The sequence below is a fragment of the Mustela nivalis genome (assembly GCF_964662115.1).
Source record: "Mustela nivalis genome assembly, chromosome: 6".
NCBI classification, from domain to species: Eukaryota; Metazoa; Chordata; class Mammalia; order Carnivora; family Mustelidae; genus Mustela; species Mustela nivalis.
In genome coordinates, this window is record NC_139025.1 from 95,093,260 (window position 1) to 95,237,438 (window position 144,179).

A 144,179-nucleotide genomic window follows, 5' to 3' on the forward strand; every position below is an offset into this window, starting at 1 on the left:
CTGTATTTTCATTTTTAGTGTATAAGAAAGCCACCGATTTCTGTACATTGACTTTGTATCCTGCCATGTTGCTGAATTGCTGTATGAATCCAATCCATCAGAAACCTAGAGGAGAACATAGGCAGTAATCTCTTCTATATCAGCCACATTAACTTCTTTCAAGATATGTTTCCAAAGGCAAAGGAAACAAAAGTGAAAATAAACTTTTGGGACTTCATCAAAATCAAAAGCTTCTGCACAGCAAAGGAAACAGTCAGAAAAACAAAGAGGCAACCCACAAAATGGGAGAAGATATTTGCAAATGGCAGTACAGACAAAAGGTTGATATCCAGGATCTATAATGAACTCCTCAAACTCAACACACACAAAACAGGCAATCATATTAAAAAATCCCTATGACCCTGCCATTGCACTCCTAGGTATTTACCCCAAAGATACAGATGTAGTGAAAAGAAGGGCCATCTGTACCCCAATGTTTATAGCAGCAATGGCCATGGTCGCCAAACTGTGGAAAGAACCAAGATGCCCTTCAATGGATGAATGGATAAGGAAGATGTGGTCCATAGACACTGTGGAGTATTATGCCTCCAACAGAAAGGATAAATACCCAACTTTTGTAGCAACATGGACAGAACTGGACGAGATTATGCTGAGTGAAATAAGTCAAGCAGAGAGAGTCAATTATCTTATGGTTTCACTTATTTGTGGAGCATAACAAATATCATGGAGGACAAGAGGTGTTAGAGAGGAGAAGGGAGTTGGGGTAAATTGGAAGGGGAGGTGAATCATGAGAGACTATGGACTCTGAAAAACAATCTGAGGGGTTTGAAGTGGCAGAGGGGTGGGAGGTTGGGGTACCAGGTGGTGGGTATTATAGAGGGCACAGATTGCATGAAGCACTGGGTGTGGTGAAAAAATAATGAATACTGTTTTTCTGAAAATAAATAAATTGAAAAAAAATGGGCAGAAGATATGAACAGACACTTCTCCAATGAAGACATACAAATGGCTATCAGACACATGAAAAAATGTTCATCATCACTAGCCATCAGGGAGATTCAAATTAAAACCACATTGAGATATAACCTTACACCAGTTAGAATGGCCAAAATTAACAAGACAGGAAACAACATGTGTTGGAGGGGATGTGGAGAAAGGGGAACCCTCTTACACTGTTGGTGGGAATGCAGGTTGGTGCAGCCTCTTTGGAAAGCAGTGTGGAGATTTCTCAAGAAATTAAAAATAGAACTTCCCTATGAGCCTGCCATTGCACTAGTGGGTATTTACCCCAAAGATACAGATGTAGTGAAAAGAAGGACCATCTGTACCCCAATGTCTATAGCAGCAATGGCCGTAGTCGCCAAACTGTGGAAAGAACCAAGATGCCCTTCAACGGACAAATGGATAAGGAAAATGTGGTCCATAGACACTATGGAGTATTATGCCTCCATCAGAAAGGATGAATACCCAACTTTTGTAGCAACATGGATGGGACTGGAAGAGATTATGCTGGGTGAAATAAGTCAAGCAAAGAGAGTCAATTATCATATGGTTTCACCTATTTGTGGAGCATAACAAATATAATGGAGGACAAGGGGTGTTCGAGTGGAGAAGGGATTTGAGGTAAATTGGAAGGGGAGGTGAATCATGAGAGACTATGGACTCTGAAAAACAATCTGAGGGGTTTGAAGTGGCGGGGGGGTGGGGGGATGGGAGGTTGCAGTACCCGGTGGTGCGTATTATCCAGGGCACAGATTGCATGGAGTACTGGGTGTGGTTAAAAAAATAATGAATACTGTTATGCTGAAAATAAATTTAATTTAAAAAATTTATAAAAAAAGATAATCATTCACTTTACCAAATATGCTTCCTCTTTTAAGTAATATAAAAACTGTCCATCAAAGCAAGTATTTGTTATAACAAACAGCCAATATTGAAGAGTTGTTTCTGTTCTAAGATGTGCTATTTTATAATATTGTCTATCCTCAGGAGGTAAGCATAAAAAAAACAAAGTTAAAATTCTATAAAACCAAAATAAATAAATAAATAAATAAACAAAGATTCTGTAAAACCAAAACCAAATAGATATAATAGCATCCAGGCACTAAAACTTATGTATACTATTAACTGAAGAAACCCAGTGTTTCTTCCCTGAAATCTACTGACTCAATTTGTGCATAATTTTAACAGACATAGACATATGCCTTCCTGATCTGTTAAAAAGGCATTCATAAAGAAGGGATGATTCACTATAGGTAGATACACAGAGAAAAGACCAGTACTTAGCAGGAATATGACACAAAAAGCAGACAACAAAACACTCAGAAAGCTCAGCATTATGGGACTATTTAACAAAGGGTAAATATTCCCACATCCATGAATAGCTCAGGGTGGACCTCAGTGTTTTAATTAATCATATTTAGTAAATAAATTGAAGTAGGATTAGATGTGGCTTAAACTACAGATAAAGCAAAAGCCCTTGAGAGAAATAAAGTGTTTTCTTTAGAAAATATTTACGAGATGCAATTGGCAGGATTTAGTGTTAAATTGTAGTCATTACTGTCATACTACCAAAGCCAATTGGAATTTTAACACAATTATGGCAAGCTATTAAAAAGGTAACTTTTTAACAGACTTTGGCTTCTAGAAATGACATAGGAAGCGACTATTATAAACTTTCTTGTGGTGCCTGGGTGGCTCAGTGGCTTAAATCCTCTGCCTTCAGCTCAGGTCATGATCCCAGGGTCCTGGGATCTAGCCCCACATCGGGCTCTCTGCTTAGCAGGGAGCCTGCTTCCCTTTCTCTCTCTGCCTGCCTTGTTGCCTACTTGTGATCTCTGTCTGTAAAATAAATAAATAAAATCTTTAAAAAAAATAAAAAGTTAACTTTATGTCTTCTATGTCTAAAATGAGGTTCATCCAGCATATTCAGGTTTTTAATAAAATTTGAATGGATCTGCCATAAATATTTAGGAATGCTCTATTCGCACTCTAAGAAAAGTTTGGGGTTGTGCCAATATAATCTGGAGCAAGAAATTATGTTTATGGGAACTCTGAGAGGAGATAAGCCATCCATGGAGGCTAGGTTAGGGCATTTCCTTCCTAGGCTGTCATCTAGAAAGAGTTAGCTATCCTAAGCCAGCACTTACTCTTAGAGTAGCCGTATTGGTTGGTCAAGCAGGTTTTACTTTACCCTGGCTACACTATACCTCCCAAGCCTGTTTCTCTTTTTATTCTCTTTAAATAGAAATTATATATATTTAAGGTGTACAACACAATAATCTGATAGACATATACATAGTGAAATGAGTACTATCATCAATTAACAGAATCTCTTCACATAATTTTTTTCCATTTTTTTCAGTTTTCAGTTTTCACAGGTTTTTCAGTTACAAGAATACCTGAAATTTACTCTCTTAGCAAATTTCAGCATTATTCTGTACATTAGTCATTATTATATACATTAGATCTCTAAACCTATTCATTCATCCTTCATAATTGCAACTTTGTTTTTGAGCAACATCTCCCTATCTCCCACCTCCTTGTCCCTGGTAACAACCATTCTACTCTCACATGGAAAAAGGAAATGTGATATAAAAATAATATAATAATAATTATGTCTATAATTCTGTCATTAAAAGAATAGATTATAAAACATTAACTGTTATCCATTTGCAACAGTATGGATGAACCTGGGGGATGTTATGCTAAGTGAAATTAGCCAAACAAAGAAATGCTGCATGACTCACTTATATGTGAAATCTAAAAAAACCTGTTCCTGTTCCTCTTTTAACAACATCTAGTGAATTCCCATTCTGTGTTTAATCTGCAGGGATATAGTATCTAGAGGATGACTATGGAGAGAGCTGGAAGTACAGAGGCTTTCCCTACAGGTGAGTGAACTGTGAACACTCCTCAAGGGAACAAATGCTTTGGGGAAAAGTAAGAATCTGTGCAGAACTTCTTCCTTACCCACAATCCAGTGTTCATCCATGTATCTAGCCAAGCTTTTAGTAATCACAGAGAATAGTTATCTTGCCAATTTGAGGAATTAGGGAGTTTAGCACAGAGATCCTGAAACAGATTAAATGACTCAAAGGATACTGGATTAACCTCATACAAGAGGCATTTTTAAAATATTAGCTATCATCATAACCACTGTCGATGCTCTTTCCTTAGATAAAGATGTAAATGAAGAAGTCAGTATCTCCCAGAGTAAAAGTTACTTATCATAGCCCTTCCTGGAAACAAAAAGCTTGCAAAGCAAAGAACTGCTTTCAGACCCTGCTTTAGTAACATAATATGGAAGGAGCAAGCTGAAACTGAGAGGCTGGGAAAATGGAAGAGAAGGAAATGTACTAATGAAGGGGAAGAAAGCTGTAAAAGAAAGAGGCAGTTATTAGTCCTTCATTTCTCCTGAGGATGAAAACTGTCGATCTTTATGGGTCACATTGCCACTGGTGAGTATTCATTTAAATGAAAAGCAAAATAACTTTATAAAATGAAGAAGGAAAACATTGATAAATAGATTCAAATGAAGATTTATTGAAAATTCTTCCCTAAAGAATGGTACTTCAGCCCTCCAAACCTGGCGATCATGGGACTATGGTGAAGGCTATGTCTTAGAACTTTAGCCTTCCCTGAGCTAGGGGACAGAGCAAAGGAAATCCTGAGAAATAGGGACTAAGGTCAAGTGAGGAAGGGATACTAGAGGCAAGCATAAAAAGAGGATACTGGATTTTTATTTTTTTTAAGATTTTGTTTATTTTTTTGACACCAAGAGACACATTTAGAGAGGGAACAGAAACAGGGGTAGTGGGAGAGGGAGAATCAGGCTTCCCACTGAGCAGAAAGCTTGTTGCAGGGCTCGATCCCAGGACCCTGGGATCATGACCTGAGCTGAAGGCAGACGCCCAATGACTCAGCCACCCAGGTGTCCCAATACTGGATTTTTAGAAAACAGAAATACATGGAGTTTATTTTTAAAGAATACTCTACCTCAGTAAGATCCATTTTAGAGCAAACCATTCAAAAAGATTTTTAGAACAGTAGGATAAGGAATCATAAAAACAAAGTCATTATTTGAAACATTTTATCTTTATGAGTCTTACATATGTTGCATATAGACATGCACATATAATATTATATATTCCTTTAATTTCTTCAAAGTCCTTACAAAGAATTGAATTTTAGAAAGTGTGGGGTACTTATATGGCATATATTCCAGTTTGAAAGGCAGCTTTAAAGAGCACTGAAGAAGAATTAAGACATATGGATTCCTATGACAGCTCAGCCACCAAAATCTTTGTGACTTTAGGAAGGTCATTCAACTTCCTTCTGAAATAGATTCTTCCTAGCAACATAAGGAATTTCAACTAGAATTTTAATGAATAGTTTAGCTATATAATTATAGGATTCTATGAAGATAAGAGTGGATTGAGAGTGAAGGCCCCAAGAAGGTCTATTAAGAACGATGTGGGGGACAACGTGTAGGAACAGTGATTTAATCATCATTGTGAATATACACAACATGTAAAAGAAATAACTTATATTCATTTTTCCTATTCCTAAGACATTGAACTTACCTATCTTACTCTGTAAGGAGATATTCTGTGACCTCTGAGACTACTCTGTAAGGAGATAGTATACAAAAATACTCTCACCATATAGAGGGATATATGGAGACCAGGGATCTTGAGTCTCACAGATAAACCAACAGCAGAGAATACCAAAATGTGGCTATTATCTTGATTTCCTATATACTTTGTGGCCCATAGTAAACAAGGCAAGAAGAAAGCATTAGGATCAGAAAAGGGCTGATTTCAATAGGAAAGGATCATTTGCTGCTTGTGCATTAGATGTAGTGAAAAGAAGGGCCATCTGTACCCCAATGCTTATAGCAGCAATGGCCACGGTCACCAAACTGTGGAAAGAACCAAGATGCCCTTCAACGGATGAATGGATAAGGAAAATGTGGTCCATAGACACTATAGAGTATTATGCCTCCATCAGAAAGGATGAATACCCAACTTTTGTAGCAACATGGACGGGACTGGAAGAGATTATGCTGAGTGAAATAAGTCAAGCAGAGAGAGTCAATTATCATATGGTTTCACTTATTTGTGGAGCATAACAAATAGCATGGAGGACATGGGGAGATAGAGAGGAGAATGGAGTTGGGGGAAATTGGAAGGGGAGGTGAACCATGAGAGACTATGGACTCTGAAAAACAATCAGAGGGTTTTGAAGGGGCCGGGGGTAGGAGGTTGGGGTACCAGGTGGTGGGTATTATAGAGGGCATGGATTGCATGGTGCAAAAATAATGAATACTGTTATGCTGAAAATAAAAAATAAATTTAAAAAAATAGATAATGTAGTGTGGGTACTTTGGTTCTAATCTCAGCTGACCAGTTACTAGCTATGTGACCTTGAGCAACTCATTCATTTCTCCCCCTTAATGTGTCCATTAGTGCAATGGAGATAGTAATAGTATCTACCTCATAGGTATGATTGTAGGGATTAATGAACTAATGCATGTAAAGCTCAGAAAAAATACCTCGTATATAATTCATACTTATTTAAATGATTATTACTATTGTCATTATGATGATAATGATGCTTATACTTCCTTTGAAAGAAATAAGTTTATTAGAGAAACTATTTTTCTTATATTTAATATCTAAAATATTGCCCTTTAATGTCTGTTTAGACTTTTCTCTCCCCACTCTATCCTCAACTACTCTCCTTGGATCCAGAAGACTAAATCTGAGAAACAGCTTAGAGAATAGGCCAGGAACATCTGACTTCTAATCACTACCATCTCCTCCTGTTTTCCTCAAACTACAATCCTATGTGACTACTGATAAGTCACTATTTTTGGGGAGCCTGGGTGGCTCAGTCCATTAAGAGTCTGATTCTTGGTTTCAGCTTAGACATATTTTTATGGTTCACAATCTCATAGGTCATGATATCAAGCCCAGCATTGGGCTCCCCATTCAGTGGGAAGTCTGCTTCTTTCTCACCTTCTGCCTTCTGCCTTCTGCCTTCTGCCCCTCCCCCAACTTGTGCACATTCTATTTTTGCCTAAAAATAAATACATATTTTTTAATCACTATTGTTAAATCATCTGCCTAGTCTCAGAAGGCCTTTTTTCCAAAATGCCTGAAATTCTTATGAATAATTTCTAGCAAACACTGGAGAAATATGGGCTTCCATAGTAATACTCCATTCACATATCAAAACAAAAACAACCACGTAAACAAAAAAACCACTTACTCATTGCATTGTACTTTTTCAGTTTATATTTGAGCAAAAATATAACTGAAACTCTGAGTCCCTTAAATATATGAAGCATGTCTCATTTATATATCTATCTAGTGCCTAAAATAACTTCTGGCACACTACAGTCCTTAATATGTGTTTGTCAGATGGATGAATGGATGGATTTGTAAGTGAATAAACTAGCTGATGATATTATAGGAAAAATTGTCAAATATTTCCAAGTTTAATTGTTTTATCGGACTCTGCTTCATGATTCCTGAATTTGTTTTCTGGAATCCTCTAAGATACCTATTTTACCCATATTAATTTCAAATAAGAGTCTCTTTGCTTTTAAGGGATTTTTTTCTTTATTCACCTCCAGAGTTGCTACTACCAACTCCATCCCTCCAAAATGAAACATGTCAGGCCCTATCTCTCCCATCTACTCTACAGTGGCCATTTTGAAAAACCACAAGGCAGGTGTTTACTGACTTTATTTTAGGAATGACAAGATTCAAAATTTTGGAAGATTGTTTAAATGATTTGGTACTCCCTGAAGACCCATAAATCAGAAAAACCTTCTTTAATTTAGACTTTTTAAGAGTGGCTCACCCTGTAAATATGAGATGGCCATATTATCTTCTCAATTTCCTGTTCAGCCTTTGTTCAAAATGCCTTATCTGTGGGCATGAAGCAAAAGAAGAAATTGTCTGTCCACCATGGTTAAGGTCTACTCTATATGATCACTAAGTTTTCCTAACACCTTTCCTTGCTAGAAGCTTCTGCTTCTTACCACTATTCTTTGAGTACTTCACAGAGTTATTCCCATTATTATGTATACCCCATTTCTCAAAAAACAGAGTACTTTATGTAAATAATATAATGCCAAACTTCTACCTACCACTTGCTGGCAACAGTTTTGGTATAGCCAGGGACTATAGAGGAGGTAGAGGTTCCTCTTCCCCCATCTACAGCAGAAAGCTTTGTCTTCTATATTTTGGTATATATCAGTTCTTTCCATGATGTAACAATGAGCTGACTAGTATCATGGATTGTGACAGAGAAAATCAAGTCTCTAGAGGCCAGGGCCAGCCAGCCAGGAATCAAAACACTGAGGGAATAATTTAAAAGTTGATGTGTTCCTCATCCAAAGAACAGAAAAACACATCTGAATTTCCCAGAAAAAGTAAATAAAATGGCTTATTTTCCTAGATTAGAAGTAGAAAATGTTATGATGTGTAATATGCCCTCTAGACTATGATGTGCATTTCCAATTCTACTGTCCCAAAGGACTATATCACTTAGAGATGTTGGATCCTTGGGAAAATGGAGAGCTATCCAAATCTAATACTACATGAATTGCTTAAACAGTTTACTGATGTTTTCAATAAAGATCTTAAGTAAAAAAAAACTCCTTAATATTTCTTTTCTTTAGTGTCTTCTACATGTGCTTAATGATTAGCTACAATATGTCAGACTCTATATGGGATACCAGACATATAATGATGAATAAGAGAGAAATAAGAGAAACAAGATTTATTTCTCTAAATCAACCTATAACTGTCCCATCTATGAATCCACATATACTTGTCAATACTTCTCATCTAGAAATGTTCTCTGATAAAGAACTTTAGGTTCTATCTCAGTTTTATTCTAACAGCCTGATCTCCATTTCATATCTTTTAGAAATTTTTCTTTCAAAATCATCTTTATATCATACACTCTGTGAAGTGATTATAAGGGAATTACCTTTAGAATGTTGCAGATACAAACTTAATATGCAGAAGTTGGATACATTTATATACACTAATAACAAATAGCAGAAAGAGAAATTAAGAAAATATCCCATTTGCAATTACACCAACAAGAATAAAACAGCTAGAAATAAACTTAAACAAAGGGGTTAAAGAACTATACTCTGAAAACTATAAAACACTGATGAAAGAAATTGAAGACAACAAAAACAAATGGAGAGATTATCTATGCCCATGGGTTGGAAGAATTAATGTTAAGAAGGACATAGTACCCAAACAATTCTACAGATGCAATGCAATCCCTATCAAAATACCAAGAGCATTTTTCACAGAACTAGAACAAATAATCCTAAAATGAGTATAGAACCAAAAAAGACCTTGAATAGCCAAAGCAATCTTGAGAAAGAAGAATAAAGCTAGAGGTATCACACAATCCCACATTTAAAGTATACTATAAAGTGGCAGTAATCAAAGAATTATGGTACTGGCACAAAAATGGATACATAAATCAATAAAACAGGATACTGATCACAGAAATAAATTTATACTTACATGTCAACTAATCTATGAAAAAGGAGGAAATAATATATAATGGGAAAAAGACTGCCTATTCAACAAATTGTGTTGAGAAGACTGGAGAACTACATGAAAAAGAATTAAACTGGACCACTTTATTACACCATATATTTAAAAAAAAAAAAAACAATATGGATTAAAGACCTAAATGTGAGACCTGAAACCATAAAAATTCTAGAGAAGAACATAGGAAGTAATTTCTCTGGTATTAGCCATAGCAACATTTTTCTAGATATGTTTCCTCAGGCAAGAGAAACAAAACCAAAAATAATCTACTGGAAATACAACAAAATAAAGAGTTTCTATGCAACAAAGGAAGAAAGCCAATAAAATAAAAATGTAACCTACTGAAAGAATGAAGATAATTTGCAATAATAATATATCTAATAAGGGGTTAATAGCCATATATATAAAGAGCTTACACAACTTAACAACAACAGCAAAAAAATCTAATTTAAGGGAGGAATCAAGATGGTGGAGGAGTAGCAGGCCGAGATGACATCAGGTTGCCGGAATTCAGTTAGAACTCATTTCAAACACCTACAAATCCAACAGAAGATTGAAGAGAAGAAGAGCAGCAATTCTAGAAACAAAAAATCGACCACTTTCTGAAACATAGGACCTGCGGAGAAGTGAATCCAAAGCAACAGGAAGGTAGACCGCAGAGGGAGGGGCTGGCTCCTGGAAAGTGGCGGAGCAATGGAGCAATGGAGCACAAAATCAGAACTTTTAAAAGTCTGTTCCACTCAGGGACATCACTCCAGGGGCTATGCAGGAGTGGAGCCCTCATGGGGACAGCATATTCTCAGGTCCCACAGGGTCACAGAAGGATAAGGGGTCTCTGAGTATAGCAGAGTTCACAGGTATAAGATCAGGGAGGCTGGCTACAGAGATGGAGCTGAGGAGTGCACTTTGAGCTTGGGGTTACCTTAACGTGCAATCCGAGGCAGTTAGGCCACTGCTCTTTGAGCAAGGACCCCAAAAGTGGCAGAAACAGGGAGACTCACCTTCCTCCTGTGGAGGCAGGAATCTGCTGGGTTTGGATACTCCAAATGGGACCATGCATCAGAAATGGAAATGCTCAGTCATAGGCTGGGTGAGCATGGAGCATGGCCAGAGACCAGGGAGATTGGAGTGATTTAGTGTTTTTCTCCAAGGGCACACTGAGGAGTCAGGCCCCAAGATCTTGGCTCTTCTGGCCACTATTTTCATTCTTATCCTCCAGAGAACTATGGAAAGTGTTCAGGGAACAAGAGCTCCTGAGAGCAAACTCAAGCAGCTTACTTAGCCCAGCCCCTGGCAAGGGTGGTGCAATTTCACTTCAGGGAAAGACACTTGATAATCACTACAATAGATCCCTCCCCCAGAAGATCAAAAGAATATCCAGCCAAGACCAAGCTCACTCACCAAGGAGAACAGCAGAATTCCAAAGAGGGGAAAGCAAAACATGGAATTAATAGCTTTCTCCCCATGATTTCTTAGTCTTGCAAAGTAAATTTTTTAATTTTATTTTTTCATATTCAATTTTTTTAACTTTTCCTCTTCCCTCTTTTAACATTTCTTAACTAGGTTATCTTAATAATGCCTTTCTTTTAAAAAAATATTTTGGAACCTTCATTATTATAGTCATATTTTACCCTTCATTGTATCTAACTTTATTTTTTGTATACATATAGGGTTTTTTCCTCTAAAAATTTTGGGGATACAACTTCTAATAGATACAAATATATCCTAAATCTAGCAAAAGGCTTATTTCTATTCTCCAGCCTAAGCAAATTCTATCCACTTTCTTTTTCTTTCTTTTCCCAACCGACTTATCCTATCAACTCCTTTTTTAGAATGTTTTCTTTTAATTTTCATCTTTACAGTCCTATTCCATTCCTTCATCATGTTTACCCTTATTTTGTGTGTGTGTGTGTGTGTGTGTATATATATACATATATTTTCTTTCTTTAAAATACTGGGAGGTAGTTTCTTCTACAACACCAAAATACACCCCAAATCAAGTGGGTGGCTCTGTTCTATTCACCAGTGTAATATATGTATTTAAATTTTTTAAAAAATTTTTTGAATTCTTTGACCTTCTTTCTTCTACCCACTATTTGGGGTCTCTTCTGGTTTGGTTAATGCACATTTTGGGGGGGGGGGTCTTTCCACCATTTTAGTATTTTATTCTCTGGTTCATACATTTATTTTATTTATTTTAATTTTTCCTTTTTTTTAAATTTTAATATTTTATTTTTTATAAAAATATATTTTTATCCCCAGGGGTACAGGTCTGTGAATCACCAGATTTACACACTTCACAGCACTCACCAAAGCACATACCCTCCCCAATGTCCATAATCCCACCCCCTTCTCCCAAACCCCCTCCCCCCCCAGCAAACCTCAGTTTGTTTTGTGAGATTAAAAGTCACTTATGGTTTGTCTCCCTCCCAATCCCAGATTCTTTCATTTATTCTTCTCATACCAACTTAAGCCCCCATGTTGCATCACCACTTCCTCATATCAGGGAGATCATATGATAGTTGTCTTTCTCTGCTTGTCTTATTTCGCTAAGCATGATACGCTCTACTTCCATCCATGTTGTCGCAAATGGCAAGATTTCATTTCTTTTGATGGCTGCATAGTATTCCATTGTGTATGTATACCAAATCTTCTTGATCCATTCATCTGTTGATGGACATCTAGGTTCTTTCCATAGTTTGGCTATTGTGGACATTGCTGCTATAAACATTCGGGTGCACGTGCCCCTTTGGATCACTACGTTTGTATCTTTAGGGTAAATACCCAATAGTGCAATTGCTGGGTCATAGGGCAGTTCTATTTTCAACATTTTGAGGAACCTCCATGCTGTTTTCCAGAGTGGCTGCACCAGCTTGCATTCCCACCAACAGGGTAGGAGGGTTCCCCTTTCTCCGCATCCTTGCCAGCATCTGTCATTTCCTGACTTGTTTATTTTAGCCATTCTGACTGGTATGAGGTGATATCGCATTGTGGTTTTGATTTGTATTTCCCTGATGCCGAGTGATATGGAGCACTTTTTCATGTGTCTGTTGGCCATCTGGATGTCTTCTTTGCAGAAATGTCTGTTCATGTCCTCTGCCCATTTCTTGATTGGATTATTTGTTCTTTGGGTGTTGAGTTTGCTAAGTTCTTTATAGATTCTGGATACTAGTCCTTTATATGATATGTCGTTTGCAAATATCTTCTCCCATTCTGTCAGCTGTCTTTTGATTTTGTTAACTGTTTCCTTTGCTGTGCAAAAGCTTTTGATCTTGATGAAATCCCAATAGTTCATTTTTGCCCTTGCTTCCCTTGCCTTTTGTGTTGTTCCTAGGAAGATGTTGCTGCGGCAGAGGTTGAAGAGGTTGCTGCCTGTGTTCTCCTCAAGGATTTTGATGGATTCCTTTCGCACATTGAGGTCCTTCATCCATTTTGAGTCTATTTTTGTGTGTGGGTGTAAGGAAATGGTCCAATTTTATTTTTCTGCATGTGGCTGTCCAATTTTCCCAGCACCATTTATTGAAGAGGCTGTCTTTTTTCCATTGGACATTCTTCCCTGCTTTGTCGAAGATTAGTTGACCATAGAGTTGAGGGTCTATTTCTGGGCTCTCTATTCTGTTCCATTGATCTATGTGTCTGTTTTTGTGCCAGTACCATGCTGTCTTGATGATGACAGCTTTGTAATAGAGCTTGAAGTCCGGAATGGTGATGCCACCAACGTTGGCTTTCTTTTTCAATATCCCTTTGGCTATTCGAGGTCTTTTCTGGTTCCATATAAATTTTAGAATTATTTGTTTCATTTCTTTGAAAAGATGGATGGTACTTTGAAAGGAATTGCATTAAATGTGTAGATTGCTTTAGGTAGCATAGACATTTTCACAATATTTTTTCTTCCAATCCAGGAGCATGGAACATTTTTCCATTTCTTTGTGTCTTCCTCAATTTCTTTCATGAGTACTTTATAGTTTTCTGAGTATAGATTCTGTGTCTCTTTGGTTAGGTTTATTCCTAGGTATCTTATGGTTTTCGATGCAATTGTAAATGGGATTGACTCCTTAATTTCTCTGTATTCTGTCTTGTTGGTGTAGAGAAATGCAACTGATTTCTGTGCATTGATTTTATATCCTGACACTTTACTGAATTCCTGTATAAGTTCTAGCAGTTTTGGAGTGGAGTCTTTTGGGTTTTTCACATATAGTATCATATCATCTGCGAAGAGTGATAATTTGACTTCTTCTTTGCCGATTTGGATGCCTTTAATTACCTTTTGTTGTCTGATTGCTGAGGCTAGGACCTCTAGTACTATGTTAAATAGCAGTGGTGATAATGGACATCCCTGCCGTGTTCCTGACCTTAGCAGAAAAGCTTTCAGTTTTTCTCCATTGAGAATGATATTTGCGGTGGGTTTTTCATAGATGACTTTGATGATATTGAGGTATGTGCCCTCTATCCCTACACTTTGAAGAGTTTTGATCAGGAAGGGATGATGTACTTTGTCAAATGCTTTTTCAGCATCTATTGAGAGTATCATATGTTTCTTGTTCTTTCTTTTATTGATGTGTTGTATCACATTGACTGATTTGCGAAAGTTGAACCAACCTTGCAGCCCTGGAATAAATCCCACTTGGTCGTGGTGAATAATCTTTTTAATGTACTGTTGAATCCTATTGGCTAGTATTTTGTTGAGTATTTTCGCATCTGTGTTCATCAAGGATATTGGTCTATAGCTCTCTTTTTTGGTGGGATCCTTGTCCGGTTTTGGGATCAAGGTGATGCTGGCCTCATAAAATGAGTTTGGAAGTTTTCCTTCCATTTCTATTTTTTGGAACAGTTTCAGGAGAATAGGAATTAGTTCTTCTTTAAATGTTTGGTAGAATTCCCCCGGGAAGCCTTCTGCTCCTGGGCTTTTGTTTGTTTGGAGATTTTTAATGACTGTTCAATCTCCTTACTGGTTATGGGTCTGTTCAGGCTTTCTATTTCTTCCTGGTTCAGTTGTGGTAGTTTATATGTTTCTAGGAATGCATCCATTTCTTCCAGATTGTCAAATTTATTGGCATAGAGTTGCTCAAAGTATGTTTTTATAATAGTTTGTATTTCTTTGGTGTTAGTTGTGATCTCTCCTCTTTCATTCATGATTTTATTTATTTGGGTCCTTTCTCTTTTCTTTTTGATAAGTCGGGCCAGGGGTGTATCAATTTTATTTATTCTTTCAAAGAACCAGCTCCTACTTTTGTTGATTTGTTCTATTGTTTTTTTGGTTTCTATTTCATTGATTTCTACTCTGATCTTTATGATTTCTCTTCTCCTGCTGAGCTTAGGGTTTCTTTCTTGTTCTTTCTCCAGCTCCTTTAGGTGTAGGGTTAGGTTGTGTACCTGAGACCTTTCTTGTTTCTTGAGAATGGCTTGTACCACTATATATTTTCCTCTCAGGACTGCCTTTGTTGTGTCCCACAGATTTTGAACCGTTGTATTTTCATTATCATTTGTTTCCATAATTTATCTCAATTCTTCTTTAATTTCACAGTTGACCCATTCATTCTTTAGAAGGATGCTGTTTAGTCTCCATGTATTTGGGTTCTTTTCAAACTTCCTTTTGTGGTTGAGTTCTAGCTTTAGAGCATTGTAGTCTGAAAATATGCAGGGAATAATCCCAATCTTTTGATACCGGTTGAGTCCTGATTTAGGACCGAGGATGTGATCTATTCTGGAGAATGTTCCATGTGCACTAGAGAAGAATGTGTATTCTGTTGCTTTGGGATGAAATATTCTGAATATATCTGTGATGTCCATCTGGTCCAGTGTGTCGTTTAAGGCCTTTATTTCCTTGATGATCTTTTGCTTGGATAATCTGTCCATTTCAGTGAAGGGAGTGTTAAAGTCCCCTACTATTATTGTATTATTGTTGATGTGTTTCTTTGATTTTGTTATTAATTGGTTTATATAGTTGGCTGCTCCCACGTTGGGGGCATAGATATTTAAAATTGTTAAATCTTCTTGTTGGACAGACCCTTTGAGTATGATATAGTGTCCTTCCTCATCTCTTATTATAGTCTTTGGCTTAAAATCTAATTGATCTGATATAAGGATTGCCACTCCTGCTTTCTTCTGATGTCCATTAGCATGGTAAATTCTTTTCCACCCCCTCACTTTAAATCTGGAGGTGTCTTCGGGCTTAAAATGAGTTTCTTGGAGGCAACATATAGATGGGTTTTGTTTTTTTATCCATTCTGATACCCTGTGTCTTTTGACAGGGTCATTTAGCCCATTAACATTCAGGGTAACTATTGAGAGATATGAATTTAGTGCCATTGTATTGCCTGTAAGATGCCTGTTACTGTATATGGTTTCTTCCTTTCTGATCTACCACTTGTAGGCTCTCTCTTTGCTTAGAGGACCCCTTTCAATATTTCCTGTAGAGCTGGTTTGGTGTTTGCAAAATTCTTTCAGTTTTTGTTTGTCCTGGAAGCTTTTAATCTCTCCTTCTATTTTCAATGATAGCCTAGCTAGATATATTATTCTTGGCTGCATGTTTTTCTTGTTTAGTGCTCTGAAAATATCATGCCAGCTCTTTCTGGCCTGCCAGGTCTCTGTGGATAAGTCAGATGCCAATCTAATATTCTTACCATTTTATGTTACAGACTTCTTTTCCCTGCTGCGTTCAAGATTTTCTCTTTGTCACTGAGACTTGTAAATTTTACTATTAGGTGACGGGATATGGGCCTATTCTTATTGATTTTGAGGGGCGTACTCTGAACCTCCTGAATTTTGATGCTCATTCCCTTTGCCATATTGAGGAAATTCTCCCCAATAATTCTCTCCAGTATACCTTCTGCTCCCCTCTCTCTTTCTTCTTCTTCTGGAATCCCAATTATTCTAATGTTGTTTTGTCTTATGGTGTCACTTATCTCTCGAATTCTCCCCTGGTGGTCCAGTAGCTGTTTGTCCCTCTTTTGCTCAGCTTCTTTATTCTCTGTCATTTGGTCTTCTAAATCACTAATTCTTTCTTCTGCCTCATTTATCCTAGCAGTGAGAGCCTCCATTTTTGATTGCACCTCATTAATAGCTTTTTTGATTTCAACTTGGTTAGATTTTAGTTTTTTTTCTTTCTCCAAAAAGGGCTTTTATATCTCCCGAGAGGGTTTCTCTAATATCTTCCATGCCTTTTTCGAGCCCAGCTAGAACCTTGAGAATTGTCATTCTGAACTCTAGATCTGACATATTACCAATGTCTGTATTGATTAGGTCCCTAGCCTTCGGTACTGCCTCTTGTTCTTTTTTTTGTGTTGAATTTTTCCGTCTTGTCATTTTGTCCAGATAAGAGTATATGAAGGGGCAAGAAAATACTAAAAGGGTGGCAACAACCCCAGGAAAATATGCTTTAACCAAATTAGAAGAGATCCAAAATCGTGAGGGGGAAGAAAGGGGATAAAAAGAGGTTCAAAAAGGAAGAAAGAAAAAAAAAAGAAGAATTTTAAAAAAAGAAAACACCTAAGAACAATATAAAAAAGAAAAAATATATATATTAGATAAACTAGTAAAAAATCGTTTAAAAAGAAACAGGTAACAGTTAAAAAAAAAAAAATTTACCCGAAGGCGAAAAAGAAAAAAATAAATGAAAAAGAAAAAAATTAAATTAACTGCAAGACTAAAAAAAAAAAATAAAAATAAAAATCACAGGGAAAAAGCCATGAGTTCCGTGCTTGGCTTTCTCCTCCTCCGGAATTCTGCTGCTCTCCTTGGTATTGAAACCGCACTCCTTGGTAGGTGAACTTGGTCTCGGCTGGATTTCTTGTTGATCTTCTGGGGGAGGGGCCTGTTGTAGTGATTCTCAAGTGTCTTTGCCCCAGGCGGAATTGCACCGCCCTTATCAGGGGCCGGGGTGAGTAATCCGCTCGGGTTTGCTTTCAGGAGCTTTTGTTCCCTGAGCGCTTTCCGTAGAGTTCCGGAGGACAGGGAATACAAATGGCGGCCTCCTGTTCTCAGGCCCGGAGGAGCCGAGAGCCCAGGGCCCCACTCCTCAGTGCGCCCTCAGAGAACAGCGCCAGTTACTCCCGTCTGCCTGACCTCCGGCTGCGCACCGAGCTCACCGAGCCTGCAACCGGTTCAAGGTCACCCCGAGCTGCGAGCTTACTGTCGGCTCTGTCTCTGTAGCCGGCTTTCCCGTTCCAATACCCGCAAGCTCTGCGACACTCAGACACCCCCGATCCTTCTGTGACCCTGCGGGACCTGAGGCCATGCTGCCCCCGGTGGGCTTTGCCCTGGGTAGCCTCTGGAGCGATATCCCTCAGCGGAACAGACTTTTAAAAGTCCTGATTTTGTGCGTGGTTGCTCCGCCGCTTGCCGTGAGCCGGCCCCTCCCCCTGGGGTCTATCTTCCCATCGCTTTGGATTCACTTCTCCGTCGGTCCTACCTTTCAGAAAGTGGTTGTTTTTCTGTTTCCAGAGTTGCTGTTCTTCTCTTCGATCTGCCGATGGATTTTCAGGTGTTTGCAATCTTTAAATAAGCTATCTAGCTGATCTCCGGCTAGCTGACGTAGTCTCAGTCTGCTACTTCTCCGCCATCTTGACTCCTCCCCCCTGGTTCATACATTCTTAACTGGATAAAATGACAAGGTGAAAAATACTCACCACAAAAAAAAAAACAAAAAAACAAAAAAAAAAAACAAGAAGCAGTATTGAAGACTAGGGACCTAATCAATATAGACATTGGTAATATGTCAGATCTAGAGTTAAGAATGATGATTCTCAAGTTTCTAGCTGGGCTTGAAAAAGGCAAGGAAGATATTAGAGAAACCCTGTCCAGAGAAATAAAAGCTCTTTCTGGAGAAATAAAAGAACTAAAATCTAACCAAGTTGAAATTTAAAAAGCTATAAATGAGGTGCAATAAAAAATGGAGGCTCTTACAGGTAGGATAAAATGAGGCAGAAGAGAGAATTAGTGACATAGAAGACCAAATGATGAAGAATAAAGAAGCTGAGCAAAAGAGAGACAAAAAACTACTGGACCACGAGGGGAGAATTTGAGAGATAAGTGATACCATAAGACAAAAAATATTAGAATAATTGGGATTCCAGAAGAAGGGGGGTTGCAGAGGTATACTGGAGCAAATTATAGTAGAGTATTTCCCTAATATGGCAAAGGGAATAAGCACCAAAATCCAGGAGGCACATAGAATCCCCTCAAAATCAATAAAAATAGGTCCATACCCCTTCATCTAATAGTAAAACTTACAAGTCTTAGTGGCAAAGAGAAATTCCTGAAAGCAGCTCAGGACAAGAAGTCTGTAACATACAATGGTAAAAATATTAGATTGGCAGCAGACTTATCCACAGAGATTCGGCAGGCCAGAAAGAACTGGTATGATATATTCAGAGTACTAAATGAGAAAAACATGCAGCCAAGAATACTATATCCAGCTAAGCTATCATTGAAAATAGAAGGAGAGAAAAAAACCTTCCAGGACAAACAAAAACTAAAAGAATTTGTAAACACCAAACCAGCTCTACAGGAAATATTGAAAGGAGTCCTCTAAGCAAAGAGAGAGCCTAAAAGTAGTAGACTAGAAAGGAACAGAAACAATATACACAAAAAGTCACCTTACAGGCAATACAATGGCATTAAATTCATATATGTTAATAGTTACCCAGAATGTAAATGGCCTAAATAACACAGCCAAAAGACACAGAGTATCAGAATGGATAAAAAACAAAATCTATCAATACATTATCTACAAGAAACTCATTTTAGACCCAAAGACACCTCCATATTTAAAATGAGGGGGAGGAAAATAATTTACCATGCTAATGGACATCAAAAGAAAGCTGGGGCTAGTGATGATGAACATTTTTTCATGTGCCTGATAGCCATTTGTATGTCTTCATTGGAGAAGTGTCTGTTCATATCTTCTTCCCATTTTTTGATATGATTGCCTATTTTGTGTGTGTTGAGTTTGAGGAGTTCATTATAGATCCTGGATATCAACCTTTTGTCTGTACTGTCATTTGCAAATATCTTCGCCCATTCCGTGGGTTGCCTCTTTCTTTTTTTGACTGTTTCCTTTGCTGTGCAGAAGCTTTTGATTTTGATGAAGTCCCGAGAGTTTATTTTTGCTTTTGTTTCCTTTGCCTTTGGAGACATATCTTGAAAGAAGTTGCTGTGGCTGATATTGAAGAGATTACTGCCTATGTTCTCCTCTAGGATTCTGATGGATTCCTGTCTCACATTGAGGTCTTTTATCCATTTTGAGTCCAATGAAGACAAACAAATGCCTATCAGACACATGAAAAAATGTTCATCATCACTAGCCCTCAGGGAGATTTAAATTAAAACCACATTGAGATACCACCTTACACCAGTTAGAATGGCCAAAATTAACAAGACAGGAAACAACATGTGTTGGAGGGGATGTGGAGAAAGGGGAACCCTCTTCCACTGTTAGTGGGAATGCAGGTTGGTGCAGCCTCTTTGGAGAACAGTGTGGAGATTCCTCAAGAAATTAAAAATAGAACTTCCCTATGACCCTGCCATTGCACTACTGGGGATTTACCCAAAGATACAGATGTAGTGAAAAGAAGGGCCATCTGTACCCCAATGTTTATAGCAGCAATGGCCACAGTCGCCAAACTGTGGAAAGAACCAAGATGCCCTTCAACAGATAAATGGATAAGGAAAATGTGGTTCATAGACACTATGGAGTATTATGCCTCCATCAGAAAGGATGAATACCTATCTTTTGTAGCAACATGGACGGGACTGGAAGAGATTATGCTGAGGGAAATAAGTCAAGCAGAGAGAGTCAATTATCCTATGGTTTCACTTATTTGTGGAGCATAACAAATAGCATGGAGGACATGGGGAGATAGAGAGGAGAATGGAGTTGGTGGAAATTGGAAGGGGAGGTGAACCATGAGAGACTATGGACTCTGAAAAACAATCTGAGGGTTTTGAAGGGGCCGGGGGTGGGAGGTTGGGTACCAGGTGGTGGGTATTATAGAAGGCACATATTGCATGGAGTACTGGATGTGGTGAAAAAATAATGAATACTGTTATGCTGAAAATAAATAAATCTAATTTTAAAAAAAGAAAGCTGGGGTGCCAATACTTATATCAGATAAATTAGATTTTAAGCCAAAGACTATAATAAGAGATAAGGAAGGACACTATATCATACTCAAAGGGTCTGTCCAACAAGACGCTCTAACAATTTTAAGTATCTATGCCCTAACATGGGAGCAGCCAATTATATAATCCAATTAATAACAAAATCAATGAAATACATTGACAATAATACAATAATAGTAGGGGACTTTAATACCCCCTCACTGAAATGGACAGATCATTCAAGCAAAAGATCTACAAGGAAATAAAGCCCTTAAATGACACACTGGACCAAATGGACATCACAGATATATTTAGAACATTCCATCCCACAGCAACAGAATACACATTCTTCTCTAGTGCACATGGAACATTCTCCAGAATAGATCACATCCTGGGTCACAAATCAGGTCTCAACTGGTACCAAAATATTGGGATCATTCCCTGCATATTTTCAGACCACAATACTCTGAAGCTAGAACTCAATCACAAGAGGAAATTTGGAAAGAACTCAAATACATGGAGACTAAACAGCATCCTTCTAAAGAATGAATGGGTCAACCAGAAAATTAGAGAAGAATTGAAAAAATTCATGAAAACAAATGATAATGAAAACACAATTGTTCAAAATCTGTGGGGCACAGAAAAGGCGGTCCTGAGAGGAAAGTATATAGCAACACAAGCCTTTCTCACGAAACAGGGGTCTCAAGTACACAACCTAACCCTACACCTAAAGGAGCTGGAGAAAGACAGTAAAGAAAGCCTAAACCCACCAGGGGAAGAGAAATAAATCATAAATATCAGAGCAGAAATCAATGAAACAGAAACCAAAAACAACAGTAGAACAAATCAATGAAACAAGGAGCTGGTTCTTTGAAAGAATTAATAAGATTGACAAACCCTTGGCCAGACTTATCAAAAAGAAAAGAGAAAGGACCCAAATAAATAAAATCATGAATGAAAAAGGAGAGATCACAACCAACACCAAAGAAATACAAACAATTATAAGAACATATTATGAGTAACTATATGCCAGCAAATTTGAAAATCTGGAAGAAATAGATGCATTCCTAGAGAGGTATATAAACTACCAAAACTGAGCCAGGAAGAAAGATAAAACCTGAACAGACCCATAACCAGTAAGGAGATTGAAGAAGTCATCAAAAATCTCCCAACAAACAAGAACCCAGGGCCAGATGGCTGCCGGGGCAGTTCTACCAAACATTTAAAGAATTAGTACCCATCCTCTGAAATTATTCCAAAAAAATAGAATTGGAAGGAAAACTTCCAAACTCATTTTATGAGGCCAGTGTTACCTTTTTTAATAAAGATTTTTATTTATTTATTTGACAAAGAGAGATCACAAGTAGGCATAGAGGCAGGCAGAGAGAGAGGAAGGGAAGCAGGCTCCCTCCTGAGCAGAGAGCCCAATGTGGGGCTCTATCCCAGGACCCTGGGATCATGACCTGAGGCAAAGGCAGAAGCTTAACCCACTGAGCCACCCAGGCGCCCTGAGACCAGTGTTACCTTTATCTCAAAACCAGACAAAGACTCCATCAAAAAGAACTATAGAAAAATATCCTTGATGAACACAGATGCAAAAATTCTCACCAAAATACTAGCCAATACGATCCAACAGTACATTAAAAGGATTATTCACCATGACCAAGTGGGATTTATTCCTGGGCTGCAAGGTTGGTTCAACATCCACAAATGAATGTGATACAATACATTAATAAAAGAAAGAATAAGAACTATATGGTACTCTCAATAGATTCTGAAAAAGCATTTGACAAAGTACAGCATCCTTTCTTGATCAAAACTCTTCAGAGTGCATGAATAGAGGGTACATGCCTCAATATCATCAGAGCCATCTATGAAAAGCCCACAGCAAATATCACTCTCAATGGAGAAAAACTGAGAGCTTTTCCACTAAGGTCAGGAACACAGCAGGGATGTCCGTTATCATCACTGCTATTCGACGTAGTACAAGAAGTCCTAGCTTCAGCAATAAGACAACAAAAAGAAATTAAAGGCATCCAAATTGGGAAAGAATAAGTCAAACTCTCACTTGTTGCAGATGATACAATACTTTATGTGAAAAACCCAAAAGACTTCACTCCAAATCTTCTAGAACTTATACAGGAATTCACTGAAGCATTAGGATATAAAATCAATGCACAAAAATCCTTTGCATTCCTATACACCACCAACAAGACAGAAGAAAGAGAAGTTAAGGAGTCAATCCCATTTACAATTACACCCAAAACCATAAGATACCTAGGAATAAACCTAGCCAAAGAAGCAAAGAATCTGTACTCTGAAAACTATAAAGTATGCATAAAAAATAGAGGAAGACACCAAAAAATGGAAAAATGTTCCATGTTTATGGATTGGAAGAATAAATATTGTGAAAGTCACTATGCTACCTAAAGCAATCTACACATTTAATGCAATTACTATCAAAGTACCATCCATCTTTTTCAAAGAAATGGAACAAATAATCCTAAAATTTATGTGGAACCAGAAAAGACCTCAAATAGCCAGAGGAATGTTGAAAAAGAAAGCTATCATTGGTGGCATCAAAATTTCAGACTTCAAGCTCTATTACAAAGCTGTCATCATCAAGACAGTATGGTACTGGCACAAAAACAGACACACAGATCAATGGAACAGAATAGAGAGCCCAGAAATATACTCTCAACTATATGGTCAACTAATCTTCAACAAAGCAGGAAAGAATGTCCAATGGAAAAAAGACAGTCTCTTCAACAAATGGTGTTAGTAAAATTGGAAGCCAGATGTAGAAGAATGAAACTGGACCATTTCCTTAAACCACACACACAAAAAATAGACTCAAAATTGATGAAAGACCTCAATGTGAGATGGGAATCCATCAAAATCTTAGAGAACACAGGACTCCTCTTCAACCTCTTTGACCTCAGCCACAGCAACTTCTTCCTAGAAACATCATCAAAGGCAAGAAGCAAGGGCAAAAATGAACTATTGGGACTTCATCAAGATCAAAAGCTTTTGCACAGCAAAGGAAACAGTCAACAAAACCAAAAGACAACTCACAGAATGGGAGAAGATATTTGCTAATAACCTATCAGATAAAGGGCTAGTATCCAAAACCTATAAAGAACTTAGAAAACTCAACATCCAAAGAACAAATAATCCAATCAAGAAGGGGTGGGGGGGCAGGAGGTTGGGAGAAACAGGTGGTGGGTATTATAGAGGGCACTGATTGCATGGAACACTGGGTGTTGTGCAAAAACAATGAATACTGTTAATGAATACTGAAAAGAAATAAAAATTAAAAAAAAATGGGCAGAGGACATGAACAGACATTTCCACAAAGAAGACATCCAGATGGCCAACAGACACATGAAAAAGTGCTCCACATCACTTAGCACCAGGGAAATACAAATCAAAACCACAATGAGATATGACCTCACACCAGTCAGAATGGCTAAAATTAACAAGTCAGGAAATGACAGATGCTGGCAAGGATGTGGAGAAAGGGGAACCTGCCTACACTGTTGGTGGGAATGCAAGCTGGTGCAGCCACTCTGGAAAACAGCATGAAGGTTCCTCAAAAAGTGGAAAATAGAGGTACCCTACAACCCAGAATTTGCACTACTGGGTATTTACCCTAAAGATACAAGTGTAGTGATCCAAAGGGGCACCCCAATGTTTATAGCATCAATGTCCACAATAGCCAAACTATAGAAAGAATCTAGATGTCCATCAACAGATGAGTGGATAGAGAATATGTGGTATATATATATATATACAATGGAATACTATGCAGTCATCAAAAGAAATGAAATCTTGCCATTTGCAATGATGTGGATGGAATTAGAAGGTATTATGCTGAGGGAAATAAATCAATCAGAGAAAGACAATTATCATAAAATCTCCCTGATATAAAGAATTTGAGAGGAAATGTGTGTGGGGTGGGGTGTAGGGAAGGAAAAAATGAAATGATGGGATCAGGAGGGAGACAAACCATAAGAGACTCTTAATCTCACAAACAAAGTGAGGGTTGCTGGGGGGGGGGTAGGAAGAGGGTGATTTGTTATGGACATTGGGGAGGGTATGTGCTATGGTGAGTGCTGTGAAGCATGTAAACCTGGTGATTCTCAGACCTGTAAACCTGAGGCTAATTATACATTATATGTTAATAAAAAATTAAAAATTAGAAATCCAATTTTAAAATGGGCAGGGGATCTGAGTAGACATTTTCCCAAAGAAGACAGCTAGCCAACAGACACATAAAGAAATGCTCAGCATCACTAATCATCAGAGAAATGCAAATCAACACCACAGTGAGATATCACCTTATACCTTTCAGAATAGTTTGAATCAAAAAGATAAGAAATAAAAAGCATTGGTGAAGATATGGAGAAAAAGGAAAACTTGTGCACTGTTGGTGGGAATATAAATTGGTATAGCCACTCTGGGAAACAGCATGAAGGTTTCTTAAGAAATTAAAAATAGAAATACCATATGATTCACTAATTCTGCTACTAGGTATCTATCCAAAGAAAATGGAAGCTGGTACCAAAAAGGTGGGGGTGGGAGGACTACCTGTGTATTTTCAGAATACAGTGCTTTGAAACAGGAACTGGAACATTGCCTGCATATTTTCAGAACACAATGCTTTGAAACTGGAACTCAATTGCAAGAGAAAATTTGGAAAGAACTCAACTATGTGGAGGCTAAAGAGCATTCTACAAAAGGATAAATGGGTCAACCAGGAAACTAAAGAATTTTTAAATATCATGGAAACAAATGAAAATGAAAGCACAACCATCCAAAACCTTTGGGATGCAGCAAACATGGTCCTGAGAGAAAAGTATATAACAATACAAGCCTTTCTCAAGAAACAAAAAAGATCTCAAATATACAAATTAACCTTACACCTAAAGGAGCTGGAGAAAGAACCACAAGTAAAGATTAAATCCAGAAGGAGAAGAGAAATAATAAAGATCAGAGCACCAAAAAATGGAAGAGTATTCCATGCTCATGGACCAGAAGAATAAACATTGTCAAGAACTATACTGTCTATAGAGCCCCTATAACTCTATACTTTCAATGCCATCCCAATAAAAATTCCACTGGTATTTTTCAAAGAACTGGAACAAGCAACCCTAAGATTTATGTGGAACCAGAAGAGACCCCAAGTTGCTAAGTAAATGTTGAAAAAGAAAAAAACAAAACTGGGGGCATCACATTGCCTGATTTCAAGCTTTACTATAAATCTATGATCACCAAGACAGCATGGTACTGGCACAAAAACAGACACATAAACCAATGTAACAAAGTATAAAGCCCAGATATGGACCCTCAACTCTGTGGTCAAATAATCTTTGACAAAGCAGGAAAATATATACAGTGAGAAAAAAAAAAGTCTATTCAATAAATGTTGCTGGGAAAATTGGGCAGCTATTTATAGAAGAATGAAACTCAGTCATTCTCTTATGCCATACACAAAAATAAACTCGAAATGGATAAAAGACCTCAATGTGAGGCATGAATCTATCAAAATCATACAGAGCAGAGATCAATGAAATAGAAACCAAAAGAAGAGTAGAACAGATCAATGAAACTAGTAGCTGGTTCTTTGAAAGAAAAAAATTGAAAAAAAATGGAAACACTAATTCAAAAAGATATGTGAACCCTTATGTTTATTGCAGTATTATTTACAATAGCTAAGATATGGAAGCAACCCAAGTGTCCACTGACAGGTGAATAGGAAAAAAAAAAAAAAGATGTGGCATATATCTACAATAGAATACTACTCAGTCATAAAATGTAATGAGATCTGGCCATTTGCAACAACATAGGTAGAGGTGGTGTATATTGTGTTGACTGAAATAAATCAGAGAAAGACAAATGTCATATGATTTTACCCACAGGTGTAATCTTAAAAAAAAAAAAGAAGAAGAAATCAGCAGAAATAGACCCATAAGTACAGGGAAAAAACTGATGGTTGCTAGAGAGGAGGTGGTTGGGGGGTTGGCAATATGGGTCAAGGGGAATGGGAGATACAGGCTTCTAGTTATGGAATGAATAACAGAGATAAAAGATAAAGCATAAAGAATACAGTCAATGGTATTGTAATAGTGTTGTAAGATCACAGATGATAGCTACACAAGTGATAGATACAGTGGTGAGTATAACATAATGTCTATCACAACGGTGATATGGTTATCAAATCACAATGGTTTACACCTAAAATTAATTTAACATTGTATCGCCCTCGACCCGCAAGAACGACAAGAAGCCTGGTTTGGATGCATCTTCTCTCTCTTTATTTCCACAAGTCTACACACTTATATATGCTTACATGACCAATCAGCGAGCAGGGTACAGGAGGGAGCGAATCAGGTTGTGCACCTAAACGAACAACTTCGCTAGCAACCAATGCTGTTTACTTCCTCTTTGGGCATTCTGCTTAGTCTCACGAGGCAATCCTAACCTGGCAACTAGCCAGGCGCCATCTTTTAATGGCGGAGGCTGCCTTGGCCAGGGGCCTGCCTCCGACATCTCCCCCTTTTTTCTTTTATGGCAGGGATCGTGCCTGTCTTAGGTTGTCAGTGGCGGGGAATATTCTTACCCATCATCAGACGGCAGATATCAATGATCTGCGTCCTGTCTTAGGTTGGTATATTTCCCCCACCAATCTTACCCATCGTTGACTACCGATCCAGCATACTTAGCCACACTTGGGGGGATGTTAAAGCCTCAATGGCTAAGAAGGCCTGCACCATGGCTTGCTGTTGCCTATGTTGCTGTCGCCTCCAAATTTTCAGTTTCCTTACTAGCAGAATCAAGCCCACTACAAGGATTATCATCAGACCAATTATGCTAGCCCATTGTTTCGTAAAGGTTAACACATCTTGCAATGTTTTGATTATCTCTGGGAGGGTTGCAAGCTCAACTCTGGTGTTATTTATCCTTGTTATGCCTAGTAGCAGGTGCTGAGTATAGTTTTGGAATTCTGAGGACTAATTCCCCCGCAAGTATTGGGAGAGCTGCTGGGAGACATTCTGTAAGTCACTCATATTAGTATAGGCTATGGGAGTTACACAAATTGCCGGGAAGGGTGCTATACATCCCAGTCTCAATAGGGCTCCCCGTATGTCCACTTGTTCTTGAACCAAATCCACTCTCCGGTTGACTATCAGGATTCCTGCTTGCAGATGTGCATTGATCTGAGTCTGTGTTTGAAGGGCAGCCGCCGTTCCTTCTGCAAGGGTGTTCACAGCTTCCACAGTGGGTATAGTTGCAGCAAGCGAGACTGCTGCTGCCGTGGCAGCTGCTGTAGATATAGCCAATGCTGTCACAATGGCGGCTGTGATACCAAAATCTCTCTTCTTTCTGGATAGCACCACCGGTAACTTGTCCTCTGGAATGGAAACTGGGATAGGAACATGGGTAGGGATATGCATAATCACAGCCAGCTTGAAGGCCGTGACATTCCAGCACTGGGAAAGATAGCAATTCTTAGTGCAATTCAACGTATCATTCAGCTCGCTAGCATTTGTTACGAGGAAAAGAAACGGTGGCCAGACGCATATGGGAGTGGGCTGATAAGTAATATTATTGGGACAAGACACATTAACTGTTGTCTCAAAGGTACTAGAGTCATTTTGTTTATAAGAACAGTTGAGGAATTTGCCACAATTTAACATGGACACTGCTGAGATATCAGTACATGCTCCTAGCAAGTTATAGACCTGCCATGCATCAAAGGGAGAGGAGGGAATATGAGAGAAGAGTTAGTCACTGGTAAAGGATATAGCCATGCTTTAACCACTGCTCACAGCTCTCTGGCTTGAGTCTGCCGCAGGAGGTGTAGCATCCCCAGAGTTATCATCAGCATCTTCAGCATCATGACTGGTGTTTGGAGGCAAGGCTGCACGCACCAGCCACTCTGGGATCCAAACTGGAGCCTCCTTTTCCTGTGGAAAAACACATACAGACCCCCTACTCCATACTAACACTGGATCTGGTCCATTCCACTTTCCTGTGAGGATGTCCCTCCAAAGTACTAAGGCTTAGGGGAAGCAGCAGCATCACTTGCATGTCTGTCTGCAGCTGATTTACCCATTTTGTCCAACGTTAAAAAATTCAAAATAATGAGAATGGTGTTGAGCTTATCTTTAGGGGACCTGAAGGTGTCCCCTATTCCCCCTTTTTGTTTATAAAGCACATTTTTTATTGTAAGATGCGCGCGCTCCACAACACCCTGTCCTTGTGGATTATAGGGTATTCCATGTATCAAGTGAATGTCAAGTTGTTGTAGGAAGGCTTTAAAGGGTTGTGAGGTGTAGGCTGGACCATTATCTGTCTTTAATTGGCATGGCTTTCCCCATGCCACGAAAGCCTGTAGGCAATGGACAATAACATCTCTGGATTTTTCCCCCGTATGCACTGAGGCGAAAATTATTCCAGAGCAGGTATCTACAGAGACATGAACATATCTTAACTTTCCAAATTCTGAAACATGTGTGACATCCACTTGCCATATATGATTAGGTAACAAACCCTTAGGATTAACCCCCAAGGACGGTGCAGGTAGTAAGGTCACGCAATTTCTGCAGGAGACTACTATGTCCCGTGCCTGTGCTTTTGTTATGTTAAATTTGAGGCGAAGAGTTAAAGCATTCGCATGGAACAGCTTATGATCATGTCTCGCCTGTTGCACCGGGTCCTCAATGGCAAAGACAAATTATCCTCTGGTTAAGGAGTCTGCTAACCGATTACCTTTTGTCAGGGGGCCTGGTAAGGTTGTATGAGCTCGTATGTGGCCAATATAAAATGGAGCCTTCCTATCCCAAACTAATGTTTGGATTTCTTGTAATGCCTCAGAGATAGTAGACCTGGCATTAATAAAACCCACATTTTCAATGATAGAGACAGCTTGCACCACATATATACTATCTGATAAAAGGTTGAAGGGTTCTTGATGAAACATTTGAAATGCTTTTATCACTGTGAGCAGCTTGGTTTCTTGGGGAGAGGAGCTTTGAAATAGGAAGGTCCAACTCTCTTCTTTGGTAACTATAGCTCCTACAGGTGTCCTGGCTTCTTGCAGTAATAGCAAACTCCAGGAGTACCCCTATGTTTCTATTGTTGAGCTCCCTGTAATCCTTGTAAACCTTGAATGATAGCTGCATCCATAACCTGCCCTTGAATAACATTGTCATTGATATCCCTGCAAACTTTAATATATGTACTCAAGTCTTTGCTTTTCCAAGGTCTGATGGCTTCTTTACACCATTATTAGCCTGCTCATAAGCCAGCTGTTTTATCAATGGCATGGCTGTCTCTACCTCCCAAATATTCGACCAGCTGTTTGCATCAGCCTCGCTACAAAATCAGCATATGCTTCATTTGGTCCTTGTATTACCTTAGACAGCTGACCCTGTAAATCCCCACTGCCCTGAATTGTCTTCCATGCTTTAGTGGCCGCCATGGCTATTTGCAGATACACCGCAGGGTTGTATTGTATTTGGGCCTGCTTTCCCATATACGGTCCTATTCCCATTAACATTTCTAGGTCCCACTGAGGATTTCCAGCTGCTGCATTATGGCGGGCAGTGTCCTGTGAGTATTCTTGCCAGGCTGTTTTCCATACTAGATATTGCTCTCCTGACAAGGTTGCACGGGCTAGGCTACCCCAGTCTTCAGGGACTAAGTTCATTCCCACTATAGTCTCCAACAAAGATACCGTAAAGGCTGCCTGAGGGCCATACTGCATGACTGCTTTCTTTAATTGCTTAACTAGTTTAAAATCAAGAGGCTGATGATACCGCTGGTTGTTTTGGTCCTCTAAAACCGGAAAGGCAGAGGCCAGGTCATGATCTCTCCAGCTCGAAACCCTGCCACTACCACATGTGGTGCAGCAGCTACAAGCTCCTTGGCACGCCATAGGATTATACCGTGGAGGGGCACTAGGCGTTGCTGGAGTCGACAGTTTCAACTGTTCAAACTTGGAGTGCATTTTACAGTCTAACTCCTCCCCTGACATTTCTTCTTCCTCTTCACTAGAACTACCCCCCTCTGAGGCACGAGAAGACCGCTCCTCTTTCACTTCCTCCAATGCCTCTGCTCCCTCTTGTAGAGCTGATTCACATTTGGGTTTAGGCCCCACCAGGCATCCCCGGACTAAGGTCTGTATTGCCAGGGTCCTGGGTGGCAAAGGCGTTTTATTGTCCTGCTTCTTCAAATCCTCCCCTAAGTGGTCCCATTGAGGTATGTTTAGCAAGCCTTCATCTAGGAACCATGGAGCCACCTTTTCCACTGTATTCAAAAAGGCCCAAGCAGTTTTTGCTTTTAGTGGAGTTCCATTGGCTTTCAGCAGGTCTTCTAAAGACCCTTCCAACGCACTTTAGATACTTCAGATCCCGTTATGAACACACAGACAACAGACACGGACGTTAAAGACTCGCCGCTAAATTCCGGCTCTAAGGCCGCCCCGCTTCTTATTGCGGACTTGTACAAGATTCCCACCACTTTGATCATGGCCCTTTCCCCGCTTACCCGCGGTTTCGATAAGAAAATCCCAGCTCTATGGCCGCCCCGCTTCTTGTTGCGGTCTTGTACAAGTTTCCCACCACCTTTGTCGTGGTTTTACCCCACTTACCTGCAGACTTCTCCCTTGCAAGGTTTTTCTATTTTTACTCCCCGCTTTACCACGGAATTCCCACTTTTGAACGTGGCCTTTACTCCCCGCTTTACCGCGGAATTCCCACTTTTGAACATGGCTAATGTCCCCGCTTACCTGCGGACCTTTACTCCCCGCTTTTCTGTGGATTACCTTGCAAGATTCCTTTTTTTAGTTCCCGGGTTTCAGCGCCATTTATCACCCTCGGCGCACAAGGACGACAAGAAGCCCCAGTTCGGATGCATCTTCTTTCTATTTCCTCAAGTCTACACACTTATATACGCTTACATGACCAATCAGTGAGCAGGGTACAGGAGGGAGCGAATCAGGCTATGCACCTAAATGAACAACTTCACTAGCAACCAATGCTGTTTACTTCCTCTTTGGGCATTCCGCTTAGTCTCACGAGGCAATCCTAACCTGGCAACTAGCCAGGCGCCATCTTTTAATGGCAGAGGTCGCCCTGGGCAGGGGCCTGCCTCTGACGACATTGCATGTCAATTGTATTTCAATTAACAAAAAAATAGAGGGGCACCTGGGTGGCTCAGTGGGTTAAAGCCTCTGCCTTTGGCTCAGGTCATGGTCCCAAGGTCCTGGGATCGAGCCCCTCATTGGGCTTTCTGCTCAGCAGGGAGCCTGCTTCCCTCTCTTTCTCTGCCTGCCTCTCTGTCTATTGGTGATCTCTGTCTGTCCAATAAATAAATTTAAAAAAAAAAAAGGGAAACATAGAGGAAACTTCAATGCATATCACTAAGTGAAAGAAGTCAATCTGAAAATGCTACCTACTGTATGATTCCAACTATATGACATTCTAGAAAAGGCAAAACTATGGAGGCAGTATAAAGATCAATGCTTGCCAGGGCTTGAGCAGCAGGAGGTAGGGTGTGCATAGGGAAGGATGAAAAGCAGAGCAAAGACAATTTTTAGGGAAGTGAAACTACTCTATAATAATATAATGATGGATTCATGTCATTTTGCATTTGTCCAAACCTACAAAATATCCAACACCAAGGGTAAGCTATAATGTAAATTATGGATATTAGGTAATTATGATGTGTTGTAATAAATACACCACTCTGTTGGGGGACACTGAAAATGAGGGAAGCTATGCATGTGTGGGCACAGGAGGTATATGGGAAATCTTCGTATCTTTCCTTTAATTTTGCTGTAAACCTTAAGACTGCTTTAAGAAAATAAAGTCTGGAAAAAGAAAATCTCTCTCCTTTTGAGTTTCTTTATCTATTCTCTCTGCCAGTCCCCTAAGGTATCATGGTGTTAACAGCTCTACTGCTTCTAATCCCTGTTTATGGTACTGCCCCCTCTGACTCGTCCATATCTGCAATTTTATAGACAGTCCCTCTGTGAATTTCTCTTTGTGAATTATTCTATTTGGAGTGTGTCATCAGTTTTCTCTTAGAGTCCTAAATGATACAGACAATTTTCTATAAATGTGTCCTTACGCCCATCAACTTGGTCCATCCTATTGCCTTTGCCCTTATAACTAAGATGCTCCATCATCATAGATAATATAAATTCCCACTTCTGTTTCCTGAAGCCTCCCTTCCTGGAGCTTCTGTCCTTATGCTTTCATCTGTTTCTATCACTCCTATGACTGCTACACAGTTCTCATCTTAAAAGTGCTTTGGGCCACCCCTACATGGATTTCTTGAGCCTATCAATTCCTTATGTTGCTTCTGCTGGCACACATCCTACCCATACTTTCAAAGAAAGGGTACTTATAAAGTAAATTTTTCAAATCTTTGCATGGTTGAAAAGGTCTAATTCCACTTTCATACCTGACTGATGGTTTTGTTCTATCTAGAATTCTAGGCTGAAAATCAGATTCAGGCACTTTTCTACCATATTGAAGGGCCCAGTGTTGTTATTGATTATTCTTTTTTTTTTTTTTTTTTAAGATTTTATTTATTTATTTGACAGAGAGAAATCACAAGTAGATGGAGAGGCAGGAAGAGAGAGAGAGAGGGAAGCAGGCTCTCCGCCGAGCAGAGAGCCCGATGCGGGACTCGATCCCAGGACTCCGAGATCATGACCCGAGCCGAAGGCAGAGGCCCAACCCACTGAGCCACCCAGGCGCCCTGTTATTGATTATTCTAATGTCTTTTGAATTTTGAATACTTTCTGTGGCCTATACTTTTTCTATCTCTCTCAATAATTTTATAATCTTCTCAATCTCTAGCGTAGTCAAACTTCATAGTAATGTACCTTAGTTATTGTTTTCTCATCACTAGGGTGGGTGCTCAGTACATCTTTTGAATCTTGAGACTTAAATCTTCCTGCTATGAGTCTTCCTTTCAGTGCTTCTTTTAAATTCTTCCCCTCTGTCCTCTCTGTTCTCCTGGGACAAATATGAGTTGAATGTTTACCTCTTGCTTAGATTTTTCAACATTTTTTCATTTTTTTCATTTCTTTGATTTTTTAAAATTCTACTTCCATGGAGACTTCTTTGACTCTTTCAACCCTCTATTGATTTGTCTTAATTTTATTTATCACTCTTTTTATTTTATTTAGCTCCCAAAAATAGTATTTTTATTCTTTAGTTTTTTAAAAGTATCATGTTCTTATTTAAGGATTGTAAATATTATCTCTCATCAATGTGAATATATCAGTGATTTTCAAAGTAAACTTTTTCTGTGTTATCCTGGATTTCACCAAATTCCTTTTGGCCTTCTTAAAGGTTCACATTTTACTTCAACATCTTTTGTGTGTTAAAGAATTTGGCACCAAAATTTTGACCAAAAGATCTGGATCAATAGAGTAGAGCTGAATAACCAGTAGGTTTCTGGTCAGTCTTCCAGCAGAGAGAAAGCCATTCTATTTATGATCTCCAAAGGTAGAATGTGAAAGACTTTTTTCTAATCTAATTTCTTTTTTCAATATCCCTTTGGCTATTCGAGGTCTTTTCTGGTTCCATATAATTTCTTGATGCAAAGAGGTCGATATTCTGTTTGTGAAGTATATGGCTGTGTGAGTCTCTGAGAGTGAAAAGAGAGGATGGGAGAATAAACCATCCCTTTCTCTTAATCTCCCTATTACTGAACCCTACCATCTTCTTTACCTGGTGTCCTGGCATCTCAGATATGTCAGAGATTCTGGAAGATAAATTTGTCTATTTATCATCAGTCTCCCCCCTCAATTGCTACTTTTGTGTTAGCCTTCTCTATGTGGTCAAAGCAATTACCACACCTTTGTCCTCTTTTCCAAATATTTGTTGGAATCTTTTGTCTGAAGAATCTAACTTCTGTCCTGTTATCTTTGTAACTGTGAGTATAAACTTGTTTCCCCTTTGTGATGGTGGTTCTTGTTGCTGCTGTTCTCTTACTTAGATCTTAAAGGGGAAAGGGAAAACCAATGTAGCCCACAATTTTAAATATAGTTTCAGTGTATCTATTATTTAAACAGGTATTAACAAAGAGGATAGAATGGTCATTTTTTGCAGAGGAAAATAATATGAAAAATATAAGGAAATGTAAGAAAATGTTGATGGTGATGATGTATAAAGCATAAGTGGAGAGAAACCATTTTAAAGAGTTTTCAGAAGTCTCACTCACCAACTGTTGTTGACATCATAGTATCCACCTCCATGAAAGGGACAGACAGGTAAATGTAATTTCAGTGGAGTCACCATAAATAATGTTAAGTCTCTGTTACTAAGAGAAAAAGGAACAATGGATACTGAACAGGCAGTTCTGTCACAAGTATCTACTGTGAATCCAGCACTGTGCCATATACAGGGAGTGGAAAAGAAGTAAAATACATTATTTATACCCTTAATAAGTTGTAGAAATTATATAAAAGCCACTAAGGGAACAAAAACCAGAAAGAGAATAACTGAAAGCATTTTATAAACTACATAGAGCTGTTCTTAAGGCACACAGAAAATATATGTTGGACAAAAATAATCAGGGCAGAATTTTTTAAAGATATGAGCCATGAAACAAGATCTAAAAAGTTCTTGTTTTTAGAACAAGACTGGCTGGATCAGTCAGTAGAGCATGTGACTCATGATCTTGGGATTGTGAGATTGAGCCCTAGGTTGGGTGAAGAGACGCTTTAAAAATAAAATCTTAGGGTGCCTGGGTGGCTCAGTGGTTGAGTGTCAGACTCTTGGTTTCAGCTCAGGTATGATCTTAGGGTCATGAGATCAAGCCCACATCAGTCTCTGCACTCAGCTGGGAGTCTGCTTGAAGATTCTCTCCCTCTGCCCCACCTTCCATGTGCACATACACTGTCTCTCTCCCTAAAATAAGTAAAATAAACCTTAAGAAAAATAAAATATTAAAAAGTAAAAAAACAAAAAATAAAAGTTCCTCAGAATAAAATTGCCCTTTCTTAGGACTACCCAACTACTCTACCCAGCTGTTATTACATTTCTGTTTCTAAGAGAAATGGTCAGATTCCTCAAAAATATCTTTCTCCTATAACCTCATTCCAAATCCTTTAATTGTAGATTAAGAAAGCTTATTTGAATTGAAGTGGTCTATAGCAGTTAAATGAGATATTGAATTGGAGTTTTTTACTCTCCTATTCTAAAAGTAAGAAAAAAGCTTGAGACAAGATGGCGGGGATGTAGGAGGAGGTGCCCATTCAACCTGCACCCTAAAGTGAGCTGATTACCTTCCAAAGATCTCCAATCACCCACGAAATCAGCCTGAAATCAGAATTATACACGTCTGGATTTCTACTGGAGCAGAAGACGCCAGTGGGCAGGTAAAGCGGAGTGGGAAAGTTGGACTAATATCAAAAGATAAATAAAAGGGGGAGGGAGCCACCAGAGGCGACCCATTGGAAAGTAATATCCCAATACGAGAGTGCCCTGCACCTGGGGACCAGCATTAACTCGGGACTCTGGTAGAAAGCACTCAAAAAGAGCAAAGGATCACGGGGGGTGTGGGGGCGGGGAATTGGTGGGATTGGGTTGTTAGGGCAGGGGCTTAAGTCCCCAGACCCAGGACAGTTACCCCTGGCACAGAGCCAGAGAGAGTGCAGCAGAGAAACCAGGTCTCTCCCTGAACCACCAGCGCGTGCCTGAGAGTGCATGGCGCCCGGCTCCCGTGAGGGGCTGGGAGCCTCGCCAGCCAACAGAAGCACAGCCTTTTGGCAGTTCCCAGGCAAGTGAGTGCCCTGCTGTGCCATCAGAGTCCGAGTCGTGCCCCACGCCCTCCCCTGAGAGAGGTGCACACAAACGCCAGCCAGGTGCTCTCTGACGGGAAAGACCAGGCACTCCCAGCCTGGGCCAGCGGGAAAATCTCAGTGTGTGATCGCTGTTTGGAACTTCTTTGGCAGTCTGGAGCTGCCCAGAGAGCTGCCGCTGCCATGGTTTTGGGTACAAGCAAAAAATCCTGAGTCCCCAGGGACCGCGACTGGGAACCTGCTCTGCCAGCAGCCAAGGGGGATTTATATGGGCTCTGCAGCCAGACTGAGGCTTCTCTCTGAGAGGGAGGTCAGGGTGCAGTTTGCTTTCCTCTAAACCTACAAAAACCATCAAAAGTGGTCAAGGCAAGAGAGAAAAACAAAAGTGAACAAATATAAAAACCTCCAGAGAACAAAAGCCTGAAAAAAACAGTTTCCTCAGAGCCCACCCCCTTGAGGGGGACGCCAGGACTTAGCTGAGAGAACGTCAGGGACTGAAAACCCACGTGGCAGGCCCCTCCCCCAGAAAACCAACCCGGAAAGGAAAAAAAAAAAAAAAAAAGAGGACAAGAGAACAACCACCACTACTTCATAGGACAATTTTTATTATTAATTCAATCCCACTATTCTGGCTCATTTTTTTATATAGTTAATTTTTTATTATTATATAGATAATTTTTTAACCTATTTACCATCACAGTGAGATGTCCAGTACATCAAATTCCATAATAACCTTCTAACCTGAACTTTTTGAAACATACACCTGTGTTTTCCTTTTGCATTTCTATTTTTTAAATTTCTTTTTTTTTAATTTTAGTTTAGTTTATTCCTTTTTTTAATTTTTATTTTCTAATATTCATATAGAGTTAAACTTCAAGGTAATCCCCTTTCCCCAATCAATGCCACCCCTATAGGTAAACCAATTCCTAATCCCCCCTTATCTTAGGGAAGTTGAGTCCTTTAACAAAGATATCAAGATACATCCAGGAAGAATCAAAACAACCTTCCTCACCCACACTGAGAATTTACAACCACTCTCCCATCTTTTTCTTCTACCAGTATTTCTGGAAGTTTTTGTGTTTGTGTTTGTCCTGATAGTATATAAATCTTACACTCAGGGTTCTTTTTGACGAGGTTCTTCCTTTATATGCATATATATATTTCTCTTGTCATATACTTTTATCAGTCTTTTTGTTTGTCTGTGTCTGTTTGTATACTTTGTATACTTCATAAATCTTACCCTGGGGCCCATTGGGGATAAAACTTCTCTTTTATCTCAACTTTCTTTCCTGTCTCTCTCCCTTTCGCTTTTTTTTCTTTTCCTTTTCTTTTCCACTCATTTGGGTAGGGAACCCTGATTGCTGAGAAGCATTCCAGGGTGCACTTTGACTGCACCACAGTCAACATACCCAGCTACACCCATTCAGCCATCTCTCACCAAAATGACTAGGAGGAGGAATGCCCAACAGAAGAAAAATACAGAGGATGGGCCTTCTGCAACAGAGCTAACAGCTATCAACATAGACAATATGTGGGAAAGAGAATTCAGGCTAATAATTATCCAAGCAATAGCTAGGTTGGAGAAAGCCATGGGTGACCAAACAGAATTGATTAGGGCCGAACTGAAAATGACCAGAGATCATGTTTTCAATATTAGGGAAGAGCTGAAAGCTACCAAGGATGAGCTTCACAATGCTCTCAATGAGTTCCAATCTAATCTAAATTCTCTCAACGCTAGAGTAACTGAGACAGAAGATAGAATTAGTGGTCTGGAGGACAAACAGATAGAGAGAAAGGATCAGGAGGAAGCCTGGTATAAACAGCTTAGAAGCCACGAAAACAATCAGGGAAATAAATGATGCCATGAAACGTTCCAACATCAGAATTATTGGAATCCCTGAAGGGGAGGAGAAAGAAAGAAGTCTAGCAGATATAGTGGAACAACTTCTTCATGAAAATTTTCCAAATCTCGTGAATGGAACCAGCATTTATGTACTAGAGGCCGAAAGGTTTCCCAGCAAGATTACAAATTCTCGGAAGTCCTCAAGATACCTAATAGTAAGAATGAAGAATTATAATTGAAGGCAGAACCTCTTGAAAGCAGCTAGGACAAAGAAGATCCTTACGTACAGAGGCAAGCCCATCAAAATAACTTCAGACCTGTCCACAGAGACCTGGCAAGCCAGAAAGGGCTGGCAAGATATATTCAGGGCACTGAATGAGAAGAACATGCAGCCAAGAATACTTTATCCAGCAAGACTGACATTCAAAATGGTTGGAGAGATAAAGAGTTTCCAGGACCGGCAAAGCTTAAAAGACTATGCAACCACCAAGCTGATACTGCAGGAAATATTAAGGGGGCTTCATTAAAGGAGGAAAAAGTCCAAGAATAGCATTGAACAGAAATATAGAGACAATCTACAGAAAGAAAGACTTCAAAGGTAACACAATGTCAATAAAAACGTATCTATCAATAATCACCCTCAATGTGAATGGCTTAAATGTGCCCATAAAACGTCACAGGGTTGCAGACGGGATAAAACAACAGGACCCATCCATATGTTGTCTACAAGAGACCCATTTTTAACCTAAAGATACACCCAGACTGAAAGTGAAGGGATGGAGAAGCATCTTTCATGCCAATGGGCCTCAAAAAAAGGCTGGGGTAGCAATTCTCATATCAGACAAATTATATTTTAAACGAAAGACTATAGTCAGAGATCCAGAACGACACTACATCATTCTTAAAGGGACTATCCACCAAGATGATCTAACAATTGTAAATATCTATGCCCCCAATATGGGAGCAGTCAATTACATAAGAAAACTGTTAATCAAGATAAAGAGTCATACTGATATGAATACACTAATCGTAGGAGATCTGAACACACTTCTCTCAGAAATAGATCATCAAAGCAGAAAATCAATAAAGAAACAAGAGCATTGAATGACACATTGGAACAGATGGACCTTATAGATATATACAGAACATTCCACCCTAAAACAACAGAATACTCATTCTTCTCAAGTGCACATGGAACTTTCTCCAGAATAGGCCACAAATAAGTCACAAATCAGGACTCAACCAATACAAAAAGACTGAGATTATTCCCTGCACATTCTCAGATCACAATGCATTGAAACTGGAGCTCAATCACAAGGAAAAGTTCAGAAGGAACTCAAACACCTGGAAGCTAAAACCACCTTGCTTAAGAATGCTTGGATCAACCAGGAGATCAAGGAAGAACTGAAACAATTCATGGAAACCAATGACAATGAAGACACTTTGGTCCCAAACCTATGGGATACAGCAAAGGCAGTCCTAAGGGGGAAATACATAGCTATCCAAGCCTCCCTCAAAAAAATTGAAAAATCCAGAACACAGCAGCTGTCTCTATACCTTAAAGAACTGGAGAATCAACAACAAATCAAACCAACTCCACACATAAGAAGGGAAATCATCAAGATTAGAGTTGAGATCGATGAGGTAAAAACCAGAGATGCAGTAGAACATATCAATGAAACTAGAAGCTGGTTTTTTGAAAGAATCAATAAGATCAATAAACCATTGGAGACACTAATCCAAAAAAAAAGAGAGAGAAAACTCAAATACATGAAATTAGGAATGAAAAGGGAGAGATCACAACGAACACCAAGGAAGTAGAAACAATCATCAGAAGTTATTATCAACAGTTATATGCCAATAATCTAAGCAACCTAGATGAAATGGATGCATTCCTAGAAAACTGTAAACACCCAAAATTAAATCAAGAAGAAATTGACAACCTGAATATACCAATATCTAGTAAAGAGATTGAAGCGGTGATCAAAAACCTCCCAAAAAACAAGAGCCAAGGACCTGATGGATTCCCCGGAGAATTATACCAAACTTTCAAAGAAGAAATAACACCTATTCTCCTGAAGCTGTTTCAAAGAAGAAAACTTCCTGACTCTTTCTATGAAGCCAGCATTACCCTGATCCCCAAACCAGAAAAAGACCCTACCAAAAAGGAGAATTTAAGACCAATATCACTGATGAATATGGATGCTAAGATTCTCAGCAAGATCCTAGCAAACAGGATCCAACAGCACATTAAAAAGATTATCCACCATGACCAGGTGGGATTCATCCCTGGGCTACAAGGATGGTTCAACATTTGCAAATCAATCAGTGTGATAGAACAAATTAATAAGAGAAGAGAGAAGAACCACATGGTCCTCTCAATTGATGCAGGAAAAGCATTTGACAAAATCCAGCATCCGTTTCTGATTAAAACGTTTCAAAGTATAGGGATAGAGGGAACATTCTTGAACTTCATCAAATCTATCTATGAAAGACCCACAGCAAATATCATCCTCAATGGGAAAAAGCTTGCAGCCTTCCCATTGAGATCAGGAACAAGACAAGGATGACCACCCTCACCACTCATGTTCAACATAGTTTTAGAAGTCCTAGCAACAGCAATCAGACAACAAAGGGAAATAAAAGGTATCCAAATTGGCAATGAAGAAGTCAAACTCTCTCTCTTTGCAGATGATATGATTCTTTATATGGAAAACCCAAAAGACTCCACCCCCAAACTACTAGAACTCATACAGCAATTCAGCAACGTGGCAGGATACAAAGTCAATGTGCAGAAATCAGTGGCTTTCTTATACACTAACAATGAAAATACAGAAATAGAAATTAGAGAATCGATTCCATTTACTATAGCACCAAGAAACATAAGATACCTGGGAATAAAACTAACAAAAGAGGGAAAGGATCTGTACTCAAGGAACTACAGAACACTCATGAAAGAAATTGAAGAAGACACAAAAAGATGGAAGACCATTCCATGCTCTTGGATTGGAAGAATAAACATTGTTAAAATGTCTATACTGCCTAGAGCAATCTACACTTTTAATGCTATTCTGATCAACATTCCACCGGTATTCTTCAAAGAGCTGGAGCAAATAATTCTAAAATTTGTATGGAATCAGAAGAGACCCTGAATCACTAAGGAAATGTTGAAAAACAAAAATAAAACTTGGGGCATCACGTTACCTGATTTCAAGCTTAACTACATAGCTGTGATCACCAAGACAGCATGGTACTGGCACAGAAACAGACACATATTCCAACAGAACAGAGTAGAGAGCCCAGTATATGGACCCTCAACTCTATGGTCAAGTATTCTTCGACAAAACAGGAAAAAATATACACTGGAAAAAAGACAGTCTCTTCAATAAGTGGTGCTGGGAAAACTGGACAGCTATATGTAGAAGAATAAAACTCGACCATTCTCTTACACCGTACACAAAGATAAACTCAAAATGGATAAAAGACCTCAACGTGAGACAGGAATCCATCAGAATCCTAGAGGAGAACATAGGCAGCAATCCCTTCGATATCGGCCACAGCAACTTCTTTCAAGATATGTCTCCAAAGGCAAAGGAAACAAAAGCGAAGATGAACTTTTGGGACTTCATCAAAATCCATAGCTTTTGCACAGCAAAGGAAACAGTCAGGAAAACAAAGGGGAAATCCATGAAATGGGAGAAGATATTTGCAAATGACAGTACAGACAAAAGGTTGATATCCAGGATCTATAAAGAACTCCTCAAACTCAACACACACAAAACAGACAATCATATCAAAAAATGGGCAGAAGATATGGACAGACACTTCTCCAATAAAGACATACAAATGACTATCAGACACATGAAAAAATGTTCATCATCACTAGCCATCAGGGAGACTCAAATTAAAACTACATTGAGATATCACCTTACACCAGTTAGAATGGCCAAAATTAGCAAGACAGGAAACAACATGTGTTGGAGAGGATGTGGAGAAAGGGGAACTCTCTTACACTGTTGGTGGGAATGCAAGTTGGTGCAGCCTCTTTGGAGAACAGTGTGGAGATTCCTCAAGAAATTAAAAATAGAGCTTCCCTATGACCCTACAATTGCACTCCTTGGAATTTACTCCGAAGATACAGATGTAGTTAAAAGAAGGGCCATCTGTACCCCAATGTTTATAGCAGCAATGGCCACGGTCGCCGAACTGTGGAAAGAAACAAGATGCCCTTCAACAGATGAATGGATAAGGAAGATGTGGTCCATATACACTATGGATTATTTTGCCTCCATCAGAAAGGATGAATACCCTACTTTTGTAGCAACATGGACAGGACTGGAAGAGATTATGCTGAGTGAAATAAGTCAAGCAGAGAGAGTCAATTATCCTATGGTTTCACTTATTTGTGGAACATAACAAAAAGCATGGAGGACATGGGGAGTTAGAGAGAAGGGGGTTGGGGTAAAGTGGAAGGGGAGGTGAATCATGAGAGACTATGGACACTGAAAAACAATCTGAGTGTTTTGAAGTGGCAGGGGGGTGGGAGGTCGGGGTAGCAGATGGTGGGTATTATAGAGGGCACAGATTGCATGGAGCACTGGGTGTGGTGAAAAAATAATGATACTGTTATGATGAAAATAAATAAATGAAAAAAAGGAAAAAAAATAAAAGTAAGAAAAGATAAGCCTTAACAATATGGAAAAGTCTAAGTTTAGCCCACCTAAAGACAGAAAAAGAAAATAGTCTCAAACTTTTGACTGTTCAATGAAAGCTACAAGATAGTTGAATTTTAGAGCCTATTCCTTAAAATCATTAATAAATTACAGACCATTTAAGGTATCAGCTAATTTTCCAATTCTGCCATTCTGATAAGCTAGCCCTTCTGTTTTTCCTTCAAGGAGACCTTGTGGCTCCAAATCCGTTTCATGGCATTCTTTACATCCTCATTCCTCAGAGTGTAGATGAGTGGGTTTAACATTGGGGTGATGGTAGTATAAAACACAGACACAGCTTTATCCAGTGGGAAAGTAGTGGATGGACGCAGATAAATAAAGATACAAGGGACAAAGAAGAAAGTCACTACAGTGAAATGAGACCCACAGGTAGATAGAGCCTTGCGCCGGCTCTCTGAAGACCGCTTGCGAAGACTAAATAGAATAACAGTGTAGGAGGCCAGAAGAATGAGGAAACACCCCAGAGAGATGAGACCACTGTTGGCAATCACCAACATATTTACCAGGGTTGTATCAGCACAGGCAAGTTTTAGGACTGGGTGGACATCACAAAAGTAGTGGTCAATAACCCGATTATTGCAGAAAGGTAGCTGAAAGGTCAGGAAGGTCTGAACAAATGAATGACCCAGGGCTCCCAACCAGGACAGTGATGCCAGCACAATACAAACATTGGTACTCATGATGGTAGTATAACGGAGAGGTTGGCAAATGGCAGCATAGCGGTCAAAAGCCATAACGGTCAAGACAAAAATCTCAGCACAACCAAAAAAGTGGAAGGTAAACATCTGAGTTACACAGCCCCAGTAGGAAATGGTCTTTTTCTCAGAAATAAAGTCTGCAATCATCTTAGGTGCTGTGGCTGAGGAATAGGCAATGTCCACGAATGACAGGTTACTGAGAAAGAAATACATGGGTGTATGGAGCCGACGATCAGAAAAGACCGTAAGCAGAATGAGTAGATTTCCCACCATGATCACAGTGTAGAAGAGGAGGAATAAGGCAAAGAACATCAGTTGCATTCCAGGATCTTGGGAAAGTCCTAGGAATATAAACTCCGTGACATTGTTAGCCACTTCTGTGGGGACCCAAGTGATACTGGTTTGGTGGCTCTGGTTCCCTGCAAAAATAAATAAATATCATAAACCACTGTAAGCATGGTAAAGTCCAACAGGAAGAGTCTTATGAAAATATTTGAGTGAGGCTAGATAGTAGGTGAAATTCTTCATATTTCTTGAACATAGTTAACGGGTATTTTCTTCACCATCAATTTTCTTACCACATTATTGACTCACCTTGTTACTTAAGCCTATAGTTCCTTTCTCCCAAATAATGATCTAGAAAACATGAGGGTTTTTCATTTGTTTTTAATGTTGTTCCATAATCCATCTTCTTGTCTTTCTCTCTCTCTCTCTCTCTCTCTCTCTCTCTCATTTTTCCAGAAATTCTCTTTGGGTTGGAAAATTTTAAATTCATTATCAAATGGATAAGTTAATTTCAGAGGGTTATAATAAATGTAAGAAGTCAGATGCTGAGATGTGATGTCAAATTTTTTAGGTGAATCTTTTTTTAATATAATGTACACAGATCAGTCTTAGAAGAATAACATTCTATTTTATCAAGTGAGAAAGATTGTTTTAATTTCTAAATTAAGTTATAAATTTCAGTACAATTAAAAATTAAGTCATTTTAGTGATGAAAAACAACAGATACAAGGGCCTCCTGCTCACCAATAACCCATACTTGCAAGTCAAATTGAGGGAGTTTTAGTCCTCAACCTTGGTCTGCATATGAAAATTCCATTTTGTTTGCCAGTAAGGAGTATCTGAGTGGTCAAGCTATATAGAAAAATACTTTTCCCTGTGTTGCTCTAAAGAGTTGAAAAGTTTAAAACTTATTGAGATTCAGTTCTTTTACCTTGAACAAGCCCTCTCTGTGTAATTATAGGTAAGCATCAGGAATAAGATTTCCAATACAGATAATGCTATAAATGATAATTAAAGAAGTGCCTAATACCATATATGTATATGGTATTATATAAAGTATACAACAGTATAAAGTATATATGGGGATCCTGAAGGCATACGGAACCAAATGTTGGGTAAAAATTGTCAGGGAAGAATTCCTGAAAGAGATAAATCATGAGACAAGATCTAAAGAAGCTCCTCAGGATAAAAATGGCTTTTCTGAAGCACTGCAAATTACTAGATATCTTCCATATTTGTTAGGAACATCTCTTTACTGCCTGGATAGTGGAAGCTGAGTAATTTAAGACTGAGCATCCTTACCTTATTGGATTAGCATCCTTATTAGATTACTTTAAGTAAATCAATTTATTCTTTCTGAATCTCAGTTTTCACATTTATAAAAGATGGGTGATATAGTCATTTTACTCCATGAAGAGATATAGATAGATGATAGATAGATAGATAGATAGATAGATATAGATATAGTCATTTTACTCCATGAAATAGAATGAGATCACTTGTGTAAATTTCTTTTTGTATTTATGAGGTGGCTTACTTTGTAATTTGAATCTATGAAGTGTGATCTTTCTAGTTAGTAGAAATTTTAATTTGATCTATTCATCTATTATATAAAAATTATATAGGCAATATATAGATTGTCTATTCACAATAGAAATAAAAGATATTGAAATTCATCCATGATTATATTCCTGAGATAATAAACTATAATATCAATCCATTTCCTTTGAAGACATATTCTTAACAGCAGTAATACTGTTAGTAAACTTTTACTAAGCACTTTACTATCTGCAGGACTATGTGCTAAACTATTAGGATATGTCCCCTCATTCTATACTCACAGCAACATTGTAATTTCTATCTCCATTTTAAAGAGCACCAAATTTTTAAGACTTTAGGTAAATCATCCAGTATAACAGTCAGTGAAGAGACTGGTATTTGAATGGAGCCATCATTAATTCCAAAACCCATGTAATACATACCCTTAAATAAATGAAAAAGGGGTAGAAAGATAAGTAAACAGATTATAATGATAGATGATAAATAGATGATAGATGATGGAAAAGTAGATGGATAAACTTTTCATGAAAAATAATTTCATTAAAAATAATCAAATGTTCTCTTATGTTGCAAAGTATTTTTATTAGAGAATGTATTCCATGAAAATGTTTGAACATTCTGGGGCAGCTGGGTCACTCAGTTGGTTAATCGACTGCCTTTGGCTCAGGTCATGCTCTCAGGGTCCTGGGATTGAGTCCTGCACTGGGGTCCCTACGCAGCAGGGAGCTTGCTTCTCCCTCTGCCTCTGTCTCTCTCCCTGCTTGTGCTCTTTCTCTGTCAAATAAATAAATAAAATCTTTTTAAAAAATCTTTGAACAGGGGCGCCTGGGTGGCTCAGTGGGTTGAGCCGCTGCCTTCGGCTCAGGTCATGATCTCAGAGTCCTCCGATCGAGTCCCGCATCGGGCTCTCTGCTCAGCAGAGAGCCTGCTTCCCTCTCTCTCTCTGCCTGCCTCTCCATCTACTTGTGATTTCTCTCTGTCAAATAAATAGATAAAATCTTTAAAAAAAAATCTTTGAACATTCTGACACTGTATCAGCAAAGCTAAATTGTGCTCAGTCATAACTAATTGACAGAATCGTAAGGGTTGAAAAAACATTTAGGTAATAATAGAAAACACTTATATTACATTTACTGCGTTCCAAGCATTGTTCTAAGTGGTAGTAATTCACTTAATTCTCATAACATTCATACAGTGTAGGCTATCGTCATCATCCCCACTTTAGAATTGAGGAAACTGAAGCATGGAGAAAGTGCATAACTTGCCCAGGGTCACAGAGAAAGGTAATTGGCAGAGTTGGTATCTGAACCTAGGCAATGGAACTCCAAAATTTATTTTCTTAATGAATTTGCACATTGCTGAGGCTGTGGGCATCAAAGTCAGTATATCTTCTCTCTCATTTGAAAGTCTTAAACTTTCTGTAATAAATAGTCAAGGCACCATTTCTGCTACTCATGATTTTTTTCTGAAAAGCTATATACAGTTCTTATAGGCAGAGACCACAGTTGCTACTGGCAAGATCATCACAACATTGGTTCTGTGCCCAACTTAGCTTAAACTTACAATGAGAATTCAATGAGTGATGTAATTCTGGTCATTAATCTTGACATTATTTCAGTGACTTTGGTGACAACCAAATAGATGAGACCCACATGTAAGCAATCACCATTCCAGAGGAGAGTCAGGGGCACCTCTCCAAAGAAGGTCTTCACTGAGTGGAATTTTGAAAGAGTTAACTGATGATGAATAGGACTGCAAGGTGAGGACACAGAAAAGAAGACAGGGCAGAAAGGATGTTCTAGGTCTGGTGGATTAGGATATAGGAATAAAAATGGTATAAATCATTATGGCATCCCCTCTGAGAAATGCCAACAGGTTTGATACAATTCATCACAGAATCCATGAAGGAAAGTGTCAGGAAGTAAGGCTAAAAAGGAAGAGGAGACCAGGTCATAATCTTGTGGGTTAAGTTTGAGGAGTTGGAATTTGTCAGGAATGATTTTGGGAATCAAAAAGAACGATGACTGCTGCAGCAGGAGGGCAGTGGGAATGGGAGGTAGTAGAGAGTAGTTGCTATGAAGAAGCCTGAAACCCAGATTTCCTAGATTCAAATTCAAGCCCCCCTATTAGCTCACACTATGACTTCAGGGAAGTTAATTAACTTCCCTTTACCTCAGTTTTCTCAAGGGTTAAAAGTGGATAAGAATAGTATACAACACATAAGTGCTGTATGGGTTAGATCTGTATCACGTATGAAGCACTTATATACATGGCATGCTGTAAGTGAATATTTAATTATCTCTACCCATCTTAGTGATGAGAAAACATGCTGAATACAAAGAGGGAGAAAGTCTGGATTGGAGTCATTTTAGGACGTTAAACTCCTTATTATATTCACCTCCTAATTCCCATTTATACGTATTTGCATGTGCTCTGTGTTTAGAAATGGTCTCTACTGCTGACACTCACCCTCTCAAATATTTTCTGTGTCAGGAATAGTATCAGAATACAGTCCATATTCTTTTGTTTAATCAATTAATTAGCATATAGTGTATTATTAGTTTCAGAGGTGCAGTTCAGTAATTCATCAATTGTATATAAAACACAGTGTTCATTACAAGTGCCCTCCTTTAATGTCCATCACACCCACCTAAATTATTTCAAATCAAACAAATAACAAGACTGCAGTTCCCCGAAATCCTCTGGGGAAAAGATTTAGTCTTTAATTTCTTTTATTTTTTTACTATTTTAATTTTTTATTTTTTCAGCGTAACAGTATTCATTATTTTTGCACCACACCCAGTGCTCCATGAAATCCGTGCCCTCTCCAATACCCAACACCTGGATCCCCCAACCTCCCACCCCCCGCCCCTTCAAAACCCTCAGACTGTTTTTCAGAGTCCATAGTTCACCCCCCCTTCCAAGTTCACTCTCATGGTTCACCCCCCCCTTCCAATTTCCCTCAACTCCCTTCTCCTCTCCATCTCCCCTTGTCCTCCATGCTATCTGTTCTGCTCCACTTCTGTGAGTGATCTACAAGGAAAAGAGATAAAAAACTCTGGATCTCTTTCCTAACATAAAGTTCCCTCCCACAGCAAGCTCTTTGTGCAATAGTGTCCTTGACTTCAATATCCCTCATAGAGACATTATGATGACACACGTACATGTTTTCATGTCTCTGGTCACTTAACATCATTTTATTACCTGTCAATCCTTTGAGCTTTTACCTATAGAAACATTTAAAGTCCCAATATATCCTGTTCTCCTAACTGTCCACAACTGAGGAAGTAACTTACTAAGTACCTGTGGAACTGAGAAATAGGGAACAATAATCTGAATAAGTAAACTCTTAAAAAAAATCTGCACATGTGTAAATGTAACACAATGTAGACTTTTCAAGGTAACATCTATATCATCTTCTACATTTCACACAGCACCAATATTTATTTATCCTTTCAACTGATAAATATTCATGGGGCACTTTCTCTGTGTCTGGTATTCTGCTGTGAATATAACAAGACAAATAAAACCTAATACCTGACATAAAATCTTTCATTTTAGAGTAGTGCCTTTAAAAGGCCTTCTCAAATCATCTTAGACTGGACCATAACTTATGTAAAATACTATACTTATATAGATGAAAAATAACTTTAGTGATCCCTTGACTTTATTTTATTCATCTAACCATTGGTGAAAGCAGTGAAGTTCAGGGAGGAAACAATTATCTAGGCTGCACTGTTAGAGTCAAACTAGAAGTAAATTCCAATTGAAATTATATTGATACACTTTAAATTATAGTAAACCATTTCCTAAATTACTGAATATAACTATTAGAACAGATGTTGCAAGTGGGTGAAGAACTTAAAGATTCCTTTTTATCCTGAATATAATTTGAAACAATGAAAACTGCCCTTGCTTCTTCCCCTGGTTATTAACTTATTACAAATGGGAAACTTACGCTGGGTATCTTCTTGAGTCTGGTCCCACAACATGGATTTGGACAATCTGAGATCTTCTTGGATCAATAAAACTTTCTGAGATGGAAAAGAGATCTGTACCTAGATATTCATGCTAAAAGATTGAAATCTGTATACAAATGCTTCTCTCAGGTGTGTGTCGAATTTTACAAAAGGATTATACCTACAGCCTGAGAAGGGATCTTATGTTATTGATCCTCTCCCTCTCTCTCTCTCCTCTAAGAAGATTTAATGAACTTATAGCCATGCCATGGCTTCTGAACTGGACTATAAGACTTTATTTCTATATTCCTGGATGCTAAGAGAGAGAGTCTGCCAGCAGTCTTTATGTATCACCACAGTCCTGAGGGAATGGCTAGACAGGTGATTAGGTAGCATTGGAAAGTATTGTTAGGCAGAGAAAATACGAGTATAATTACCACTAAGGAACACCTTGTAAAACTATATTGAAGGCTAATTTGTAAATTACTAGTTAAAAATATGCAGGCCATCTTTACAGCTTTGCACAATTCATGCAAAGTTGGTGCAAGGGAAGGTGGATGATGCTCAGTATCACAATATTGCACCACCAGCCCAAGTATAGTAGTTTATAAAACTATTAAACTGTTTTCAGTTAAAATCATTTTAAAATTTGCTAAAGTTCAGATGGGAGGGGAGGCAAGATAGTGAAAGGGAGGAGACCTCATTTCATCTGGTCCCGGGGGAGGAGTCAAGATGGCAGAGAAACAGAGACAATCTACAGAAACAGGGAATTTATAGGTAATACAATGGCCCTGAATTCATATCTTCCAATAGTTACTCTGAATGTAAATGGGCTAAATGCTCCAATCAAAAAATACAGAATATCAGATTGGATAGAAAAACAAGATCCATCCATATGGTGTAGACAAGAGAGTCATTTTATACCTAAAGATACCTTCAGACTGAAAGTGAGGTGGTAGAGAACAATTTATCATGCCAATGGACCTTAATAAAAAGCTGGGATTGCAATCCTTATAGCAGAAAAATCACATTTTAAACCAAAGACTGTAGTAAAAGATAAAGGGGACCCTATATCACATTGAAAGTGTCTACTTAACAAGAAGTCCTAACAATTGTGAATATTTATGCTCCTAATTTGGGAGCATCTAATTAAATCAACCAATTAATAACCAAATTAAAGAAATAGATTTATAATAATACGTAATAGCAGAGGACATCAACACCCCACTCACAGCAAGGGACAGATCATTGAAGGAGAAGATCAACAAGGAAACAAGGGTTTTGAATGATACACTGGACCAGATGGACTTCACAGATTTATACAGAACATTCCATTTTAAAGCAGCAGAATACTGGGGACAGCAAGGGACAGATCATTGAAGGAGAAGATCAACAAGGAAACAAGGGTTTTGAATGATACACTGGATCAGATGGACTTCACAGATTTATACAGAACATTCCATTTTAAAGCAGCAGAATACACATTCTTCTTTTTTTTTTAATTTATTTATTTTCAGCATAACAGTATCATTATTTTTTCACCACACACAGTGCTCCATGCAACACATTCTTCTTGAATGCACATGGAACTTTCTCCAAAATAGGTCACATAATGGCTTTCAACCAATACCCAAATATTGGGCTTATTCCCTCCATGTTTTCAAACCACAATGTTTTGATATTTGAAATCAATCACAAGAGGAAATTTGAAAGGAACTCAAACACTCAGGGGTTAAAGAGCATCCTACTAAAGAATGAATGGGTCAACCAGGAAATTAAAGAAACATTTAAAAATAATTCATGGAGTGGCACCTGGGTGGCTCAGTGGGTTAAAGCCTCTGCCTTTGGATCAGGTCATGATCTCAGGGTACTGGGATCGAGCCCCACATCAGGCTCTCTGCTCAGCAGGGAGCTTGTTTCCCCCTTTCTCTCTGCCTGCCTCTCTGCTTACTTGTGATCTCTGTCTGTCAAATAAATAAATAAAATCTAAAAAAAGAATTTATGGAAACAAAGGAAAATGAAAACACAACTGTTCAAAAACTTGGGATACAACAAAGGTGCTCCCAAGAGGGAGTTTATACCAATACAAGCCTTTCTCAAAAATTAGAAAAATCTCAAATACACAAGCTAACCTTATACCTAGAGGAGCTGAAAAAAAAAAAAACAGCAAATAGAACCTAAACCAAGCAGAAGATGAAAAATAATAAAGACTAAAGCAGAAAACAATGAAATGGAAATCAGAAGAACGGTAGAACAGGTCAATGAAAAAAAAAAAAAAAAGCTGGTTCTTTGAAAGAATTAATAAGATCAATAAACTCCTCACCAGATTTATCATAGAGAAAGAGAAAGGACCCAAATGAACAAAATCATGAACAAAAGAAAGCAGATCTATACCAACACCAAGGAAATACAACTTTAAGATCATATTATGAGCAATTATATGCCAACAAGTTAGGCAATCTGGAAGAAATTCATGCATGCCTGGAAACTTATAAACTACCAAAACTGTGGGATGCCTGACTAGCTCAATCAGTTAAGCAACTACCTTTGACTCAGGTCAGGATCCCAGGGTCCTGGGATCGAGCCCCACATCAGGCTCCCTGCTCAGCAGGGGAGTCTGATTCTCCCTCTTCCCCTACTCATGCTCTCTCTCATTCACTCTCTCTCTTTCAAATAAATAAATAAAATCTTTAAAAAAAATCTACCAAAACTGAAACAGGAAGAAAGAGAAAATCTGAACAGAACAATAACCAGTAAGAAAATTGAAGCAGTAATAAAAAACCTCCCCCCAAAAAGAGTCCAGGGCCAAATGGCTTCCCAAGAGGAATTCTACTGAATATTTGAAGAGGAATTAATACCTACTCTATTGAAGTTGCTTCAAAAAATAAAAGTGAAGAAAAACTTCCAGACTTGTTCTATGAGGCCAACATTACCTTGATCCCCAAACTAGACAAGGACCCTATCAAAAAGTAGAATTACAGACCAATATCCCTGATGAATATGAATACAAAAATTCTCACCAAGATAACAGCCAATAGGATCTAATGGTACATTAAAAGGCTTATCCACCACGACCAAGTGGGATTTATTCTTGGAACTCAAGTGTGTTTCAATATTTGCAAATCAATCAACGAGATACACTACACAAATAAAAGAATAGACAAGAACCATACAATCTTCTAATAGATGCTGAGAAAGCATTTGACAAAGTACAGCATTCTTTCCTGAATAAAACTCTTCACAGTGTAGGGAGAGAGGGAACATATTTCAATATCATAAAATCCATCTAGGAAAAGCCCACAGCAAATATCATTCTCAATGGGGAAAAACTGAGACCTTTTTCTCTATCAGGAACATGACAGGGATGCCCACACTCATCACTGTTCAACATATACTAGAAGTCCTAGCCCCAGCATTCAGATAACAAAAAAAGAAATAAAAGGCATTCAAATTAGCAAATAAGTCAAACTCTCACTCTTCCCAGATGACATGATACTTTATATGGAAAACCCAAAAGACTCCACCTCAAAATTGTTAGCACTCATACAGCAATTGAGCAATGTGGCAGGATGTAAAATTAATGCACAGAAGTCAGTTGCATTTCTACACACTAACAACAGGACAGAAGAAAGAGAAATTAAGGAACTGATGCTATTTATAATTGCACCAAAAGCCATAAGATATCTAGGAGTAAACCTAACCAAAGAGGTAAGGGATCTGTACTCTAAAAACTATAGATCACCTTTGAAAGAAATAGAGGAAGACACAAAGAAATGGAAAAATATTCCATGTTCATGGATTGGGAGAATAAATATCATTAAAATGTCTATGCTACCCAGAGCAATCTACACATTTGATGCAATCCCTAGTAAAATACCATTGACATTTTTCACAGAGCTGGAACAAATAATCCTAAAATGTGTATGAAACAAGAAAAGACACCAAATAGCTAGAGGAATGTTGAGAAAGAAAACCAAACTGGGGGAATCACAGTGCCAGACTTCAAGCTATATTACAAAGCTATAATCATGAAGACAGTATGGTATGGCACAAAAACAAACACACAGATCAATGGAACAGAATAGAGACCCAGAAATATACTTTCAATGCTATGGCCAACTAATCTTCTACAAAGCAGGAAAGAATATACATTGGGGAAAAGACAAGTCTCTTCAACAAATGGTTTTGGGAAAACTGGACAGCCACATGCAGAAAAAATGAAACTGGATCATTTTCTTACAGCATATAGAAACATAAAGTCAAAATGAATGAACGATCTAAAGGTGAGACAAGTATTCATCAAAATCCTAGAGAAGAACACAGGCAGCAATCTCTCCAACCTCAGCCACAGTAATTTCTTGCTTGACCTGTCTACAAAGGGAAGAGACACAAAAGCAAAAATGAACCATTGGGAATTCATCAATATTAAAAGTTTCTACATAACAAAGGAAACTGTCAACAAAACCAAAAGACAACAGACAGAATGGGAGAAAATATTTGCATATGAAAGATTAGATAAAGGGATAGTATCCAAAATCTATAAAGAATTTACAAGCTCAACACTCAAAGAATAATCCAATCAAGAAATTGGCAGAAGAGGGGCTCCTGGGTGGCCAGTGGGATAAAGCCTCTGCCTTTACTTGGGTCATGATCCCAGGGTCCTGAGATAGAGCCCCACATCAGGCTCTCTGCTCAGCAGGAAACCTGCTTCCCTCTCTCTCTCTGACTGCCTCTCTGCCTACTTGTAATCTCTGTCAAGTAAATAAATGAAATCTTTTAAAAAAGAAAAAAAGAAATGGGCAGAAGACATGAACTGACATTCCTCCAAAGAAGACATACAAATGGCCAAAGGACACATGAAAAAATGTTCAACATCACTTGACATCAGGGAAATACAAATCAGAACCACTATGAGATACCACCTCACATCAATCAGAACAGCTAAAATTAACAAGTCAGGAAACAAGAGATGCTGGCGAGGATGAGGAGAAACATTCCTACACTGTCAGTAGGAATGCCAGCAGAGAATAGCTACTCAGGAAAATAGTATGGAGGATCCTTAGAAAGTTGAAGATAGATCTATCCTATGACCCAGGAATCACACTACTGGGTATTTACCCTAAAGATACAAATGTAGTGATCCAAAGGGGCACATGCATCCGAATGTTTACAGCAGCAATGTTCACAATAGCCAAACTATGGAAAGAACCTAGATGTCCATTGACAGATGAATGGATAAAGAAGATGTGGTATATATATATAATGGAATACTATGCAGTTAAAAGAAATAAAATCTTGCCAAAATTAACAAGACAGTAAACAAATGTCAGAGAGGATGAGGAGAAATGGGAACCCTCTTACACTGTTGGTGGGAATGCAAGTTGGTGCAGCCACTTTGGAAAACAGTGCGGAGATTCATTAAGAAACTAAAAATAGAGCTACCCTATCACCCTGCCATTGCACTACTGGGTATTTACCCCAAAGATACAGATGTATACAGTGAAAAGAAGGGCCATCTGTACCCCAAAGTTTACAGCAGCAATGGCCACAGTCGCCAAGCTGTTGAAAGAGCCAAGATGCCCTACAACCAACAAATGGATAAAGAAGATATGGTCCATATATACAATGGAGTATTATGCCTCCATCAGAAAGGATAAATACCCAACTTTTGTATCAACATGGATGGCACTGAAGGAGATTATGCTGAGTGAAATAAGTCAAGCAGAGCGAATCAATTATTATATGGTTTCATTTATTTGTGGAACATAAAGAATAATACAGAAGACATTGGGTGAAGGAGAGAAGTGAGTTGGGGGGGAAATTAGAGGGGGAGATGAACCATGAGAGACTGTGGACTCTGAGGAACAAACTGAGGGTTTTGGGGGGGGTTGGATGTTGGGAGGGCCTGGAGGTTTTTCGTTTTTGTTTTTTGGGGTTTTTAAAATTTTATTTCTTTTCAGTATTAAGGAGGGCACGTATTGCATGGAGCATGGGGTGTGGTGCATAAACAATGAATCTTGGAACACTAAAAAAATAAAATGAACATTTTTTCATGTGTCTGATAGCCATTTGTATGTCTTGATTGGAGAAGTGTCTGTTCATATCTTCTGCCCATTTTTTGAAGTTTGCCTGTTTTGTGTGTGTTGAGTTTGAGGAGTTTATTATAGATCCTGGATATCAAGCTTTTGTCTGTACTGTCATTTGCAAATATCTTCTCCCATTCTGTGGGTTGCCTCTTTGTTTTTTTTGACTGTTTCCTTTGCTGTGCAGAAGCTTTTGATTTTGAGGAAGTCCCCAAAGTTTATTTTCGCTTTTGTTTCCTTTGCCTTTGGAGACATATCTTGAAAGAAGTTGCTGTGGCTGATATCGAAGAGATTACTGCCTATGTTCTCCTCTAGGAGTCTGATGGATTCCGTCTCACATTGAGGTCTTTTATCCATTTTGAGTTTATCTTTGTGTACGGTGTAAGAGAATGGTCGAGGTTCATTCTTCTGCATATAGCTGTCCAGTTTTCCCAGCACCATTTATTGAAGAGACTGTCTTTTTTCCACTGTATATTTTTTCCTGTTTTGTCGAAGATTAATTGACCATAGAGTTGAGGGTCCATATCTGGGCTCTCTACTCTGTTCCACTTGTCTATGTGTCTGTTTTTATGCCAGTACCATGCTGTCTTGGTGATGTTCATCATCACTAGCCCTCAGGGAGATTCAAATTAAAACCACATTGAGATATCACCTTACACCAGTTAGAATGGCCAAAATTAACAAAACAGGAAACAACATGTGTTGGAGAGGATGTGGAGAAAGGGAAACCCTCTTCCACTATTGATGGGAATGCAAGTGTGGTGCAGCCTCTTTGGAGAACAGTGTGGAGATTCCTCAAAAAAATTAAAAATAGAACTTCCCTATGACCCTGCAATTGCACTCCTGGATATTTGCCCCAAAGATACAGATGTTGTGAGAAGAAGGGCCATTGGTTCCCCAATGTTTATAGCAGCAATGGCCATGGTTGCCAAACTATGGAAAGAACCAAGATGCCCTTCAACGGACGAATGGATTAGGAAGATGTGGTCCATATACACTATAGAGTATTATGCCTCCATCAGAAAGGATGAATACCCAACTTTTGTAGCAACATGGACGGGACTGGAAAAGATTATGCTGAGTGAAATAAGTCAATCAGAGAGAGTCAATTATCATATGGTTTCACTTATTTGTGGAGCATAACAAATATCATGGAGGACAAGGGGTGTTAGAGAAAACGGAGTTGGGGTAAATTGGAAGGGGAGGTGAACCATGAGAGACTATGGACTCTGAAAAACAATCTGAGGGGTTTGAAGTGGCAGGGGGGGGTGAGAGGTTGGGGTACCAGGTTGTGGGTATTATAGAGGGCACAGATTGCATGGAGCACTGGATGTGTTGAAAAAATAATGATACTGTTATGCTGAAAATAAATAAATGGGAAAAGAAGCAAAAAATAAAAAAATAAAATGAAATGAAATTTTAAGAAAAAGAAAAATATAATAAAGTTGGGATATTCCGTATGTTCCCTTTTACTCAACTGTTTCAGACACTGTCCATCAAATATGGGGTAAAATACAATTAAAAGAAAATACAGAATAATATGTATGTGACATAAATTTTTGACATGGAAAAAAATTTTGAAACTACTTTAGTTTACTTTATTCACGTTTTAATGGATCAATTTTAACAACATATATGTTTTACTTCCAAGGCTATCACTTTGTCTGGAAAGTTTGACAAGTGCTCATTCTCTATGTGCTTACCATCTATAAAATGATTATTTTAAAAAATTTCACTTCCTGGGACACCTGGATGGCTCAGTTGGTAGAGCGTGTGACACTATATCTCAGGGTTGTGAGTTTGAACTTACAGGGGGATAGAGATTACATAATTTTTTTAATAAAATCTTTTTAAAAAGAGAGAAAAATTCTTAGGCTCCTTCACTAGGTATTGTATGTATATGATGAATCACTGAATTCTACTCCTGAAGCCAATATTGTACTGTATGTTAACAAACTAGAATTTAAATTGAAATTTAATAAATAAAATGAAATAAAATCCTCAGGCTCCTTGAATTTCTACACCAGACATGGCAGTGTGGAAAGACCAAGCTTGACCCTCAGTCCCCAGCCTACCTCTTCTCTTGGTTCTAGATCCCAATACAAGAGGTCTCTCATGTATGTGGTCCTTATATACTATGGAGTATTATGCCTCCATCAGAAAGGATGAATACCCAACTTTTGTAGCAACATGGACAGGACTGGAAGAGATTATGCTGAGTGAAATAAGTCAATCAGAGAGAGTCAATTATCATATGGTTTCACTTATTTGTGGAGCATAACAAAAAGCATGGAGGACATCGGGAGTTAGAGAGAAGGGGGTTGGGGTAAATTGGAAGGGGAGGTGAATCATGAGAGACTATGGACTCTGAAAAACAATCTGAGGGGTTTGAAGTGGCGGGGGGGCGGTGGGAGGTCGGGGTACCAGGTGGTGGGTATTATAGAGGCACGGATTGCATGGAGCACTGGGTGTGGTAAAAAAAATAATGATACTGTTATGCTGAAAATAAATAAATGAAAAAATAAATAAATAAATAAATAAATAAATAAATAAATAAATAGAAAGAAAAGAAAATGGACTTGTCCACTCAGTTTACACACAGTGCCCTCAGCCTAAAAGTTCCCATACCAGTGTAGGCATTGCCCTCAGGAGAATAGCACCAAAGGAAAAGCTCAGGCCAGCCCTGGAAATATTCTCAGGGCTTTAGAGAAGGGAACTCTGGAGATGAATAGCATTCATGTACAGTCTGACAAACAGAAATGTTAGCAGCTTATTAATAAAGAGAATTTTAATAGATAATTGATTAAGTAAGTATTGAAAATGCCAAAAGGAATATACATAATTCTTGTTTTTCTGGATATAATGCTACCAATCCCAGATATCAACAGGACAAATCAAATGATATCCCAAGACTCTAAATTTTGCTCTGAAAGAGGGACATTAGAAAAAAGGATGTTGTGGCCTACTAATATATAAAGAAAGCTTGGAGTTTCAGGTCCCTGCAATGTGCCTTGCTGACTACAAAGTACCACTTAAATCAACTCATACAACTACTCTTTGGCTGACAGTGTCCTCTCTCCTTCTATAGGCAAAAGACTTCAATAGAAATGCTGTGGAGTGAAAGAGGAGAATGTGATCCATACCAGGGATGGTTAGGAAAGTGTGATGTACACAGGGATGCCTACCCCTTCCCACTCATCTTAGTAAGAAATCATCCAAGCTCTTACATGAGCACAGGTATTGCAATTTACCTAGCAATCCTATTATTTGGTGGAGTTTAAGATATTCTTTTCTTGAGTTATGTTTTTCAGCTAAGTAATTTTAAAAGCCTCTCCATCACAACTGACTAGGAAATAAGTGAGCAAATATAAAAATATTGCTAAAAGCCCATCATTATATTATTGTTTAGTGAACAGAATTAATACATTTCCATAGACATAAGAAGGTTCAAAGATCCTAATGTCAGAAATAGATAACCTTAAATATAAATGCTTTTGTGTATCTTTTTAGTGATCTCCTAAATCTGGAGATCTGTAGATAAAGTAGAAAATATGTAATTAGTCCATCTAATTAAGACAAAGACTTTCTGGAAAGAAAAATATTAGTTCAATCTTAATTATCCAAAATTCCTATATTTCTTGTGTGATCATACTTCTTTTGAGTAATCTTGTGAAAGTCACTTAAGAAATCTGAGTTCAGGACATCCAGATGGCTCAGTGGATTGACTACCAAACTCTTGACTTGAGTTGATGTCATGATCTCAGGGTTGTGGAGTTGAATGCTTCATTGTACTCCACACTAGGCAAGGAGTTTGCCTGAGATTCTCTCTCTCTCTCTCTTCCTCTATGTAAAATAAATAAATCATTAAAAAAAAAAAGAAATCCCATCTCATTTGTAAAATATTACCTACTTCTATATCTATCTTTGAGACTTAAAGGTATTAACTATGAGTACTTTAAACTACAGTTTTCTTTTTTTTTCCTCTCCCTTTACAGGTCAGAGCTCTTAAATATAACAACCAGTTGAAGAGCCAGCATATACACTTATCCCCTGCTGTAAGTCCACTTAAAGAAATTCTAGGAGAATAGGATATCTCTTCTAGAGAAGCCTTCAGGGAAGAAAACTGGGAGTTTCCAACACCTGGCACTCCCAGGCTTTCTTGCCTTCACATGTAAACTTCACAAAGAGCATGCTCACTTACATATACTGAACTCAAGTGCATTTCTAAAATTTGGCACAATATATAACGCAGTCCCTAGGTAAACTTTAATAGGTAGGGTGGTTAGCTCTGTTTTCAGGCTTTCTTGGAGACAGGACAAAAGGGACTTACACTGCTTCAGAAGAGACTCTGATGGACATCAGAAGGAACCTCCTGTCATGGGAGTTGTTACACCCAGATGAGGAAGACAAAAAAGGAGATAGGATACCTTCTTTCATTTGAAGAGAATTTAAAAGTGAAATGACATAAATCAAAGAAGACTTGTTAGAGACAAAGGGTAGAAGGGTTGATCTTTCAAGGTGTCCTCTTGAACCTACTATTCAATTTCTGAGCCAATAAGCTCCGCTTCTTGATATTTAACACCCAACAAAGTCACCATGCCTCAATAGCAATCAGCAGCAATGCATTAAAATTTTGATGCTGGTTTTTATGCCAAAGTCATGGAATTGGTTTCATGCATATACCCATGTATAGGATGAGTTAAGGATGTCCCAAGAAAGTTATGCTATCTAAATCACCTCTTCCTGTTCATCCTTTAATATGGCAGAAGGATGCCACATGCTTTTTTTCTCAGCTTCCTCATAGCCGTCTTCATTTCAGCATTTCTGAGTGTGTAGATGAGAGGGTTCAACATTGGAGTGATCACTGTGTAAAAGACGGAGAACACTTTATCCACAGAGAAGCTGCAGAAAGGCCTCAGGTAGATGAAAACACATGGCACAAAGATCAGGCTGACCACTGTTAGGTGGGAGGCACAGGTAGAGAGTGCCTTGCTCTGGCCTTGGCAGAAGTGAGTTCTGAGGGTGATCAAGATGATGGCATAAGAGAATAGCAAGACCAAGAAACAAACGAGAGATAGCAGACCACTGTTAGAGACCATCAGCACCTCTACTACATATGTGTCCATGCACGGTAGCTTGATGACCTGTGGGACATCACAGTAGAAGTTGTCCAGTTCATTGGGGCCACAGAAGGGCAGCTGGATCACCAGTGCGACCTGTGTGATAGAGTGGATGAATCCCCCACACCAACAGGCAAAAACCAACTGAAAGCACAGCTGGCGGTTCATGACTGTCAGGTAGTGCAAAGGATTACATATGGCAACGTACCTATCATAGGCCATGACTGTCAGCAGAAACATCTCACTGGCTCCCAGAAAGTGCAAGAAGTAGATCTGGGCCAAGCATCCTGAAAAAGAGATGATCTTCCTTTGCTGTAGAAAATCTCCTAACATCTTAGGCACAGTAACACAGCTCAGGCATAGATCAATGAAGGACAGATGGCCCAAAAAATAGTACATAGGAGATTGGAGCAGGCGGGCATCAGCTCGCACTGTCACCATTATCAGAAGGTTTCCAAGAACAACAGTCACATAAAATAACAAAAATATTAAGAAGAGAAACAGCTGTAGCTCCCAGGAGGATGATAGGCCCAGAAGAACAAATTCTGTCACCTTGGAGTCATTTCTTTTTTTCATAAAGTCAAGAATACCAAGTGACCTAGAGAAAAAAGAATCAAATTGGAAATGGCAATATATATGAGTTATAAGATTTTGAGATTATGTTTATAGAATCATACTCCAAGATGAAAAACACAAGGTCTGTGAGGTAGGAAATATACATTCTTGTATGAATTGAAAGAGGAAGTTTGCATACCTTCTGACTCTTCCTTCCTATAATACTTTTAAGTTTCATTTGCAGCAAACTAGGGAGGGAGGAAGACAATGAACTGCACATGATGTGATGAGAACATGAAAATCATTCCATTTTTTTTAAAATATTTTATTTATTTGACAGACAGAGATCACAAGTCAGCACCAAGGCAGGCAGAGAGAGGAGGGGAAGCAAGCACCCAGCTGAGCAAAGCCTGATGCACGGCTCAATCCCAGGATCCTGAGATCACGACCTGAGCCGAAGGCAAAGGCTTAACCCACTGAGCCACCCAGGTGCCCTCATTCCATATTTTTTTTTTTTTTATTGTAACCTCTAAGAGCAAGTGTCCTGGAATGAAGTATCTAGATCCAATGCGCAGCTCTACTACTCACCAATGCAGTGACTTTAGGCAAGGTATCAAACCTGAGTTTTCTTGTTTATTCAATATAATGTAGGGATAATAATATCTTCCAAGGTTGTTTTGAGAATAAAATATAATCTGTTCATGAACAAAATATACCTACATAAAAAAATTACCTAAGTCGCCGAAAGTAATGCAACATTTCGTTTGTTTGTTTTAAAGATTTATTTATTTATTTGAGAGAGAAAGAGTTGGGGGAAAGGTCCAGAGAGAGGAGAGAATCTCAAGGCAACTCCATGTAGAGTTCAGAGCCTGAGCCCATACCAGGAGTTAGATGCTTAAACAACTTGAGTCACCCAGTGCCCAGAGACGGTATTTCTTATTCATCTTTGTACTCATACCACAATGCTTACTGCATGATAATTTATCATATTGAAAGAAGAATGCTTTGTACTATAAATCACTATGCTGTACAAAAGTTAGAAGCTATTAAGAACACACAAATTAGGGAACAAATCATTTAGGAGAAGGAAGGGAAAAATGAAGGGGTGGAAATCAGAGGGTGAGACAAATCATGAGAGACTATAGACTCCAAGAAAAAAACAGAGTTTTAAAGTGGAGGGGGGTGGGGGGCTGAATTCACCTAGTGATGAGTATTAAGAAGGGCACGTATTGCATGGAGCACTGGGTGTTATATGCAAACAATGAATCTTGGAACACTACATCAAAAACTAATGTTATATATATAGTGACTAACATTACATTTTAAAAAATCATTTAGAAAAGACAGAAAGCTCATGTTCTTTGCATTTATTTATCCCAGGTGACGGAACATGGGAATTTTGGAGAGAATAGGCAAGAGGAAATAAAATATTTATCTCTAAAGTTAAAGAAATCATCGGACTCAAGATAAGTAGAACAGTGGCTGCAACACACAAAAGAAGCTCACCATGACCCATTTCATAGGAGAGGATAATCTGGGAATATGAATTATGCTGTTTTGGACTTTTTAACAAATACAGGTACACTTAAAAGAAGTAAAGTTTACACTAAGATATTGTTTCATCCATTTCCTCCTGCTCTATATTTACATTCATTCCCGATATTGGATGGGAATATCTCAGATTACAAATAAAAAATTAGAGAACATTGGCACATTCCTTGCCTTGAAGCAGTGAAGAATTAACAGATGTTTCTCTGCCTAGATTAGTATACTTTCAATCTAGAACTAGCTCTTGGTATATTGAGTGAGAAAAAATTTGTATTTTTCTGTCCTCAATCCCATTTACCTATTTCAAGTTGCACTTGGTTCTTTCAAATCAGTCAAGGAAGTGATGTGATAGTTATTCAGATATCCCGAAAAGAAAAATCCTTTTTACCAAGAAATTTCACTTTATACAGTATTTCAAGAAAAGCAAGCGAGAGAGATTTGGGGCCCAAGGAACTTTTGGATGTCTTGGTAACACCACATATGTGACCATCACATTCACCGGTCTATAGATTCTACAATCTGATAGATAATGGAAGGAGCCACCTCACTCTCTAGAATCCTTTGGAAAACAAAACAAAGCAAAACAGACAGGAAACCATTTGCTGTCATATTTACAGCCCTACTTGAGCTCGAAACAATGGAAATTTTTTAATCTTCTTTGGATATACCAAGGATTGTAAATTTTCATATGGAGATGGCATTCTGATGTTCTTTCCAATTATCTAAGATGTTTAATTAAATGAGATCAAGCTCTCATTAAAATCCTGCATCTATATTCAAACTTCATCTTTGGAAAACTAGGAAGAATCTAAGACCAGCACAGATTGCATGAAGCACTGGGTGTGGTGCAAAAATAATGAATACTAAAAAAAAAAAAAAAAAAAAAAATACTGTTATGCTGAAAATTAATAAAAAATAAATAATTTTTTTAAAAAGAAAAAATTGAAAGTTTTCTGAAAATAAGGGGAAAATACAAATGGGAGAGCAGAACCCAAAGCACTCTTTTAATTTATGACTGAGAAACAGTGTGATTATTTCCTAATGTGAAAACATAATATGTGAAGGGCAGTCACCTGTATTTTATGCTTATTATTTCCATAGCACAGGCATAGAGAAAGATAAGCTTGCACTAAAACAATATTAAAATAAAATAATCATAAAAGCAGATTAAATAAGAGTATGTTTTTAAAAGATATTAAAACTAAATTACCACAGGGACGCCTGGGTGGCTCAGTTGGTTGGACGACTGCCTTTGGCTCAGGTCATGATCCTGGAGTCCCGGGATTGAGTCCCGCATCGGACTCCCAGCTCCATGGGGAGTCTGCTTCTCTCTCTGCCCTTCTCCTCTCTCACCTTCTCACTCTCTCTCTCTCAAGTAAATAAAAAAAAAAAAAAAACTAAATTACCACAAAACAATGTTAAGCCCTAGTCTTTGATCCACCTCTTTAAAGTAATACTTAATATTTGGAGACTTCAGTACAATAAATATTTTCAGATCATTCCTAGGACATTAGCATAATAGGATTTGACTAATAGTGATGTTGAAATCATTCAATTTAATGAGACAAATATAGGCAACCCTATATTTGAGTTGTAATTGAGGTATGGACTAGTTTCCAATTATTCTTAAATTTTTTTACCGACTCAAGAAATTTTCTGTCTTTAGATAATATGAAAATGTAATACCAACCACTCTGGAAAGTTTACTTTCAATGTTGATAAGCAGCCACGTTTGGCAGAAATACCTCTAACTTCTACATTTCCAAAGTCTCTGATCACATTAAGAAATCCAGCCTGTGAATATTCATGAAGAACAAAAATACCTACTATCCCCATCAGCATGAAGCAATGTCCATCACCTAAAACTGTCTTCTACCACAACAGATTTTTCTATGCCAAACTCCTGTTGGGATCTGGGAAGCAATATTTGGAAATCCCAGCTCCATTATCACTTTCCTAGCTGTAGGACAGGCCCTCTCAAGTGTTTCATCCTTCAAATTCTTTTTTTCTTTTTTTTAATTTCATGCTTCACATTCTTTTTTTTTTTAAGATTTTATTTATTTATTTGACAGAGAAAGAGAGAGACCACAAGTAGGGAGGCAGGTAGAGACAGAGAGAGGGGGAAGCAGGTCCCCTGCTGAGCAGAGAGCCCAATGTGGGGCTCCATCCCAGGACCCTAAGATCATGACCTGAGCTGAAGGCAGAGGATTAACCCACTGAGCCACCCAGGCACCCTTTCATGCTTTACATTCTGAGAATAAACTAAGAATAGAAAAATCAATAAAAAATGTCTTTAAGTTGGCAAAATGAGCTAAAGGAATTGAGAATGCTTAATGATAAATCAAAGTCCTTCTGAAAGTACCCAGTGCAGCATGGAGGAAAGAGGACATAATCAAACTCTTTTTAAACAATCAAGGGCTATTTATGGACAACTGAGCAAATACTCTAATTTTTCTAGGCAAGGAACCAGAGAGGTCTATGCAGAAAATACAAAGAAAGAGAATTAAATTTTCCTTGTGGGAGTGGTTATGGTTTTTTCAAACAATATACTTTGCTATTTTGTCTGTTTATTTTTGTCTGTATTGAGCCAAGAGCATTCTCAGAAGAAATCTGACCACAAAGCTTAAATGCCATGTGAACTTATTTTGGGAGTATCTGATGTAATTCTAATTTCTCTTGCAACACCAAATAATGGAGACCATTCATTGAAAATGATATCCATGATGGTGTTTCATATTGATAAGAACATAATCTTTCTGCTCTAATCTTTGTTTGAAATACTGCATCATTTTTTTTTAATTTTTATAAATACTGCATCTTAAATTTTGTTTGGGAGAAGTGAATAATTTAGCAAAAAACAACTGAAATAAATAAATGGAAAATGGGATCTAGGAGGAACTACTGTACAATTAGGTAGTCCTGAGTCAATACTGCAATGAATCCAGTGCTGTCTATTATATTAAGTTGATCCTACCTTATCCAAACCTTATTATCAACTACCACCAGTCCAAAAATACCCTGATGCTATGAGCATGTCATTGCTCTGTGAATGCTTCCAAGTTCATTAACCTGGAACAGCTCAAGCAATTTCTTAAATTTAAAAATAATGACTGTCAGAGAGGTATAGAAATGGCTTCAAGGACAGAAAAAGGAGTAAGGGAGATAGATGGATCTTTGAAAAAGACACATCTGAAAAACTTACATGATTGCATGTCAGAAGCTATGTGAGTTCAAGGAAGGAATATGTTACCCTGCTCTTCATTGCACCAATCCCTTCACAGTTTCAGTCCAGCAAAATTGGAAACTCTCAGATGACCATCACAATTACCCATGTCTATGCCCTAACTGCTGCCTTATAAGTCGAGCCCTAGTCGAGGCCTGGCTGTACAATGGGAAAGATCTCTTGCCCCCAGGGCTTTGGATGTGTCTGAGGCTTTTATGGTCCTTATGCTACTGCTCAGCCTAATGAGCCTTGGGAGTCCCCAGTCTACTGTTGCTGAATCTCAGTTCTTGCTAGAAAGCTGACCTTAGACTCTGCAGGCTCTGAAACAAACCTTATTGCATAACACAGTTCACCCCTTTTACTTACTTTGGGTTAATTAATTTGGCACTAGATATGCTACCACTTCTCCATGTGTCAGTCTATACCTGAGTAAAATGATTCTATTTTCTGTCTCAACCATGGTCCCGAAATAGGCAAGGCTGAATGGTTAAATATCAAGTTATCTTCAGAAGCTGTAGAAGCAGAAACACTCCCTTCAGTGTGTTACAGTGTCTTCACATAACAGCTGAATTTCTTGATGATGTTTGCAAACAGCTTACTAATTGGTGCCTATATATGGATCTCATACAGAAAACACAGCTGCTGTCATTAGTAATTGAATATTTTTATAAATTGTTATCAAAGTATAATTTTCTAAATGTTATAAATAAATTTCTCAAATAGATGATGAAAACATGTCAAAAATTATATTTAACTCTTTAATGAGGGAGAGTAGGATGATGAAGCCAATTCAAAAGAAAATATAAAAATGTGATTTCATGTAGAGTATAAAAAAGAACATTGAAATAAAATTTCTAAATTATGTGTAAATTGATGGAGGCATAATATTCCATTGTATATATGGGCCATATTTTCTTTATCCATTCATCTGTTAAAGGGAAGAAGATATGAACAGACACTTCTCCAATGAAGACATACAAATGGCGATCAGACACATGAAAAAATGTTCATCATCACTAGCCATCAGGGAGATTCAAATTAAAACCACACTGAGATACCACCTTCCACCAGTTAGAATGGCCAAAATTAGCAAGATAGGAAACAACATGTGTTGGAGAGGATGTGGAGAAAGGGGAACCCTCTTACACTGTTGGTGAGAATCCAAGTCGGTGAAGCTACTTTGGAGAACAGTGTGGAGAGTCCTCAAGAAATTAAAAATAGAGCTTCCTTATGACCCTGCTATTGCACTCCTGAGTATTTACCCCAAAGATACAGATGTAGGGAAAAGAAGGGCCATCTGTACCCCAATTTTATAGCAGCAATGGCCACGGTCGCCAAACTGTGGAAAGAACCAAGATGCCCTTCAACGGACGAATGAATAAGGAAGATGTGGTCCATATACGCTATGGAGTATTATGTCTCCATCAGAAAGGATGAATACCCAACTTTTGTAGCAACATGGATGGGACTGGAAGAGATTATTCTGAGTAAAATAAGTCAAGCAGAGAGAATCAATTATCCTATGGTTTCACTTATTTGTGGAGCATAAAAAATAGCATGGAGGACATGGGGAGTTAGGAGAAGGGAGCTGGGGTAAATTGAAAGGGGAGGTGAACCATGAGAGACTATGGACTCTGAAAAACAACCTGAGGGTTTTGAAGAGACAGGGGGTGGGAGGTTGGGGGAACCAGGTGGTGGGTATTAGGGAGGGCACGGATTGCATGGAGCACTGGGTGTGGCACAAAAACAATGAATACTGTTACACTGAAAAGAAATAAAAAAAATTTTAAAAGGGGGGCATTGTGGCTCTTTCCACAGTTTGGCGATTGTGGCCATTGCTGTTATGAACACTGGGGTACATGTGGCCCTTCTTTTCACTATGTCTGTATCTTAGGGGTAAATACCCAGGAGTGCAATTGCAGGGTCATAGGGAAGTTCTATTTTTAATTTCTTGAGAAATCTCCACACTGTTCTCCAAAGTGGCTGCACCAATTTGCATTCCCACCAACAGGGTGAGAGGGTCCCCCTTTCTCCACATCCTCTCCAACACTTGTTGTTTAATGTCTTGTTGATTTTGGCCATTCTAACTGGTGTGAGGTAGTATCTCAGTGTGGTTTTGATTTGAATCTCCCTGATAGCTAATGATGATGAACATTTTTTAATGTGTGTGTTAACCATTTACATGTCTTCTTTGGAGAAGTTTCTGTTCATGTTGTCTGCCCATTTTTTTATGTAATCATCTGTTTTGTGTTGAGTTTGAGAAGTTCTTTATACATCTTGGATATTAGCCCTTTGTCTGTGGTGTCATTTGTGAATATGCTCTCCCATTAAATAAATAAATAAATAATATGTAAACTGGTTAATATCCTAAAAGGCAATACAACATTAACCTTTGGGATATCCTTTTCTAACACACACACACGTGCACACACATGCACACACACACACACACACACTTATCACAGTTTAGCAGTTTTCTATTACGTCTATCTCCCCAACTTCCAGGCGAAATAAATATCTGTTCCTATGCCACCCAATCTATTGTGTTTTTATTATAGCAGCCCCAACAGACTAAGATAGGAACTTCTATTTCCTCACCAGCATAGAGAAAAATAAGAGCTGATACTTGACAGTATCTTTCACACACAAGCATTTCAGCAGAACAGCAACAGGCCTACATTTTATAAATACCTATAGTCACACATATCCTTTAATGTTTCTTAAAGAAGCAAAAATGAAGATGTGCCCTAACATAGTCTAAAGGTAGCTAAATGCCCTATCAAACTGTTATCTGGTACCTATTTGATAATACATAAAAATAGGAAGCAAATTAAAATGGCTTCATAATCAATGCTGCTATATTCTATTTTATTGAGTGTTGTCTAGGTATCCAAAGATTTTTCATTAATTATCAATTTAGTGTTAGTCCAAGGTCTTAAAGTTAACAAAGGATATTGGAAATTATGTATAAGATGACATTCCAGAGCAACACAATTACTATTGATAACAGAACACTTCTTAGAAATAAAATTCAGCCAGGTGATGGCTATTAAGGAGGGCATGTGGTAGGATGAGCACTGGGTGTTATATGTAACTAATTAATTGTTAAACACTACAACAAAACTTATGATGTACTATGTGCTAACTGAAATAATTTTAAAAAAAATAAAATTCAACTTGATTGAACACATAATTGAACATTATTTTATTGTATTATGTCAGTCACCATACAGTACATCATTAGTTTTGGATGTAGTGTTCCACTGGGTGATATATGTAAACAATGAATCTTGGAACACTACATAATTATATATTTTTAAGAATGCTACATACGTAGAAGTAACCCTAGCTCATCAGATCAGTGAAACCAGTAGGTGAAGTTTATTAAATACAGAATAAGCAGTTTTTCTATGTAAAAACGAAGTGGCCTTACAAAACATAAAATGCATGTTTGTGTTATATTCTAATCTATTATAAATTGATGAAGAAAAACACAGCTCTTTCCAAATTAAACTAGCCAAACTATTGATTTATACAAGGAATCATTTTGAATACCTGAAATTGGATCCTTACATATAAAAGCTTCTGAGCTGGCAGCTTCCATTAGAAGTTGTTCATTTCTTTTTTCTTAAAAGGCTGGCACATTTAAATCATTAGAAATTCAATTTCTTTTTTTTTTAATTTAAATTTTTTCTTTATTTCTTTTTTTTAATTTTTTATTTTTTATAAACATATATTTTTATCCCCAGGGGTACAGAAATCTTTACCTTGTTTAGAGTTTATGAAAGCACTTATTTTACTCTATAACCAACTAGAATTGGAGCTCCATTAAACTGAAGAAACTTTAAAACTGAATGTATGGATTTCTCCTGAGAACAAGAAAATATTTAGCACTCATACAAGAAGGATAAAATATTTTATCATTTACAGACACAAGAACTTTCACCTATAGTTAACAAATCCAGCCATAGGTGGAAAGCAAATATGAAGATAGATAACATGTAAAAACTCCTATAGAAAAAAAGAATATATTTTCACTCAACAAATATTTATTGAGCTGCAAATATATGCCAGGCACTGTGCTAATGACTGAGGTGATTACGATTATGAACAAGATAGGAGAGATACTATCCCTAACAGAGTAGGCATTCTAATGTGAAAGACAAGACACAAAGTAATTGCAGATTTTAATAACTTCTATGAACAAATAAAACAATGTGATAGTGAGCAAATAAAAGTTACCAACTTCAGATAGCATGGTGACAGAATGCGTGAATAAGGAAAAGTATGAGATGAGTTTGAACAGGTAGCTAGAAGTCAGAACCGACAGTCCTATAGGTCCTGGTAAGGAGTTTGACTTTATTCTGAAAAGAGTGGAAAGAATTTGAAAGAATTTTTCTGAAGTAGTTGAAAATATTTCATAAATGTTTTTTGAATATCACTCTAGAAGGATCAGATAGGGGAAAGTGGGAAAGCAGGTAACTAACTGGCTGCCTTCAGAAAAGAACCAATAATAGAAACACCAGAATACTGGCAAAAGAAATAGGCATAAATGGATATTTTTGGTGTTTTTAAGAGATAAGACTTTTTTGAAATAAAACATTTTAGAACGTGTATTAATGTGAAAGCAGTAGAAGCAGAGAGAAATGGGCAAATTAAGATTTTTTAGAAGTAGAAACAACAGAACTTGCCCTAATTATTAACAATGGAACATTAAATTGTTTAGAATTGCTACCAACAGGAAAAAAAATTGATAAAATAAAAAGCTAACAAGGGGCGCCTGGGTGGCTCAGTGGATTAAGCCGCTGCCTTTGGCTCAGGTCATGATCTCAGTGTCCTGGGATCGAGCCCCGCATCGGGCTCTTTGCTCAGCGGGAGCCTGCTTCCTCCTCTCTCTGCCTGACTCTCCGCCTACTTGTGATCTTTCTCTCTGTCAAATAAATTAATAAAATCTTAAAAAAAAAAAAAAGCTAACAAGATAGGAAAGAACAACAGTGGATTTTTTGGGTGATTCAGAACCCAAAAAGTTAAACACTAGGACACTAAACCTTCATTTTCCCTTAGAATGTTTCCAAATGTGGAAAATTTGGGGATTCATTTCAGAAGCTTTGCAGAAAGAAGTTAAAGCTCCTGAGATGAGGAGACTTATAGAAAATACTCCTTTTTTAACAGATTTTATTTATTTCTTTGAGAAAAAGAATGAGGGGAGAGAGAGAGAAAGAGAAAGAGAGAGCAGGGGGAGGGGCTGAGCAAGGAGCCTGATTCAGGACTTGATCCCAGGACCCTGAGATCATGACCTGAGCTGAAGACAGATGCTGAGCCAACTGAGCCACCAATGTGTCCCTACAAAATACTCTTCATCTTGAGCCAGGACGCAAAGGGGTATATACTTAGGATAAATGGACAACAGAACTACCAGGTATTTACCCAAAGAAAACAAAACACTAATTCAAAAAGATAATGTGCACTCTAAGTTTATTGCAGCATTATTTATAATACCAAGATATGGAAGAAACATAAGTTTCTGTGAAGACAAATGGATAAGGAAGACGTGCTACACACACACACACACACACACACACACACACACCACAATGGAACATAAAAGAACAAGTTCAGTCATAAAAAAGAACAAGATCTTGCCATTTGTAACAACATGGAAGGACCTAGAGAGCATTGTGCTAAGAGAAATAAGTCAGATTGAGAAAGACAAATACCATATAATTTCACTCATATATGGAATCTAAAGGACAAACAAATGAATAAACAGAAAAATCAGATCTATAAATACAGAGAACAAACTGATGGTTGAGAGAAGGGAGAAGAATGTGGAGATAGGCAAAATGGGTGAAGGAGAGTAGGAGATACAGGCTTCCAGTTATGGAATGAATAAATCAAGGGAATAGAAGTTATAGCATAGGGAATATAATCAATGGTATTATAACAACGTTGCATGGTGATAGATGATAACTACTCTTGTGATGATCATAGCATAACGTATAGACTTGTCAAATCACTATGTGATACACCTGAAACTAACATTATGGACCAACTACACTCAAATAAAGAATATTTTTAAAATAAACCTGGGGCACCTGGGTGGCTCAGAGGGTTAAGCATCTGTCTTCAGCTCAGGTCATGATCCCAGGGTCCTGGGATCAAGCCCCACATAGGGCTCCCTGCTCATCAAAGAGTCTGCTTCTCCCTCTCCCTCTGCCTGCCACTCTTCCTGCTTGTGCTCTCTATCTCTCTGTCAAATAATAAAATCTTTAAAATATAAAAAATAAAAATAAAACAGAACCACGTGTACTTCCTAACCCAATACAAATGAACTGTCCAGAAGGTTGTCATAACAATGAGTATGGTAGGACCAGAGAGGAGTGAAAAATCTTTAAGAAGTTTGGACCACAGAGAGAGTAACAGTTTTAGTATATATATTGGCAATTCATACTTTACCTTTGCTTAACAATATCCCTAACAAAGTGTCCTCAGGTGCCTAACAGATACAAACACAAATCCTCTGTGAAGGACAGTGTTTTCCTGCTAGGTCTTAGACAAAACCCACAAATAACTTTTCAAGGGCAGTAAGCAGACATAGCCAGAATTAACTGCATAACTTTTCTATTGGCAATGTAATGTAAAAAATTACAACTTGGTGGTTTAAACAAATTTATCATGTTGTAGTTCTGAAGATCAGCAGTTTGACAAGACCTCTCTGGGCTAAAAATCAAGGTGTAGGCAGAGCTACATTCCTGGAGGCTCTAGGGGAGAATCTGTACCCTTCTTTTCTTTGGTTTTCAAAAGCTTCTTTGGTTTTCAAAAGCTTCCCTGGCTGGTAGCTCCCTTATTCCATCTCCAAAGCCAGCAGAATGAATTCCTTCACACACACCACCACCTCTCTGATTCCTGTAGGCAAGGGCCTACCTAGAGAATTGAGAACAATCCGCAGTCCTTAATCTTAATCACACCTGCAAAATCCATTTCACCATGGGAACTAGCAGGTAGACAGTATTTTAAAAAATGTTATTCTGAGAATTTAGGTCAGGAACATCTTTGAAAACCATTATTTTACCTACCACGATGTATAATGAAATGGCATGCTGTGCATGAGAGCCAGCAAATACCTCAGACTGAAGAAACAGAATACTCAGACATCACACACTGGGATCACACATCAGGTATAAAAGAACTCTCACAGAAATATTTTTAAAATAATTATGCCTAAAAAAGGGGGAAACACAAAATTTGCCTATTACCAGTTAACAAGAACATATTTTCCATCTTCTCCACATTGCTTCTGATTATCATGTCACTATTTACCTTTATCCTTTTCCGGCTGATGTAATCCTAGTATCGCAGTTTCCCTCCCATTCCCACAACATTCAAGATATAATTCATCATCATCTGGTTTTCACTGGAACTGCTCAAAAATCAACTTTTTGTCTAATTTTGTTTCTTGAGTGGTAATCTATTTTTCTCTCTTTCCTTTTCAGCTATTATGTTTTTTTAAAGATTTATTAATTTATTTTAGAGAAGGAGAGAGAAAGAGAAAGAACACACACAGGTGAACAGGGGTAGAGGCAGAGGGAGAACACGAGAGAGAACCTCAAGCAGACTCCCCACTGAGTGCAGAGACTGATATGGGGCTCCATCCAATGACACTTAGATCACGACCTGTGCTTAAACCAAGTCACACACTTAATAGACACAGACACCCAGGTGCCCTCTAGTTATTGCTTTTGTCCTTAGCTTCCTTTGTTTATTATTTATATAAGGTGAATTTTTAATTTAATGCTGTTAGAATGTATTGGACTTGCTCTTTGAAGTTATAGATTTTTGTGTTGGAACAAATCTATAACAAACAATTTTTCAGATATTATATCTTTAAATATCACTTGACTCTTCCTGTCTTCAGAATTTCCAACTAAATTTAAATTTAATTGGAAATTTTTTTAATATAATTTTTTATTTTTTATAAACATATATTTTTATCCCCAGGGGTACAGGTCTGTGAATCACCAGGTTTACACACTTCACAGCACTCACCAAAGCACATACCCTCCCCAATGTCCATAATCCCACCCCCTTCTCCCAAACCCCCTCCCCCCAGCAACCCTCAGTTTGTTTTGTGAGATTAAGAGTCACTTATGGTTTGTCTCCCTCCCAATCCCAGATTCTTTCATTTATTCTTCTCATACCCACTTAAGCCCCCATGTTGCATCACCACTTCCTCATATCAGGGAGATCATATGATAGTTGTCTTTCTCTGCTTGACTTATTTCTCTAAGCATGATACGCTCTAGTTCCATCCATGTTGTCGCAAAGGGCAAGATTTCATTTCTTTTGATGGCTGCATAGTATTCCATTGTGTATATATACCACATCTTCTTGATCCATTCATCTGTTGATGGACATCTAGGTTCTTTCCATAGTTTGGCTATTGTGGACATTGCTGCTATAAACATTCGGGTGCACGTGCCCCTTTGGATCACTACGTTTGTATCTTTAGGGTAAATACCCAATAGTGCAATTGCTGGGTCATAGGGCAGTTCTATTTTCAAGATTTTGAGAAACCTCCATGCTGTTTTCCAGAGAGGTTGCACCAGCTTGCATTCCCACCAACAGTGTAGGAGGGTTCCTCTTTTTCCGCATCCTCGCCAGCATCTGTCATTTCCTGACTTGTTGATTTTAGCCATTCTGACTGGTGTGAGGTGATATCGCATTGTGGTTTTGATTTGTATTTCCCTGATGCCGAGTGATATGGAGCACTTTTTCATGTGTCTGTTGGCCATCTGGATGTCTTCTTTGCAGAAATGTCTGTTCATGTCCTCTGCCCATTTCTTGATTGGATTATTTGTTCTTTGGGTGTTGAGTTTGCTAAGTTCTTTATAGATTCTGGACACTAGTCCTTTATCTGATATGTCGTTTGCAAATATCTTCTCCCATTCTGTCAGTTGTCTTTTGATTTTGTTAACTGTTTCCTTTGCTGTGCAAAAGCTTTTGATCTTGATGAAATCCCAATAGTTCATTTTTGCCCTTGCTTCCCTTGCCTTTGGCGTTGTTCCTAGGAAGATGTTGCTGCGGCTGAGGTCGAAGCGGTTGCTGCCTGTGGTCTCCTCAAGGATTTTGATGGATTCCTTTCGCACATTGAGGTCCTTCATCCATTTTGAGTCTATTTTTGTGTGTGGTGTAAAGAAATGGTCCAATTTCATTTTTCTGCATGTGGCTGTCCAATTTTCCCAGCACCATTTATTGAAGAGGCTGTCTTTTTTCCATTGGACATTCTTTCTTGCTTTGTCGAAGATTAGTTGACCATAGAGTTGAGGGTCTATTTCTGGGCTCTCTATTCTGTTCCATTGATCTATGGGTCTGTTTTTGTGCCAATACCATGCTGTCTTTATGATGACAGCTTTGTAATAGAGCTTGAAGTCCGGAATTGTGATGCCACCAACGTTGGCTTTCTTTTTCAATATCCCTTTGGCTATTCGAGATCTTTTCTGGTTCCATATAAATTTTAGAATTATTTGTTCCATTTCTTTGAAAAAGATGGATGGTACTTTGATAGGAATTGCATTAAATGTGTAGATTGCTTTAGGTAGCATAGACATTTTCACAATATTTATTCTTCCAATCCAGGAGCATGGAACATTTTTCCATTTCTTTGTGGCTTCCTCAATTTCTTTCATGAGTACTTGATAGTTTTCTGAGTATAGATTCTGTGCCTCTTTGGTTAGGTTTATTCCTAGGTATCTTATGGTTTTGGGTGCAATTGTAAATGGGATTGACTCCTTAATTTCCGTTTCTTCTGTCTTGCTGTTGGTGTAGAGAAATGCAACTGATTTCTGTGAATTCATTTTATATCCTGACACTTTACTGAATTCCTGTATAAGTTCTAGCAGTTTTGGAGTGGAGTCTTTTGGGTTTTCCACATATAGTATCATATCATCTGCGAAGAGTGATAATTTGACTTCTTCTTTGTCGATTTGGATGCCTTTAATTTCCTTTTGTTGTCTGATTGCTGAGGCTAGAACAATAATACAATAATAGTAGGGGACTTTAACACTCCCCTCACTGTAATGGACAGGTCATCCAAGCAAAAGATCAGCAAGGAAATAAAGGCCTTAAATTACACACTGGACCAGATGGACATCACAGATATATTCAGAACATTTCATCCCAAAGCAACAGAATACACATTCTTCTCTAGTGCACATGGAACATTCTCCAGAATAGATCACATCCTCAGTCCTAAAACAGGACTCAACCGGTATCAAAAGATTGGGATCATTCCCTGCATATTTTCAGACCACAATGCTCTAAAGCTAGAACTCAACCACAAAAGGAAGTTTGAAAAGATCCAAAATACATGGAGACTAAACAGCATCCTTCTAAAGAATGAATGGGTCAACCGGGAAATTAAAGAAGAATTGAAAAAAATCATAGAAACCAATGATAATGAAAATACAACGGTTCAAAATCTGTGGGACACAACAAAGGCAGTCCTGAGAGGAAAATATATAGCGGTACAAGCCTTTCTCAAGAAACAAGAAAGGTCTCAGGTACACAACCTAACCCTACACCTAAAGGAGCTGGAGAAAGAACAAGAAAGAAACCCTAAGCCCAGCAGGAGAAGAGAAATCATAAAGATCAGAGCAGAAATCAATGAAATAGAAACCAAAAAAACAATAGAACAAATCAACGAAACTAGGAGCTGGTTCTTTGAAAGAATTAATAAAATTGATAAACCCCTTGCCCGACTTATCAAAAAGAAAAGAGAAAGGACCCAAATAAATAAAATCATGAATGAAAGAGGAGAGATCACAACTAACACCAAAGAAATACAAACTATTATAAGAACATACTATGAGCAACTCTACGCCAATAAATTTGACAATCTGGAAGAAATGGATGCATTCCTAGAAACATATAAACTACCACAAATGAACCAGGAAGATATAGAAAGCCTGAACAGACCCATAACCAGTAAGGAGATTGAAAGTGTCATTAAAAATCTCCAAACAAACAAAAGCCCAGGGCCAGATGGCTTCCCGGGGGAATTCTACCAAACATTTAAAGAAGAACTAATTCCTATTCTCCTGAAACTGTTCCAAAAAATAGAAATGGAAGGAAAACTTCCAAACTCATTTTATGAGGCCAGCATCACCTTGATCCCAAAACCGGACAAGGATCCCACCAAAAAAGAGTGCTATAGACCAATATCCTTGATGAACACAGATGCGAAAATACTCAACAAAATACTAGCCAATAGGATTCAACAGTACATTAAAAAGATTATTCACCACGACCAAGTGGGATTCATTCCAGGGCTGCAAGGTTGGTTCAACTTTCGCAAATCAGTCAATGTGATACAACACATCAATAAAAGAAAGAACAAGAACCATATGATACTCTCAATAGATGCTGAAAAAGCATTTGACAAAGTACAGCATCCCTTCCTGATCAAAACTCTTCAAAGTGTAGGGGTAGAGGGCACATACCTCAATATCATCAAAGCCATCTATGAAAAACCCACCGCAAATAATATTCTCAATGGAGAAAAACTGAAAGCTTTTCCGCTAAGGTCAGGAACACGGCAGGGATGTCCATTATCACCACTGCTATTCAACATAGTACTAGAGGAAATTTTAATTTAGTTGGAAATTTAGTTAAATTTAGTGGAAATTTAACTTTTAACTTCTCTTTCACATTTAATTTCTCTTCCATTTTTCTCTTTTTGTCTATTCACAATGCATTAATGTACACAGTCTTCTGATGTAGTTTCTAGTTAATTTATTCTCCTATGAGCTCTCCCATATACTATTAAACCAGTCCAATGAGTTTTTAATTTACATTATTATATTTTTTTATTTCTGGGTAGTTATATTTTCTCAAAAAAAGTTCCCATATCCATTAATCAGAATGTTGACACATCTACCTGGTGTCAGTGGATGAAGGTGTAACCCCACAGAGAACTTTAAATCAATTCCCATGATGGAAGGAGCTCTCACTACCTTCCTAAAGAAAAGTCAGTAAGATAAGTGATGTCTAGACTTCTTTAAAAAAATGCATTAATGTTCTTACCTCTCTCTGGTTTGTCAGGGTTGGGAGGTTTGGGAGGGATGGATGTTAAAAAACAAAACAAAACAAAACAAAAAACATCCTGACCCCTAACTGGTATGGAGAAGAAATGCCTGCTGGGTGCTAACTCTGGTGGTGAGGAAGTAGCTTCCCCAAGCAGCTAGAAAAGGGAATGTGTCAGCAAAAAGTGAACCTAAATACATTGAAAACAAATCTACATGCCAAGTGTTACCGTCCATGAAAGCAGAAGAAAATTTCAGTGAATTTTCAATTTGTGAAACAGAAGGGAAAATATCTTTGCAAACTTGATGCCCATAAAAGCATTTCACAATGGAAAATTCCCTACCCTATTGTACACAAAATTTGGAAAATCTTTCTTCACCTCATTACAATGTGTCTTATTTGCATTTGGATTTGTACAAAAGCCAATAGTTGGGACCCTATGGTATGCCCACCAAGATGACATTAAGATAGAAAGAACTGATCCTAGACAAAATTATTATTAAGTGGGGAAATGCATCTTGGTTCTTGTTGACTCTACCTTTTGTACCTCTGTTCCCAATTACCATATATATATATGGTTCTACTACCTCAAACTGACTGTTGATGCATGGAGATCCCCACATTGCATGACAATGATCTGTAAATCCTTTATATTTCAATTATTCCTTTTGCTCAAATGCCAAATGGGAATAGACATTTTATTATATACTATGCCTGTCTCCAGAAATTCCTCAAAAAGTCATTCAATGGCTAAAATTAACAAGTTGGGAAATGACAGATGTTGGCAAGGATGTGGAGAAAGGGAAACCCTCCTACACTGTTGATTGGTGTGCAAGCTGGTGCAACCACTTATATGGAAGTTCCTCAAAAAGTTGAAAATAAAGCTACCTTATGACCCAGCAATTGTATCTTCTGGGTATTTACCCTGAAGATACAAACGTAGTGATCCAAAGGGGCACGTGCACCCAAATGTTTATAGCAGCAATGTCTACAATAGCCAAACTATGGAAAGAACCTAGATGTCCATCAACAAATGAATGGATAAAGAAGATATGGTATATATATATATATATATATATATATATATATATATATATACACACACACACACACACACACACACACACACACACACACAATGGAATGCTATGAAGCCATCAAAAGAAACAAAATCTTGCCATTTGGGACGACATGGATGGAACTAGAGGGTATTATGCTTGGTAAAAGAAGTCAATTGGAGAAAGACAACTATCATATGATCTCCCTGATATGAGGAAGTGGAGATGCAATGTGAAGGGTTTGGGGGGTAGGAAAAGAATAAATGAAAGAAGATGGGATCGGGAGGGAGACAAACCATAAGAGACTCTTAATGTCACAAAGCAAACTGAGCGTTGCCAAAGGGAGGGAGGTAAGGAGAGGGTGATGGGGTTATGGACATTGGGGAGGGTATGTGCTATGGTGAGTGCTGTGAAGTGTGTAAACCACACAATTCACAGACCTGTACCGCTGGGGCTAATAATATATTATATGTTTATAAAAAAATAAAAAATAAATTTAAAAAAGTCATTCAAGATGGTGATATCTTTTCTTAAGATTTTATTTATTTATTTGACAGAGAGAGATCACAAGTAGTCAGAGAGGCAGGCAGATAGAGGGGGAAAAGCAGGCTCCCCGCTGAGCAGAGAGCACAATGTAGGGCTTGATCCCAGGACCCTGAGATCATGACCTGAGCCAAAGGCAGAGGCTTAACCCACTGAGCCACCCAGATGTGCCAAGATGGTGATATCTTAAAGAAATGTTTTTCTAATGATTATATGTACTCCTTAAACTGTTCAAAAAAAGATAACTTTTTAAAAAAGTAAATGTACACACTAAAGCTTAGAAGAATAATGGAAACATTTGCAAGACTCTTAAGAGAACTCTTCATGCTATGACAGTACAAGGTTAATCGAAATAGAAATAGGGGTGCCCGGGTAGCTCAGTCTACTGAGCCTCTGCTGTCAGCTCAGTTCATGATCCTGGACTCCCAGGATCAAGGACCACATCAGGTTCCTTGCTCAATGGGGAGCCTACTTTTCCCTCTCCATCTGCCCTACTCCCAGCTTTTGTTCTCTCTCTCTCTCTCTCTCTTAAATAAATAAATACCTTTTTAATTTTTTTTTTAAACCCAAAGCTAATTAGACCACTGATGTTGAAGAAAGCCAAAAATATACTATAATGGGGTTTTTCATGCACTAGAGTCAAAGGTATCATAATCTTTAAATTGTCTATTTTTAGTTCCTCACAAGCCAGAAATTTTTTTCTACATCTCTCTAGGGATTGACTACATGGCTGTCTTCTTTCCCTAGAGGAACCTTGGTTTTACAGAGTAAAGGACAATTCATAATTAGCTTTGAATTCAGAAGACACAGCCACATACTTATTTCTCACAAGTGCTTATTCTTCCTAGTTCCTTTCCTGAAGGCACTTAATCACAGAAGGTAAAGGTAAATGCTGGCCTGAGAGACTAGCCTGCCCAAAGGACTACTGAAGTGAGGAGTCACATTTTTAAATACACAGGGGGCCAATCTCTGGATAACATACCAAAAATATATGAAGAACAGAGTCCTCTCCAGAACCCCATTTCTGGTTTAAACATTTTATACAGGTGTTACTTGAATCCTTTCCTGCCAGTTAAAAATTGGAAACAACTTCCAACATCTCACATGCATTATCTTTGGGCATTTCCCCTAACAAGCTTCTGGCAGTCACTGCACAGTTAATTGTACAAAAGGGAGTTTGTTTTCAGTGAAGGTCCTGAAATCCATACTTTTGAGACTGAGACTGAGAAGAAAGGATACAGCTGACCCATTCCTCCCACGTATAGCTCCCAGGTATGCATAAAAAAAAAAAAAAAGCAACATGTCCCTACTCTTTTTTTTTTTTTTCTAGAGAAATAACCCTAATTTTCTGTTGTTCTTGAAGGAAGATCTGAAAGACAAAATCCAAATAGTTTCAATTCCTGGGAAACTGAGGTAAGTACAGATGAATCTGTTTTCTAAAACATTAATTTTCCTAGCTTTTTCAAACTCTAATTAAGTTAAAATATGCTCTTTTGAAAATAAGAGTCTAGTTATGATGAAGAACCCACAGAACATAATGTTAAATAGGACCAAGCCTATTGTTTCCCCAATTCCATTTTAGGAGCCATATCTACACATCACTACAGGGTCCCAAAGAGACACAGAATTGAAGACAAAAGCTACAATACACAAATACTATCCACTACAAAGTCTTAGCAGGAAATGAAATTAGGAAAGGCAAGTTAGTTTTGAGATGCTTCATGAATGCATTTAAAAAATAAAAGAATATTGGCTCCTTATGTTTTGTGTGTGTGCGTGTATATATATAAAATATATATCATGAACCATTATATAAATTTATATTTATATAATTATATAAATTTATATTTATATATTTATATTTATATAATATATAATATCATATATTATGCATAATATATATAATTATATATGATATATATATATCATATATATTATATATATATAATTATTATAATTATATATACATATATAATATATATATAATATATAATGTATATGTATAATATATACATATAATATATATATAATTATAATATACATTATATGTTGTATGTTATATACTATATTATATATTGTATATTATATATAAACCATTATATATATATAATGGTTTAACTTGTGAGTAGCCACGACTAGAAGAATCACAGTAATGGTTTTATCTGGTAAAAATAAAACCCATGATGTCACTGCAAGCTGAGAGAAGGAGACCCAAGCACAAAACCTGGCCAAACTAAGGTAATGGCATGGAGAAATTAAGAGTTCTGAAGGACGTGTAAGAGATAAATATACTCAATACCAACACCAGAAGACTCTTTAGGAAAAGCAAAGTATTTCTTTACCTTAAGTGAAGAAACCAGACTAAACTTTGTTAGGCCTTTCTTTGCCCTTGCTATAGATTTTCTTCATTAGAATGACAATCGGAAACCAGAGCATTAAATATTTTGAAAAATAATCAACTCAATCTAGATCAGAATACCAAGTCCTATTTCCTCTTAAATACTAAGTCAACCTGTCTCATTGGCTGCTTCCTCCAGTTGTGTTTCTTCTTGGGCTTCATGGAGTATTTTCTTCTAATAATGCCTTTAGAGAAATTTGAATTGAAGTAGCAACTATCCAAAGGGATAGTTGAAAAAAAAGTCACAGAGCTTCTCAAAGAAACACTTCTGGATCCAGAAGTGCTGCTTTACTGAGTAATTTGGTCTTAGGGAAGGGAAAGTATTGGGACTATATCTACCACCCTATGACCTTGGCCATGCAGCCTCAGTTGACAACTAGGATATTCAGACTGCACAGGACATCAAGCAGTCCTGGGAAAGCAATTTGGGAAGCTCTTTGTTGAGGTTCCCAGGTGTCTCCACAGTACTTTCATCGGTCATACAGACAACATTTCCTTGGACAACTGAAACAAATAGACCTCAATAGGATCCAAAGGAAACAGGGCATATACATTTTTCAGATAGGCTAGCTCAACTTCAGGATCTCATATAGGGCAATGAACAATCCATATCTGTTTCCCTGGGCCTAATGGGTTTCCTGAATTACAAGACTTTCAGTGCTAACTTTGGGTCAGTCCCAGACAAAAGGTACATTTGGTTACTCTAACCACATACCATATTAGTCTATCACCCCCTCCTTTCAACATGCCCTTACTCTCATCTGGCCACACCACTTTCCTCCCAGCTTCAAGGTCCAAAGGCATGGTCCTTCCCTTACATATGTCAAATGATTAAGTCTTCTAGATAGAAAACTGAATTAAGATTCAACTGAGGGTATAATGATTTATTATTTAACAAGCAATTACATAGCAAATATTCCCTAAAAGATAATGTGTTAGATACTGAAAATGAATAAAAAATGATTAACACTTGGTCTCTGTTCTCAGAGATTGATACTCTAGTAAATTAAAAGACATGTAAAGAGATATCCATGATACAAGATGTAAAGGGTAAATTATTTAGTTCAGAAAACTACTACAGTTTTACAAATGTTACTTCTCATTCATTCTAGCTTTAAAAAAGAATGTGTCCTTTGTTTAATGTTGATTCAGCAAATATGTTGTCATACCTATGAAGGAGACTGTGCTGTGCTAGGCATTGATAATACAGAAACGAAAAATACAACCTCTGCCTCATGAAACTTACAGATTAAGAGATAGAAAAGCAACTTGTTATGATAGGGCATAGTAGAAATTCACATATAAATACACTGGATGCTATGGCAAAACAATTAGTACATGATGGTGGAGTCCAGCAATACTTCATGAAGGAGGCAACCAGCCAATAGTTTGTAAAGTGCAAGTACAAGTTACACAGGCCAAATAATAATAATAGTAAGTAAAAAGAAGGAAATAGAGAAAGGAAGAAATTCAGAAGGGGATGGGCAAAAAGAGTGAGAGAAGGAAAGGAGGAAGAAGCAACAGACACCTCAGGGAGAACAGCATGTCATTTGGTGGAAGTACAACTCTTCTATTCCTATTGGGCCTAGAACTCAAAGGAGCACAGGAAAGCCATGAGTTTAAATAAGTAGAGAAAAATCAGATCATGAAGGACCTTGTCTGTTATGCTCAGTTGTTAGGATTTGGTCTCATTGTGATATCTCATTGCAACATAGCTTACGTCCTAAATGAACATGTCTGGAAACGGATCCCCTTCTGAGTCAGTGAGGGAATTCATCCTTCTGGGTTTCCCCTGCAGCAGGGAAATTCAGGTTGTTCTGTTTATGTTCTTCTCAATCGTCTACCTCCTGACTCTCGTGGGAAATGGAGCCATTATTGGCGCTGTGTGTTGGGACCAGCATCTCCACACACCCATGTATATCCTGCTGGGGAATTTTGCATTCCTGGAGATCTGGTATGTCAATTCTACTGTTCCAAACACACTGATCAACTTCCTCTCAGAGACCAAAGCTATCTCTTTCACTGGATGCTTCCTTCAATTATATTTTTTCTTTTCCATGGGCTCCACTGAGTGCTTCTTTCTCTCAGCAATGGCCTTTGATCGCTACTTTGCCATCTGTCATCCTCTGCATTATGCCACAGTTATGACAGGACAACGTTGTTTTAACCTAGCGATTTCCTGTTGGGTATGTGGCTTTCTCTGGTATATGGTACCTGTTATTCTCATCTCCAAACTGCCTTTCTGTGGTCCTAATGCAATTGATCATTTTGTATGTGACTCAGGCCCATTACTGACCCTTTCATGTGCTCCTGCCCCCATGTCTAAGCTCATCAGCTATACCCTAAGCTCCCTCATCATCCTCCTGAGCTTCTTTTTCATCCTCATCTCCTATGCCCTGGTTCTACTTGCTGTGCTTCGGTTGTCATCAGCATCCAGTCAGCATAAGGCCTTTTCAACATGTGGGTCCCATCTGTCTGTGGTGTTGCTGTTCTATGGGACAATAATGGTGATGCATGTGAGCCCTGGATCCAGCCACTCTACCCTGATGCCAAAGATCATGACTTTATTCTACGCAATGGTGACCCCACTCTTCAACCCTTTGATTTACAGTCTCAGAAATAAAGAAATGAAAAATGCTCTCTGGAAAGTCCTGGGAAAGTTTAAAATTTCTTTAAAAGTTTTTGGCAGCAGACCCAGAAGAAGTGTGGAATAATCTAGTTTAATGTGATATGGGTGAAATGGCCACCCTTTTTATTCTTTCATTTGTGTAATCATTCATTTGAAAAATAGTCACTGAAAATCTCCTCTAAATTAGACACTTCATTTGATACTAGATTATGAAGATATTATGAAGATAATTCAGACACAGTCTTTTCCCTCAAATGACAGTCTTTTAGGGGAGGCAGGCATGTAAGAAGATAATCACCATAAAATGCAATAAATGTCTTACCAGTGTATGTACCAGTTGTCACAACAACACAAAGAAAGAGACACCTAATTTTGCCTGGTGTTTTGTAGTGGTAGAAATTGTGTTAGGGAAAACTTCAATCAATGCAATACTAAACATGTGTGTTCTGTGGTGGGGAGATGGAAAACCTTATATTTCTGTTCAACTTCTACTTATATTTCTTTGTCAATCACCTTGTAATATCTTTGAAAGGATATGAGACCTTAAATCAGAAGATCTAGATAGGAACTCAATTCTTCCATTAATCAACCATGTGAATTTGGCAAGTCACATAATTTCAGTTCAAATTAGAATGGTAATTCTTACAATTCTTACCCCAGAGAACAATTTCTGTGTGATTTTAATGAGATAATGAGTATAAAAGTTGGAAAACAATCCCTAGCACATAAAAAGCATGCAATAAATGTTAGCTGAATATTAATACTGATTATTTCTGTGCTTTTGTGTTCCTTACCATAATCAAAAGAAATCTCAGACTACCCCATGAAAGTCACTTCTCATTACTTTTGGCAAAGCCAAAACATATCTCAACTTTTCTTGGGACATGGAGTAAGTAACATTTCTTCCTTTATACCCAAAGTACCCTGTGATTATTTTGGTTTTTTTTAAATTTATTTTTTATTTATTTTCAGCATAACAGTATTCATTATTTTTGCACCACACCCAGCGCTCCATGCAATCCGTGCCCTCCATAATACCCATCACCTGGTTCCCCCAACCTCCTACACCCCTGCCTCTTCAAACCCCTCAGATTGTTTTTCAGGGTCCATAGTCTCTCATGGTTCACCTCCCCTTCCAATTTACCCCAACATTCTTCTCCTCTCTAACTCCCCATATCCGCCATGCTATTTGTTAGGCTTCACAAAATAACTGAAACTATATGATAATTGACTCTCTCTGCTTGACTTATTTCACTCAGCATAATCTCTTCCAGTCCCGTCCATGTTGCTACAAAAGTTGGGTATTCATCCTTTCTGATGGAGGCATAATACTCCATAGTGCATATGGACCACATCTTCCTTATCCATTCGTCCATTGAAGGGCATCTTGGTTCTTTCCACAGTTTGGCGACCGTGGCCATTGCTGCTACAAACATTGGGGTACATATGGCCCTTCTTTTCACTACATCTGTATCTTTGGGGTAAATCCCCAGTAGTGCAATTGCAGGGTCATAGGGAAGTTCTATTTTTAATTTCTTGAGGAATCTCCACACTGTTCTCCAAAGAGGCTGCACCAACTTGCATTCCCACCAATAGTGTAAGAGGATTCCCCTTTCTCCACATCCCCTCCAACACACGTTGTTTCCTGTCTTGCTAATTTTGGCCATTCTAACTGGTCTAAGGTGATATCTCAATGTGGCTTTAATTTGAATCTCTCTGATGGCTAGTGATGATTAGTTTTGGTTTGGTTTGGTTTGGTTTGGTTTGGTTTTGGTGTACACACACATAGTATTCTAGAGAATTAATCTTCAAACTAGGTTTTGTATATCCCTGGGAGTACCTGAAGACTTTCTAAGAAATACATAAATATAAATAGTTTAATTTCCAGATCCTCAACTTACATATGTATGTTTTCCTAAATATCCTGTGCCTAAGAACACATATGTTGTAGAAGCTTCATACAGTCTTATTTCACACATCTTTCACAATCACTCCTCCCATTTTAAATACAAAGCTTGCCTTTCACCTATTCTGATCTTAATATTTTACACTGCCCAAGTATATATAGTTCTAGTCAGGGCACTAAATGAAAAATTTAAAGTACTGATCTCTCTGCTAGGAAATTGAGTGAATTTAACTTTCAGATAATAAATCCTTTTGTTACCAGGGGGTTTACAATTTGTTTTCAACACAATCAAAGGAGAATGACTTGTTTTGGTTTGTCCCAAAATAAAACTGAAGGAAGGACTTGGGTGCAGGTAGTTTATTGGGCAGTAGTTTCAGGAAGCAGGAGTGAGGAATGAGAAAAAGCTACAGTAATCAATGAGGAATCGATTCTAATAGACCCTCTTAGAATTGTCTGTTTGAATGACACAAAGCTGAGGCATTTATCAACTAACTACGGTTGCATGTTAACCCTTATGTTTCCAAAATACATTTGCTAGTATGTCAAACTGTGACCTCTGAAAAGGCCCTGGTGAAAAAGCAGAACAATATATGGGCATGGCCTGAGGTAGAAGGGATGCCATCAGACTGATTCTGAGCTCCCAAGGGACTATCCATACACACACACACACACACATATACACACACATATGTATATATACACATATATGTATGTATGTATGTATGTATGTATACATACATACATATGTATGTGTGTGTGTGGCTAAAATCAGGGGTTGATCAGGAAGCTCAAAAACATTCAGCACAGAGGCTACTTAATTCACTTGGTAGCAGATAATTACAAATAATGTTGGAGTTAACAGACAGCATGTGATAGTGGTAAGAACCAGACAGCTTGGGGCGCCTACGTGGTTCAGTGGGTTAAGCCTCTGCTTTCCGCTCAGGTCATGATTTTAGGGTCCTGGGATTGAGCCCCACATCAGGCTCTCTGCTCAGCAGGGAGCCTGCCTTTCCCTCTCTCTCTGCCTGCCTCTCTGCCCACCTGTGATCTCTGTCAAATAAATAAATAAAATCTTAAAAAAAAAAAGGCAGAAAACTTGAATTCAAATTCTGGTTCCACCTACCTGCATGACTTACTGTGTGCCTCCATTACCTCATATTTAAAGATGTAATAATAATAGCACTTTCTTCATAGTGTTGCAGTAAAGACTAAGTGAATTAATCTGCTTGTCAGGGAGCCTAACAAAAAGTAAACACTCAAATTTCTTCATCATTATGGTATTTCATGCTTTTGTCCATAGGGAATCTGTTCTCAATATAGGCTTCAATTTAAAAGTTAATTTTCTGTCCAAAAGAAAATTCCCAATTACTATAATGTAGCTGTAAACATAGGCATTGGAATAGAGTTAACTAGTCAAAACAATGCACACTCAAATTAGAGAGTGACAGAGTATAGAGTACACCAATAATACAGATATTACTGAATCATGATAATACAGATATTACTGAATCATGAAGCAGAAATGTTAGTGTGTTGCAGGAAAAGTAGGCTTTCTCACCAATACAATGACAAAGACTATCTTAACATAAGTTATGAGCAAATGTTGAATCACCCATACAAAAAGAATGTCCTTATGTAAAAGAACATTGGGCATGCAGAAAAGCAACATAGTATAGTTGAGATATTGTAAAAATGTTTTATAAACAAATGCATCCCAAAACAAAACAGATTATTATGTTATTATCATAGGCACTAATTTCACAAGAAGGAACTAGAACATGATATCAGATTTCTACTTTCAATAGTTTATTGTATAATACCTATAGTTTACTGAATACATTATATCTAAGATCCTATACATTTCTTATTTTTTTAAAAGATTTATTTATTTATTTGACAGACAGAGATTACAAGTAGGCAGAGAGGCAGGTAGAGAGAGAGAGGAGGAAGCAGGCTCCCTGCTGAGCAGAGAGCCCGATGCGGGGCTCGATCCCAGGACCCTCTGAACTGAAGGCAGAGGCTTTAACCCACTGAGCCACCCAGGCTTCCCTACATTTCTTATTTTAATGTGTAGGTAGGTCTTTCACAGATAATGTGTTCTGTCTTCTTCAAATTCCTAATTAACCTCTCCATTTCAATTATTGCTATACATCATTGATTCTCAACTAGTATATACCAAATCAATAGGACCTTTTTACAAATTATCCTTGCCCTGAACCCTGTACCCAGAGATTCTAACTCAGAAGATGAATGATGGGACTTAAGCATGTCAATTTTTTAACAAAATCTCTATGGATAAGTTTTAGATATCCTTCCTCGTAGGCATTATGGCCATACTCAGGATAACATTTGCCAAATGATGCATAATCATTGTTGAACCATCTTTACCAAGCAACAAGTTTACATATCATCCAGTCACAGGTTCTTAAGAATGGAAAGACACTTCTAAATAATCCCATTCAGCTATACACCCAATGCTTCACCCAACAACTGGTTCTCTGACCTATTGAATCCCACCTCATCCAGTGATGAGAAAGCTATTTGATTTCTGCCCAAGAAAAACCCCTTGTAGTTATGTGTGGTGATAGTGATGGGTGTTATTGGACCTATGCAGAGATCATGTTGCAATATATACAAATATTGAGTCATCATTTTGTACACATGAAATTAATAATTTTTATATGTCAATTACATACCCATAAAATTTTTTAAATGTCTTTAAAAGTTTGGGGGACATAGGGGACAATAAAATACACATGCTTATAAAATATATTAACAGGTCGAGGCTAAAAATAAACTCACCAGAACATAATCTTTTCATTTACTAACAAGGGACAATTAAAATCAAATTAGTCTAAATGATCATTATTTGTTTTACTTGCTTTCTTCCCAAGTCTTCTCAACAACAATATTGTAGAATAAATACCCAGACAACAATATGGCAAGAAAATCCTATGAATTTGGGAAGTTTTAATCAAGGCAAAGCATATTAGAGGATGAAAGAAAAAGGAACTAATTGTAGTAGGTTTGGGTAGAGAGCTTATTAATATTAAACTAGTTCTCTAGCTATTTTGTGTTTTAGGAATTAGAATAGATGTCAAATGCTATCCTGGGGGGATTGATCCTGAAAGCATTTTTTAGAATGACATGACTTAAGGAAAGCAATTCTTTTTTTTTTTTTTAACTTTTTATTTTTTTTTTTAATATAATTTTTTATTTTTTATAAACATATATTTTTATCCCCAGGGGTACAGGTCTGTGAATCACCAGGTTTACACACTTCACAGCACTCACCAAAACACATACCCTCCCCAATGTCCATAATACCACCCCCTTCTCCCAAACCCCCTCCCCCCAGCAACCCTCAGTTTGTTTTGTGAGATTAAGAGTCACTTATGGTTTGTCTCCCTTAAAGGAAAGCAATTCTTAATTTGATGGGTCTCTAACCAGCCTATTTCTCTTTCATTTTCTGGTGGAATACAGTTGTAGAATGGATGAAATAAACAAGACCTATTGATATGCTGCCTACAAGAGACTCAGCTCAGACCTAAAGGCACAAACAGACTGAAAGTGAAGTGATGAAATTCACCATGTAAATGGAAGCAGAAAATTAAAAAAAAATCTTCAGTAACAAGATTTGTATCAGACAAAATAGACTTTAAAACAAAACTATAATAAGAGACAAAGATTTACAAAATGATAAAGGTATCAATCCAACAAGAGGATATAATAATTGGAAATATCTATACACACAACACTGGAACACTTCAATACATAAAACAAATATTAACAGACCTAAGGGAGAAATTGGTGCATATACAGTAATACTAGGGGACTTTAACACTCTACTTACATTAATAGATCATTCAGACACAAAATAAATAAGGAAACAATATCTTTGAATGACATGTGTCATGTTCCATCATCATCTTAGATAATACAAATTCCCACTTTCCTCTCTGTTTTCTGAAGCCTCCCTTCCTGGGGCTTCTATCCTTCTGCTTTCATCCATTTATTTCTATCACCCCCTATGCCTGCTGCACAGTATCATCTTAAAAGTGCTTTGGTTGGAGCACTGGGTATGGTGCATAAACGATGAATTTTGGAACACTGAAAAGAAATAAAATAATATAAATGGAAAAAATTTAAAAACTAAACTGCCAAAAAAAAAAAAAAATGCTTTGGGTCACCCCTACGCTGATTTCTTGAACATGTCTCTTCCTCTTTGTTGCTTTTGCTGGCACACATCCTCCCATACTTTCAAAGAAAGGATACTTATAAAGTAAATTTTACAAATCTTTCCATGGCTGAAAAGGTCTTATTCTACTTTCATACCTGATTGATGGTTTTGTTCTGTCTAGAATTCTAGGCTGAAAATCAGATTCAGAAAATTTCTACCATATTGAAGCACCCAGTGTTATTATTGAATACTTTAATGCCTTTTGAATTTTGTATATTTTTTGTGATCTATATTTTTTGTCTTTCTCAATAACTTAATAATTTTCTCAATCTCTAAGGTAATAAAATTTTATAATAATGTGCCTTACTTATTGTTTTCTCATCACTAGGGTGGGCACCGAGTACATCTTCTCTATCTGGAGACTTAAATCTTCCTGCTATGAGTTTTCCTTTCAATGTTTCTTTTAAATTCTTCCCCTCTGTCCTCTCTGTTCTCCTGGGACAAATATGAGTTGAATGTTTAACCTCTTGCTTATATTTTTCATGTATTTTTTATTTTTCATTTCTTTGACTTTTAAAATTCTACTTACATGAAGAACTTCTTTGACTCAATCTTTCAACCTTCTTTTGATTTATCTTAATTTTATTTATTATTCATTTTATTTAGTTTCCAAGGTTAATTTTTTTTTTATTATAAAATATGTTTATTGATTCTAAGGCTCATATAATTTACTCCCGATACTTGATGTTACACACTTTAGGGTCTTTGAGATATGCAGGATCCTTGTATGTAACTGGCATAAACCCCATTATTTGAGCTCTTTTAATTGCTTTTGTGATTTCTTTCTGTTTCTTCCCACAAAGACCTGTTATGTGCCTTCCATAAATGCATCCAGTAAATGGAGAAATAAACTGCGACAAAAGCTGTATGTTCTTATAATCTACACGTTTTCCACACAAGATGCATTTTTTAAGAGGCTCCTTATAAGGGTTTTCCATTGGAACGGGCAGGTCGTCGAGGCCGGCCACGCGCGGGCCCCGCCAACAGCCTCTCCAGGGCACTGCAATCACAGACGACACCAAGTCCGCGGTCCGCCGCAGCGCCGGCCTCACGGCGGCTGACCCGGGGTCGCGGCGCGAAGACCCGCGTCGTGCCAGCCCCGCGCGCGGACGGCCGCCTCCGGGCGAGCCGCAGCGCGAGGCCGGACACCCACGGGTCCGTCGCGCCCCGCCGCCCGCCCCCTTCCCGAGGCCGCCTCTCCCTCTGCGCGGTGAGGGCCGGGGTCGGGCGAGCCGGCAGGAGGGACCCCCGAAGCACAGGTCGGCTGCGCGGCCCTGCAGCGGGGCTCCCCGCGCGCTCCCAGCGGGACGGTCCGCTTCGCCCGCGCGCCCGCAGGGGGACCGGCTGGAGGACAGAGCCTGGAGAGCGCCAGGCGGGTCGGCCTCACTGCCGCCGGCGGGGGCCCCCGAGGATCAGCCCCTGGCGGCGAAGACCGGCGGCGAGGGGAGACGCCAGAGCCCCCGTCCCGCTCGGGCCCGCGTCCCGGACTCCGGCGCCCGCAGTGCACTACCCGGGCCTCCGGACATGTCCCGTCCTTGCCGGCTGCGCCTGGGGCTGGAGGCAAGTCAGTCCCTGCCGCTGCTCGAGAGCCCCGCGGCCGTTCCTTCCGCGCGTGGGAAAGGGAGGGAGGACTGGGGACATCCCTGTCCCCTTCGCGGGGCGGCACCGGTCCCGGCGGCAACGCGACTCGGAAGGTTCCAAGGTTAATTTTTTATTGTTCATTTTTTAAAGTATCATGTTCTCATTTCATGATTGCAAATATTATCTCTGATCAATGTGAAGATATCAGTGGTTTCCAAAGTGAATTTTTTCTGCATCATCTCAGATTCCACCAAATTTCTTTGGGTGTTCAAAATTCTCACTTTTTATCCCAACTATCTTATTTCTATTAAAGAATTCAGCACCCAAATTCTGCCCAAATGCTCTGGATCAACAGAGCAAATCTTACTAAACAATAGGCTGCTGGCCATAGTTCTAGCACAAAGGCAGCCATTCTATTTGTGATGTCCAAAGGCAGAAAGTGAAAGACTTTTCTCTAAAATAATTTAACTTCTTAATGCAAAGAGGTCAATACTCTGTTTGTGAAGCATATGCCTGTGTGAACATCTGAGAGTGAAAAGAGAGGAACCATGCCTGTCTCTTAATCTCCTTGTTACTAGTCCTGAACCTCACAATCTCCTTTACCTTGTGTCCTGGCATCTCAAACATGTCAAGGATTCTGGAAGATAAATCTTTCTATTTCTCCTCAGTCTCCCCCTCAGTTGCTCCTTCAGTGTTAGCCTTTTCTACCCAGCCAAATCAGTTACCACATTTGTGTCTTCTCTTTTCCAAACATTTGTTGTGATCTTTTGTCTGCAGAACCTGACTTCTGTCCTGTTTTCTTTGTTACTGTGAGTCTAAATGTATTTCGCCTTTGTGGTTTTTGTTGTTGTCCTACTTAGGTCTTAGGAGGGAAAGGGAAAACTAATGTAGACCAAAATTTTAAATATATAAGTTCAATATATTTATTTTTTTAAATAGGTATTAATATGAAGGATAGTTTAATCCCTTTTCACAGAGGAAAGGTAATATGGAAAATAACCATAAGGAAATGCAACAAAATGTTAGTGGTGATCAGGTATGGAAAGCCTGAGAGACCATTTAAAGAGTTTTCAAAAGTCTCACTCACCAACTACTGTCAACATCATAGTATCCACCTCCAGTGAAAAGGAGAGACTGGTAAATGTAATATTTCAGTGGGGTCAAGTCTCTGTTACTGAGGGGAAAAAAAGGAGAAACAAATACAGGGTTTACAACACATAGACTCTCACAAGAATCAGAACTGTGCTAAATATGCAGAGTGGAAAAGAAGCAAGATACATTATATCCTTATAAGTTGTAGAAATGAGATAAAATCCATTAAAAGAATGAAACCAGGAAAAAAATGTGTCTGATACCATTTTGTAAACTATATGGAGGTGTGCTTAAGGTGCACAGAAAATAAACATTGGATGAAATTAATCAAGGCAGAATTCTTTATTCTTTTTAAGATTTTATTTATTTATTCGACAGAGAAAGAGATCACAAGTAGGCAGAGAGACAGGCAGAGAGAAGGAGGAAGTAGGCACCTTGATATACAGAAAGCCTGATGCAGGGATCAAGCCCAGGACCTCAAGATCACAACCCAAGACGAAGGCAGAGGCCCAACCCACTGAGCCACCTGGGCCCCCAAGGCAGAATTCTTGAAAGATGTGAGTCAAGAAAAAAGATCTAAAAATTTCCTCAAAATATGATCTCCCTGATATGAGGAAGTGGTGATGCAACATGGGGGCTTAAGTGGGTAGAAGAAGAATCAATGAAACAAGATGGGATTGGGAGAGAGACAAACCATAAGTGACTCTTAATCTTACAAAACAAACTGAGGGTTGCTGGGGGGAGGGGGGTTGGGAGAAGGGGGGGTGGAGTTATGGACATTGGGGGGTGTATGTGCTTTGGTGAGTGCTCATTCACAGACCTGTACCCCTGGGGATAAAAATACATGTTTATAAAAAATAAAAAATGAAAATTAATTAATTAATTAGTTAGTTAAAAGAAATAAAATAAATAAATAAAGTTGCCTTTTCTAAAGACAGAGGCTACCCAGCTATACTCTGATCTTACAACAAAAGGGGCACCTGGGTGGCTCAGTAGGTTAAGTGTCTACCTTCCACTCAGGTCACTAACCCTGGGGTCCTGGGATCATGCCCACATCTGACTTCTTGCTCAGCAGAGAGCCTGCATCCCCCTCTCCCTCTACCAGCAGCTCCCCTGCTGATGCTCGCTCTTTCTTTCTAATAAATAAATAAAATCTTGAAAAATAAGATAAATTTATTTAAAAAACACAACAAAAAGTATCTATTTTGTCCTTTTTAAAAATTGAAAGTACTTTCAACCAAAAATTTATAATACTTCTCTTTGATTTAGTCATTTCAATAGTTCAAATGTCAATTCATTTTAGTTGCTTTAATGAATCTATTCTGTGTACTGCAAAAAAAAAAAAAAGTAGGATAACTTTCAGTAAAAATAATATACTACTGGGTTGATAAAGTATTCAAATTTTCCAATCAGTTCTTTAAAATATTGCTCCACACCAAAATATGTTAAATGTTCCTTTTTTCCCACTTCTACAGAGACCAAACTTTGAGCAGTTTATGGACTTAAATCTAAACTCTCAATTGTATGCAGTGTATATTTCTATGTATGCATTTCTGTATTTGTTGTATTGTGTTTTCATTATCTCTTTATGAATCCATTTCCCCTACCATATTATGTGATATTTGTGGGGAAAGACTAGGAAAGGAAGGAAAGGATAAGGGAGGAAGAGAAGGAAGGGAGAGAAGGTGGGAGGGAGCAAGGAGGCAGTTTCTGGGGAGATACACTTCTGTTTTTAAGAGAAATGGTCAGGGGAACCTAGGTGGTTCAGTTATTAAGTGGCTGCCTTCAGTTCAGGTCATGATCCTAAGGACCTGGAATCAAGCCCCACATCAGACTCCCTGCTCAGTGGGAGGTCTGATTCTCCCTCTCCCACTCCCCCTGTGTGTGTTCGCTCTCTCGCTGTCTCTCTCTCTATGTTTCAAATAAATAAAATCTTTTTAAAAAGAGAGAGAGAGAAGTGGTCAGGTTCCTCAGAGGTATCTTTTTCTTGTAACCTCATTCTTAACCATTCATTATAGATTAAGAAAGCTTAATTTGAGTTGAAGAGGTCTATAGCAGTTAAATGAGATACTGAGTTAGAGTGTTTATTCTCCTACTCTAAAAGTAAGAAAAGATAAACCTTGACAATATGGAAAGGTCTAAGTTTAGCCCACCTAAAGACAGAAAAAAAAAATAGTCTCAATTACTGCCTGTTCAATGAAAGCTACAAGATAGTTGAATTTTGAAGCCTATTCCTTAAAATCATTAATAAGTTACAGACCATTTAAGGTATCAGCTAATTCTCCAATTCTGCCATTCTGATAAACTAGCCCTTCTGTTTTTCCTTCAAGGAGACCTTGCGGCTCCAAATCCGTTTCATGGCATTCTTTACATCCTCATTCCTCAGAGTGTAGATGAGTGGGTTTAACATTGGGGTGATGGTAGTATAGAACACAGACACAGCCTTATCCAGTGGGAAAGTAGTGGATGGACGCAGATAAATAAAGAAACAAGGGACAAAGAAGAAAGTCACTACAGTGAAATGAGACCCACAGGTAGATAGAGCCTTGCGCCGGCTCTCTGAAGACCGCTTGCGAAGACTAAATAGAATAACAGTGTAGGAGGCCAGAAGAATGAGGAAACACCCCAGAGCGATGAGACCACTGTTGACAACCACTAACATATTTACCAGGGTTGTATCAGCACAGGCAAGGTTTAGGACTGGGTGGACATCACAAACATAGTGGTCAATGACTTGATTATTGCAGAAAGGTAGCTGAAAGGTCAGGAAGGTCTGAACAAATGAATGACCCAGGGCTCCCAACCAGGACAGTGATGCCAGCACAATACAAACATTGGCACTCATAATGGTAGTATAACGGAGAGGTTGGCAAATGGCAGCATAGCGGTCAAAAGCCATAATGGTCAAGACAAAAATCTCAGCACAACCAAAAAAGTGGAAGGTAAACATCTGAGTTACACAGCCCCAGTAGGAAATGGTCTTTTTCTCAGAAATAAAGTCTGCAATCATCTTGGGTGTTGTGGCTGAGGCATAGGCAATGTCCACAAATGACAGGTTACTAAGGAAGAAATACATGGGTGTATGGAGTCGGGGATCAGAAAAGACCGTAAGCAGAATGAGCAAATTTCCCACCATGATCACGATGTAGAAGAGGAGGAATAAGGCAAAGAACATCAGTTGCATTCCAGGATCTTGGGAAAGTCCTAGGAATATAAACTCCGTGACATTGTTAGCCACTTCCGTGGGTACCCAAGTAATACTGGTTTGGTGGCTCTGGTTCCCTGAAAAAATGAATAAATACCACAAACCACTATAAGCATGGTAAAGCCTAACTGGAAGAGTCTTATGAAAATATTTAACTGATGTTAAGTAGTAAGTGAAATTCTTCATATTTCTTGAACATAGTTAATAGGTATTCTCCTCTCCATTAATCTTTTATCACATTATTTGCCCATATGGGATTTTCTGTTACACCTAAACCTATATTTCTCAAGTGTTTAATGTGTGTAAGCATAGTGTGCAATGGGGGCGCCTGGGTGAACGCTGTTGGGCATCTGCTGCTGTGTTCTGCTCAGGTAATGATCCCAGGGTCATGGTATCGACTCCTGCATAGGGCTCCCTGCTCCCCGGGGAGCCTGCTTTTCCCTCTCACTCTGCCTGCCACTCCCCTGCTTGTGCTTGCTCTCTCTCTCCCTCTCTCTCTCTCTCTCCCTCTGTGTGTGTGTATCAAATGAATAAATAAAATCTTCAAAAAAGAAAAAAAGACAAGGAATAGTACACACCATATAAGTGCTAGAAGAATCACCCATGAAGCACTTAGGTTACATGACACATTGTAAATGAATATATAATTATCGTCACCCATCTTATTGACTGGAGAACATGCTGAATGGAAGAGGGAGAACGTCTGGATAAGAGTCCTCTTAGGACACTAAACTCCTTACTATGCCCATCTCCTAGTTCTTGTTTATATGTATTTCCAAGCATTCCATGTTTAGAAAATATGTCTACTGCTGACACCCACCCTCTCAAATACATTCTTTGATTACAGTATTACCAGAATATAGTCCATATTCTTGAATGGTTTCCCTTAAGAGTTTAGGTAGGATGACCCAAAAATGTTTGAACAGCTGCTATATTCTTTCTGAATAGTGACAATCTCAATGTCATCTGGGGTCCCCTCGGGGGCTGAGAAAACTATTCCAACTCTAAGACCCAAGATCTTTCTACTATCTTCACTGGAAGAAAGATCATAGGATTTAAAGGTAGAACAACATGGCCCAACTCAACAGCTCTGCCTCTTACAGGCTGTGTGATCTTAACATAATTTTTCTCACTTCTATTAACTTCAGTGTCTTCCCCGGGAAAAAATAATGCCATCCATGTGAAGATCATATTAATTAATGGACATAAAAGCAACAAGTTACCAGTAAATCTAAGTCATAACCATTCAGTGAAAGAATTGCAGAAGCATCAGTGTCAAATGTCTGAACATTGTGGACCAGGGCCTCTATGGGATGGATCATTTCCAATGGTCCATCCACATTCTTAGGTCAGATTTAGTCTCTCAGATAATTCCAAAGAGTAAATACTAGCTATAATGGTGTTAAAGAAACAACTTCATAAGCCCACCTAAATTATTTCAAATCAAACAAATTACAAGACTGCAGTTCCCTAAAATCCTCTGGGAAAGAGATTTAGTCTTTAGTTTCTTCTGTGAGTGATCTGCAAGGAAGAGAGATCAAATATTCTGGATCTCTTTCCTAACATGAAGTTCCCTCCCACAGCAAGCTCTTTGTGCAATAGTATCCTTGACTTCAATATCCCTCATAGAGACATTAAGACAAATGTACATGTTTTCATGTCTCTGGTCACTTGACATCATTTTATTACCTGCCAATCTTTTGAACTTATACCTATAGAAACATTTAAAGTACCAATTTATCCTGTTCCTGTATTTTTCTACAACTGAGGGAGTAACTTACTAAATATTTGTGGAACTAAGAGATAAGGAATATTGGGACGCCTGAGTGGCTCAGTTGGTTAAGCAGCTGCCTTCGGCTTAGGTCATGATCCCAGCGTCCTGGGATCGAGTCCCACATCGGGCTCCTTGTTCAGCAGGAAACCTGCTTTCTCCCTCTGCCTCTGCCTGCCACTCTATCTGCCTGTGCTCACTCTCTTTGACAAAAAAAAAAAAAAAAAAAAAAATGTTTAAAGAGATAAGGAATATGAATAAGTAAAGTCTTGAAAAAAAAATCTGGCCATGTGTACATGTAGCATAACACAGACTATTTATGGTACCATCTATATCATCTACACTTCACACAACACCAATATTTATTTATCCTTTCAATTGAAATATTTATGGAGCACATTTGCCATATCTGGTATTGTGCTATGAACATGAAAAGATAAATAAAACCCAATACCTGGCATAAAGCCTTTCATTTTAAAGTAGTGCCTTTAAAAGACCTTCTCAAATCCTCTTAGACTGGACTATAACTTATGTAAATCCTATACTAATGCAAATGAAAAACAAACAAACAAAAAAAAAACCTTAGTGATCACTTGACTTTATTTCACTCATCAAACCATTGGTGAAAGTAAAGTTCAAGGAGGAAACTGAATTATCTAGGCTGCACTGTTTAGTGTAAACCTGGAACTAAATTCCAACTTAAATAATATTGATACACTTTAAATTACAGTAGACTATTTCCTAAATTACTTAATAGAATTATTAGAACAGGGGAACTTGGGTGGCTCAGTTGGTTAAGCGTCTGCCTTCAGCTCAGGTCATGATCCCAGGGTTCTGGGATAGAGCCCCACATCAGGCTCTCTGCTCAGAGAACAGCCAGCTTCTCCCTCTCCCTCTGACTGATGCTCTGCATACTTGTGCCCTCTCTCTGTCAAATAAATAAATAAAATCTTTAAATTAAAATAAAAAGAATTATTAGAACAGATGTTATAATTGGTTGAAAAATTTGAAGATTCCTTTTTATTCCTGAATATGATTTGACTATATTAAAATTGCCCTTGCCTTTCTCTCTGGTTGTTAACTTGTTATTAAAGATGTGAAACTTACTCTGGCCATCTTGAGTCTGGTCCCACGACATGGATTTGGACAATCTCAGATCTTCTTGGATCAATAAACCTTTCTGAGATGAAAATGGGCTCTCCATCTAGATATTGATGCTAAAAGATTGAAAACTATATAGTGATATTCCTCTTATGTGTTTGTCCCATTTCACTGAAGAATTATACCTATAGCCTGAGAAGGTGTTCTACATTATTTGTTCTCTCTCTCTCCCTCTCTCTCTTTCTCCTCTCTCAGAGTATTTTATGGCTTCTAGCTGTGCCTTGGCCTTCTTACCTTGGTCTGTAATACTTTATTTCTTTATTCCTGAATTCCAAGAAAGAGATTCTGCCAGCAATCTTTATGCATCATCACAGCCCGGAGGGAATGGCTAGACAGGTGATTAGGTAGCATCTGGAGAGTACTGTTAGAGAAACTGCAAGTATAATTCCCACTAAGAGACCCCTTGTAAGACTGTATTGGAGTCTACTTGGTAAATTACTTATTAAAAATATTCAGGCCATTTTTACAGTGTTGCACCATTTACTCAAAGTTGGTGCAAGGGAAGGTAATTGATGCTCTGTATCACTATATTGCACCACCAGCCCAAGTACAGTAGTTTCTAAAACCATTAAACTGTTTTCATTTAAAATTTCATTTTAAAATTTCCTGAAGCTCAAGTACACAAGCAAAATCTTTTTTTTTAATAACTAAACAGATTTATTTTTTTTGTTTCTTATCAGCTTAACAGTATTGATTGTTTTTGCACCACACCCAGTGCTCCATGCAATACTTGCCCTCCCTAATACCCAACAACTGGTTCCTCCAACCTCCCACACCCCGCCCCTTCAAAACCCTCAGGTTGTTTTTCAGAGTCCATAGTCTCTCATGGTTCACCTCCCCTTCCAATTTCCCTCAACTCCCTTCTCTCCATCTCCCCATGTCCTCCATGTTATTTGTTATGCTCCACAAATAAGTGAAACCATAGGATAATTGACTCTCTCTGCTTGACTTATTTCACTCAGCATAATCTCTTCCAGTCCTGTCCATGTTGCTACAAAAGTTGGGTATTCATCCTTTCTGATGGAGGCATAATACTACATAGTGTATATGGACCATATCTTCCTTATTCATTTGTCTGTTGAAGGGCATCTTGGTTCTTTCCACAGTTTGGCAACCATGGTCATTGCTACTACAAACATTGGGGGTACAGATAGCCCTTCTTTTCACTACATCTGTATCTTTGGGGTAAATACCCAGGAGTGCAATTGCAGGGTCATAAGGAAGCTCTATTTTTAACTTCTTGAGGAATCTCCACACTGTTCTCCAAAGTGGCTACAACAACTTGCATTCCCACCAACAGTGTAAGAGGGTTCCCTTTCTCCACATCCTCTCCAACACATGTCATTTCCTGTCTTGCTAATTTTGGCCATTCTAACTGGTGTAAGGTGGTATCTCAATGTGGTTTTAATTTGAATCTTTAATGGCTAGTGATGATGAACATTTTTTCATGTGTCTGATAGCCATTTGTATGTCTTCATTGGAGAAGTGTCTGTTCATCAAGAACAAAAATAAAACTGGAGGCATCATGTTACCTGATTTCAAGCTTTACTACAAAGCTGTGATCACCAAGACAGCATGGTACTGGCATAAAAACAGACACATAGACCAGTGGAACAGAGTAGAGAGCCCATATATGGACCCTCAACTCTATGGTCAAATAATCTTCTTTTGGGACTTCATCAAGATCAAAAGCTTCTGCACAGCAAAGGAAACAGTCAACAAAACAGAGGCAAACCACACAATGGGATAAAATATTTGCAAATGACAGAACAGACAAAAGGTTGCTATCCAGGATCTATAAAGAACTCCTCAAACTCAACACACACACAAAACAGATAATCATATCAAAAAATGGGCAGAAGCAAAATGTTTTAAATTGGTGACACAGTAAAGATATTGTCTCAGCCATATATATATATATATATTTTTTTTTTTTTTTAACAGGGGGGAAGAGAATTTTTTTTAAGATTTTATTTATTTATTTGACAGAGAGCAATCACAAGTAGGCAGAGAGGAGACAGAGAGAGAGAGAGGAGGAAGCAGGCTCCCCGCCGAGCAGAGATCCCAATGCAGGACTCGATCCCAGGACCCTGAGATCATGACCCGAGCCGAAGGCAGCAGCTTAACCCACTGAGCCACCCAGGCGCCCTGTCTCGGTCCTATATTGACATGAATGAATTTCTAAGGGACTTGGGTCAAGGGATCTTGACAAGATTTGAGGATTACACTTCTGTGATCTAGTAGAAAACTGTTACTGAATTACAGCATGAAATTCCAGGTCATACCTGAAGTTCAGTGAGTTTGAGTGGCACAATCTCAACAAAGAGAAATACAGTAACTCTAATAGCATTCATCTCAGTAAGGCAGAAAGAATTATCATGTTGCAGCACAGATGTACACTTTTGTTGTTGTTGGCAACAGTTTATTGTACTATACCTCTCTAAGTTACAAATAAAGGGGCTGTTTAGAAAAGGAATGGCCAAATGTGGAAGTACTGTTTTAATAAACTCCCACTCAAATTCTTTCTGAGATGAAAATCTGTCAGTGCTTCTCTCTTTCTGTCTCTTATCTTTGTGCTGTTTCCTTCCTTCCTCCTTCCCTTTCCTCTTCCCTAGGTTCCTTTTTTCCTTCACTTCCTATTTTCCTTTCTTTAAAAACACATCTCATCAGTCAGAGAACGTCAAATGGGTGATTTTGTTTATATGTGGAATCTGAAATGCCAAACTTATAGAAACAGAGAGTAGAATGGTAGTTACCAAGGGGGGTGGGGTGGGGATTTAGAGATGTTGTGAAGGAGTACACACTTGCAATTAGAAGACAAATAAACTCTAGGGATATAATGCATAGAATGGTGCTTATAGTCAATAATTACTTTAAACCTGCTAAGAGACTAGATCTTAAATGTTCTCACCACAGAAAAGAAATGATAATTTCATGTGATAGAAGTGTAAACCAAAGTTATGGTTGTATCATGGTGCAATATATAAATACCAAATTAACAAGTTTTACAACTTAACATTACACATTGTTATATTGTCAACTATACCTCAATTTGGAAATAAAAAAGAAAGATTTATCAAGCATTTATTCTTGGCTGGGCACTGTGCCAGATCCTCCAGATTCAAAGACCATTGAATGATGGGGTATCCCAATTAGCGAGAAGAAAATTGCAATAGATACGCTGAGTGTTGTGCTCATTAAAGATAAGCACACCATGCTACAAGAATTCATATGAGGACCAATTAATAACACTGTACAAGAATAAGATCAGAGAAGACTTCCACGAAGACAAGACTCTTAATCTGAGTACTAAAGGCAAGAAGTGGGTAAACAACTCTAGTAAAGAAAGCAACATCTTTAGCAACATAGAGATATGAGGAAACTGCAAACTGTTCAAAGGCTCATACAAGGGGACAGTACTAGGGCAGTGAGTGGGCACCGAGAACAAGACTTGGTCTCAGAACAACCTTAGTCTTTAGAACTGGACCCAAGATTGAGAGTGATAACAATATCACAGTGAATAATGTGGGGACTCCTTGTTATTAACCTAGATTTCCCTATCCCCACACACACTCTTATCCCTATAGATACTCATGATAACATTTGTCTCAGACTGCAGGACAAGATGGAATTTGCAGATGAGAAACCATATACCTGAAAAAAAAAAATTGGAAGAGACTGATAGAAACAGGAAAAAGTTATTTACTTGAGAAGAAAAAGATTGCACTATGTTTCCATTATAGATTTCACCATTTTTTCTAAGTAAAAGAATTTTACAAGTTGACTTCTTTATGGTATAATTACAGAAAGCTTCCTGGAAAAATAAAGAGCATAAGGACAATAAATCAATAATTGGCAAGACTATAAATAAAAAACAGATAACCTGGATAAGCCTATTCACTAAGGAAAAATTGTTGAAATCTAATCTAATAAAAAAATCTAAATAAAGTGTGGAGATAGCTAATCGTAATGTATCAGCACTGGCTCACTTGTCTGAGAAATACACCATATGGTGTAAGATGCTAACAATATGGCAAATGGCATGAGCCATACAGAAACTCAGTACTATCCTTGCAACTTTTCTCTAAATTTAAAATTGTTCTAAATATTTTTAAATTATCTAAATTAAAAATAATGGCCTCAAAAGTATGATGTTAAAGCAGACATTTTTTAAAAACACTAAAAATGTGTTTTGAGGATTCATGTATCACTTAACATGCAGTTCTTGTGTCAAGGTTGGTTTCAATATGAAGGGAGGAGTTCCTAAGGATTTTACTGTCATATGGCATGGGTCCAGAGTCAAATGCTCTAATTCATCTTTCTGCACTGCATTTCACTAGGTTCAAAGAATTGTATAGCCTTTTATCAATCTTTGTTTCTCTTTTAACATAACATTTAATAATAATGGTAACATAAGCAGTCAATACTTAAGCGCTTATGAGAGCTTTACAAGTATTATTTTACATAGTTTTCTTGAGAACACTATGAGGTGTATGTTGTTATTGTCCTCACTGCATACTCAAACAAGCGTCAAGAAGTTATGTTGCTTGCACCCTGGTGAGTGACGAGCTGGGCATGATGGAGCTGTCTGACTCCACAGTCCATTGCTCTATTCTCTCCTCTCTGCCCTACTCTTCCCAATTATCTGACTCAGATGTTATCTGAGAATGATTTCACATTTTCCTGGTGTTTCCTGAAAGACTTTATATAAAATTAGATACTTAGGTAATCTGTTGATGCCTGGTGGAAAATCCAAATGGCAAGTTGTCTACCACATTTCCTGGCACATAATAGGCACTCAGCAAACAGTTGTTGAATTAATAAATGGATAGTAAATTAATAATAATTAATAGTAATAAATAGTAAATTAATTAATAAATTAATGGGTGAATGAATATTAAAAGATAAAAACATCCCTAGGAGTTATTTATTAGAGAAACATCTCCCAGGAAATGTTTTCTATAATTTATAAATTAAAAGCAAGTGTTTTGGTGGCATGCTGATATCTCTCCAATAATAACTGCTCATTTCTAAGGTTCTTAAAGGGAGAAATTTGATAATGGCAACTTTGATTTTTTTACCACCTTTGCCCACTCACATAATGTGTACTTTGGAGCTAGGTGATGACAAACACGTTACTTAATATTCTGGAAATATTAAGTCAGTTATCCTCAAATGGTTTCAGGAATAGGACTTGTCTTTGTCTCCTTTCAGTTATTTCAATACCCCTGAAAGGACGCATGAGCTGGAAAGAAGGAGCAGATCTACCTCAAATATCTGTGCTACCCAGAGCAAGAATACAAATGGACCCCATGTAACATATGTCTAAAAGCTTTAAATCAATGTAACAAAATTTGAATAAGTTTAAATTTTCATACTCAAAGAACAATGTTCTCATGTTCTCATAATTACTACAAGACCAATTTCAAATTTATAATTTTAGGCTCCTTCACTAGGTGTAGGATATAAGTGATGAGTCACTGAACTCTACTCCCGAAAACAATATTGCACTGTATGTTAAAGAACTAGAATTTAATTAAAATTTAATTAAGTAATTAAATAAAATCCTCAAACTCTTCACATTTCTACACCAGACATGACAGTGTGAAAAGAGAAAGCCCTGCCCCTCAGTCCCCAGCCCACCTCTTCTCTTGGGTCTAAATCCCAACACAGGTGGTCTCTCATGTGTGAATATGAACTCTGCCACCCAGATTTCCAGACTCTGTACCCTCAGTTTACACACAGTGCCTTCAGCCTAAAAGTTCCCATAGAAGTGTAGGCATTGCTCTCAGAGGACAGAAATAAAGGAGAGGCTCAGGCAGGCCCTGGAAGTGCATTCAAGGTATTTGAGAAGAGAAACCTGGAGATGATAGCAATCATGTACAGTCTGACAAACAGAAATTCTAATAGTTTATTGATAAAGAAAATTTTAATATAGACCATTGATAAAGCAAGATTGGAGAATTGAAATTGCCAAAGGCAATATACATAATTCTTGTTTTTTTCTGAATATAATTTTACCAATCCCAGATAACAACAGGACAATTCAAATGATATCCCAAGACTCTAAATTTTTTTACAAAAGAAGAACATTAGAAAAAGGGATGTGGCACCCTACTGTCTGTCCATTCCAAAACTGCTAGAACTCATACAGGATTTCAATAAAGAGCCAGGGTATAAAATCAATGCACAGAAATCAATCACATTTCTTTACACCAAGAATACAGATGAAAGAGAAATTAAGGAATCAACCCCCCTTACAATTGCACCCAAAACCATAAGATACCTAGGAATAAACCTAACCAAAAAGGCAAAGAACCTCTACTCAGACAACTATTAAGTACTCATGAAAGAAATTGAGGAAGACACAAAGAAATTGAAAAAATATTCCACCCTCATGGATTAGAAGAACAGATATTTTGAAAATGTTTATGCTACCTAAAGCAATCTATACATTTAACATAAATTCTATAAAAATATCATCAATTTTCTTCAAAGAAATGGAACAAATAATCCTAACATTTATGTGAAATCAGCTTTGTAGTAAAGCTTGAAATAAGACCATGTGATGCCCCCAGTTTTGTTTTTCTTTTTCAACATTTCCTTACCAATTCAGGGTCTCTTCTGATTCCATACAAATTTTAGGATTGTTTGCTTCAGCTCTTTGAAAAATGCCAGTGGAATTTTGATCAGAATGGCATTGAAAGTATAGATTTCTCTAGTCAGTATAGACATTTTAACAATGTTTATTCTTCTGATCCATGAACATGGAATGGTTTTCCATCTTTTTGTGTCTTCCTCAATTTCTTTCACGAGTATTCTGTAGTTCTTTGAGTACAGATTCTTCAATGGATGAATGCATAAGGAAAATGTGGTCCATATATACTATGGACTATTAGGCCTCCATCAGAAAAGATGAATACCTAACTTTTGTATCAACATGGACAGAACTGGAAGAGATTATGCTGAGTGAAATAAGTCAAGCAGAGACAGTCAATTATCATATGGTTTCGCTTATTTGTGGAGCATAAGGAATAACATGGAGGACATAGGGAGATGCAAAGGAGAAGGGAATTGGGGTAAATTGGTGGGGGAGATGAGCCATAAGAGACTGTGGACTCTGAAAAACAATATGAGGGTTTTGGAGGGGTGGGGGTGGGAGGTTGGGTGAGCCTGGTGGTGGGTATCATGGAGGGCATGTATTGCATGGAGCACTGGGTTTGGTACATAAACAATGAATTCTGGAACACTGAAAAGAAATTTAAAAAATAAATAAAAATTTTTTATTTTTATTTCTTCCCTCTCTCTCTCTCTCTCTCTGCCTGCCTCTCCATCTACTTGAGATTTCTCTCTGTCAAATAAATAAATAAAATATTAAAAAAAAAAAGACCCCAGACAGCCAGAGGAATGTTGAAAAAGAAAACCAATCTTGGCAGCATCACAATTCCAGACTTCAGGCTCTATTACAAAGTCGTAATCATCAAGACAATATGGTGTTGGCACAAAAACAGATACATAGATCAATGGAACAGAATAGAGAGCCCAGAAATGGACCCTCAACTCTATAGCCAACTGATCTTTGACAAAACAGGAAAGAATGTTCAATGGAAAAAAGACAGTGGTGTTGGGAAACAAATGGTGTTGTGAAAATTGGACAGCCAGATGCAGAAGAATGAAACTGGACCATTTCCTTACACCACACACAATAATAGACTCAAAATGGATGAAAGACCTTAATGTGAGAAAGAAATCCATCAAAATCCTGGACGAGAACACAGGCAGGAACCTCTTCAACCTCAGCCACAGCAACTTCTTCCTAGAAACACTGCCAAAGGCAAGGGAAGCAAAGGCAAAAATGAACTATTGGGACTTCATCAAGATGAAAAGCTTCTGCACAGCAAAGGAAACATTCAACAAAACCAAAAGACAACTGACAGAATGGGAGAAGATATTTGCAAATGACCTATCAGATAAAAAGCTAGTATCCAAAATTCATAAAGAATTTATCAAACTCAACCCTTAAAGAACAAATACTCCAATCAAGAAATGGGCAGAAGACATGAACAGACATTTCTGCATAGAAGACATACAAATGGCCAACAGACACATGAAAAAGTACTCAGCATCACTCAGAGTCAGAGAAATGCAAATCAAAGCACAATGAGACACCACCTCACACCAGTCAGAATGGTTAAATTAACAAGTCAGGAAATTACAGATGCTGGTGAGGATGCAAAGAAAGGGGAACCCTCCTACACTTTGGTGGGAATGCAAGCTGGTGCAGCCACTCTGGAAAACAGTATGGAGGTTCCTTGAAAAGCTAAAAGTAGAGCGATTCTACAACCCAGTAATCTCACCATTGGGTATTAACCCCAAAGACACAAATGCAGTGATCCAAAGGGGTAGATGCACTCAAATGTTTATAGCAGCAATGTCCGCAATAGCCAGACCATGGAAAGAACCTAGATGTCCATCAACAAATGAATGGATAAAGAAGATGTGAGATATAGATATAGATAGATATTTATATCTATATATAGATATGATATAGATATATACTTATATCTATATATAGATATAGATAAATATTGAATACTATGCAGTCATCAAAAAGATGAAATTCTGCCATTTGCAATGATGTGGATGGAACTAGAGGATATTATGCTAAGTGAAGTAAGTCAATCAGAGAAAGACAATTATCAGATAATCTCTCTGGATATTGACTAGAGGCAAAGGACCTCTGTGGAAATGTTGTAGAGTCAAAGAGGAGAATGTGATCCATACCAGGGATGGTAAGGGAAGTGTGATCCACACAGGGATGCCAACCCCTCCTCACTCATCTTAGTAAGAAATCATCCAAGCTCTTACAAGACCACAGGTATTGCAATATACCTAGTAAATCTTATTATTTAGTGGAGTTTCAAATATTCATTTCCTGAGTTATGTGTTTCAGCTAAATAATTTTGAATGCCTCTCCATCACAACTGATTAGGAAATAAGTGAGCAAATATAAAAATATAGAAAAAATAAAGTCCACCATTATATTATTATTTAGTGAACAGAATTAATCTTTCTTTAGATAAAAGAAGTTGTGAAGATCCAAACATCAGAAATAGATAACCTTAAATATAAATGCTTTTGTGCATGTTCTTAGTGATCTCTTAAAACTGGAGATCTTCTGTAGATAAAATAGGAAAGATGCAATTAGTCCATCTAATTGAGGCAAAGATTTTCTAGAAAAAAAAATATTAGCTTAATCTTAATTATCCAAAATTTTTAGCCTTCCTGTGTGATCATATTATTTTCTGGGTAAACTAATAAAAGTCACTGAAGAAATCTGAGATTGGGGCACCTGGATAGCTCAGTTGGTTGGTGGTCAGACTCGATTTTAGCCAAGGTTATGATCTCAGGGTCCTAAGGTTGAACCCTGCATTGACCTCTAATCTAGGATGGGAGTTTGCCTTAGTTTCTCTCTCTTGTTTCCCTATGCCCCTCCCTCCACTTGCATTCTTCTCCTTCTAAAATAAATAAATATATTTTTTTTAAAAATCCCAGTTCACTTGTAAAAGTGAAAAATATTCCTGATTTAGGACCCAGGATGTTTATAGAGCAATGTCTACAATAGCCAAACTATGGAAAAAACCAAGATGTCCATCAACAGATGAATGGATAAGGATGTAGTATATATACACAATGGAATACTATGCAGCCATCAAAAGAAATGAAATCTTGCCATTTGCAACAACGTGGATTGAACTAGAGGGTATCATGCTTAGCGAAATAAGTCAATCGGAGAAAGACAGCTATCATATGATCTCCCTGATATGAGGAAGTGGAGATGCAGCATGGGGGGTTAAGGGGGTAGGAGAAGAATAAATGAAACAAGATGGGATTGGGAGGCGGACAAACCATAAGTGACTCTTAATCTCACAAAACAAACTGAGGGTTGCTGGGGAGAGGGGGTTTGGGAGAGGGTGATGGGGTTATGGACACTGGGGAGGGTATGTGCTATGGTGAGTGCTGTGAAGTGTGAAAACCTGGCAATTCACAGACCTGGACCCCTGGGGATAAAAATACATTATATGTTTATAAAAAATAAAATTTTAAAAATAAGAAAAAAAAGTGAAGAATATTATTACCTCTTTCTAAAAGTGCCTCCAAGACTTGGAATAACTACTTCAAACCATAGATCATGTCTTTCCCCTCTCCCTTTTTTCCTTTACATGTCAGAGCTCTTAAATATTATGACCAGTTAAAGAGCCAGCTTATACATTTACCCTTTGCTGTAACTCCACTTAAAGAAATAGGATTCCTCTTCTAGAGAAACCCCCAGGAGAGAAAATTGGGAGTTTCCAACACTCAGAACTCTCAGGTTTCCTTGCCTTCACATGTAAACTTCACAAAGAGCATGCTCACTTACCTGAACTGAACTCAGGTGCATTTCTAAAATTTGGCACAATATATAACACAGTCCCTAGGTAAACATTAATAGGTAGGGTGGTTAGTGCTGTTTTCAGGCTTTCATCAGAAGAGACTCTGATGGACATGAGAAGGAACCTCCTGACCTAGAAATTGTTACACCCAGATGAGGAAGACAAAAAAGAAGATAACTTCTTTCATTTGAAGAGAATTTAAAAGTGAAATGACATAAATCAAGGAAGACTAGTCATAGACAAAGGGTAGAAGGGTTGATCTTTCAAGGTGTCCTTTTGAACTTACTATCCAATTTCTGGGCCAATAAACTCCCCTTCTTAATATTTAACACCCAATAAAGTCACCATGCCTCAATAGCAATCAACACCAATGCATTAAACTTTTGATGCTGGTTTTTATGCCAAAGTCATGGAATTGGTTTCATGCATATATCCATATATAGGATGAGTTCCCAAAAAAGTTATGCTTTCTAAATCATCTCCTTCTGTTCATCCTTTAATATGGCAGAAGGATGCCACATGCTTTTTTTCTCAGCTTCCTCATGGCTGTCTTCATTTCAGCATTTCTGAGTGTGTAGATGAGAGGGTTCAACATGGGAATGATTACTGTGTAAAAGACAGAAAGCACTTTATCCACAGAGAAGCTGCAGAAAGGCCTCAGGTAGATGAATACACATGGCACAAATATCCGGCTGACCACTGTTAAGTGGGAGGCACAGGTAGAGAATGCCTTGCGCTGGCCCTGGCCAAAGTGAGTTCTGAGGTTGATCAGGATGATGGCATAAGAGAGCAGTACGACCAAAAAACATACAAGAGATAACAGACCACTGTTTGAGACCATAAGCACCTCTACTACATATGTATCCATGTACGATAGCTGATGACCTGTGGGACATCACAGTAGAAGTTGTCCAGTTCATTAGGGTCATAGGACAGCTGGATCACCAGTGCAACCTGTGTGATAGAGTGGATGAATCCCCCATACCAACAGGGAAAAACCAACTGAAAGCACAGCTGGTGTTTCATGACTGTCAGGTAGTACAAAGGATTACATATGGCAACATACCTATCATAGGCCATGACTGTCAGCAGAAACATCTCTCTGGCTTCCAGAAAGAGCCAAGCATCCCTAAAAAGAGATTATCTTGCCTTGCTTTAGAAAATCTCCTAATATCTTGGGCATGGTAACACAGCTCAGGCATTGGTCAATAAGGGACAGATGGCCCCAAAAATATTACATAGGAAATTGGAGCAGACAGGCATCAGCTCACAGTGTTACCATTATCAAGAGAATTCCTAGAAAAAGTCATGTAAAATAAAGAAAATATTAAGAAAAGAAAGAGTTGTAGCTCCCAGGAAGATGAAAAGTCCAGAAGAACAAATTCTGTCACCTTGGAATCATTTTTTTTCATCAAGTCAAGAATATCAATTGACCAGGGTGCCTGGGTGGCTCAGTGGGTTAAAGCCTCTGCCTTTAGCTCTGGTCATGATCCCAGGGTCCTGGGATCGAGCCCCGCATCTGGCTCTCTGCTCATCAGGGATTCTGCTTCCCTTCCTCTCTCTGCCTGCCTCTCTGCCTACCTGAGATCTCTGTCTGTCAAATAAATAAATAAAATTAAAAAAAAAAAAAGAGTATCAAGTGACCTAGAGAAAAAAGAATGAAATTGGAACAAGTAAAATTCAACTAAGAAAAAAATGCAATAAATGAATGAATGAATGAATGAATAAAATAAAAATAAAATATATTTACTTATTATCTATTTATACATATATATGTGTATAGGAATTAAAAGATACTGAGTTTATATGTTTATATCATATTATAAGATGAAAAACCTAAGTTCTGTGAGGTGGGAAATATACAATCTTGTATAAATAGAATGAGGAATACTTTGCATAACTTTCAACTCCTCATTCCTATAATGTTTTCAAGATGAATTTACAACAAACTAGGGAGGGAGGGAAGGAGACAATGAACCGGATATGAGGTGATCAGAACATGAAAATCATTACACCAATGCATTGACCTCAGGCAAGCTATCAGACCTGAGTTTTATTCTTTGTTTATTCAATCTAATATGAAGATAATAATATCTTCCAACATTGCTTCAAAATCAAATATAATCTGATTATGAACAAAATACACTTACATTAAAAAATCACTCATAGGTGGGATTTAAGAAACAAAACAGATGAACATAGAGGAAGGAAGGAAAAATAAAGTGATATGAAAAAGAGAGTGAGGCAAACCATAAGAGATACTGAACTCTAGGGAATAAACAGGATTGCTGGAGGGGAGGGGTAGGGGATGGGGTAACTGGGTGATGGGCATTAAGGAACGCACTTGCTGTAATGAGCACTGGGTGTTATATACAACTGATGAATCACTAAATTCTACCCATGAAACTAATAACACAGTATATGTTAGCTACATTGAATTTTTTTAATGTATATTTGGCTTTGAATTTAACAACATATAGTTATTATTGTTATACATTGTAATTATTGCTATAATTTTAAATAAACTACACTGAATTTAAATAAAAAAATTTTAATGACTTAAGTCCCTCAAAGTGAGACAATATTTTTTTTATTTTATTTTTTAAAAGATTGATTATTTATTTATTTAAGAGAGAGAGTAGTGGGAGTGGGAGAGGGAGAGGGAGAAGAAGACTCCTCACTGAGGAGAAAGCCCAAAGCAGGACTTGGTATCATGACCTGCACTGAAGGCAAACACTTAACTGACTGAGCCCCCCAGGTACCCCTGCTTCTTTTTTTTTAAAGATATATTTATTTTAGGGAGAGAAAGAGTGTGGGGTTGTGGAAACAGGCAGAGGAAGAGGGAGGGAGAGAGAAAGAATCTCCAGCAGACTCCCTCCTGAGTGCAGAGTCTGACCTCAGGACCTGCAGATCCTGACCTGAGCCAAAATCAAAAGTCAGATGCTTAACCAGCTGAGCCAACCAGGTGTCCCACCATGTCCATTTCATAGGAGAAGACAGTATGGGAAATCAAAATTATGCTGTTTTTGGACTTTTCAACAACCATAGGTACACTTAAAAGAAGTAAAGTTTATACTAAGATATTGTTTGTCAATTTCCTCCTGCTCTATATTTATATTCATTCCTGATATTGGGTGGGTATATCTCAGATTACAAATAAAATATTAGAGAACATTGGCACATTCCTTCCCTTGAAGCAGTGAAGAAATAGATGTTTCTCTGTCTAGCTCAGTATATTTTCAATCTACAACTAGCTCTTGGTAAAATATTGAGTGAGACAAAATCTGCATTTTTCTCAAGTCAGTCAGGGAAAGTTATATGATAGTTATTCAGATATTCCAAAAAGAAAAATTCTTAATACCAAGAAATTTCACATTACACGGTATTTCAAGAAGAACATGTGAGAGAGAGATCGGGGGCCCAAGGAACTTTTGGATGTCTTAATAACACCGCATATGTGACCATCCTCTTCACCTACCTAAAGACTCAGGTGCCCAGGTACATCTAAAGCTACAATCTGATAAATATGGAAGAAACCACCTCACTGTCTAAATCATTTTGAAAAGAAAAGAAAAGCAAAAAAGACAGGAAACCATTTGCTGTCATATGTACAGCCCTACTTGAGCTCTGAAACCATGGAAATTTTCTAATCTCCTTTGGATATATCAAGGATTGTGAATTTTCATATGGAGATTACATTCATACAGTCAACACATTGTAAAAATATTTTATGAGCAAATGCATCCCAGAATGAAATTGATTATTACATTATTATCATGGGCACTTATTCCATGGGAAGGAACTAGAACTTGATAATCAGATTTCTACTTTTAATAGTTTATTGCATAATACCTATAGTTTGCTGAATACAATTTAAGATCATATACATTTTTTAACAATTTAATTTTATTTTTTTCCGTGTTCCAGGACTCCTTGTTTATGCACCACATCCAGTGCTCCATGCAATAGGTGCCTTCCTTAATACCCACCAACAGGCTCAGCCATGCCCTCATCCCCCTCCCCTGCAAAATCCTCAGTTTGTTTCTCAGAGTCCACAGTTTTCATGCTTCATCTCCCCCTCTGACTTATCCCAATTCACTTTTTTTTCCTTCTCCTAATGTCCTTCATGTTATTCCTTATGCTCCACAAATAAGTGAAACCATATGATAATTGACTCTCTCTGCTTGACTTATTTCATTCAGCATAATCTCCTCCAGTCCCATCCATGTTGATACAAAAGTTGGGTATTCATCCTTTCTGATGGCTGTTTAATATTCCATTGTATATATGTACCATATTTTCTGTATCAATTAATCTATTGAAGGGCATCTTGGCTCTTTACACAGTTTGGCAACTGTAGACATTGCTGCTATGAACACTGGGGTACATATGGCCCTTCTTTTCACTACATCTGTATCTTTGGGGTAAATACCAAGTAGTGCAATTACAGGGTCATAGGATAGCTCTATTTTTAATTTATAGAGGAATCTTCACATCGTTTTCCAACTGTCTGCACCAAGCTGCATTCCCACCAACAGTGTAAGAGGATTCCTCTTTCTTTACATCCTCTTCAACACTTGTGTTTCCTGTCCTGTTAATTTTGGCCATTCTAACTGGTGTAAGATGGTATCTTAATGTGGTTTTGATTTGAATTTCCCTTATAGCTAATAATGATGAAAGGAATGGATGAAAGATCTCAACATGAGGCAGGAATCTATCAAAATCCTAGAGGAGAACATAGGCAATAACCTCTTTGACATTGGACACAGCAACTTCTCTCAAGACACATCTCCAAAGGCAAAGGAAACAAAAGCAAAAATGAACTTTCAAGATTTCATCAAGATAAAAAGATTCTTCACAGCAAAGGAAACGGTCAACAAAACCAAGAGGCAATACACAGAATAGGAGAAGATATTTGCAAATGACACTACAGACAAAGAATTGATATCCAAGATCTATAAAGAACTCCTCAAACTGAACACCAAAAAAAAAAAAAAAACAGATAATCATGTCCAAAAATGGGCAGAAGACATGAAAGACACTTCTCCAAAGAAGACATACAAATGATTAACAGACACATGAAAAGATTATATACATTTCTTGTTTTAATGTATAGGTTGGTCTTTCACAGATAATGTGTTCTTTGTCTTCTTCAAATTTCTGATTAATCTCTCCACTTAAAGTATTTCTACATATCATTGATTCTCAACTCAGAGTATATATCAAAATCAACAGGCCCTTTTTACAAATTGCACTTGCTTGAATCCTATCAATTCTAGGTTCTCAGAAGATGAATGATGGGTCTTAAGCATGTCAATTCTGTAACAAAATCTCTATAGATGAGTCATATTTGCACACTCACCTGAATATTACTAGGCCATCAAAAAGAATGAAATATTTCAATTTGCAATTATGAGGATGGAACTAGAGGGTAGTATGCTAAGCAAAATAAGCCAGTCAGAGAAAGACAAATAACATATGATTTCATTCATATATATATGGAATTTGAGGAAAGAAACACATGGACATAATGGGAAGATAAGGAAAAATAAAATAAGATGAAAACAGAGAGGAAGGTAAGCCATAAGATACTCTTAACTATGGGAAACAAACGGGATTGCTGGTGGGAAAGTGGGTGGGAGGATGGAATAACTGGGTGATGGGCATTAAGAGGGCACTTCAAGTAATAAGAACTGGGTGTTGTATGCAATTATGAATTACTTAATTTTACCTCTGAGACTAATAATAAAGTATATGTTAATTAAATTGATTTTAAACAATTAAAAAAACCTCAACTGAACATACTCTCTTCATTTATTAATGATGGACAATTAAAATCAAATTAAATGACAATTATTTGTTTTCCTTGCTTTCATGTTGTCTTCTTATCAACAATATTGTAGAACAAATACCCAGACAATAATATGAGAAGAAAATCCTGTAAGTCTGGGCAGACTTAATTAAGGCAAAGCATATTAGAGGATGAAGAAAAGGAACTAATTACAGTAGGTGTAGGTAGAGAGCTTATTAATATTTAAGCTAGTCTTCTAGTGTTTCAGGAACTCAGAAGATATGCAGAATACCAGCACTGCAGGAATGGATCTTGAAAAAATATATATTTTATAGAGTGACATTGCTTGTTAATTTGATGGGTCTCTATCCTGCCTATTTCTCTTTCATTCTCTGATGGAATAGAGTGGTGGAATGGATTAAAACAAACAAACAAACTAAAAAGACCCATTTATATGATGCCTATAAGAGACTCACCTCAGATACAATGACACAAATAGGCTGAAAGTGAAGTGATGATAAAATATTCACCATGTAAATGAAAGTAGGGGGAAAAAAAAGCTTTAGTAGCAATATTACATCAGATAAAATAGACTTTAAAACAAAGACTGTAACAAGAGACAAAGAAAGATATTACATATTGATGAAAGAATCAATCCAACAAAAGAATACACTGTTTTTTCCTTTTTTAAAATTTAAATTCAATTAGCAAACATATAGTACATTATTAATGTCACATGTAGTATTCAATAATTTACCAGTTGTATATAACACCCAGTGCTCATAACATCACATGACCTTCTTAATGCTCATCACCCAATTATCCTATCTCCTCACCACTCTCTCCTCCAGCAACCATCAGTTTGTATCCTACAGTTAAGGATTTCTCATGGTTTGTCTCCCTCTCTGATGACTTCCCATTCAGTTTTCCCTCCATTCCTTCGTGATCCTCTGTGATGATTCTTATAGGCCACATATGAGTGAAACCATATGGTAGTTGTTTTTCTCTGACTGACTTATTTCACTCAGCATAATACCCTCCAGTTCCATCCATGTCAATGTAAATGGTAAGTATTCATCCTTTCTAATGGTCAAGTAATATTTCATTGTGTGTGTATGTATATAATATATATATACATACACATATATGTAAAATATATACTTCACATCATTTTTATCTGTTCATCTGTTGATATTGTAAATATTCCTGAACACAACAGTGTGACACCTAAATATATAAAATAAATATTAATAGACAGAGAATAAAAGAAAAACTGATGGTAATACAATAATGTTAGGAGATTTTTAACACTCCACTTACATTAATGAGAGATCAGCCAGACACAAAGTAAATAAGGAAACAATGTCTTTGAATGACACATGGACCAGATACATAGAGAATATTCCAACCAAAAACAATAGAATATATATTCTTTTCAAGTACACATGGACATTCTCCAGAATAGATCACCTTATGACATAAAACAAGCCTTAAAAGACTGAAATCATGCCATGCATCTTTTATGTACACAGTGGTTTGAAACTAGAAATAAACACACACACACACACACACACACACACACACACACACACACACACACACAAAACAGCTGGAGAAAACATAAACATATGGAAACTAAATGATACTAAACAACCAATGGATCAATGAAGTAATCAAAGATGAAATCAAAAAATACATGGAGACAAATGAAAATAAAAACTCAATGGTCCAAAATCATTAAAACAACAAAAGGAAAGATGGCAGAAGAGTAGAAGACCTAAATTTTGTCTGGTCCCAGGAATTCAGCTAGACAGTTACCAAACCATTATGAATCCCTACAAACTCAAAGGAGATCGAAGAGAAGAGTAGCATAAACTCTATGAACAGAGAAGCAACCACTCCCCAGAAGGTAGGACATAGGGAGAAGTAAATCCAAGGCGATATACAGGAAGATAGACCACAGGAAGAGAGGCAGGCTCCTGGCAAGCAATAGTGCAGCAGTGCACAAAATGAGCTTTTAGAAGTCTGGTCCACTGAGGGATGTCACTGCAGAGAATAAGCAGGGGGCAGGGGGAGGCCTCCCTGGACACTGTGGTCTCAGGATCTGCAGGGTCACAGAAAAACCAGGGGTGCTGGAATGCAGCAGAGCTCCCAGGTATCAGAGTGGGGAAGCTGGTTTAAACACAGAGCTGAGGAGGGGAGTCTCAGCTCAGAGTTACTATAATCCAGGATCCAAGGCACAGTTGGGCCACTACTCTTCAAGCAAGAACCTCACAAGTGGCAGATCCAAGGAGACACCCCCCTTCTTCCACTCGAAGAAGCAGTCAGAAGTGTGCTGCAGGAAACTGCTGGGTTTGGAAACTCCAAACAGTGCCATGCGCCAGAGATAGAATCAGTTGATCACAGGCTGGGTGAACTCAGAGAGAAGCCAGACACCAGGGAAACAAGTGTGATTGACTGCTTTTCTCTGAGGGCTCATTGAAGAGGGGGGACCCCAAACTCTCAGCTTCTCTGGAGCTAGAGATTGGGAGGTTGCCATCTTCATTCTCCTCCTCCAAAGCTGTATGGAAAGCTTTCAGAGAACAACAGCTACCTAGAGCAAACCTGAGCAGATTACGTAGCCTGGCACCTGGTAAGAGTGGTGCAATTCTGCCTCAGGAAAGACATTTGAGAATCACTACAACAGGTCCCTCCCCCAGAATATCAGCTAGAACATCCAGCCAAGACCAAGTCTACTGATCAAAGAGAACTGCAAAACACCAGAGCTAGGAGAATACAACACATAGAATTCATGGCTTTTTCCCCACAATTCTTCATTGTTTCAAAGTTAATATTTTTTAATTTTAGTATTTTTTTCTTTTCCTATTTTTTTAAAATTTATTCCTCTTACCTATTTTAACCTTTAACTATTTCATCTCATCAATATCTTTTTTTAAAATCTTTTTAAATTTTCATTTTATAGTCATTTTCTATCTCATCATTGTAGTTAACCTTATTTTCTGTATATAAATGAGTTTTTCTTTCATTAAAATTTTGGAGTACAGTTTCTTCTAACAGAACAAAATATACCCTTAATCTAGTGCATGGCTTTGTTCTAGTCCCCGCCTGATCACTTTCCTCTTTTTTTTTTTTACTCTTCCAACCAGTTGCTTATATTATCAATTCCTTTTTTAAAATCTTTCTTAATTTTCTCTTTACAATCATATTCCATTCCTCCATTGTGTTTACCCATATATATGTAATTTTAATTTTAAATAAATAATAGAATAATTTAAATAATTAAATGATTTAATTATTTAAATAAAGAATAATATATATTTTAAGGAAATATATTTTAAAGAATAGAATATAAATATTTTGAAGGAAGAAAGTATGTGTATGTATATATGTATGTGTATATATATATACATATACAGTATGTGTGTGTGTGTGTGTATGTATATATATATATGTATATATATATATGGGGGAAGTTTCTTCTAACAGACCAAAATACACCCAAAACCACGTGGGTGGCTCTGTTACATTCACCAGCCTAATCATATATTTTTTTCCTCTTCTTCTCTCCCTGGTTTCAGGTCTCTTCTGATTTGGTATATACTTTTAGTGTATATTTTTCTGGGGTCATTGTCACCCTTTTAGCATTTTGTTTTCTCATTCCTCTATTCTTCTCTGGACAAAATGACAAGGCAGAAAAACTCACCTCAAAAAAAAAAAAAAAAAAAAAGAACAAGAGGCAGTACCAACGCTAGAGATCCAATCAGTACAGACATTACTAAGATCAATTAGAACTAGAGTTCAGAATGATGATTATAAAGATGCTACGTGGGCATGAAAGAAGCATAGAAGATACTAGAGAATCCCTTTTGGAGAAATAAAATCTCTTTCTGGAGAAATAAAAGGACTAAAATCTAACCAAATTGAAATTTTTTAAAAAGCTATCAAAACTGGAGGCTCTTATTGCTAGGATAAATAAAGCAGAAAAGAGAATTATTGATATAGAAGAACAAATGATGGAGAATGAAGAAGCTGAGAAAAAGAGATAAACAGCTACGGATCATGAGGGGAGAATTTGAGAAATAAGTGATACAGTAAGATGAAATAGTATTAGAATAATTGGGATCCCAGAAGAAGAAAGAGAGTGGCAAAAGGTATATTGGAGCAAATAATAGCAGAGAACTTCACTAATTTAGGAAAGGAAACAGGCACCAAAATCCAGGAGGCATAGAGAACCCCTCTCAAAATCAATAAAAATAGGTCAACACCCTGTGATCTAATAATAAAACTTGCAAATCTCAGAAACAAAGAGAAAACCCTGAGATGAGCTTGGGAAAAGAGGTCTGTAACCTGCAACAGTAGAAATATTCGATTGGCAGCAGACCTATTCACAGAAACCTGGCAGGTCAGAAAGGACTGGCATGATATATTCATAGCAGTAAATGAGAAAAATATGCAGCCAAAAATACTATATCCAGCTAGGATATTAGTGAAAAATAGGATAAATAAAAAGTTTCCAGGACAGGAGCACCTGGGTGTCTCAGTGTGTTAAAGCCTCTGCCTTTGGCTCAGGTCATGATACAAGGATCCTGGAATCAAGCCCCACATTGGGCTCTCTGCTCAGTGGGGAGCCTGCTCCCCACTCCCCATCTGCCTGCCTCTCTGCCTACTTGCGACCTCTCACTCTCTGTCAAATATATTTAAAAAATATTTTAAACAAAAAATCTTCCAGGACAAACAAAAACTAAAAGAAATTGCAAGCACCAAAACCAGCCCTACAAGAAATATTGAAAGTGGCCTTCTAAGCAAAGAGAGAACCTAAAATTAAGACCAGAAAGGAAGACACAATACACAGTAACAGTCACCTTACAAGCAATACAATGGCACTAAATTCATATCTGTCAATGGTTACCCTGAGTGTAAATGGGCTAAATGTCCCAATCAAAAGACACAGGGTATCAGAATGGAAAAAACAAGAAGACCCATTGATATGCTGTCTATAAGAAACTCATTTTAGACCCAAAGACACCTCCATATTTAAAGTGAGGAGGTGGAAAACAATTTACATGCTAATGGGCATCAAAAGAAAGCTGAAGTGGCAATCCTTTTATCAGATAAATCAAATTTTAAGCCAAAGGCTACAATAAGAGATGAAGAAGGAAACTATATGATACTTAAAGGGTCTGCCCAAAAAGAAGATCTAACAATTTTAAATATCTTTGTCCCTAACTTGGGAGCAGCCAATTATATAATCCAATTAATAACAAAATCAAAGAAACACACTGAAATAATACAATAATAGTAGGGCACTTTAACACCCCCCTCACTGAAATGGACAAATCATCTAAGCAAAAGATCAACAAGAAAATAAAGCCTTCAAATGACACATCGCACCAAACATACATCAATGATATATTCAGAACTCTCCATCCAAAAACAGTAGAATACATATTCTTCTCTAGTCCACATGGAACATATTCCAGAACAGATCACATTCTTGGTCACAAATCAGGTCTCAACCAATACGAAAAGATTAGGTTCATTCCCTGCATATTTTGAGACCACAGTGCTTTGAAACTAGAACTCAACCACAAAAGAGAAGTTGAAAAAGAACTCAAATTCATGGAGGCTAAAGAGCATCCTACTAAAGAAATAATGGGTCAACCAGGAAATAAAAGAAGAATTTTTAAAAATCATGGAAAGAAATGAAAATGAAAACGCAACTGTTCAAAAATTTCTGGGATGCAGCAAAGGTGGTCCTAAGAAGAAAGTACATAGCAATACAAACCTTTCTCAAAAAACAAGAAAGTTCTCAAATATACAATCTAACCCTACACCTAAAGGAGCTGGAGAAAGAATAGCAAATAAAGCCTATATCCAGCAGAAGAGAATAATAAAGATCAGAGTAGAAATCAATGAAATAGAAATCAAAAGAACAGTAAAACAGATCAACAAAACTAGTTGCTGGTTCTTTGAAAGAATTAATGAGATTGACAAAACTCTGGCCAGACTTAGCAAAAATAAAATATCATGAATGAAAGAGGAGAGATCACAACCAACACCAAAGAAATATAAACAGTTATAGTTAAGAACATATTATGAGCATCCTTGCCAACATCTGTAGTTTCCTGACTGGTTAATTTTAGGCATGAAGTGGAAATGCAAGCTGGTACAGCCACTCTGGAAAACAGTATGAAGATTCCTCAAAAACTTAAAAATAGAGCTACCCCTGACCTATCAATTGTACTACTTGGTATTTACCCAAAGATACAAATGTAGTGATCCAAAAGGACACATGCATCTGAATGTTTATAACAGCAATGTCCATAACAGCCAAACTATGGGAAGAGCCTAGATTTCCATCAACAGATGAATAGATTAAAAAAAAATGCATATTCCATATATAATGGAATACCATGCAGCCATGAAAAACTGAAATATTGCTATTAGCAACAACATGGATGGAACTAGAGATATTATGCTAAGTGAAATAAGTCAATCAGAGAAAGACAATTACTGTATGATCTCACAGATATGAGGAATTTGAGAAATAAGACAGAGGATCAAAGGGGTAGGGAGGGAAAAATGAAATAAGATGAAACCAGAGAGGGAGACAGGCCATAAGAGACTCTTAATCTCAGGGAACAAACTGAGAGTTGCTGGAGTGAAGGTGGATGGGAGGGATGGGGTAACTAAGAGAAGGACTTAGGGGAGGGTATGTGCTATAGTGAGTGCTGTGAATTGTGTAAGACTGATAAATCACACACCTGTACCCCTGAAACAAATAATACATTATATGTTAATAAAAGCATCACCATTATTTTATAATTAAAAAAAAAGAAACAGCTAAAGGAGTTCAAAGAGGGAAATATATAGCAATACAGGCCTAGCTCAAGAAATAAGAAAATATTCAAACAGTTTAACATTATTCTTAAAGGAACTAGGATAAAAAAAAAAAAAGGACAGGGGCCCTGGGTGGCTCAGTCATTTAAACATCTGCCTTCAGCTTAGGTCTCAATCACAGGGTCCTGGGATCCAGTCCCACAATGGGCTCCCTGCTCAGTGGGGAGTCTGCTTCTCCCTCTCCTGCTGCAGTTTCCCCTGCTTGTGCTTGCTTGGTCTGTCATACAAATCAATCAATCAATAAAGCTTAAGAAAAAAGAACAAAGCCCAATAAGGGTAGAAGAAGGGAAATAATAAAGAGCATAACAGAAATAAATGATATAGAAACTAAAAAAAAGAAAAAAGAAAGAAAACAATTCAATGAAACCAAGACCTAGTTATTTGAAAAGATAAACAAAACTGAAAAACCCTTAGCCTGACTCATCAAGAAAAAAAGAGAAAGGAGCCAAATAAATAAATCAGAAATAAGGGAGAAGTAACAACAGACACCATAGAAATACAAAAGACTATAAGACAATACTATGGAAAATTACATGCCAACAAACTGTACAACCTAGAAAAAAGGGACAAATTCCTAGAACTATAACCTCCCAGAACTGAACTAGGAAGAAACAGGAAATCTGAACAAACCAATTACAAATAACAAAATTGAACTAATCATCAAAATCTACCAAAAAATAAAAGTCCAGGACCAGATGCATTCACAGGTGAATTCTATTGGACATTTTAGGAAGAATTAATACCTATTCTCCTCAACCTATTCCAAAAAATTGAAGAAGGAAACCTTTCAAATACGTTGTACAAGGCCACCATTAGCCATATACCAAAACCAGACAAAGACATTACAAAAAAACAGAAAACTACATAGGTCAGGATCTCTGATGAACAAAGATACAAAACTGTCAACAAAATATTAACAAACCACATACAACAAGAGATTAAAAACACCTTCATCACAATCAGGTGATATTTATTCCCAGGATGCCAGATGGTCCAATTCTCACAGATCAATAATCATACACCACACTAACAAAATGAAGGTTAAAATAATATGATAATCTCAATAGATGCAGACCAAGGATTTGACAAGATTCAACATCCATTCATGATAAAAACTCTCAACAAAATAGAGTAGACATACATATGTCAACATAATAAAGACCATATTTGAAAAACCCACAGCTAACATCATATTCAATGGTGAAAAACTGAGAGCTTTCCCTCTAAGGTCAAGAACAAGACAAGAATGTCCACTCTTAACCCTTTTGTTCAAAAAAGTACCTGAAGGCCTAGCCACAACAATCAGATGAAAGAACAAAAGGCAGGGTGGGGGAGAGAAGGAAGGAGAGGATGAAATGAGGAGAAAGGGAAGTTCATATAATTCTTAAGATGTCATTTATTAAACAAATATTTAATGAGGACCAGAAAATACAATGTATTTTTATTATGTTAATTAATTTGAAGTTGATTAATACCTATTCTTTGTTTTCAAAACTACAATCTGGGAGGAGAGAACAGCTAAGTATACAAATAAGTATAACATAAAGCAGCTGAGGACAAGTGTCATAAGAATCATACACAGATGGTTAAATAAAAATTCATAGATGGAAAAGTTGCTTTAGTTAGGAGAATAAGAGAACATGTTACAGAAAAATGTCATTTGAAATAGATCTTGAATGGGCGCCTGGGTGGCTCAGTGGGTTAAGCCGCTGCCTTCGGCTCAGGTCATGATCTGAGGGTCCTGGGATCGAGTCCCGCATCAGGCTCTCTGCTCAGCAGGGAGCCTGCTTCCCTCTCTCCCTCTCTCTGCCTGCCTCTCTATCTACTTGTGATTTCTCTCTGTCAAATAAATAAAATCTTTAAAAAAAAAAAAAAAGAAAAGAAATAGATCTTGAAGGATAGATGAGCTTTTGCAGGTATAGATGGAGGTAATAAACATTCTAAATAGACAAAGAGACCACAAAGAAATTAATATTAGAAGCTGAAAGCTATCCAGAGAATGAAATGCTGTCCAATTTGCCTATAATAGGGAGTAAGAAAAGTTAAACAAGAAAAGTAATCTGAAACGAATTTATGAAAAACATGGAAATTTCCAAATAATAAAACCATTGATGTTTTTTGAGCAAGGAAGTAATAAGATCAAGGCGATGTTTGATGAGTTCCTAAGTCCTGAAGTAGTGTAACTAAGAGGTAAAAAAAGTATAAATATTACTTTCCCCTTTAGTCTTTCAATGTGAGGACTTTGCTTTAGGAAATTCCTCAAGTGGTCTGTGGTCCACAGACCTCTGTTCCTATGTCATAGACTTTTTTTTCCAATTTATTTTTTATTTATTTTCAGCATAACAGTATTCATTATTTTTGCACCACACCCAGTGCTCCATGCAATCCGTACCCTCTCTAATAACCACCACCTGCTACCCCCCAACCTCCCAACGCCCTGCCACTTCAAACCCCTCAGATTGTTTTTCAGAGTCAATAGTCTCTCATGGTTCACCTCACCTTCCAATTTCCCCAAACTCCCTTCTCCTAACTCCCCATGTCCTCCATGCTATTTGTTAGGCTCCACTAATAAGTGAAACCATATGATAAATGACTCTGCTTGACTTATTTCACTCACATAATCTCTTCCAGTCCCGTCCATGTTGTTGCAAAAGCTGGGTATTCATCCTTTCTGATGGAGGCATAATACTCCATAGTGTATATGGACCACATCTTCTTATCCATTCGTCCGTTGAAGGGCATCTTGGTTCTTCACACAGTTTGGCAATCGTGGCCATTGCTGGTATAAACATTGGGGTATAGATGGCCCTTCTTTTCACTACATCTGTGTCTTTGGGGTAAATACCCAGGAGTGCAATTGCAGGGTCATCAGGAAGCTCTATTTTTAATTTCTTAAGGAATCTCCACACTGTTCTCCAAAGAGGCTGCACCAACTTGCATTCCCACCAACAGTGGAAGAGGGTTCCCCTTTCTCCACATCCCCTCTAACACATGTTGTTTCCTGTCTTGCTAATTTTGGCCATTCTAACCGGTGTAAGGTGGTATCTCCATGTGGTTTTAATTTGAATCTCCCTGATGGCTAGTGATGATGAATATTTTTTCATGTGTCTGATAGCCATTTGTATCTCTTCATTGGAGAAGTGTCTGTTCATATCTTCTGCCCATTCTTTGATATGATTGTCTGTTTTGTGTGTGTTGAGGTTGAGGAGTACTTTATAGATCCTGGATATCAACCTTTTGTCTGTACTATCATTTGCAAATATCTTCTCCCATTCCGTGGGTTGCCTCTTTGTTTTCTGGTTTCCTTTGCTGTGCAGAAGCTTTTGGTTTTGATGAAGTCCCAAAAGTTTATTTTTGCTTTTATATTCTTTGCCTTTGGCGACATCTCTTGAAAGAAGTTGCTGTGGCTGATATCGAAGAGATTACTGCCTATGTTCTCCTCTAGGATTCTGATGGATTCCTGTATCACACTGAGGTCTTCTATCCATTTAGAGTTTATCTTTGTGTACAGTGTAAGAGAATGGTCGAGTTTAATTTTTCTGCATATAGCTGTCCAGTTTTTCCAACACCATTTATTGAAAAGACTGTCTTTTTTCCAGTGTATATTTTTTCCTGTTTTGTCAAAGATTATTTGATCATAGAGTTGAGGGTCCATATTTGGGCTCTCTACTCTGTCCCACTGGCCTATGTGTCCGTTTTTATGCCAGTACCATGCTGTCTTGGTGATCACAGCTTTGTAGTAAAGCTTGAAATCAGGTAACGTGATGCCCCCCGCTTTATTTTTGTTTTTCAACATTTACTTAGCGATCAGGATCTCTTTTGATTCCATACAAATTTTTGGATTATTTGCTCCAACTCTTTGAAGAATACCAGTGGAATTTGGATCGGAATGGCATTAAAAGTATAGATTGCTCTAGGCAGTATAGACATTTTAACAATGTTTATTCTTCCGATCCAAGAGCATGGAATGGTCTTCCATCTTTTTGTGTCTTCTTCAATTTCTATCATGAGTGTTTTGTAGTTTATCAAGTACACATCCTTTACCTGTTTGGTTAATTTTATTCCCAGGTATCTTATGGTACTTGGTGCTATAGTAAATGAAATCGATTCTCTAATTTCCCTTTCTGTATTTTCATTGTTAGTGTATAAGAAAGCCACTGATTTCTGCACATTGACTTTTTATCTTGCCACATTACTGAATTGCTGTATGAGTTCTAGTAGTTTGGAGGTGGGGTCTTTTGGGTTTCCCATATAAAGAATCATGTCATCTGTGAAGAGAGAGAGTTTGATTTCTTCATTGCCAGTTTAGTTACCTTTTATTTCTCTTTGTTGTCTGATTGCTGTTGCTAGGACTTCTAATATTATGTTGAGCATGAGTGGCGAGAGTGGGCATCCTTGTTGTGTTCCTGATCTCAATGGGAAGGACGCAAGCGTTTTCTCATTTAGGATGATATTTGCTGTGGGTCATTCATAGATAGATTTGATGAGGTTCAGGAATGTTCCCTCTATCCCTATATTTTGAAGTGTTTTAATCAGGAACGGATGCTGGATGTTGTCAAATGCTTTTTCTGCATCAATTGAGAGGACCATGTGGTTCTTCTCTCTTCTCCTATTAATTTGTTGTATCACATTGATTGATTTGCAAATGTTGAACCATCCTGTAGCCCAGGGATGAATCCCACCTGGTCATGGTGGATAATCTTTTTAATGTGCTGTTGGATCCTGTTGGCTAGGATCTTGTTGAGAATCTTAGCTTCCATATTCATCAGTGATATTGGTCTAAAATTCGCCTTTTTGATAGGGTCTTTGCCTGATTTGGGGATCAGGGTAATGCTGGCTTCATAGAAAAAGTCTAGAAGTTTTCCTTCTGCTTCAATTTTTTGAAACAGCTTCAGGAGAATAGGTGTTATTTTTTCTTTGAAGGTTTGGTAGAATTCCCTAGGGAATCCACCAGGTCATGAGCTCTTGTTTTTTGGGAGGTTTTTGATCACTGCTTCAATCTCGTTATTAGATATCAGTCTATACAGGTTGTCGATTTCTTCATGGTTCAATTTTGGTAGTTTATAGTTTTCCAGGAATGCATCCATTTCATCTAGGTTGCTAAACTTATTGGCATATAACTGTTGATAATAACTTCTGATGATTGTATCTACTTCCATAGTGTTAGTTGCAATCTATCCCTTTTCATTCATAAAATTATGAATTTGGGCTTTCTCTCTCTTCTTTTGGATTAGTGTGGCCAATGGTTTATTGATCTTATTGTTTATTTCAAAAAACCAGCTTCTAGTTGAATTGATATGTTCTACTAGATCTCTGGTTTCTACCTCATTGATCTTAGCTTTAATCTTGATGATTTCCCTTCTTATGTGTGGAGTTGGTTTGATTTGTGTTGATTCTCCAGTACTTTAAGGTGTAGAGACAGCTGGTGTATTCCAAGACAGCATGGTACTGGCATAAAAAACAGACACATAGACCAGTGGAACAGAGTAGAGAGCCCAGATATGGACCCTCAACTCTATGGTCAATTAATCTTCGACAAAACAGGAAAAAATATACACTGGAAAAAAGACAGTCTCTTCAATAAATGGTGCTGGGAAAACAGGACAGCTATATGCAGAAAAATAAAACTCGACCATTCTCTTACACTGTACAAAAAGATAAACTCAAAATGGATGAAAGACCTCAACGTGAGACAGGAATCCATCAGAATCCTAGAGGAGAACATAGGCAGTAATCTCTTTGATATCAGCCACAGCAACTTCTTTCAAGAGATGTCTCCAAAGGCAAAGGAATCAAAAGCGGAAATAACTTTTGGGACTTCATCAAAATCAAAAGCTTCTGCACAGCAAAGGAAACAGTCAAAAAAAACAAAGAGGCAACCCACAGAATGGGAGAAGATATTTGCAAATGACAGTACAGACAAAAGGTTGACATCCAGGATCTATAATGAACTCCTCAAATTCAACACACATGAAACAGGAAATCATATCAAAAAATGGGCAGAAGATATGAACAGATACTTCTCCAATGAAGACATACAAATGGCTATCAGACACATGAAAAAATGTTCATCATCACTAGCCATCAGGGAGATTCAAATTAAAACCACATTGAGATATCACCTTACACCAGTTAGAATGGCCAAAATTAACAAAACAGGAAACAACATGTGTTGAAGAGTATGTGGAGAAAGAAGAACGCTCTTCCACTGTTGGTGGGAATGCAAGTTGGTGCAGCCACTTTGGAGAACAGTGTGGAGATTCCTCAAGAAATTAAAAATAGAACTTCCCTATGACTCTGCAATTGCACTACTGGGGATTTACCCCAAAGATACAGATGTAGTGAAAAGAAGGGCCATCTGTACCCCAATGTTTATAGCAGCAATGGCCATGGTCGCCAAACTATGGAAAGAACCAAGATGCCCTTCAACAGATGAATGGATAAGGAAGATGTGGTCCATATACACTATGGAGTATTACGCCTCCATCAGAAAGGATGGATACCCAACTTTTGTAGCAACATGGACGGGACCAGAAGAGATTGTGCTGGGTGAAATAAGTCAAGCATAGAGAGTCAATTATCATATGGTTTCACTTATTTGTGGAGCATAACAAGTAGCATGGAGGACAAGGGGTGTTAGAAAGGAGAAGGGAGTTGGGGGAAATTGGAAGGGGAGGTGAATCATGAGAGACTATGGACTATGAAAAACAATCTGAGGGGTTTGAAGTGACGGGGGGGTTGGAGGTTGGGGAACCAGGTGGTGGGTCTTATAGAGGGCATGGATTGCATGGAGCCCTAGGTGTGGTGAAAAAATAATGAATACTATTTTTTCTGAAAATAAATTAATTTAAAAAATAATAAATAAATAAATGAATAAAACCACATGGAGATACCACCTTACACCAGTTAGAACGGCCAAAATTAGCAAGACAGGAAACAACATGTGTTGGAGAGGATGTGGAGAAAGGGGAACCCTCTTCCACTGTTGGTGGGAATGCAAGTTGGTGCAGCCACTTTGGAGAACAGTGTGGAGATTCCTCAAGAAATTAAAAATAGAGCTTCCCAATGACCCTGCAATTGCACTCCTGGGTATTTACCCCAAAGACACAGATGTAGTGAAAAGAAGGGCCATCTGTACCCCAATGTTTATACCAGCAATGGCCACGATTGCCAAACTGTGGAAAGAACCAAGATGCCCTTCAACGGATGCATGGATAAGGAAGATGTGGTCCATATACACTATGGAGGTTATGCCTTCATCAGAAAGGATGAATACCCCACTTTTGTAGCAAAATGGACGGGACCGGAAGAGATTATGCTGAGTGAAATAAGTCAAGCAGAGTGAGTCAATTATCATATGGTTTCACTTATTTGTGGAGCCTAACAAGTAGCATGGAGGACATGGGGTTTAGAGAGGAAAAGGGAGTTGGGGGAAATTGAAAGGTGAGGTGAACCATGAGAGACTATGGACTCTGAAAAACAATCTGAGGGGTTTGAAGTGGTGGGAGGTGAGAAGTTGGGGGAAGCAGGTGGTGGGTATTAGAGAGGGCACATATTGCATGGAACACTGGGTGTGGTGCAAAAATAATGAACACTTTTATGCTGACAATAAATAAAAGGGAAAAAATAGGACTACCCAATGATCCAGAAATTTTAATACAAGGTATTTACCCAAAGAATACAAAAATATAGATTTGAAGGGATATACATGCTCTTTTGTTTATAGCAGCCTATCAACAAGAACCAAACTACAAAGAAAGCCCGAATACCCATCAACTGATGAATAGATAGAGAAGACGTGGAGTATAATATACAATGGTATGTTATTCAGCCATCACAAAGAATTAAATCTTGCCATTTACAATAACATGGATGGAACTAAGTGTATATTATATGTGTTATTCTAAATAAGCCAGTCAGAAAGGACAAATACCATATGATTTCACTCATGTGTAACACTTAAGAAAGAAAACAGATTAACATATGGGAAGGGGGGAAAGTACAAAAGGAAATAGGTGAAAAAAGCTCTAGAGGACTCTTAATGATAAAGAACAAACTGAGGGGTGATGGAGGGAGCTGGGTGGGGAATGGGCTAGATGGGTGATAGGCATTAAGGAGGGCACTTATGATGAGCACTGGGTGTTGCATGTAAGTGATGAACCACCGAGGTCTACTCCAGAATTCAATATTTCACCATATGTTTACTACCTAAAAGTTAAATTAAAATATTAAAAAAAGAAGTGTTTATGAACTTCAAAACTTTGGGTGATTTGTACTTTATTTTTCTTCAAATCGTGTCTTCTGGAAACTTTCTGGAATCCATATTCCAGACAAGGAAACTCTGTAATAATGGTGCCTCTAAAGTTATTACTCTTTACTAGTTCCTCAGAGAACATGCAATCATTAACTTTTTAAAGATTCATTGCCTTGGAGGAGAAGAACTTTCCTAATGCTATAGAGGCCAATTCCCACAAGAACATGTGATAAAGTACATTCTTAATTTTATAAGGCAATAAAACTCTTTATCCAGCTGGACAAAGAAGTATATAGTTCATCAAACGTGTTCTTTAGAGATTTGGTAGGTATCAAAATAATGATATCTTTACCTTTTGAGCACTCAGAAGGTCATAACACCTCTGTGTCAATCCCTTTAATTCTGAAATTTTTCAATGTTGGTTTATTAATGCTCCTGGTTTAGAATATTTAAAAAATATATACATACTACAAAAAGAAGCACAAAGACAGCTTCCACCAAATCATTCTAAAAGACTTTTCCAAGTGCTGGTGTGGACAATAGGTTGGAAGAAAAATTTCTTTTGAAAAGTCACAAGCAAAAAAAAAAAAAAAGTATTTGGCTTCTGTTTTCTGGTTAAAATTTTTAACTTAAACAATGATATATTTTTAAAAATGCCAAATTTTATGGGAGGGGAAGTCCTCAAAAAATAAACTCCCACACCTAGCTGTTATTTTGCAACTGTTGCAGGTAAAAGATTAAGTGAAAACTTAAAGCCACCACTTCCAACAGAAGACACTGCAACACAGCAATATTAAAAGTCCATGCTGGTAAGTAACATTGTGGTATGACATTTTATGATGCTTAAGCTAACAGCAATAGCAATAGAAATGAGGCATGTTGGCCTTAAAACTACTTTCTATACAACATGTCTATTTATTTTTCATATTTAAATGATATATTTAAATACTATATATATATATATATAGTATTTATATATATATATATATATATATATATATATATATATATATATATATGAAGGGGGAAGGAAAAAAGGAGAGAGGTATATATATATATAATATAATATATAATACTATATATATCTAGCTTCTTTTTGTAGTATGTATATATTTTTTAAATATTCCAAACCAGGAGCATTAATGAACCAACATTGAGAAATTTCGGAATTAAAGGGATTGACACAGAGGTGTTATAACCTTATGCAGTGCTCAAAAGGTAAAGATATAAATAGTATTTTAATATAAATAAATGATATATTTAAAAATACTATTAACTGAGATGTAAATAGTAAAATCAAAACCCTCTTTACTGAGTTTATTGTCCTATATGATGGGTTTAGGATAAAAACTAGTAATGTATTAAGTGTTAACTTTATGTTTTATGCTATCCAGAAACTATCATACATAGTCCCTGATCCAAAATAATAAGCTTTACAAAATGAGTTTAACTTGGGGTGCCTGGGTGGCTCAGTTGATTAAATGTCCAACTCTTGATTTCAGCTTAGGTCATGATCTCAGGGTTGTGAGATCTAGCCCTGCATCGCACTCCATGCTCAGTGTGGAACCTGCTTAAGATTCTCTCCCTTTCCCTCAGCCCCCTCCTCCATATCTATCTATCTATCTATCTATCTCTCTCTCTCTATCTCTCTCTCTCTTTTTCTTTCTAAAAGAAAAAAAGAATTTAACTTTACTTAGTTCTATCATGGTACCATAATGAGGAAGAGATTCAGAAGCAGGCAGTTTTTTTCTGTGCAGTCAGCTGCCTACTATACCCAAAACTCAGAGTACGTAACCAAGAACAAGTAGACTACATTCTCTTCCTAACTGATGATTCTTCTGAAAAATGACCCCATGTTCATTGTCTTTTCTTCATTCTAAAAAGGAGCACATTTAAAACTAGTTCTGACTGATAGCAATATGTCTCTTGACCTTGCAGGTTACTGACCCAATGAATGTTTCTGTGTCATACTCCAGCTTTTCTTCTGTAAGAGAATTTATACTCCTAGGTTTTTCTTGTGAGTGGAAGATTCAGATCCTTCTCTTCTCACTCTTCACCACAACATATGTTTTGACTGTAACAGGGAATGGGGCCATTGTTTGTGCTTTGTGGTGTGAATGCCGACTCCATGTCCCCATGTACATTTTCCTGGGAAATTTCTCCTTTCTAGAGATTTGGTATGTCTCTTCTACAGTTCCCAAGATGCTGGTCAATTTCATCTCATATAAAAAGACCATCTCCTTTACTGGATGTTTCCTCCAATTTTATTTCTTTTTCTCTTTGGGAACATCTGAATGTTTCCTCTTGGCTGTCATGGCCCTTGATCGATACCTTGCTATCTGCCATCCCTTGCACTACCCTAACGTCATGACTGGACACTTCTGTACCAAACTGGTCATTATCTGTTGGGTTTGTGGATTTCTGTGGTTCCTGATCCCCATTGTATTCATCTCTCAGATGCCCTTCTGTGGTCCAAACATTATTGACCATGTTGTATGTGACCCAGGGCCACTGTTTGCATTGGCATGTACCTCTGCTCCAACAATCCAACAGCTTTGCTATACTTTAAGCTCATTAATTATCTTTGGTAACTTCCTTTTTATCCTTGGGTCCTATACACTTGTCCTATTAGCTGTGTTGCGTATGCCTTCAGCCACTGGGAGACACAAGGCCTTCTCAACCTGTGGGTCTCATTTGGCTGTGGTATCACTATTCTATGGCTCTCTGATGATCATGTATGTGAGCCCAGGACTTGGGCATTCTGCTGGTATACAGAAAGTTGCAACTTTGTTCTATGCTATGGTAACTCCATTCTTCAACCCCCTCATCTATAGCCTTCGGAATAAGGAGATAAAAGCAGCCCTGAGGAAAGTTCTGGGGCATCTCAGTATCATCCAAACTATACTGGATAATCCCCCCATTATCAGGTCAGGATAGTATTACAAAAAGCAATCAGGATTGTATAGTTATTCAAATCTTCAAATATAAGTCTAGTTATGTTAACTCTATCAGCTTATTAAATAAAACATCTATGTGGTCACTTATAATCATAAAGTGGCCAGATTATACAGATAAATGGAAGTACTATGTTCTTCTTTGGTACTTAGAGTGTACATGAACTAGGCAATGTACACATCTGGGCATTTTCTGGGTAGTTCATATGGTTCTTCTGTGACAAAAATTTCTGTGTCCTATTTGATGATTTAGATTAATAGTTCTGGAATCAATTATATTATCTCATTTTGTTTTAGTTATTTATAAATAAAAGAAAAATGTATTTATTTCTGTTTGTGGTTCTTTTCTTATTTGATTCTATTAGGTTACCCCTGATAAATAAACCCTTAAAGCAATTATCCAAAATTTCTATGGGACCATAATGTTATGCTAGCCTAATGACATTCAGATATATGTTGTTTGTTTCCTTACACATTATCCCCTTCTAAGCTCCTTAAGGGGCTAATTCTTTTTTTTCCTCTCTTTTTTTTAAATTTTTTAATTTATTTTCAGCATAACAGTATTCATTGTTTTTGCACGACACCCAGTGCTTCATGCAATCCATGCCCTCTCCAATACCCACTACCTGGTTCCTCCAACCTCCCACCCCTCACCCCTTCAAAACCCTCAGATTGTTTTTCAGAGTCCATAGTCTCTCATGGTTCACCTCCCCTTCCAATCTCCCTCAACTCCTTTCTCCTCTCTAACTCCCCTTGTCCTCCATGTTATTTGTTATGCTCCACAAATAAGTGAAACCATATGATAATTGAATCTCTCTGCTTGACTTATTTCACTCAGCATAATCTCTTCCAGTTTAAGGGGCTAATTCTAATTCTAACAACATCGTCAAAATATTCAGATATACAGGATTCTGTGTGTCAATATTTTTACCTAAACAAAGGTTCATTAGAGCATACATGTTTTAGTGAACAAAGGTTCACTAAAAGCTTAATTGGTCATTTAATTGTGATTTAGATAATAGAGTGTCTCTTCCTAAAAAGTGGAGAGGGAAATAATCTACTTTATAATAAATTACTTAAGTTCAAAAATAAGTTGACAGTTCATTGTTATTTGTTGCTGCAACAGTATTAAAAGAACAGTAAGGAAAATTGTTAAGAAATTGTTACAGTGATACAATACACTTTACATTTTCATTTATATGTATATTTATTTGATATGACATCAAATTTATTCCTATATTATACCAAGTTTTTATGACCATTGCTTTTCAGGAACTTTTAGAACTTTAATATTCCATTCAACCAGTATGGTATGGATTGTAAATTTTTATGTGGTGAGATCAATGTTTTTCTAGAAGGAGGACTGTTCTTCCAAGTACCTTGAAACTTACTTTTGCAGGATGAAAGAAAGGGACTTTCCAGAAGGTGGATTAGGAGAAAAATGCATGCCACCAACTACATAATAATGATTGCTTAGAATTATTATCCAAGGATTCAGAAACTCTTCCACCCAACAGCCATCATTTTGTTATACAGTAACTTCCATTTTTTATTGCAAAAATTAATATCCCAATTAAATCTTCATAAAGTTCTATCATGATGATGCTTTGCTAACTAGATTAGGACTCATCATCTAATCTAAAACTGCCTCTGGAAAATCCAGGATGTAAGACTACTATACGCATGTATTAATTTTCTCACTGGGGTTTCTATCTTAGAACAGTTTCTTGAGAAAGAAAAGGATTGCTTAGTTTAAAATATAAGGCTGCACTTGTGATTTTTGAAATAGACACACTCCGATTAATATCATGCTTGACATGACTAAAACTCTTTTTGAATTTTTTTTTGCCTCCTTTTGGAGCAACAATTATATAAATTTGATTATGAAGATATTAAAACATTTTTCATCATCACATTTATTCATTTTTCTTAAGTACCACATGAGGCGCTTTGTTGAAGTTTGGGAAACAAATCTATATTTAATTTTTCCATACACGTTTACAAGTTTTGACTAAAATCTATGGCTTTGTACTGCTTCATTTTTTTTGTTTTCTTGACCTTTATTTTTGTCTTTCAAGGATTTTCTAGCCACTGACAGTCTCTCTTGTTGTTTATTTGGATATAAATATTTGCATGAATATCAATCTCCTAAAGTGGTGTTACTGGGAAAAGGGTCTAGTTCTTAATTTCCATCACTGTATTTATTTTCTTATTTTACTCTCAACACATGCATGGCAGAGTATATTACCTGCATACTTACTATCCACTTTTCTTATTTTCCTTCTTTTTTTTTCTCATTGAAATAAGATTTCAAAAAATCATTATTTAATTATGGAAGGAATGTAACATTTTTTCAACTTGAATTTCTGACTTAGATTTTATCAGGTATGTATGCATCAAAAAGAAATCACAGTTCACCATAAAGTCAGTTTAAGGAATCATCATCATTGTTGGATAAACTAACTTGTGGATATAATTGGGGATACAACTGGGAATAATCTGAATGACATCCATGTGTAACTTTATGAAAACCATGTTAAATTTCAATCTAGGATGGGTTTTTTGTTGTTGTTTGTTTTTGTTTGTTTTAGGTAATTGAGTCAATTCTCAGAAAGTAAAATAGAATATAGCCATAGAGTGTCAGTCAGAATAAGCAGAGAACACTTATTCACAGGATATCAAAACGTCTTAGAGTCTACAGAGATCTTCCTGGCAGTTGCTCAAAAGGCCATTTTCATTTTTTTTAATTAAATTGATTTATTTATTTTCCGAAAAACATTATTCATTATTTTTCACCACACCCAGTGCTCCATGCAATCCCTGCCCCCTATATTACCCACCACCTGGTACCCCAACCTCCCACCCCACCCCCACCACTTCAAACCCCTCAGATTGTTTTTCAGAGTCCATAGTCTCTCGTGATTCGCCTCCCCTTCCAATTTATCCCAACCCCCTTCTCCTCTCTAACACCCCTTGTCCTCCATGATATTTGTTATGCTCCACAAATAAGTGAAACCACATGATAATTGACTCTCTCTGCTTGACTTATTTCACTCAGCATAATCTCTTCCAGTCCCATCCATGTTGCTACAAAAGTTGGGTATCCATCCTTTCTGATGGAGGCATAATACGCTATAGTGTATATGGACCACATCTTCCTTATCTTCCTTCTTAATACAATCTCAATTCTATTCTGGTGGCAACATATCCAGTTTGAAAAATCAAATTATAATCAAATTATAAGAATAATTGTGTGGATGAATTGAGAGATTATGCCAAAGTGTTTTGTAAGTGATAAAGAGCTTTCCAAGTGAAAAATATTAACTGAAATCAATTGTGTACATACTATGTATGATTCTATTCTGATGATCACAGCCATTCTGTGAGGAAGGTATTATCATTAGCTCTAGTTTAAAGATTTAAAAGGCAAGCAAGAGGGTTCCCCTTTCTCCACATCCTCTCCAACACATGTTGTTTCCTGTATTGCTAATTTTAGCCATTTTAATTGGTATAAGGTGGTATCTCAAAGTGGTTTTAATTTAAATCTCCCTGATGGCTAGTGATGATGAACATTTTTTCAAGTGTCTGATAGCTATTTGTATGTCTTCATATACTGTTACGCTGAAAAGAAATTTAAAAAGAAAAAAATGCAAGCAAGAAAGGATAACTTGTCCATGCTTAAGAAAAATTAATGATTTGGATGATGAAAAAATATTTTAATATCTTTATAATCAAATTTGTATAATTGCTACTCCAAAAACCAGCAAAAGTTTTTCAAATAGAGTTTCAATCATGTCAAGCATGATATAAATCAGAGTGTGGGGAACCGTTCCATCTTTGGAATGCTAAATTATCCAAACCCAGTCCTGCCTCTGATTTCATGATTTCCTTCCATGAGTTAATGGCTCATATTCTCTGAAAAAGAAGATCTTACCATTCAGATAGAAATCTACCATTCTCTTTCTTCTTTCTCTCTATGCCCCCAAACTTTGTTTGAAGATCAGATTCCCTCTGGTAAGATTATGGGCTCTTTTTCAGTCTTCCTGCTATAGAGAACCTTAATATTAAGACAACCAGGAAGATGGAGAGGGAAGTCATGGAAATGATGGAGCTAGTGGGTTTCTCTTATTGTAAAGAAGAAAGAAACTCTTCTGGAAAATGGAGAAGAGTCTTATTCTTTCAAGTATCAGAAGAATATGGTAAAGAAGTACTGAGAAACAAATCCCCAAACCAGACTAGGAAATAATAAATCATGAAGTAGAAAAAGTTGATAAGGGGGAAAAGAGAGAAAAAATCATGCAGATTTGGGAGAAGTTACAAAGTTAACAAAGCACTCTCCTCTTTGCCCTAGCTCTTCCCAACTTTAATTTAAGAGGGTGTCACATCTATGTTTGAGAGAGGGCATAGGCCATTGTGGAGGAAAGAATCACAGAAGAAAGGCATTTATATCCTTGTTGCAGGAGATGAGAAAGAACTCTTCCTGAGAAACTTCAACTCTGTCTTATTTCCTCTGCTCAAAAGTAAACTAACTGCTACCCCAATACCAGGTAAGCTTTGTGGACAAGATAGAACAAGTAGCAGAAACTGATAAGGAAGAAAGCAAAAACAGAGAATCCCCCCTACATAGAAATGATGGCCCCCTGTAGGGGAAGCCAGAGGTCTCGTGCTAGTTAGGCAGTGGCACAGATTAAGGAAAACATTTGGCTAAAACTTTAATTTAACTGGCCAAATGAAGAAATGTCATTTGTGGACAATCTGAGTGATGGCTCAGGTATTCCATCAAATACAAATTTCCTAAGGACAAAGGATACTCACTCTACAGTCCAGAATAGTTCTGTATTCCTAGGATCTCTGCCCAAGTGATGTTATGTCTCCTTGGTCTGAGATCTATTTCAGACTTTGAAATCTCCTAGATACTAGAATAGAAAAGGAATATCAAGAATAACAGGGCATTCTATTTTTTTTAAGATTTTATTTATTTATTTGACAGAGAGAGAGACCACAATTTTAGGTAGAGAAGCAGGCAGAGAGAGGGGGAAGCAGGTTTCCTGCTGAGCAGATAGCCTGATGCGGAACTCGATCCCAGGACCCTGAGATCATGACCTGAGCCGAAGGCAGAGGCTTTAACTCACTGAGCCACCCAGGTGCCCCACAGGGCATTCTAATTGACACAGTGAGAGACTATAGTGTAAGCACAAGAAACAGCCTTTCTAAAATGCAAGGGGGTTACTGAGGAGCCCAAGGAAGAAGGCAGCAGTGGTTGTAGTGACTGAGCAGAGCACAGTGACAGGATGCTTCCTACATCAACACATCAACTATGTACTTCGATCCATATCTGAAGGAATCCCTCTCTAAAGACGAAGATTGTTCTCTCTCCAGCTGGTGTTGGTATGGAGACCTGTTCAGCCCACCCTGGTGAAACAGTTTGCTGACTGAATTTTAAAAACCACTGGTACCAGTGGACTCATGGACTCTGAAAAGCAATCAGAGGGTTTTGAAGTGGTGGGGGGGGTGGGAGGTTGGGGGAACCAGGTAGGTGGTGGGTATTGGAGAGGGCATGGATTGCAAGGAGCACTGGGTGTGGTGTAAAGATAATGAATACATTCGGGTGCACATGCCCCTTTGGATCACTACGTTTGTATCTTTAGGGTAAATACCCAATAGTGCAATTGCTGGTGATTCACAGACTTGTACCCCTGGGGATAAAAATATATGTTTATAAAAAATAAAAAATTTAAAAAAAATAATGAATACTGTTATGCTGAAAAACTTTAAAAAATTTAAAAAAAAGAAAAGAAAAAGAAATCTCAAGTCATCCACAAAAAAAAAAAAAAAAAAAAGCACTGGTACCTGGAAAGATTCAGCACATTCTCTGTACTGGAAAACTTTGCACCAAAGAGAGGTATGACTGTCTCAAGACTCTGACCAGTGATGTTCATATAGTAACAGGAGTCTTTCATGAGAATCTGAATTATACAGAACAAAAAGTTGTGACTGCTGGGCAGTTCAAATTTGGTTTGATCCATAGGCAACAAGTTACTGCATAAGAGACATGACCAGCTTAGCCCTATTGTAAGGCAGTTTGATGAGGACATTCGTAACTCAAGATACACAAATAAATTTGAGGCATTTGAGCATGAAAAAAAAATTTTACATTAACCCAGGTTCTGCCACTGAAGCATATAATTTCTTAGCAACAAACATTACTCCTTAATTTGTATCAATGGATATTCAGGCTTCTACAGTTGTCCTTTACATGTATCAGCTAATTGGAGATGATGTAAAACTAAAAGGAATTGAATACAAAAACATCTTAAAGGCAGGCCTGTCCTGCTGGGTTTTTTAATTCCCCTGTTCAAATCAAGTAATTAAGCATTTATGAACCACAAGATCATGTCACTTTTATGATATTTTACAGCAAAACATAATATTGCTCTCTGTTAATACAATGTTCTAAGCTTCTTATAAACTATGAGAATATATGACACTTCTTATTTTATTTCTATGAAAAAATGTCCACCATACAGTAAATGGTCATGTGCTAAGAAAAATGTACTCTTGCAAATACCCTCAGAGTTGATATTTGGAACTTCACTACAAAAACATAATGCATGAGGAAAAAGAATCTAAATCTTCTTGTATACATTTTTCTCTTTGGTAATAAACATTTACCTTTTATTTATAAAAATAAACAAATAAAACATAAAATGCAAAGTCAATATACAGAAGTCAGTGGCTTTCTTATGCACTAACAATGAAAATACAGAAAGGGAAATTAGAGAATCGATTCCATTTACTATAGCACTAAGAACCATAAGATACCTGGGAATAAACCTAATCAAAGAGGTAAAGGATCTGTAATTGAGAAACTACAGAACACTCATGAAAGAAATTAAGGAAGACACAAAATGATGGAAGACCATTCCATGCTCTTGGATAAGAAGAATAAACATTGTTAAAATGTCTCTACTGCCTAGAGCAATCTATACTTTTAATGCCATTCTGATCAAAATTCCACCTGTATTTTTCAAAGAGCTGGAGCAAATAATCCAAAAATTTGTATGAAATCAGAAGAGACACCAAATCGCTAAGGAAATGTTGAAAAACAAAAAATAAAACTGGGATCATCATGTTACCTGATTTCAGCTTTACTACAAAGCTGTGATCACCAAGAAAACATGGTACTGGCATATAAACAGACAAAAGACCAGTGGAACAGAGTAGAGAGCCCAGATATGGACCCTCTACTCAATGGTCCAATAATCTTCAACGAAGCAGGAAAAAATATACAGTGGAAAAAAAGTCTCTTCAATAAATGGTGGGAATGCTGGGAAAACTGGACAGCTATATGTAGAAGAATGAAACTCAACCATTCTCTTACACCATACACAAAGATAAACACGAAATAGATAAAAGACCTCAACGTGAGACAGGAATCCATAAGAATGCTAGAGGAGAACATAGCATTAACCTCTTTGATATCAGCCACAGCAACTTCTTTCAAGATATGTCTCCAAAGGCAAAGGAAACAAAAGTGAAAATGAACTTCTGGGACTTCATCAAAATCAAAAGCTTCTGGAGGAGTCAAGATGGCGGAGAAATAGCAGGCTGAGACTACTTCAGCTAGCCAGAGATCAGCTAGATAGCTTATCTAAAGATTGCAAACACCTGAAAATCCATCGGCAGATCGAAGAGAAGAAGAACAGCAACTCTGGAAACAGAAAAACAACCACTTTCTGAAAGGTAGGACCGGCGGAGAAGTGAATCCAAAGCGATGGGAAGATAGACCCCGGGGGGAGGGGCCGGCTCCCGGCAAGCGGCGGAGCAACCGCGCACAAAATCAGGACTTTTAAAAGTCTGTTCCGCTGAGGGACATCGCTCCAGAGGCTAAACCTGGGCGAAGCCCACGCGGGGTCAGCATGGCCTCAGGTCCCGCAGGGTCACAGAAGGATCGGGGGTGTCTGAGTGTGGCAGAGCTTGCGGGTATTGGAACGGGAAAGCCGGCTACAGAGACAGAGCCGACAGTAAGCTCGCAGCTCGGGGTGACCTTGAACCGGTCGCAGGCTCGGTGAGCTCGGAGCGCAGCCGGGGGTCAGGCAGACGGGACTAACTGGCGCTGTTCTCTGAGGGCACACTGAGGAGTGGCACCCTGGGCTCTCGGCTCCTCCGGGCCTGAGACCAGGAGGCCGCCATTTGTATTCCCTGTCCTCCGGAACTCTACGGAAAGCGCTCAGGGAACAAAAGCTCCTGAAAGCAAACCCGAGCGGATTACTCACCCCGGCCCCTGATAAGGGCGGTGCAATTCCGCCTGGGGCAAAGACACTTGAGAATCACTACAACAGGCCCCTCCCCCAGAAGATCAACAAGAAATCCAGCCGAGACCAAGTTCACCTAACAAGGAGTGCGGTTTCAATACCAAGGAGAGCAGCAGAATTCCGGAGGAGGAGAAAGCCAAGCACGGAACTCATGGCTTTTTCCCTGTGATTTTTATTTTTATTTTTTTTTTTTTTAGTCTTGCAGTTAATTTAATTTTTTTCTTTTTCATTTATTTTTTTCTTTTTCGCCTTCGGGTAAATTTTTTTTTTTAACTGTTACCTTTTTCTTTTTAAACGATTTTTTACTAGTTTATCTAATATATATATTTTTTCTTTTTTATATTTTTCTTATATGTTTGCTTTTTATAAATTCTTTTCTTTTCTTTTTTTCTTTTTTTTTCTTTCTTCCTTTTTGAATCTCTTTTTATCCCCTTTCTCCCCCCCTCACGATTTTGGATCCCTTCTAATTTGGTTAAAGCATATTTTCCTGGGGTTGTTGCCACCCTTTTAGTATTTTACTTTCCCCTTCATATACTCTTAACTGGACAAAATGACAAGACGGAAAAATCAACACAAAAAAAAAGAACAAGAGGCAGTACAGAAGGCTAGGGACCTAATCAATACAGACATTGGTAATATGTCAGATCTAGAGTTCAGAATGACAATTCTCAAGGTTCTAGCCGGGCTCGAAAAAGGCATGGAAGATATTAGAGAAACCCTCTCGAGAGATATAAAAGCCCTTTCTGGAGAAATAAAAGAACTAAAATCTAACCAAGTTGAAATCAAAAAAGCTATTAATGAGGTGCAATCAAAAATGGAGGCTCTCACTGCTAGGATAAATGAGGCAGAAGAAAGAATTAGTGACATAGAAGACCAAATGACAGAGAATAAAGAAGCTGAGCAAAAGAGGGACAAACAGCTACTGGACCACGAGGGGAGAATTCGAGAGATAAGTGACACCATAAGACGAAACAACATTAGAATAATTGGGATTCCAGAAGAAGAAGAAAGAGACAGAGGAGCAGAAGGTATACTAGAGAGAATTATTGGGGAGAATTTCCCCAATATGGCAAAGGGAACGAGCATCAAAATTCAGGAGGTTCAGAGAACGCCCCTCAAAATCAATAAGAATAGGCCCACACCCCGTCACATAGTAAAATTTACAAGTCTCAGTGACAAAGAGAAAATCCTGAAAGCAGCCCGGGAAAAGAAGTCTGTAACATACAATGGTAAAAATATTAGATTGGCAGCTGACTTATCCACAGAGACCTGGCAGGCCAGAAAGAGCTGGCATGATATTTTCAGAGCACTAAACAAGAAAAACATGCAGCCAAGAATACTATATCCAGCTAGGGTATCATTGAAAATAGAAGGAGAAATTAAAAGCTTCCAGGACAAAGAAAAACTAAAAGAATTTGCAAACACCAAACCAACTCTTCAGGAAATCTTGAAAGGGGTCCTCTAAGCACAAAGAGAGCCTACAAGTGGTAGATCAGAAAGGAACAGAGACCATATACAATAACAGTCACCTTACAGGCAATACAATGGCCCTAAATTCATATCTCTCAATAGTTACCCTGAATGTTAATGGGCTTAAAGCCCCTGTCAAAAGACACAGGGTATCAGAATGGATAAAAAAACAAAACCCATCTATATGTTGCCTCCAAGAAACTCATTTAAAGCCCGAAGACACCTCCAGATTTAAAGTGAGGGGGTGAAAAAGAATTTACCATGC

The 144,179-nt window shown here is 37.8% G+C and overlaps 6 protein-coding genes and 1 pseudogene across 7 annotated transcripts in view; 2 read left to right on the forward strand and 5 right to left on the reverse strand.

The window, feature by feature from the left end:
• LOC309867706 (olfactory receptor 4M1) overlaps positions 1–8,242 on the reverse strand; it is an 11,185-nt gene extending 2,943 nt beyond the window's left edge. The window contains exons 1-2 of the mRNA XM_082736774.1: positions 8,162–8,242; positions 7,873–7,940 (exon numbers count right to left, since the gene is read on the reverse strand). Of these exons, the coding sequence (XP_082592900.1) occupies positions 7,873–7,894 (22 nt within the window). The 5' untranslated portion in view covers positions 7,895–7,940; positions 8,162–8,242. The remainder of the gene's footprint in view (positions 1–7,872; positions 7,941–8,161) is intronic.
• Positions 8,243–43,241: 34,999 nt separating this feature from the next.
• On the reverse strand, positions 43,242–49,636 carry LOC309866633 (olfactory receptor 4S2-like; the record flags this gene model as incomplete). The annotated part of the gene is made up of 2 exons (XM_082734436.1): positions 43,242–44,218; positions 49,603–49,636. The coding sequence occupies 2 exons, from the start codon at positions 49,634–49,636 to the stop codon at positions 43,242–43,244; spliced, it is 1,011 nt and encodes a 336-aa protein (XP_082590562.1).
• Positions 49,637–60,433: 10,797 nt separating this feature from the next.
• On the reverse strand, positions 60,434–61,382 carry LOC309867725 (olfactory receptor 4Q3-like; the record flags this gene model as incomplete). Its single annotated transcript, XM_082736793.1, is given in 2 exon segments — positions 60,434–60,472; positions 60,474–61,382. Coding segments are annotated over 2 exon segments (948 nt in total).
• Positions 61,383–83,945: 22,563 nt separating this feature from the next.
• LOC309866634 (olfactory receptor 11H12-like) lies at positions 83,946–84,926 on the forward strand (the record flags this gene model as incomplete). The annotated part of the gene is made up of 1 exon (XM_082734437.1): positions 83,946–84,926. The coding sequence occupies one exon, from the start codon at positions 83,946–83,948 to the stop codon at positions 84,924–84,926; it is 981 nt and encodes a 326-aa protein (XP_082590563.1).
• Positions 84,927–94,017: 9,091 nt separating this feature from the next.
• Positions 94,018–100,062, reverse strand: LOC309867704 (olfactory receptor 4S2-like). The gene is made up of 3 exons (XM_082736772.1): positions 99,744–100,062; positions 96,069–96,942; positions 94,018–94,394 (listed from the first exon to the last, which is right to left on the reverse strand). The coding sequence occupies exons 1-3, from the start codon at positions 99,838–99,840 to the stop codon at positions 94,373–94,375; spliced, it is 993 nt and encodes a 330-aa protein (XP_082592898.1). The 5' UTR covers positions 99,841–100,062; the 3' UTR covers positions 94,018–94,372.
• A 10,725-nt stretch (positions 100,063–110,787) lies between these two features.
• Positions 110,788–114,235, reverse strand: LOC309866635 (olfactory receptor 4Q3-like; annotated as a pseudogene). Its single transcript has 2 exons — positions 114,220–114,235; positions 110,788–111,496 (listed from the first exon to the last, which is right to left on the reverse strand). The product of its transcript is annotated as an olfactory receptor 4Q3-like (transcript).
• Positions 114,236–133,032: 18,797 nt separating this feature from the next.
• On the forward strand, positions 133,033–134,456 carry LOC309867784 (olfactory receptor 11H12-like). Its single transcript, XM_082736858.1, has one exon. The coding sequence runs from the start codon at positions 133,126–133,128 to the stop codon at positions 134,110–134,112; it is 987 nt and encodes a 328-aa protein (XP_082592984.1). The 5' UTR covers positions 133,033–133,125; the 3' UTR covers positions 134,113–134,456.
• The last annotated feature ends 9,723 nt before the right edge of the window (positions 134,457–144,179 follow it).

Bases quoted from the DNA above. Each gene is read 5' to 3' on its own strand.
- LOC309867704 (XM_082736772.1), bottom strand. From the start codon at position 99,840: ATGGAGAGCCCATTTTCATCTCAGAAAGGTTTATTGATCCAAGAAGAT. The intron at 96,943-99,743 runs GTAAGTTTCACA...TCATTTTTTCAG, and splicing joins CCAGACTCAAGATGGCCAGA to GGAACCAGAGCCACCAAACC. The intron at 94,395-96,068 runs GTTAAACCCACT...CCCTCCCCCCAG, and splicing joins TATACTACCATCACCCCAAT to CAACCCTCAGTTTGTTTTGT.
- LOC309867784 (XM_082736858.1), top strand. From the start codon at position 133,126: ATGAATGTTTCTGTGTCATACTCCAGCTTTTCTTCTGTAAGAGAATTT.